Here is a 121,024-nt window from a genome sequence, read left to right as displayed (position 1 = left end):
AGATAGTCTATATTGGGTGTGTTTTTTATGTACTATAGAGTATATAAAGCTTGGCCAAAACAGAAAACACCTGAGATATTTATCACAGACTTACACATGGGCAAACTGCATCCCACACTTGTATTCGATATTATACAAAAAGCTTAATCTTCCTGCTTCAGTTGCTATAAACAAAACATCATATCCCTAAGAATTGATAGTATGTGATTGGCTGGCAGGTACTTCTGTATCCAAGACTGAACCAACCACTGGTGTTTCACAAGCAACCGTCTCAAAACTGGAAACTCTGGACTTTTGTGGAGAACCGACTTGGCTCCTGGAATTGATATCTTAAAGGAATTCAAAGGCCAAAATCATTGAGAAATAGTCTTGTAACACTCCAGAACAATTAACAGATTTGACAGGCTGAATGTATATGAGCCATGCTATCTCATGGTGATCCTGCACCTTATTGACAATGTTATGGCAGGTGTTTATGATTTATTAAAAAGAAGAAAAAAAAGTCCAATCTTTGCATTATTCCAGTTTCTAATGGGATGGTCTTTTATTTGCACTTCTATCATCCTCCATAAACCCAAGTTCTAATAAAACTGCCAACATTCTTGACATAAACTCCTAAAAGGAATAATATCACAAACCTATACATACCTACATGGACCATATTTTGAAATAAGTGCAAAACCTGCCCACATTTAAAATACCTGCAACTCATTCTAATGATAGTAACATGTACAAATTCAAGTGACTAATATATATATATATATATATATATATATATATATATATATATATATATATATATATATATATATATATATATATTAAACACACACACACACAGAGTGCTCCCCCTTTATAAGGCAGCCCTTTACACTGCGGAACAGGTTATAAGGGGGTACTGTCATGGCTCCCATTTGCCCAATAATGCCTTTACAGTAACGCTAGTATTCTCGTTATAAGGCGGAACACAAACAGCAGGGTCTCTTAACTATGTCTCCTGACTACAGTGTTATAAAGGGGGAGCACTGAATATATACACACACGCATGTATTTATTATATCTTTTCAGCACAAACAAACTTTGTAGGCCCTTGCACTGGATAAAAGTGTCACGACATTGATATAAACACTATCTACTGTACTAGCTATATATTATGCTTTGCTATTCCGCAGTCTATGTTATATGTGTAATGAACTGGGAGCAATTAATTGAGAGGAGAGTTTTTAGCACCATTCATGACATGTGCACTGTATACAGGTACATGTTAGAGCAGGGCCACACAAACACAGTAATTGTATCTCTCAGTGAGAGTACTGTTAGGTGGCTTATTAGCTTAAATAACAGCAAAAAAAATTCAGAAACTAACGATATATCATAAAAACAGCTCCAGCTCATATCCGGAAGGATGTAACTGTTTGGGAAACAATCAGCCAGATGCAATTTAGCTTGTTTTATGGGACTTCAGACATTTTATAAGATTGATACTGTTGTTAAGGGCTGCACATAGACATTGAGCCTAAATAATTTTTCTAAACCTTCAGGTTAAATACCTCAAACCGTTTTCTGTTTAAACCTACACTGTAACACAGGACTATTTTTTTTTGTCACAGTAACATGGCTTTTCAGTTCGCTGGAAATAACACATCAAGCCAAAGGATTTCTATGGTGCACAGAATATGTAACAAAACGTTAGTGACAGCAAGACAAAATCATGAAATCAAGAAGGTATTCTGTTAACTCAACAGTGTAATACACACACACACATCAGAAGTGCTGATCTTGTCAATGTACTGCCTGTGAAGAGGGAAATACAGGAATGGATTGAACAATGATCTAAAGCTTTCCACAGAAGTATTTATTATTACAATAGTTTTAATAGTATACTTAAGCTTGATTGTTTAACAACAAAGTTCCAAGAAAACATCCACTTCTTACACTACAATATACACAAGACTTGGTGAAACAAAAAATGAGTAAGTTGCTTCAAATTATGTCTTTTTTTATTCGTTTTTTATAGTCCCATTATATGATATTTGCACGAATCAGTGTCTGTATTGATATTATTCAGTTGTAGTAGCCTGCCACAGACATATGTAACATAGGTTAGATCAGCAAAACAAGAGACATTTTTGGATCAAATGTCTGATCTAGCCTACATTAGATATGTCTATGGCAGGCAACTAGAACTGAAGAGCGTCTTTTGAACTCATAATCAAAGCATCTTAGCACAGACTTATCTAGAAATCTAAATAAACACATTTGAGTAATTGCAATGAGAATGATTGTAAACACCCTAAACATGTAATAGAACATTGTGTGTGTGTGTGTATATATACACATATATAAAACAAATAAATAAATACATAAACTGGTATTAAAGGTCGCATTGCACTAATTAAACTCATTTGTATAAACTGAACCATCTGTCTAGCTATTTATTTGGCAAGGCTTGGAACTCTGAGTATTCCTACAGGCCTTCTGCCTTCTAAAGCTACTAAACCCAACAATGATATCTAAAACTCTGGATATTGAAATTCGGGGTAAATGTATGAATCCCTTTTGGCGGCATTGTATACCATGTCTCACTGTGCCAGATACTATTAAAAGAATACTTGTTGACACCAATGGCAGACCAATATAGACTACTTTTCAAATGTCAATGCTTGCTGCATTCCTCTTTGTCCAAAGCAAGTCCTTTTGCTTCCACAGACAAGATGCACTGACGAAGGCTTGATAGCCACAACGCGTCTGCTATTTTATCTTTTGTCGCCTGCCTAACCATGTTTTAAACAAAAATAAAAATATCCTTTTTAAGGAGTGCTGACTCGTTCAATTTTCATTTCACCCCAGAGAGCCTGCAAGGCTGGAGTGGGCCTGCAGTCACTTCTGATTTTCACAGTGCCACTGCTGAAATGTAATCACAGACACAAATGGGTTACTCTGCCAGACCACTAGCGCTTGCCTTTGTTAGCAAACAAGTATCAAAATAAAATAAAAACATGAAAACCATTACAAAATATGCATACAAACCAATTTCCCATTTTCATCTACACTAATCATGATATGGAACAAAAACAAAAATGTTAGTTAATTTTGGTTGTCTATTGTGCACATTACGTGCTCATTGAGATGATGAGGACTCAAAATGAAAGGTTCTCAGCAGAGACATGTAAAGTAGACTGCATTGTACGAATGCAATATACAAGAATCCATCACTCAGACGGGCATGGTCAAGAAAATGTGTATATTCAAACAGTGTCTATGTTTTGTGTGATGCAGGGTGTCCAGTCACAGCCCTAGAGGTCCATTTCACTCCAGGTTTAATAGCTACAATGGCTTGAGCAAAGACCAGGACTGGAAGGGCCAACTTTGGCCACCCCTGGTATAATGTATTTAAATATAAGAAATCCTGGACCATATATCTTTTCTTTTCAGGTTATACCTCTTATCTCCAGAAATCCAATCCAAAACATCACATAGGGCTCACACATGTACACACAGCATTGTCCCTGTCAATGACAGTGCATAATAAATCACAAAGTATATCTATTATACTTGAGTAACTTTATCTTGTCATGTAAACGTATAAATACAAAAAAGGAGGAGTGGTTTAGATTGGGTCAACTTGCATCTTAAAAAACATTTACATTTTGCAAAGCCCACTCAGCCGATGCTTACAACACAGTCAACTAAGTTCATGATAATGCACTTTATACGGTGTCTTCAGCTGTATCTTGGTTGTCCTAATGCTCCTCACCCCTTTCCTACAATAATAATCTGCACTCAAGACCAGACCATTAATTTATTTTTAAACAAGCAGAGAATGCATCACAAACTGTACTGTTCAGTATATTTATATCAATGCTTTTTATTTTAATACCAACAGGGGTTCAACAAGGAGCCTTCAAAAGCTCCACCCAACTACAGTGGTCACAGTTGGAACAGGTCTGGTGTTCGCTGGGCATCACTTTCAGGCAAGGAGCATTCATATGGTGGACATTCACATAAACTGCTCCCTGTCAACGAGAGGTTATCCAGCCCAGAGCAAGAGGCAGAAGCAATTGAGGATCCAGGTGAAGAAGTAAGATCATTTTTATCATTTTAATATTGTCACCCTTTCTTAAATCACTTAGCGGAACAGCTCTGCTTTAGACCCACATGGACAAATTTATTGACATTTGCTATTATCATCTTGTTCTAATGCACCATTCTGAGACACTTCCAGACATAAGCGTGGCGAGACTCATAAGATAACAATGTAAAACCTGTGTTAACATTATTAACCATTTATTGAAAGACTGTAAATACAGTATAGCCATGACAGGAATATAATGTCTGTATTTTTTTTTTATCGAAGCCACACAATATGATATCACTATTTTGGCTATAGTCGTACTATAATAATGATTTCAGTTAGGTACAAGTCAAATAAAACTATTAAAATGTATTCTAACAATACAAATCTGATATACAGCTATGGCCAAAAGTGTTGCATCACCCTGTAGAATTAACTCATTTTGCTTTATAAAGTCAAATTGAATTACATACCGCTTTGTAGTTTTCCATCTAACATGATGTTAAATTAAAGATCTACATTATGTTCATATGATTTTTTTAAATTGTTTATGATGTCTCAATCCTAAAATTATAGGGGATGCAAAACTTTTGGCCATAGCCACATATAAGGTCAGCAGTGTGGAGTAGTGGTTAGGGCTCTGGACTCTTGACCGGAGGGTTGTGGGTTCAATCCCCAGTGGGGGACACTGCTGTTGTACCCTTGAGCAAGGTACTTTACCTAGATTGCTCCAGTAAAAACCCAACTGTATAAATGGGGAATTGTATGTAAAATAATGTGATATCTGTATAATGTGATATAATGTATAATGTGATATCTTGTAACAATTGTAAGTCGCCCTGGATAAGGGCATCTGCTAAGAAATAAATAATAATAATAATAATATCGGTAGTGGTATACTGCAATGTAGGCAGGAGGTTTTTTGATCATACTACCCACAAAAACTGGGGAGAACTCGTATCAGTACATGTTCTTCTTTACATTTTAGGAAGCCATTTCCAAGTCTTCATTGAGCCATTCTGATTCAGATGATGGATTAAAGAGGCACAAGCACCTGAGAGCAAGTTTACATGAAAACCACAGAACACAGAAACACCGAGCTTCTTCTCAAGGACCCAGGCAGACCAGACATCACCCACATGTCCCAGCATGCAGTTCGATGGCAGAAAAAAAAGACCAGGATGGAGACATAGAGCAAGGCCAGGTCAATAAACCAACAAAAGTGCCATTAAAGGTAAAATTGGAAGAGGATACATTTATACAGCTGGGATTAATATGTGTTGGTTAAATAAAATGATATACAGACATGATATGCACAGTTGACCCAGTTTGTTATAGAATACATATCTCTTCTTGTGAGCACTTTGAGTAAGAGCCTGCACCATCTACTGAAATGCCACTGTGGGTCATGTTTTCTTATGTGTTTTCTGGCAATACACTGCTGTGCACTAGATGGTGTTAGTGCTTACTGATACAGACACTACCTTACATTATGTCTATGGCTGTGCTCATACTAAAATGCACCTTAACACTTTAAAAAACACAATATTTAGTATTTAAGAACTCAGGATGATTGCAAACATCAAAAAAAGTGTAAGGCGACAATAATATAACAAGGAAAATTTCATTTGAAGCTACTTAGTCTTTAATTGTACAGCAGGAAATGTATATTTTGTTAACAATTGAAGTTTGATTCCATAAGAATTTAAAAAAATGTTTGTGTGTTATACTAAACATCTAAACCTATGTATAAAATTTGCTTTAGCTACACATTAAAGTATGCAGTCAGATGGGAAGCATTGGTGTCAGTATTGCTGGAGGAAAGGGATCTTCGCCTTACAAAGAAAACGATGAGGTATTGTTTATTTTATGAGGCCATGAAGTATGATGAGAACTGCAGATCTAAGTGTGGAACAGATTTAGGTAACACAGTGACAGATGTATCATGGACTTTAGCAGATTTAGGTAACACAGTGACAGATGTATCATGGACTTTAGCAGATTTAGTTAACACAGTGACAGATGTATCATGGACTTTAGCAGATTTTGGTAACACAGTGACAGATATTAAAATAACAAATTATTTTAATATTACCTTGTGACTAGAAAAGAATATCACAAACAATCCCCCACATATACTCAGCAAAAGTGAAACTGTGCACACTGGTAATGGTTCTCAGTAATTTTAATTACTTACTCAATTATTGGTGACATCTGAATTACCCCAGTATAAACTTGACAAACAGTCCGATCAGTCCAAACTGTGCTGGTTTCAGCATCACATATTCCTGCCCTTGTGCATTTAGATTAATTATTATTATTATTATTATTATTATTATTATTATTATTTATTTCTTAGCAGACGCCCTTATCCAGGGCGACTTACAATCGTAAGTTAGATTTGGTTTTGATTGAGTATTGTGAAATGTTGGGTAATTTTAGAAAAATTGTTTTATATTGCTTCTAGAATGTGCCATTTCTTTTGATTGGAGTATATAATAAACAGCAATTTAAATTCTGCTGCAATTCAAAGCACTAAAATAGAATCCTAAGGGCAATTTAAACAGACAAAATGACACTGCACAGACTCACATGCAGTGCTAGATGATTGATTTTCATAATGTTGGTACAATGTTGTCAGATCTTATCTTTTCAATCATTTCCGCATTTCATGTTTATAGATATGATATTATTAATACTTTTTTGTTGTTCCTAGGGGATTTTTATTTCACGGGTTTCAAAAGCAGGACTTGCTGAAAAGGCAGGAATTCACATAGGAGACAGAGTGCTAGAGGTATGAAGCAAATAAAAGTACAGTCCCTTCTATTATAACATTTCCTTTTGTTGAATTTGTAACATGTATTTCAGGATTTAAGATGACCATTCACTTTTGTCTATACTGGGGGTCAATTGAATACATTGCACTGTACCTATATTTTTATTTTTGATCTTTTTCAGTTGCGTTAGGTGTTCTTATAATATACTATTAAAATTGTTAATGTTGGGGGCTCCCGAGTGGCGCATCCAGTAAAGGCGCTCCGCATGGAGTGCAGGATGCGCTCTATAGTCTGGACGTCGCCGGTTCGAGTCCAGGCTATTCCACTGCCGACCATGGACGGGAGCTCCCAGGGGGCGGCGCACAATTGGCCGAGCGGTGCCCGGGGGGAGGGAGGGTTAGGTCGGCCAGGGTGTCCTCTGCTCACCGCGCACCAGCGAACCCTGTAGTCTGGCCGGGCGCCTGCGGGCTTGCCTGTAAGCTGCCAGAGAGCTGCGTTGTTGTCCTCCGATGCTGTAGCTCTTGGGTAGCTGCAGTGTGGAAAAAAAACTGTCGGCTTCGGAGGACAGAGCGTGTTTGTCTTCGCTGAGTTTCGAAATAATGATTGGCCATTCCAAATTGGGAGAAAATAATTGGCAACGACTAAATTTATAAAAAAAATTCAACCACGTGGACTACTTCTGAAGTGCTTTTCAAAAATGATCAACAGGGTGTACATCAGTATACTAAACAGAAAATCTCTATAAGAAAATTAATAGGGAACCCCCACTGGTTACTGGTATTTCCCAAACTTTCTTACTTTAGAAACTGAAAACCCAACCAATAAATACATAACAACAGAGAACACACATATAAGGTCTTAAAAATAATGACCTATAAAAGAACGACTTCTATTCTTTTCAGGTCAATGGATTGAATCTGCAAAACGTTACTCATCACGAAGCTGTGAATGCCCTGAAAAACGCCGGGAATTGTATCAAGATAGTCGTTTTGAGAGACAGGTTGACCAGCACAGAGAACCCAAAAACTACAGATCCTGTTGCTGTGGAAACTGAAAGTGTTAAAGAACACAGTGATAATAACAACTGCAAAAAACATCAATCTTCATGCAGTGACGAAACCAGGTTGGGACAAAAACAGACTGAAACCAAGGAGACTGTCGTTTGTAATGGAAATGGAATGGTTAGTTTATGACTGCCTCAACTTCCCTATGTGTAGGCCTACTGTAATTGGATTGGTGAATTAAGAATGTGCTGATTTTTCCCTAATTAATCTACTAAAAAACTTGAAAGATCCAAATGTGCAAAATCGTGCAATTTAGTTGAACTTATCGTGGCAGCTTAAGAAAAGAAAAATCACTTCAATTAAATGACAATGTGTTGTTTTTCCTATTTAAACCCAACATGAACAGTTAGAGTGCAGCAGAAGAGGGGTTTAGTGTTTCCAACAGACCGTTAAAGCAGTATTTCAGTGAATCTTTTCCAATATATTTGAGCATCTACATTTTGTGAAAAGGCATTACAATGTACAGAGGACAAAAAATCACATTTCAACCAAGCTCTATACATTTTTAATATTGTAATGACAAAAAATGTATATATATTCAATTTACAAACATAATTTTTACTGTAACTCCAACAACACTATACTACAACAGGAAAGGATTGGCACTGCTCCGTGTCTAAGTTCACTTCATTAAATAAGGAGCACCCATCACCTCTTTCGGTGAAAAAAAGCAGTTAAAGAGTAAGTAGCGAGGTTCTGAAAAATACAGCGTTATACATCCCCACATGTTGCTACAAATGTTTAAATAACATACCTGTCATTTTTCTTTTCATTATTAACATCCTGACAACTTTTTACACTTATAACTTTAAAGTCTGTTTCAAAGCTCTTTTCAAAATGGACACTCTAGTGCACTGATAGTGTAAGGATTATTGTCCACATTGTCAAACAGGTAACACACATTTGTAAATCGCTCTTCCTGCAGTGATTTAGAGGACAGATCTAAAACCCCAGTGTACTAGAGCGGCCATTTTGAAAAGGGCTTTGAAGAAGACTTTAAAGTTATAAGTGTAAAAAGTTGTCAGGATGTTAACAATGAAAAGAAAAATCACAGGTACATTATTTAAACAGCTGTAGCAACACGGGGGGATGTGCAACACTATGTTTTCCGGAACCCCACTACTTACTCTTTAAAGCATAGTGAAATCATGGCAAGGAAGGTAATGGTTAACCAGTGTGATATAAAGTTGCCCAATTGCAGTGGCAGCGCATTGCTGTGGAGCCCTGACACCTGGTTTTGCGTCCCGTTTGCTAATGAAGCTTTTTTTTTTTACACGGCATGTGTTCTTATTCCAGACTTGGTTTTGCTTTTATTTCAAGACTAACATTCTGTAAAGCAAGGAGAACAAACAAAACAATTACGATCAGAAATCCACGTCTGATGCCAACAGGGAGTTGATGTTGTCACTTATTATCTAGTACTGGCGCTATTGAAGAATTAAGAGTACTGAATGATAACCTCCCAGTTATCTCGGCAGCCTGGATTCAAAAGAGAGTACAAGATAAACCACACAGAGTAAAAAATGAACCATCTCGGCAGGTCCACAAGATGGCGCTGGTTGTGTTTCCAGCTTCTGTGCTTCATAACAGGATTTTGTTTCATGTAGCATTCTACACAAATAATATGGGGTTATTATACCTTTTAGGGATCTTCAGCATCTGAAGAGGACCTAACAAAATCTGGATGTGATACTGATGCTCCCCCAAAAAATAATTCATTCCGAATTGTGAAACATACCATGACAGTAAGTACACTCAATATAATAACATATTGTGATACACACAGTAGCACCTCATTCATGCTCAATGAAAATGAACTGCTTATAAAATAGTGTGATGGTAAAAAAGGACAATAGCTAGAGCTTAATTGTGTGTGCAGTCACATAATTGTGTGCTTAGTGCATGCATAAATATTATTAAATGGTAACTACAGTGTAACTCTGTGTGTACTTGTATTTTAAAGAGTATCCTTGTTAATTTTATGCAACAAATAAATATAATTTAAGAGCAATACATTCTTCAAATCTTTGCTACTATTGTTATTGATAAGTTATTTATTTGCATTTGTTTGTATTTTGACTTTCTCTGAATGTGTCTTTTTCTTTTAATTCCTACTTCTTTCCCTCAACCCTTCAATGTTCTTCCTAAGATACCTCGTATTATCCTCACACATCCCTCCACCTCAGACGAGGATGTTGAACAGTTAACACAGGATCCAGAAGAAGAACCTGAGGAACAGGACAGTGCCGATTGCCAGAGCTGTCCAGATTGCTCTAACAGTGCTTTTTATCCCCCATGATTGCTCAAGCCACAAAGCTGTATATATATATATTGCATCCCCAGAGCAAGTCTGTCATGTGCATATTACACTGGGGAGACTGCTGCTATACACATGCAATTAAACAAACAGACATTCGGGCTCTGGGAATATAATTTAAATTAAGACATTTGTTTTGTTAAATATGATATTAGAAAGCAGGTCTTACTGTGCAAACCTTTATATAGAAAGAATGCCGACCTGCTCTCTGTTTAATAAATGGGAAACATTATTCTTATATTGCCAAATATTTTTGTTTCTTTGTTTCATTAAAGCATTGAATTGTTAAAAGAATGGATGTTCCTTTTTATGTTAAAAGTGGTGGGTCTTTGTTACAAAATCAAGGTTAATACCAGGCCTTCTGTATTAAAGCCCTTTGCTCTGTTTTTACACCCAGCAGATTATCCTGTTGGTTATGTGCCTCGAAACACGTCAGCCGTAAGAGAGAGGAGTTTGTAAAATCTATCAAGAATAATTGAAAGTTAGTCAAGCAACTTATTTCCCCAACAATGCTTCTATTAATAGACACTGATCTAATCCCCCAAATAAATTGACTTGATGTCATTGCTTTGGACTGATAGTTCTCGGTAAAAAGACACCTGAACCTCCTGTAAATGTTATGCCTTGTGTGTCGCCAGGACAGGCTCACTGAACCAATAAACATCTGTTTTTAGAATCTGGAACAAAAAGAAAGAAAATGTGCACTTAATGTTACAGAAGGTAAGAAAACACCTACGTAGAAGGTTTGTAAACATAACTGAAAAACAAAACAGAAGTCAACCAAAACCACAAGCACAGAATAACCCATATTGCATATAAAGGGTTACATACTGTAACAGAGTTTGAACTAAAACAATGTTACTTATTAAGAGTGCCACCACAGTTGGGACCAACCCACCCACCAACCACCCACAAGAATCCAGACAGAGAAAGATGGACATGAGGGGTTGGTGTCTCAAGGGGGGAGGTGGCAGATTGTGGCTATGTGTGCTGTGCACAGGAGGGGAGGTGCGTGGCAGGGCGAAAGCCCTAAATGTAAATTTGTATATTTGTGTGTAAAACATGTGAGAATGTGGCTGGAGCCTTAATTGAATGGTATTTAAGGAGGAGAAAATCCTTTGTTGGGAGGTTGGTGTGGAGGTGAGTGTGAACTCAGCTCGGCTCAGCTCAACACAGCTCAGCTCAGTTCAGCTCAGCTCAACACAGCTCAGCTCAGCTCAGCTCAACACAGCTCAGCTCAGCTCAGCTCAGCTCAACACAGCTCAGCTCAGCTCAGCTCAACACAGCTCAGCTCAGCTCAACACAGCTCAGCTCAGCTCAATTCAGCTGTGGATACTCTCTGTATTGCCTAGCCTGACATGAGTGTTTGTACAGTAGTGTTTTGTTTACACCTTTTATTTTGGCCACCGTGCCTGTTTGTTTGTTCTTGTTGTGTATTTTTGTTGATTAAACCTAGTGCTTAAACTGCAGCTTCCTGCTTCTGAGACTCAATCCTGACACTATTCTGTTACACTGCAATATAACTAACTGCAATACATATCTTTTTTTATTGAAGGCATACCTTGTATAATATTTTATCCAGTGTAAAACAAACAAAAATATCAATAACTGATAAATACTAATGTAATTGGATTTATCTTTTGACCTTTGCCTTACTTAGCAGACGCCTTTTTATTATGTTTGCAATTATGTTGAGTGGTTCTGGTTTCTGTTGTTTGAACGTTGAGTTAAAATAATGTTGCTCTACATCTGCCTTTACCACCTGTCTGTGAGTTTGTAAGGGAAATTTAATCTGAACACATTTCCACATTCCATTCAAATAATGTGACAAAATGGTCTTTCAATTTGGCTGGTGCAATACCTTCTGTTTTATATTTAGAGTAGGTTGGGCCAGTAGTTGAAAGGTCTGTTCAATGCTAGGCAAGCTCTTAGCAAGACAAGTTCAAGCAAGTTCAAAGCCAGGTAAAGACAGATATAAAGGACAATGATAATGCAATATTGGAGCAACACTCACAAAAAACATCTTCAAAAGACAAAGGAAAAGATGAACAATTAAATAATATAACATTTGAAGCTGCATGGACTTTAAGGTTTGGCACACAGTAATTTTGCTTGTGGCGTGAGTTTACTCTATCAGTCTCTATGTCAACCCTTTGTTGCTGCCTAACAGAAACCACAGTGCCCTCAGCCTCCAGTCAAAGACTGATAGCAGCAGCTGCAGCAGGAATGTGGAATGAGACTCTAAATGAGATCTTCCCCTCCACAGATCTGGTTTCACTTGAAAGGTATGCACTCCAGAATATTCCAGAGTACACAGACAACCATGCATGATTTTATGGTGTATCAAACTGCAGTAAACCAAAAAGTTGCTACTGTATAATTCCAGCTGATGTCATTCTTAGCACAATACACTTTTTTATTCAATCGGAGCTGTGCTTTTAAGAATTTTGTTTTGTTTGGGATTCCGTCACAGCCTTGTTTTCAGTATACAAGCAAATGCTTAACCAGGGTCGACTGAACCGACATTCATTTAGTAAGCTAAGGTCCTGAACTTAAAGTTTGAGTTTCCCAGGGGTAAAAGTGTAAAAGTGAGATTCATTACCATGCACTTTCCAGCCATTACCTCTCCAGTCAACTCAGTGCCAAGCCATTACAGTGGCGCTCTACAGGAAAGAGTCCTGACCCTAGTGGTTTAAATAGGTAATTTCATCTTTGTCTTCTTTGCATTGAAAATAAAAGCTGTAGCCCGGTATGTTGGCTTGTGAAATGCGCTCTGGATCCTAAGGGGTGTTGTGCGGTCGTTTTGAAGAGCCCAGCGTTGAAACTCCCTGAGCCTGGGTTTGTGGTAAAGTTCCTCAAGGAAGAACTTTACCTCTCTAGTCAGTGCACTGTGTTGCTATTTTTAGATTGTACTCAAGTATTGTACTCATAACTATCGAAACTAACTATCGACCTGGAAATCATTTCTCTCAAAATGATCTGTACCTGAACTTAACCTTGAAGTCTTACTTGAAACACAATTTTCAATAGGAAGAAAAATACCACTCTCACATATATTTCTATTCATATTTGTTTTGCTGTAGTTACTGATGGTACTGAGGTGAATGTTGTTATCTTTGGTCGGTAGTCTGCCCTCTATCCGGGAGCTATTTGTGGCTTTTATAAACTGTATCTATAAATGGAAAGTTACTCTACTCCATAGTAATCACTGAGGCTGCGTGATAGAGTACAGTTGAAGACACTGAAAAGTATTGTGAAACCCAGCAAGTAGATGGATAAACTATTTGCACTGAGGATAAATTATTGCATTCAGGCACACAGAGACTGGAAAACAAGAAACTTTCTTAAACAGGACAATGGAGGACCAGCATGTGGTAAGTAAAATGTTGTTTACTGAAGTAAATTAGATTTGTAGTTGGATAAGGACAACAGAACAGCTGTCACAGCGATGCAATCACAGCCTTGATTAATGTATCCTTAAAAGTATAATGTCTCTAGCTTTTGACCTTGACATTTTTCAGCACTAATTTGCTCTTTAATTTCAACTTTTTTCAGCATTCATATTTGGTCAGAATCATTCGTCTGGAAGCTAAACATCTAGACGTTTGATGTAGAATGTATTTTTTTTTTTATGGGATTTGGCTTTTGGAAAAATATTTAAGGAAAAAAAAATCATTAAAATCAGTTGTAATGTTAAATAGGATATTTCTCTTGCATGTCAGTAATTTACATTTCTCCATTCCAGCCCATTCATTAGATCAGCTGTGGATCTAATAAATAAAGGAAAAAGCCTTCAATTTCAGCTGCATGTTTGAATCCTGAGAAGATTACATACGTGATAAAAAAGAAAGTACTTTAGTTAAAGGACAGTCAAAAGACTGCAAACAACTGAACAAACAACTAACAATACAAATTTAGACTTATTTAAAAGTGAAATTTACTTTAATAAGGATTATTGAGAAATATTTTTTTGTATAGTGTCTATTAATGTATATACTGAGGCACATAATATGCTATGCTAAATAAGAACACATATTTTATATGTTACTTTATATATAATTTATATTTTATACTATTTAAATCAGTATTTTTTTTTAAAGAAACTACTTATTTACCCCAAATAACCTGATGTTTCTATGCTAATAGTCACCAGTACGTTGTCTTTGTGTGACAATTGCCCTAGATAATAGGTTGCTTACAGTTTTGCTTTTGTATTACACTCTTTTAAAGTAATATCTAACTAATATTGTAAAACATGCTGAATCTAACTTGTACTAACGGTTTTGATATTGAATATAAAAAGTGAATACATATGACTGCAATATAATAAAGTGAAGTGACTCTAAGTGAAGGGACCCCAGGGTCAGGATAACCACTAAGATGGCATTTGATACCAGGATATCCTGCCTCGAGGTCCTCTTCTCTAACCTTTGGTCATAGTCAGTGGCGTCTCCAGCACTCCACCCCTTTTTAGACTAAAAACACCAAACTCCCCAATGAATGCAGTTCACCCGTAATTCTCCACAGAGACAGAGATTAACCCTTCCATACTTAATATACAAAAAAATCAATGTAGACAGGTCACTAGAATTACTGTATGGATTGAGCTGCCAATTAACTGGGGGTTGTTATGAAAAAAGAGGTCTTCTCAACATCAGGGTAAGCATTTATTTGACATTGAATTGACACAGATTTGCCTCTTACTGTTATGAGCTATGCTTGAGATACCAACTGAACAATGTGAATAAGATTGGGTTTGATGTTTGTGAAGTCTTAGAGCTCATATAAACTACCAATTTACTCAGAAAACACCACTCTTGAATCACTCAGGAAAAGCTATTTTATGTTATAAGTTCCAAAATGCTTTTTTTTTGTTCATGGGAGCATTATAATACTGAATTTTACAGCTTATTGCACTGAGTTTTAAATAAGATGAGCAAACATTCATTTATAATGGGATGTTTATCGCCAGGATATATAGATTGTTGGGAAAATTGTGCAGGCAATACAGCTTAGTACATTTAGTGTTTAGGCTTTGCTGACACAATGACAGCAGTGGATTGGACTGTATTTGAGTCTGGGTATTACATACCATAATATCGTAGTGTTTCTCACTGGTACCACGATGGAATAGGATAAAAGCAATTTCTTGGTAAAAAAAAAGATTGTCAACATAAGGGTAAGCCCCCTTGGGCCACTGAGAGTATTGTGGAAAAAAAATAGATTATCATCTTCACAACAACGTTCTTGTTAACCATTGGCATTCATGATTTCTTTTCTGAAAAGTTTTGGCCTCGACCTGATAACACTGCGTATCTTGCTGATTCTACTAGGCCTACAAATAATTGTGTAACCCCTTTTTCCCCTGACAATAAAACTTGTACTTTATTGTGTTTTCACAAATACATGTTTGTTCATCCCTGCTGCAATCTGGCTCATGGTGTGTCTCAAGCAATAAAAAATATGGCTAAACAGAATAAACAAAAACATTCCTTGCGGAAGTGAAACCTTCACGCAGACGTGGCTGTTTGTTATTTTCGTCAGCCACCATGCATTTTGTCTCGCTCAACCCGGGTCGAAGCGTGTCAACCCACATCCTGAGGTTGGTCGCTGGGACCCAGGTTAACCCGGATACGTAGTTTCACACTATGCGGGACTGTGACCTGGGTAGCCAGAACCCATGTCTGGCCCCAGGTAGAAGTGCCAGTGTGAAAGGGGCTTTGGTGGAGAGTATATATAACCCTGTGTGAGCTGTAATCTGACAGGTTGTTTAGAGCAACTACAGTATAGAGTTACATACAATACAATACAATACAATTCGATTTTATATAGCACCTTGTATGACAAAGTCATCACAAAGTGCTTCACACACACAAAAATCAACAATATACCACATTAGAAAAGATACATTTAAATAAACTGTGATAACCGGGCTAAAGTTGTGTGTGGGTGTGTGTATGCGTGTGAGCGGGTGGGGTGCATGCTTGTGTGCATGAGTGGACAGAAAAAGCTGTGTTGGAAACTTGGAATAACAATAAACAGTTCAGTTACCTGCAGCCTGGTGTGTTTGGGTCGTCTGTGAGAGTCTCCGATTTAACATTCTGGCAACGAGATAAACAAACGGATTGCGCAGCAAAAAAAAAAACTCTCAGCAAGCACTGTGAGATCGTTTCCAAATTGGAACCCGACTGGCGACCGACAACATTAAGCCTATTCTACATGCTCCGTTCACTACAGGTCAGTGCCACACAGGCCATGCCACACGCAACAATAAATAAAGCGCCAAAGAGCCGAGAATGAAACAGAATCACCGCTGCTCTCTCGCGTTTGAGGAAACAAATAGCAACTGCCGCAAATAATAAGATTAAAAAAGGACAAAAAAATAAAGAGGGAAAGTGATATTGGCTGCTGATTAAATAGCCTGAAGTTAAACATATTAAATGGCACATATCGGGAAAGTAGAAATACATGACCCTAATCAAGAGCCTTGGAGCAGATATGTGGAGAGACTGAATTTTTATTTTGAAGCAAATGGAGTGACTGAGGAAGATAAAAAAAAAACAAGCCATTCTTCAGTTTTGTTGCTGTTGAAGCACCAAGCAGCAAGGTGTGAGTTTGGCAGGATGCTTGAGGAGCGTCTCCGAGATCAGCTGGTCTGGGGAATAGGAGATGAGTCAATCCAGAAACATCTCTTGGCGCTGGCAAATCTGACATGGAAGAAGGCATTGGAGACTGCGGTCACTATGGAGGCTTCAGACAAAGGAGCTCAGGACCTGCAAGGCTTAAAGGATGTCAACAAAATGTTATTGCTCCCTCCATGGGAGCAGGTTAGAGAGAAGAAATGGGGAAGGCTCAAGCCCTCGGTACAGTCAGCACAGTGCTACCGGTGTGGTGAAGATCATGCATCAGAGGTGTGCCGTTTCAAAGAGGCTAAGTTTCAAAGAGGCTTTTAATTGTGCTGGGTCATGGGCAAACCTGCTGGGAAGAGACTGGATGAAAGTGCTAAAGCTAGACTGGCAGGAGTTGTTCAGCAAGATACTTAAAGTCTCAGAAAACAGGCTATCTGATATACTGGAGAAACACGTGTTGAACTGGGTGAGCTATCGGAAGTCCATATTCAGCTAGATCCTTCAGTACCTCCCCAATTCTATAAAGCAAGACCTGTGCCCATGGCACTACAGAAGAAAGTGGAGGTTGAGCTAGAGCAAACAGCAGGAATTATCAGGCCCGTAATTTACTCAGAGTGGGCTGCGCCCATTGTGCCAATCCTGAAAAGCGACTGTTCAATTAGAATTTGCGGAGATTACAAGCTAACAGCTAATGTGGCATCAAGACTGGAGCAGTACCCCCTCCCACGGATTAACGAGCTGATTGCAAAGCTCTCCGGTGGAACTTGTTTCTCCAAACTTGACTTGTCACATGCCTACCAACAGCTGGTGTTGGCTGAGGAGTCCCGTAGTGTAGTCACTATCAATACATAAGTGCTTGTTCCAGTATACCCGGTTGCCCTTCGGAATCTCTTCGGCCTGTGCAATTTTCCAGAGGGCCATGGAGGGACTTCTTGCTGTAATTGATCACACTGTAGTCTACCTGGACGATATCCTTGTGACTGGCATCACTGAGGAGGAACACTTAAGGAACCTGGAAGCTGTATTATCTCGACTAGAAGACACTGAGACTGAAGAAGTCAAAATGCACTTTCCAGGGGCCTGAAGTGGAATATCTGGGGCACAAGGTGTCTGTAAAAGGGCTGCGACCACTCGATAAAAAAGTACAGGCAATCAAGGAAGCCCCGGAGCCATGAGACGTGGGAGTACTGCATGCTTACCTGGGTCTGCTGAATTATTATGGCCGTTTTCTCCCGGACCTGGCCTCTGTGTTGGCTCCGCTGCACAACCAGATCCACCAGTACTCCCAGAGCTTGTATGATTACTAAAACAACTCCAGTCAACTCCAATCACCTGTCAGCAGCTTAAGTGCTGGTCAGCTCGAGACCCTCTGCTCACTAAGTTGTGTCAGTTTGTAAGAGAGGGCTGGCCCCATGTGAGCCCATCAGCGGAATTACAGTCTTATTTTAATAAGCAGAACGAGCTGTGTGTGGAAGATGGCATCCTGCTGTGGGGGCTGAGAGTAGTTGTGCCACCACAGGGCCGCCAAACACTTTTAGAGGAGCTCCATGAGACACATCTGGTTATCTCAAGGATGAAAGCCACGGCACAAGCATACTTGTGGTGGCCTGGATTGGATGCCGCAGTGGAAGAAGTAGTGAAATCTTGTGAATTATGTCAGCAGTTGCGGAATGCCCCGGCAGAGGCTCCCATTTGCACGTGGGAATGGCCCAGGCGGCCATGGACTGCAATTCACATTGACTATGCAGGACCATTAATGGGGGATACTTTCCTGGTTGTGGTAGACACCCACTCCAAGTGGCAGGATGTGTTACCAGTAATGTCAACCACTTCAGCTCCTACCATAGAGCTCTTGCGACAGCTGGTCAGCGTTCATGGTTTGCCACACATTGTTGTATTGGACAACGCTGCCATCTTCACAAGTACAAAGTTTGAAGGCTTTCTGTCAGCTAATGGGGTGCGCAACATCACCTTGACACCTTACCACCCGGCCACGAATGGTTTGGTGGAGAGAGCAGTACAAACCGTAAAGTCTTCACTTAAAAAAATGAATACTTGACCAATTCACATCTGCATGGTTCAATGGTTGCTTTGGGCAGACTACCAACACACAATCAGCTCCTCCTAGATACCGGTAGGGCAGTTAATGGTTTGTTTTTGTCACCTATAAAAAGCACTCACAAACCTAATTTAACCTTGTAAAAAGTTATAATGAGATTTGGACCGGCAATGGCATTCCAGAGGCTTGGTGGGGTTCTGATAAAATGTAACAACAAATAGCTGAATTATTGGCAGATCAAGTATGACTTCAAGTTAAGCATGAGATTTCAGGTCTTCTAACTTTGGTAAATAGCGATGACAGAACATGTCACATTTTTCAGTTTAAGGATATAATATTATCGGAAGCCACGTAATATTATATTGAGCTAGGTCAAGCTATAAATCTAGCGTGATGAATTAATAATTCCTTCCTATGAAATTTCAACATTACATGTTTCTGGTTACGGACAAAAAAATGTATGCAGTCTACATAGCAGCCTTAAAGAGTAAGTAGCGGGTTTCCAAAAAATATAGCATTATACGTCCCCATGTGTTGCTACAGCTGCTTAAGTAACGTACCCATAATTTCTCTTTTCATTGTTAACATCTGGACAACTTTTTACACTTGTAACTTTAAATTCTGTTTCAAAGCTGTTTTTAAAATGGCTGCTGTAGTGCACTAGGGTTTGAGATCTGTGTCTGTGCTCTGGCTTTTCTGTTCTGTACCACATCATGGATCATTTATTGCCGTGTTACCTGTTTGACAATGTAACATAAAGGAGGCTGGAAGCAAATCGGCAACCATACACACTTAAAGTGAACATCTTAACTAATATGCAAAAGCTCCAGGCTTGTTTGCTTGTAGAGCAGAGCTTAACATTCTATATACAGGGCATAATTAGGCAGATTGGTTAATTGATTGATTTATGGTTGACTGAGGGCTGCTGCCCAGAATCACACATAGCAAAAGCAAATCTGCAAGTCATTGCATCTCACAGAGCTTTTCAAAATGCCAAGCCCTAGTGATGTCTGACCAAGTATTTCTAGGACTTGACTAGGCACTAAAAATGTCATCTCTTCAAATCAAAACATTTACTATTTTTTGTTTGAAGTGTAGCTATGGTTCTCACAAAAAGTAAATTATTAATTGAATGATAGTAACTACAACAGTTTTAAAACAGTATTTGATACATACTATGATACATGACATTAAAAAACAATACACTGACTATACGTTATTATAATGCTGAATGTTGATGCAGGGTTTTTTTTTTTTTTTTTTAAATAATATTAATATAATTGGTTCTATTATATTTATGGGATCTTCTCCATGGGAGCTGCCTGAAGCAATTAGCGTCTACAGTATGTTGATAGCTTTCTTTCTTTTTATGTATTTATAGTTTCCATGTGTTTTTTTTTACATATGAACAGTAGCTGCAACTTTCTTGTAACAAGACGCAAACTGCCCTTCTGGAGTATTAAAGCTGGACAACACTGATTATATCGGAACATGATTATATATGAACATTGTAAATGACTGTGCAGTCAGCAGTTTGTATTCCTTTGTGTTTAACATTCACTTCACTTATTATTTAGAATATTCTGCCCGCTGTACAGCAGCTAAAAAGAGAGGTCCTTTCTGGATAGTGTCCTTCATAGCTGTGATGGAAATGTGATCTGCAGAAAAAGGCATGACCCCGGTGATATTTTGAGCAATTAAACATCCAAGAGAGCAATACTTACTGGCAGACAGGAAGTGCCTATAATAACCTTCAGCTGCTTCATACTGTTTGTTGATCTGCTGCTTTGCATGTTACTATAGTTACACAAGACAGTGGGTGTGGATGAGCACATAGGAAATCACAGGTATGACTCGGCAGCATTCTGCATTTCTAACTTGTCTTCCATCTGTAAAAGTGTATTCCTTTTACTTGTCATAAAGTACATTAAACAATGGAAAGAAATAATCATTAGGAGATGAGCAAGATAATGTGTGGGTTATAAAGATTTTGTTCTGCAATAAATGAAACTTGAAAAGGTCCAGCTTGAGTAAAATACCATGTTTCATTTGCAGAACTTATTATGCAGATTTGTTTGTCTTTTTTATGAATTACAGATATAGCATATCTTTTTTATGATTGTCACAGCTGAATGTTTCTGTTTGAAGAGCAATGTATCCTAATACATTTTCATTTCCAATTATTCACTTGCTTAATTTTATTTTCCTATAAAAACAAGAATCCTTAGTATGCCCTTCATAGTTCATATAAACATATTAAAGAATCACATACTGGCTTTTAGAAGGGACAAGCTAATGAATTAGTTGCAAAAGGGCTTTGAGGATATGTATAAATGTCAAAATCGACAGTTGGTTGGCTTTTCAGTAAAGGGGGAGCTCAAAGGCAAAACATACTTTTTTGTTCTTCTTTGAAGCAGTTTCTATGTGTGTGTGTTTTTTTTCACTCAAGACATCTAGGTTGGGCCAAATAAAGATTTACCCTGCATCTCCTAGCTGTTCCATGCAAAATAAAAGAAATGTCCCACAAATTATGGTTTCCATGCAAATGTCAATTTACGTGAGAGAATCTGACATTCCAACGAGGAAAACATGTCACAATTTCAGTTTTTGGAAATTCTTTATGGACCGTTTAAGTTGTATGGTCAGCATTACGCCACATGTATTGAAAAATAAAATTGGGGTTAATGTGATGACCTTAGGCTGTTTCTTAATAGCTTGGTAACTTTAAGACATTTTCATTAGGACAACATCCTACAGTAAAGTACTTACAGAACATTGTCATTTACTACAGGGCCTTTAATCATAATGAAACGTTCACTACATGGGATTTGCAGTCAAGTCTTCAAAATATGTAATTGGTTGTATTTGAAATTGCTATTCAAATATTTTGGTAAACTATACTGTCCACATGCTGCAAATTAATACTATGATAAGATGTTCATAAATATTAGAAAATAGTTTATTCTTTGTATGTATTAATTTATTTTGCTTGAGAAGGCCTGTATATTGCTTTAATATTGCCTTCAATTTACTGCAGTTGGTTTACACAAAAAGAGACCATTAAAATGTAAGGAGTTTTGAGTAAATATTTGATGCGTCATCTCACTTGCCTGTTGTTTGACAATTGTGTTTTGTCAGTTCTTAAAAATTCACAAGTGAATAGCATACTGTATACTAGTAATTGAAATGTTACTGTACACTAGTTGCTTATATTAAAACAGATATGATCACAGAAAAATATGTTTAATAAGTATACAAATGTAAAAAAAAAATTGAATTTTGAATTATTTTAATTTTCTAACCATTACAGGCATTTTTTTCTCATTATTTTCAATGTTTGTGTATTCATATTTGTTTGTCATGTTCTGAATATTGCATGGGTTTAAGATGCACCCCTAGTGGCTAATTTGTCTTTTTAATACAAAAAAGGGTGTCATTGCAAATTCAGTAAGTAAAACAGATTTTGTTGGTCACTGCTTCAAAATAGATTTTATTTATCATTGGTAGATCAAATTTTTTTCTAAAATCCCTGCAAATGCCTAGTTTATCTTTCACTTTTTGCATAATGTACATTACTTAATAGTTTGTATGTATGTATGTATGTATGTATGTATGTATGTATGTATGTATGTATGTATGTATGAGTGTATGTATGTATGAGTGTATGTATGTATGTATGTATGTATGTATGTATGTATTATTATTATTATTAGGGGTCCAAACAACAAAGTTGCTGGATCCCTATTGTAATTGTTAGGATTATTATTATTTTTGTATTTATTTATTTTTATTATTATTATTCCAGCAAAATTTTCAAATGTTTGTAAAATCAACACGTTTGCACGAAATATCACGAAACTTGGTACGGTGGTAGAGGCCAATGGGAAGTTGTGTCAGAGCGAAAACAAAGGTCATAGGTCACACGGTGTGGCAGCCATATTGGATTTTTCACAAAAATTGGCCAATTTAAAAAAAATCTTCTTGTCTAAAACCGCTTATGGTACAGATGTGAAACTTGGGACACATACTACTCTTAGGCCCTATATTTAGACTTGTTCAACACAAGTTGATTGGTCATATGGTTTGGCTGCCATATTGGATTTGTCAAAAATATTCAACGTCTTTTTCTCTGAAACAGTTATGTCGATTTAAGCGAAACTTTGCATACATAGCCTTGGCAAGGTTGTCTGTCAGTTTTATTCCAAGCATGTCGGGAGCCAATCAAATTTGAGCTATGGTCAATTTGCACATATTTGCACATATTACCTTGCTAATATATATATACACACACACACACACACACACACACACACACACACACACACACACACACATATATATATATATACATATATCAAATGCAAAACTTGTTTATAAGTAATTTACAGTGCAGATAGGGTAATGGTTACTATGAAGCACATCTACCAACCCATATATGTTTGTATGGTACAATATGCTAAACAGCTTAGTAGAAGCCAATGGGCTACTATGCCACAAGTGAAATACGGTCATAGGATGCATGGTCTGGCGCTTGAACCCCGGTCATTGCTGCTTGCAGCTATATTTATTATTATTATTATTATTATTATTATTATTATTATTATTATTATTATTATTATTTAATACAGATCCTCAAAGAGCACCCAACCCAGCCACTGTCTTTTACATTTGTGCCAGTTGTCAGAAAGTTGCCGACTCACGCCTATGTACACATTGGAAAATGTGGACAACCCAAATGCAAGCCAAATGAGGTATGGTACATCTTACTCATTAATTATGATTGCAGCATGCATAATCCATGTAAACAAGTATTGGGACTGTTTTGAAGAGTGGTGTATTGAATATCACGCAAAAAAGCTATTTTATCAATATGGAGATTGTTTAGCTAATCCATACATTATCCTGTCAGGGAAACTGGAATGGGGCATCACAGATAGAAGTTTCACAGATAGAAGTTTGAGTACATCTTTGATCAATATATATAACATATAAATGTTGTATGTTGTTTTTAAGTTACAGTTAATTACATTTAATTCTGAAATCAGGTATGTATGACTATTAAGTGTTTTATCTTGGACCACACTTTGTTGGCTCACCAAAATGTAGAGATAAAAAATCTATGAGATTACCAGATGGTATAGCTTATTGAAGTGATTTGTTACAATACTCAACTCACAGCATTTAGGATCACAAGAGGAGATGGCATCTGACATGCTGCAACACGGCATTTTCAAAGCAGAAATTGTGTTCATTGGTGATTCAGAAGATGAAGGAGAAGATGCCCCTGCACATCATCACTGTCTTGAGCAAACAAATGACACTGCAAGAATTGAGCCTCAGCTTCAGGTAACATTATATACAATCCAGATATACTTATATTAGTGTTTTCTAGTCTATAATTGGATAGTGTACTCTCTTTAAAATATAACAAAAAATGAAAAAAATAGTAACAGTAATAAAGGGTTAAAGCTTTGCAATTTCCCTAAAAAATATATTTAAAGTAAATATATATATAAATATATTTAAAGTAAATATAAATGGCAGCAATTAACACGATTTTCACAGTAATTTTCATTAACTGTCCTAGACAAGCATAATTCATATCTAGTGCCATATTTTATCTTTCTCCCATCTTTCTTTCCTTCCCAGTTCAAATCTTCTGCCACAACTGACCATTTGAGCCAAGTATCACTTTGTACTCATCCAGTCCCTGTTGATAAAAAGAAAGCAGAGCATCCCACAATTAATGTGCATCACATCCCAGAGTCTACATCAAATAGATCTGATAACAAGCACCAACAGCTAATTCAGTCGTTTAACAATACTTCCCATACCGCTCCAGTCTATTCAAGTCTCTACTGCAGTGAGAGACTGGGTGAAAGAGAAATGGCTGCAAAAACTCCAGATCCCTTAACAAACACTCTCTATTCAGAAAGGCTAATCTCGCCAGCATCTTCAAAAGAATCAATACTGTCTGGAGGTCCAGACAGAGTAAAAAGTTTATCTGCTTTACATTTACTGTCCTCTGAAGGCTCACAGGGTTCACTTTCCAGAACTGCATCTCCTTGCTCTTCAATAAGATCGGGCATGTTCTCTCCAGCTTTGGTCAAAATTGTCCCCCATTCTTTATCATCCAGCTCTAGTCTATTTCAGGCATCACCCCGCTGTTTCTCTCCAACAAGAGATAGTCTCACACCCTCCCCTTTCCAGGTCTCATCAAGTACTACTTTAGTTCGGTCAGGTCCTAGGCGCCCACTAACACAACTCTCTCTACTTACTGCTATTCTTAGAACTGGTCAGCTCCCGCATTCATCAACAGCACACAACTCATTACAAAGACCATTCTCTCCTTCCTGTCCAGCTAGTACTGCTAGTATCTTATCCTCTAACACCTGTTCTGTCACATCCAGCTTAACATCTATCTCTTTTGAGGCCTCTAGACCACAGTCACCAAGTAGTGCAGAGAAGCCTCTTGAGGGGTCTCTTGCTGGAATGCATAGAGCTACTTCAGCATCACTGAAGTATCAAACACCTGCTTCACCCTCCTGTATAACAGAAGCCATGCCTCACTCTCCTCCTGCCCATTCCCCCAAACCAGCTTGTCCCTCACAAGATCTCTTCAAATGTAGTCCTAGGACTCTCTCACCTGTTTCACAAAACTATTCTGCCTTATCTAGAAACAAACCAGTCTCCCCCACAGCACAGCAGACTCTGAAACAGATCAGCAGCAAGGACACTTTATCAACTGTCCGTTATCCCATTGCACCTTCTTCATCCTTTTCTAGACGTGACACTTTGTCCCCTAGGTCCAGTTCCTTAGCCCTCTGCACCTCAGAAAGGCTTGATGCACCTTCCCCAACACCAGTAGTTACTATTTGTCCAGCACTAAGCTGCAATCAGCCTTGCTCTAAGTCTCCTTTGCAAAATAGGATCTCACTTGGCTCATCAACCGAGAGATTTAGTTCCATCTCACTTACCCGTGGGCTTTCTCCACCCCCAAGGCCGAATTCTGTTTCTGCTTCTCCTTCTCCGTGTCCATCTCCTTTCTCTACACAATCCCACTCACAAAGACCCTATTCTTTCAATCCTACTGCATACCGCCTAACACCCTCGCCATCACCACATGGGAACAGTGGCTCTACTCCATCACCTTCTCCGTCTCTGCCCCCAGTACCCTCACCAACCCCAAGATCTGTGACTTCACCCTTTTCTATTGAATGTGAAACTAAAAATCCAAAGGTACAGTGCACAGTTGCACTTGCATGTCACACGGATGTTCCTTTCTCAATTATTATTAAGAATAATTCATGTCACAAATAGAAAAATATCACATTATACCATGCTATTTATAGTCTAGGTAACACCCCATACAGTTGTAACAAGAATAAATATCATTGCAGTATTCCATTTGTTATAAGTCATCTGTTTCAGTTGATTAACAGATTGGTACTGTTAAACTTTGCATATAAATATAATAATAAAAAAATACACATTTCCTATGGTATAACAGAATAATTTGACATAATGTTTCTGTTTTTAAACAATTGTTCATCAATCAGTTGGATTTTCCCATTTGTGTAATATATGTTTTCCCCTTTTGCTGTTCAGTACTATTTTCTTTATTCTTTTTCGTACCTTTTTCACTGCTATAGGAATACAAGATCAAGTCCAGCTACAAGGCATTTGCAGCAATACCCTCAAACATACTGCTCTTGGAGCAGAAGGTTAGTGTTTTACTGCTAAGACAAAAGCTGGTCCATTAGTACATTAGCTTTTACATACAGCATACTTGAGAACATTTCCAATAAGCTACTATAACCTTACCAGTGTCAAGACAGCACTGCAATTCTACATGTCTCCAGATGTTCCTGAACTTTCCAAGTGGTCTGGGATAATTGTGAGATGGTCATTGAGGTTAAGAATACACAGCAACATCTGCAATGGCCCCTGACACAAATTAATGACAACAGAGTCCGTCCTAAATCAGCTATATGGACTTGCTCCAGACTGCTGTACTGATTTAAGTAGGTTTAAAATTTTACTGAAATAGATTTTTATATGTTTGTATCGCAACAGCAACCCCCCCCCCCCAATTAATTATTAAGTGGCAAACTTAAACAATTTTACATCTGATACGTAATTCACAGAATTATTAGTTATCTAAAAAAGCAGTCTTCCTGCCTTTCCCTTCATATAAATACACTATTATGATGAAGTGAAAGGTAATTTCTTATAATTTAGAACTCTTATGTGTATGGCATTTTTTTTTATATAACCAGCATGATACATTCATATCACTTTAGCATCTTTATAAACAAATTGCTTAGTCAGACAAAAGGAATAAACACTGACTCATCTGCTGTGCTGAGAAAGCAGAATTTAGACAAAAATGCTTTATTTTAATATAATATTTCCATTAAAAACCTTTTTTGTTTTAACAAACCAAGTCAAAGCTTTTAAAAATAAATGTGGAATTGGTTGTTTGATATAAAGGTAGTGTTTGTGGTCTACAAATAGTGAGAATCTATTGCCCCTGGTACAAAGTCAAGGTTCAGTGCGCAGAATATGTATCCATCGCTGGTAAGCAACTACTTCACTGCAAGGAGGGCAAATGCAGGCAGCAGGTATTGAACACGGTCATTTCTGTTATAAAAACATTTTACTGCTTCAGCAAACGGATCATAACCCTAACCTTGCCCTTCATAATTTCACGGCTGTTATCCACAACACAAATGCTGCACTGTATGAGTAAATGAGGAGAAGAGGTTTTTTTAAGACTTGTTTCTATTTGTTTTTGAAGGCAATAGACGAGGAGGTTGACAATCCAGTGAGCGTCCCTGTTGAAGATAATATAGTGTCAGAAACTCATGCAGAGGTAGATGTAAAACACTTTTATTTGAACCTTTTTTCTTAAAGAATTTCTCCAGCTTGTCACAAGATAACCCATTTAACTGATTTTTCACTTTTCACAGATATGTTCACCTGCACAGCTTCGCCAACAGTCTGAGGAACTGTATGCCACCATTGATCAAGTCTTAGAGGAACCTATGCCTATGGTAACAATGAACTGCCACAACAATGCATTCATTTTTTTATGATTGTAATTTAATTTTACACCTTAACCTTTTATCCCATACCTACCATCCATATTTTTTTCAGCGACAATCCCATTCTGTTCCAATTTCCCTGCAGAAACTAATGGATTCTGATGCACCAAAAGTATGTAAAGCATGTTATAATCTTCACTTCAAAGCATACCACTCTGTTGACTATCAGTTTGCAATGCCTTTACTGACCCAACCAAATGGTTTTATGTGGCCCATTCTAAAAATAACAGGTCAAGGTGTATTTTAAGTGGAGCTTTTTTTGTTTATCTATAATAACTGCTGTAGTTCACTAACATGCTAAAAGATGTTGATTATGTTTAGGTAATATGTACATTAGTAACCTACTTAAAAACGATTTAAAAGTTATACCACCTGATCTCATATTCAATATGATTCCATATTTATATAAACAATTGCATTGTTATTGACTGGAAAATTAATAATACACATTTTGTTTACTGAACAGAAGAAACATGTTTTGAATATGTTTGAACAGGCCTATAATGCGGTCTTCAGGTCTTCAAGTGATTGAAGCTAACACGATCATTTCATAAATCTTACCTGTTGTGCAATTCCATTTGTTATATTGGTGTAAAATGCTCATTTCTGAAAGAAACCATTTTATAGTAAACATGTGTTTTCATTTTAAAACACTGGAGTGTTGCACCAGATTTTTCCCCTATTGACTGACATGCTTTCAACCAGTAACATGCCTTGGAAGTGAAGCAGTAACAGACTTCCTGAGAGAAAAGCATGGAAACTTAGAAGTTTCTTTAGCCTACTGTAGTACCATATATCATGGCACGGTATGGAAGAATAGTACACAAGATTTATGCACTAATTTTGTGAGCTACAGCCACTTTATACAAACGTATAAAAGTAGCAGATGATTACAGGGATCAGGGAATAATAATCAGTCTTTTTATTTTCTACACAGAATTGTACAACGCTACCACGATCTGCTGGGCGGGAGACTAAATATGTGAGTCCCCACTCCTTGCATGACTACTTTTTGGTTACTGTTGCAGAACACCACATGTCTTTAATATTATATTTAACAATTTACAATTGCCTTTAGTGAAAAAAAAATCCACTCTGCTTTGTGCCATACACTAAATAAGTCCCTCTCAACAAAAGCTGTCAGTTGAAAAGTTTTTATTTTGTATTTGCACAGAAGCACATGCCAAGTGCTGTGAATGTATATCGTGAATAACAATTTCAAAACAAGCATAAAAACTAAATGAAAGTAATTCACACCAGTACAGTGCAGAGGAGGTAGCAACATGAATCACTGATAATGCATTACAGCTACAGTATAAGAGGCTGGCTGCAAATAGCTATTTGATATACTCTGTCACATTGATACATAGCAGGAGCGAAATGTTAAGTGCATTCCAACAACATGACTTAATTGTCAATACGATAATTCTTTGTCACATTGCTCACTCAGCCTATTTATAATTTAATAACACTATTACACGTATGTTCAGGATTCCTCTGTTTAGTTAATAAATAGAAGCTATGCCTTTAAGGACTGTCTTGAGATTCAGGACACGGACATGAGCCAGGTTTCCGGTCAAATGGATATACGTGAGAAAAGTGCTTGTGTCACTTCCTTAGCAACAGACTTAACGACCGTGAGTCTGTTTGTACACAAACAAACAACAAGGCATCCCCTAATTATTATGGCATTACAGTTCTGTTTAGAGATTAATCAAAATTGACAAAAACGTGGTGAAATATCTATAGATTCCGCGCATGTCATCAGTTTTTCTTTTGACGACACCAACTGTATTTTGCTTGGCGCTGTGCAGGCCAGCATGAGGGAAGGAATGTACTAAGTAAAGGTTAGTGTAGTAGGATATGAGACTCATAGTGTTCCACATTTTCTTTTTTTTAATTTTCTGGGAATTTTTCGGAGCTTATTTTTCAAACATTAATCGGGATGAAATTGTTGATATTAATTTATTAATCATTGTAATCATTAATCATTGTAATTATGTGTAAATACATACAAGTTACAGGATACATGTAGCATATTGCACTTTTCCTATTCCAGATGTATATCAATGAAGATGATACATTCAACAAAGTGCAATGTTCATGTCCGTGTGGTCAGCTGAGATGCCATCACATGGCTGCATTAGCTCTACATGCAATGCATCACATATCAAAAACTGATGCAGTGTGTCAGTGGAAGAGAAAAAATATAAATAAAAATATGACACATGAGATGTACCCTGACACTACAAACTTTAAATCTTAAACAGAGAACCAGATAGCAGTGACAGAGACTGGTTCTTAACCCTCCTATTAGGTTTCGGGTCTGTTTGACCCGAATCTAGTTTCCAATTAGCTTAAATGCTATTTTTCTTTTCATTTTCTGTACAATATTTTATCACTTTTCCTAAGTTGGGGTCATGAATTTATACACAGAAAACAGAACCTTTGAGATGTTTATTTTTTTTTAGAACAGGTCATGTTTACAAATAAGATGTTTCGGGTCACTGTGACCCGTGGCATTTATCTATGCAGATTTGTGTACAGGAATAAAACAAACTTTTTAAATGTGTTATTTTATTATTATTATTATTATTATTATTATTATTATTATTATTATTATTATTATTATTATATTTGTATTATTTCTGGAAATGGATGCACCTGTCTGGAGATATTTATAAACAAAAAAACAAACAATACATATCTACAAGACAGAGCCTAATTTTCTCTGTCAGTATTGCAACAGCATCATACTGGTAAAGACATTCCAAAATGAGGAGCTCCCAGGTTGGCAGTCAAATAAGTTTTATCACAGCTCCTGGACGAAAAGAGCATAAAAGAGTAAAACCTTTGCAAATAAAAACATTTAATCAATTTAAGGCTGTTTAAATTAGTTTAAAATTGCATAGGGTCAATACGACCCAAAACATAACAGATATACCTAAATTCTGAACATAATAGGAGCGTTAAGTGAGCTTCAGAAAGCAAGCCCTGTAAATGGCCTTGTAAATGACTCCTTAGAAAAGAAAGTGCATATATGTTAGATTATTATTATATATGAGGGGTGTCAGATTACAGGGGAGGGGTAGCAGGTGAGGTTCATTTAGTTTTCTGTTTGTAGTAAGTTAAATAATAAAAACAAATCTATACACCAATATTTGAATTTGTTTTCAGTATTAGAGATACAATTTCAATATTATTTATTTAAAATTAAGCTAACATTAGTTTGAAATGAATAAGAAAGATAAACTCTGCTGAGATCCTTACTACACTACATTACTACACTATACTTATTAAAGAGCAACATATTTTAAATTACACAATGCATGAGATTTTTATTTTCACAATTTCAATCATATCTGATTATTATTTGATTTTACTGGGTTCTTTTTTTCTCAGGTGATTGATAAGCAAACAGCTTTGAAGCATTTCTCTTGAAAAGTGAAGGATTGTTTTCTCCTTCCACAAAGTGACAGATGCAAAGTCTGGAATTTTTGTTTGGTTCCTTGTCTTGTCGCCTAAATAAGTAAAATAACACACCAGTATTTCATTTTTTTTTCTTTACAACTATACATCATGGAACTTAGATGAGTAGTACCAAAGATAATCTGTTTCATGGGTACCACTTTTGTAGTGTATAGAGAGAGACAGCTAAGAGAGTATATGAAAAACAACAATAAAGTGCAATTACAGTTTACAGTTACAACTGACTCCAGTGTTTTCACTATATCACAATTTGGCTACAAGGATGACTGAATTATCTTTACCTCCGCCTGCACCGTTCCTGCCTGTACCTGGCAAACCCCCAGTTCCATGGTGCCGGTGGTATGAATCTTTCCAAACGCACTTAATAGCCCTGGATCTGCAAGACGTGGCAGCCCCACGGAAACAAGCTATATTCTTACATTGCTTGGGCGCAGAAGGTCAGTGCATCTTTTCAACTCTAGAGCCGGCTGATGATACGTTTGAAGCAACTATCATTGTTCTTTCTGGACATTTTGGCACCCGACAGAGTATTCTCATCAATTTGTTTCAGTTTTGCCAGCAAACACAGCGGACGGGTGAGTCAGGTTACCAGTTTGTAGCTTCACTGGGGGAGTTAGTACAGCATTTCAAATTCAGAGCGCTACCTGATGAGCTAATTAGGGACCAGTTGATAGAAAAAACATCATGTGTAACTGAGGAAGTGCTTGTTATTGGAATCAGATGATTTAACATTGGGGAAAGCATTGGATATTGGAAAGTAAGTAGAAGCTGCAGGGGCGTGTAAACTATCAGGCACCTCAACTACACCATCTTTTGACGTTACAGCCCAAGTGCCAGTACAAAAAGTATAGAATAACCCCCAATTAAGTTCCAGGCGCTGCTCTAATTGTGGATCACTCAGACATGCAGCCTGGTCCCCTAAGTGTCCTGCAAGAGGCCAGCGCGTAGTAACTGTCAAAAACTGCACCACTTCTCCCATTGGTGCCGTTCAGCGCCCGCCCCACCTGCTACCGCACCCAGCATTGCACCCTCATCACCAGTAACAATTAATTCAGTGTCACAACCAGACACTTCATTCAAAACATGTGGCTGCTATGTGAATGATATCCTGATAACATTTCTGATTGACACAGGCGCCAAGGTCTCGCTCCTAAATAAGGCAACATACGCCAATTTTTTTCACACATTCCTTTGCAACAGTCTCGGGTTACGGCCACACCCAAATTACTGTTCTGGGCATTGTCTGCCTTCCAGTATGGTACAAAGCCCACACTACTGCCCCATCAATATTTTACATCACCTGATGGGATTGGATTTATTTCACAGCCTTAACTTCAAACTGTCTGATTCCTGTGGTACTGATGTCCTACATGTCACGACCACTTGGCACCATATGCCCCCTGCATTGTTTGAAGGCTTGGGGCACATTACTGACTTTGTACACCAAGCAACAGTTGACCCTGCTACACCACCTGTCATCCAGCCCTTACGGAGGGTGCTTCTTTCGCTCCGTGACCAAGTCTCTGCAGAAATGCAGCGCCTTCTGGACACCGACATCATTGAACCCATTAATGCGTCCCCTTGGATTTCAAACCTGGTCCTTACCCTGAAAAAATCTGGGGAGCTGCATCTGTGTTTAGAACTACGTGTTGTCAACAAAGCATTCATAACAAAAAAGATCCCCTGCCAACGGCTGAAGAACTTACCACAAATTTCCAAGGCTCCACTGTTTTCAGGAAACTGGATCTGCTACATGTCCACATTACATTATCTACAAGTGCCACTGGCACCTGTTAGCAGAGACCTCACAGCCTTTGTCACATACATGGGGGTTTTACAAGCGCATGTCATTTGGCAGCTCTGTCCCCAGCTGCTTTAAAAAAAAGAATGTCCCTTACCCTGACCAGCATACCAGGTGTTTCGATCTATTTGGATGACATTGTGGTGTATGGATCTACGCAGTCTCAACACGATACTCGTCTACTACAAGTTTTCCATCAGCTATCTGCCCATCACGTGACTCTCAATACAGAAATGTCTGTTTGGGGTTCCAGAGCTCGAATTTGTGGGGTACAAGATCTCAGGACAAGGCATCACCCCTATCCTGTCTCACGTGGACACCATCCACGCCCTCCCTGACCCACAGTCAGCATCTTTTCTTGGAATGGCCACATATTACCTCAGTACCAGCACCAGCTTACATCCGATCCTACGCTCGCACACTTCAGTCTCACAGTGCCCACAATTGTTACCCGTGATGCCTCGGCAGTTGCCCTGGGCGCTGTGCTGTGCCAGCTACATGATGGCATAGAAAAACCTGTGGCGGAACAAAAGTATTCTGTGGGCGAGAGGGTAGAGCCTTCATGCTGTGGACAGACCACCAAGCTCTCACAGCATTACTTGCCACTAATGGCTCGGGACATAAATTCAAGTGGGTAGACCATTTAAACCAGTACAATTTCACTCTACAATTCATGCCTGGATGTCAGAATGGAGTGGCTGATCTCCTGCCGAGTGCGATAACACCAATGACAACAGTTCAGCAGGTGAAGGACATGGAACCGGACTTAGTGCACTTGCTTCAAGCACCCCTAACAGCCATTGTGTCAATGGAACAGCTACTGAAAGAATCCCAGGAAGATGCAGTGTTCACCACTCTCTGCACTTACATCAGAGGGGGGTGGCCATCTAAAGTGGAAAGGGAGCTGTTACCATCCTGCAGAGTGAGGGAAGAATGATCCTGCTGGGAGGATGTTTGTATTGCCAGGGGCCACTGCACCCTGATTCCAGCAGTTCTTCGAGCACAGGTATTGGGAATGGCACACGAGAGGCATCTTGAAATAGTAACTAAAACAGTGCTGCAGGGACATTGTCTGGTGGCCAAACAATGATCAAAATATTGAGCTGATGGTCAAGGACTACACTGCATGTCTTCTCAGTGGCAAATCTAATCAACCAACTCCTGCCCCTCTGTTTCCGGTAGAGTGACCATCTTCGCCGTGGAAGCATCTCCAAGTAGACCTCTGTGGAGAACTACATGGCACACCAGACCATGCCAGATACCTCCTGGTGGTCTATGACCTGTACTCGAAGTGGTCTGAAGCTCTGCCCCTGGGGTCAATCACCACCCAAGCAGTTATTTGAGGGCTGGATTCATTGTTTGCACGTTGGGGCCTGCCAGATGTCATCACTACAGACAACGGCCCCCAGTTCATCTGTGTACACAGAACATCTGTGTACCATCCTCAGGCTAATGGAAGCGTGGAGCGTCTCAACCAGTCTCTAAAGAATGGCATTCGTGTTTACTTTACCGAAGGTTGGCAGGTTGAAGCAGCCCTTCTGCAAACTCTTCTACACTTCCAAGCCTCTAAGAACACGACTACAGGAGTGTCTCCGGCGTTGCTGATACTGGGAAGAGAACTACAGCTCCCTATCGAGCACCTTTTGTTTTGCAAAGAGTAGACCTGCCCCTTCAGTCACACAAGTGCAAGTATAGGCCATGTTTGACCAGTCCAGAAGAACTAAACCATCGACCCTGAAGGAACGGGGCTGGTCAACTCCTTTACAGATTGTCAGGAAGTTAGGACCGGCCACCAAGTCACCAGAATGTGATGACTGAACCAGAAAATAATACAAAGATAATCTAAACAAGAAAAAAAATCAATACTGGCATAAGAGTATTGTCGAAGACGTTCCTCTCCAAATAAAACATTACCTGTCAAATTTACTGAAATCATGATCATGAAGGTTTTGTGCTTTGTTGTTGGCATTGGTAGCTGCATGCTGACCTTTTGCTAAGGCATGTTTAACATAATCTTCAGGTTTCAACAATACTAGTGGTGGGCCGACTGATCTGATGAACAGAACTGTTGTTGTTAAGAGCACATATTTTTTGACTTTTCATTGTTTGGAGTGTAAAAAGTTTCCTTATTAATTGAAGTCACATCCTAAATTATATTGTTACAGTAGGGTTTTTTTGGAACAATTAAAAAAAAAAAGTTACACAGTTCATCATTTGCATACTGTATAAATCTCACCTTTTTTCACCTTGTTGCACCCTTTCCTCAGATTCTATTCCATACAACGTTATATAACATTTCTCAGTAATGAAAAGAAAGGGAAAAAAACTCCACAAAGCATGACAGAATTTACACTTTCTAGTCTGTGAAAGAATGTAAAATATCACAAACGTGAGAAAGAATGTATGAATCAAAAATTGTAAAATAATGTTATTATAATATTATGTTATTATAATATTTCTATTATATTAAAATATGATATGAAGACATATATTAAAATATTATATGTTTATAAAGTGTGTACTGTAACATCTCAAAGCATCATCTTTTCTTGATTTGTAATAGCAGAAGACTAAAACATAAAAAAATGTAAATACTGAAAACAGCTTGTACTGAATATACATACTAGAAATGAAGACACACATTCCTTTTACAGCTTTCCATTTGATTTATTTGAAAATAGATTAGTTTTTTTTTTAAATACAACAAACACAAAACCACTATATTGAAATGTATTACATCCACTGATTTATTCTTTAGAAGAAAATGCGTACCTTGCTTTATCAATGCTCCTTATAACATGAAAAAATAAATGACAGAATGACCTTTTATTTTAAGCCAACAAGCCTTGAGCTTTTGCAGTGGTTTCCATCACAGTATAAAGAAGGAATTTGATCATCTCTCCTTCTCTGGTTTTAAAGATCATGGCATTCTGGAATTACTTAGAACTTCCTGACAATGCTTCTCCTTCAGTCTACATTAACAAATAGATATTACATATTTATACTATTCTTTGATCTCTGTATGCTGCTGATTTTGAACCACATATGTTTTTATTGTGATGTTTGTAGATTGTTACTGTTTTTTATACATTGCAATTGTTTTTTTTTGTTTATTGTTTTTCATGACCCCCTTGTAAATGAGGCCTTATATATATATATATATATATATTTATTTAATCTCCTGATTAAATAAATATATATATAAATAAATATAGTATTTACATCCTGAAAACATTTAATATCTTGTTGATTCAAAGCAACAATGGAGCGAACTCTGGTGTCACCGTCATGCAACAATGGCATCCAAAGTGTTAAAATGTAAGCAATTACATATTCTGGAAGTTTAAAAAAAATAACCATGGGCTGAATAACACTACTAGAGTTTCTGCGGACAGGCTAAATCATCTGTAGAACATTCTATAAATAATACAACAATAAATCAAAGAGCAAGATTAATTAACGTTTTACTATTATTATTCTAATAGGCCACTTTGAATCTGTTGCCATCTGGTTTTGCTGAGAAACAACTGGTATGTATTACAAACCATGTTTCTTTTAAAATGACATGGAGGGATTTTTAAAAATTGCTTAATTAACTGTACCTGGTCCTACTAAAAGATTACATGTTTAAAGACATTTAACAGGAACAATAATTAACTGCCTTTAGAAAAGTTGCTCAGTCTGTTTCCAAAAACAAGTTATATTAGTTCTGACAGTTAAAGTATCCCATAATCTCTCCTCCCCCTGACTTAAGCCTTTGTCATCTTATCGTCTGTTCAATTTTCCCGTAATGGAGCACCAAATGTCATTTTAAATTATAACCTTGGTAGAGGTGTGGCAATGGCCCCCTTTCATCTCCTAATTAGTCTCCCTGTTAAACCCTGTGGTATGTCTTCTTTCTTTTCGTCTGCGTGGTTTGCTCTGCTACATTCCCTCTACCACCTAAGCAATGGTATTCATCTCTGGAAGGGGACGGTGATTTAGAAATCCCAACAACTGATGTATATTAATAATTCACTGCCATGAGCTGTTTTATTTCAAATGTACCAGATGGTAATGTTTAGTTGTGGGAGGTTTGGTCAAGTGGTTTCCAATTAACATCTGTCACACAACATGCTTAAAATGCTTCTTTTTTCTTTTTTTTAAACAATGATAAACAGACAATAACTCTTGCAAATATGTTCCTGCTTGTAGACCAAGCCTGGAGTTATACGACCGGTGGCTGTTATTCCTAAAGAGAAAGAGAAGTATCAGCCCAATCCATTCAGACAGTACCTTGAAGAGACTTCAGATGCTGAACAGGTGACTTCACAATCAATGTGTTGATTTACTAGCATGAAACACACTAACACTGGCTAAGAAAATGTGATAAAAAAAGTATCATTTCAGTATCACATTGATATATTATTTAATCATCATTTACATTATTTATACAGAAATACTATACATTTAAACAAAGATGTTGCAAATAATAGAAATTATATAAAACTCAATAGAATAGTATACTGTTAGTAAATTATATATATATATATATATATATATATATATATATATATATATATATATATATATATATATATATATAATGAAACAAACACTTTTTTTTTTTTTAATAATTTAAACCTTTTGTGCACATCCAAAAAGGATATGAAAAATCTTATTTCCTCGGAGATCAACAATCAACCACAACAGTACAACAAGCATACTGTACATGCACTGGGCTCTATTTATTTGTCACTATGCTGTTTTAATTTTGCAAGGAAAATGATGCGCACATTTTGTTTGCATGTTTTACTTTTACTATTAAATAAAAAAAAATTAAAAATCAAATTGCACATCCCTTATCCTGGGAAATGTAATGCATAAAAGTAATTTTGCTCTCTTGACATGTATCAAACGTATTATTCCAAACTGTAAAATAAAATGAAATGAAGTTAAAATACAGATTTACAAATGGCACAAAAGCCTTAAAATAAAATGACTGTGTTCCAGTTTAAATTACCATAACAGGCACAAATACGTCATGGGCCTCAGCTTTGAAGACCACTGGGATAAAACAACTATGGTGATGATAAAAAAGGATATAACTCACATAATCCTCATCTTGTCATTTGTTTCATTTCCCATGCTTTTTAAACCTTGCTTAGTTCACCTGAATCATATTTTTGTAATCAATGCTATTTTACCATACATCACATTTTTCTCTACTAACAGAGGCTGTCTCTACCTCCCTCCTTCCTGACTTCTTTTGTCTCTCATCCTACCTTCTATCATCACCTGTGCCAGACCCCTAGGAACATTTCTCTGTCAAAGCCACTCTCATTCTCTAATGTGAAATGTCTCACTCCTGGACCATACATTCACTTGTCTTCTATCACGCCACCTAATTACCAAACTAACCTTCCCCTGAGTCTTGGCTCATTGTACAACAAGGTGAGCTGTTACTATGGTTTCTTTATTTGGATTAATGTACTACTTTCCCCTGTCCTTTTCTTTTTAGTTATGCTTTTCCTCTTTTCTTTATTTTCTACTTTTTTCTGCTAGCAATATACGTGTTGTATCTTCTACAATTCCCTAACATTTAATTCCTTATCTGTTTTAATATCACCTCAGGGCTGCAGTATGAAGATCTGCTACAGTTTAGATTGTTAAAATAACTCCTATTTACTGAACCTTTAGTGAATGCATTGCTTAAGAACTGGCTCATTTACTTGTTGGATGGGAGTGTATTTTTCCTGAAAGGTCAAGTAGCACAAACTATTGATCTATTTTTTTCCTGCCATATATGCAGTTTTACATTGCATATTAATTTGCTTGTTAGGGTGGTGTAGGTTTTTTGATGCTGAGATGCTGACCCTAAAAACAATTACTATAGTATGGGAAAAGCACAGTAAGTTTATTTTAGAATGGGGTTGAGATGTGTTGCTTCGAACTGGGCTGTGATTTCACTGAAGCTATACAGAAGGACCTTGTATGCCCTTTGAGGATTTGAAATAAAAATGAAAAGCACTGGAAAATGTAATAAAAATAGACCAATTTGACAGAAGACAGCATTGGCAGTGTTAGCACAGGACCGTCACAATAATATGGGCAGAATGGTGCCAGATAATGCCATATTTGAGAATCAATTCACATTTGAAAGACACCATTTGAGTTAGGGTGACCACATTGCTCCAGGTTCACCAGACCAGGGCTGGCACCAAATCAAAACTTTGACAATCCGCTAATCGTACTTAACAAAACTGTATTTAATAGAGTTTTCTTTTTATGAGTAGAAGAAATAAGATACTTACAAAAAAAAAAGAAAACGCTATTAAATACAGTTTTGCGATTAGCAGGTTGTCAAAGTTTTGATTTGATCCCAGCCCAGAACAGATTAGGTATGTTTTTATTGTAATAAACCTTAACTGGCCATGTGAACATGGAGGTACAGTATATGGTCACCATAATATCAGTACCTCTATACTGCAGTAATCGGGAATTAAACAGTGTCAGTTAAAGAAGAACTGCGAGTAAACAAACAAACAAAAAAGATGGACTGACTAAGCAAAAAAACTAAAGAAAAATTTGCATTGCCAAAAAAATCTGCTTTTGTGGTGGACCGCTTCTGGATACTTATTTAACCCCTCTGAAAATAAAAGTGCAGTCAGCTATGAACATGAAGCACATCGACAGAATTGGGGGAACATATAAAGGATTCCGTCCTCGGACAGTCACTAATGATGTTCTATATGTGCTGTATCTCCAGATTAGTTTAAATAGGCTATATAATTCAAGCACAATTTAATTTTATTTATGTGTTTATTGTGTGCGTGTATAACCTAAATTATTTTTTTTATACATTGGTGTATTTGCAATATGGGAATGTAACAGGATTATGATATGTAACTCTATGTTCCATGCCAGGAGTCCAACTACATGCAACCTTTCCCCTTATACACAGTTTAAACTATTTTTGCTCTGGTGCCTACAGGCTTACCCACTAGTACATTCAAATGTAATAAATGATGCACTGGGTGTCTTAATGTAGCCTGTTTAATTCATCATATGTATTGTTTTACACGTGTAGTATACTTTACAGGCTTAATCAACAAATCCACAAATTATATAAAAATTTATAAAAATGGTAATTGATTCAAACGTTAATAAATTAGTCTCTCACTGCAAGATAAATATTTATGTGACAAGCTGATCTGATATCTGGACGAAACAGTTGAATTGTGTCGGTTCATGTGGATTATAAACCAGCTGCAAGATTCCTGTAGGATATTGTGTAGCATTTTGGTGTAAGACTCTTTATAATAGGAAATAACATACATTAAAAAAATTCTGTAAAGTTACAGAAAGGGCAGCACTATTTTGAGGGGGGCACATGCCCCCAATGTAATGTCTATGTACATGGAGTACATGCTAATGTACTAAAAGCTGACTCTTATTATAAAAACAGAGTTAAGTATGCCACCATGACTTTTAATGAAAGTACAAAAAAATCCCTACAAACAGAACAAAGAATCTCAAAGCGGATTCATGTTTGAAGAGCCTGGAAACGCTTGTATCCTGTAGCTTCACTCGATAAGTACTTATTAAAACTTCCTGCTTTTTATCTTCATCCCAACAAAGCAAAACAAAGCACCTTAAACTCTTGCGCTGTTTGGTTTACGCTCAAGCCCAAGGGAGTGGATTACGTAGCAACAATGTTACGTAGAATATGCAGGAAGGCAGGCACCTCAAAGATATACACTAATCATAGCATCCGCAGTACCTTAATACAGAAACTGTCCAACACTGGACTGCAAGCGAGTGAAATTATGTCTATCTGACCAGAAATCTTCCGTCACAGAATCTGCGACCCAGATCAATCAGGGCAGGGCAAGATACACCACACACCCAGATGTAGTCTTCATTTGCTGGGCCAACAAGGGTGCGTGAAGGGTTTCCTTTTCCCTCCAGCGGGCTCCCCTTAGCTGACAGCCGGCGTGTAGCATTTGCTGTCCAGGTGCTGGAGCTTCTTAAATCTGCCGTTCCCTCTACCCGCTCCACAGTAGGGGGTGAACTAATTTAAAGGCTGGGCATCTACATCTACACTCCCTAGAGTGGGTCGGCAATGCTGGGTTATGGAAGCCTCTCTTAATATGCCCCTCCAGTCCAAAGCTGAAACACACCACTGGCTCGTTAGGGCTTCACGCCCCAGTGTAAGGTGGTGTGCAGGAGGAGTCCCTCCCTACTCTGGTCAGGTAAGCCATGTTGGTTGTGCAGTTCTTCTCCCATCCTCCTATATTGTCTTCAAGCTTTCGCTGGTTGGCTGCTATCTCTTGGACAATAACTGAGAGATTCAGGCCTGCTCCTGCATTAGCCCATCCTCCGGGGCAGTAGTGGTAGACCGCCCCTGGGCAGGGCTAGCCTCCTTAGTCGCCTGGAGTAACCTTTCCCTGGCTTCCGGATCTTTCATGCCCCTCATAAACTGCTGAGTAACTTATAGTCCCGGACTGGAAAGGGACGGTTCTGATAAATTTTTTCTTCAATGGTGCTCAGCAAAGCTTCTAATTCAAATACAAAACCAAAAAATTGACTCCTTGAATTAACAGAACGCCATCCAGAAGATTGATTACTTACTTTTGTTGAATTTCACATCATTCTAACATAACGTAAGGTAAAAAAAGCATGAGAAAATCTTGCATGGCGATAGATATTTTGTAATTTCAATTGTAATTGCGCAACATTTCGGAGAAGAAACGGGAAAACTGTGAATCTGTTAATTCTACTGCTGATTCTAGCATGTGGTCTTTGTTATTTATAACCCATGCTCTTGACATCCTAAGAAGTGCAGACTTTGTAATTCCTATATGTTTTTGCAGTATAAATCAAAATAGAAAAGTAGCTCAGTATGTTCACATTGATACATGCATCTTTTTAATGCAGTGTCTGGTGCATGATGTAACTAGTGGTATGTCTAATATATAGTATTATTGGAATGCTGTACATATGAAAATATGTAAATAAGTGATTATTAGGATTATTATTTGCTCTTTTGAGTTACCACAATTCTTGCCATTTTTTTTCTTCTTCACATGTAGATAATAACATTACATTTCTGTTGTGTGTACTATCCTTTGAGCAAAGACTGATAAAGTATTTGTAACTTCATCAAGAATGTCTCACTTTATGTTTTCAACACAACTGTAATTAAAACCACTACACAGTGTATCTTAAATGAACATTACTTAGACATATTAGCTACAACAGTTGTTGTAAAACACAGTTTGGTTTAAAACCGGTAAACAGCTTAGGTGTCAGGTAATTTAATTTAGGAAACTGGAACTGCACAGGGACGGTTACAATAATAATTATACAGGCACTGCCCTGCTTAACCTCACACGGTTTTGTGAAGACATTTCACTATTACACTAGAAGACGGTAGTAAAATGTCCTGAACTGTGGTCAAAGCTCCCCCACTTTACCACAATATATGTATATATATATATATGGAGTAGTGGTTAGGACTCTTGACCGGAGGGTCGTGGGTTCAATCCCAAGTGGGGGACACTGCTGCTGTACCCTTGAGCAAGGTACTTTACCTAGATTGCTCTAGTAAAAACCCAACTGTATAAATGGGTAATTGTATGTAAAAATAATGTGATATCTTGTAACAATTGTAAGTCACCCTGGATAAGGGTGTCTGCTAAGAAATAAATAATAATATATATGTCCTCTTAAGGTGTTTGTTTATATTTTTTAACATTACAATGATTATTTGTCCTTTAAAAAAAGTTGAAGAATGGAGGAAACACTATATCTTTTTAATATTACAATTGATTTCAATTAAGAAGTTTTCAGTATGTCAGTTTTTTATGTATTCATTGTATAGTATTTAATCCAGAATGCAATCAGTAGTATACTAATATATGATTTTGATTGCATGCATTACTATTTTCATGTCCTTGTATAGTAATATGAGAATACTGCTTGTTTACAGTAGAATGTTTCATTTTTATCTCCCACTCCCTGTTCTATCCTTGACTTCTACCCTGTGAAGCCCCAACACCCTATAGTGACTATCCATGAAAATGAAGCTCTCAGCTCAAAAGAGGTAATTATTAACTGGTTGTGTAATATGTCCTGTTTGCTTGCAAAGGCTGTAAGCTATAAAACCATGTATACAGTGTGTGAATTTCTGTTTTATTGTATATATCCTCTTTAGAACTCAAGGCCCGATGGTGTGTTTTCTGTTGTGCAATATAATGTATGCCTGAACTGAAGAGGATATATATTTTTGTTCTTTAAGGGGTTAAAGCTAGATCCATAAATCAATAAAATGTACACTTTCTCACATTATCATTAATTGCTTATTGTGATATTGCACTTTATAAGAAGGGATATGATGTGACAACCATGTATTTTAATCCTGAAACATGTCTCCTGTAGAGCAGAAGAGCATCAGAAGTTATTCAAGGTACAATATGTTGCGTCTACAATAAACCAAGCTCTTAATTCCGTGGTGCCATACAGAGTGCAGCCATCAGAAAACAGGGATTGTGATCTTCTGAAGTGTTTGGTCCAGTTTTGGTACTCCAGATCAATTTTGTGATATATGTACCCAGTTCAAATATATGCCCCCAGAATAAATTACATATTGTCTCATTGCTTCCTTATAAACTGCAATATGAATGATAACATATTGAAAATGAGCATTACCATAAACTAAATGATATTCTAACACACATTTTTGCTTTCTCCATAAACTCCTCGTATGACCTAGTTCTGGTCTTCGTTAAAATGGGATCTGTGCTGTTTAGAATCACTGTTTCCACACCTCACATTTCAGAAGCCTTTCTTAAGCGACTTCAGAATAAAACAAATGCTACTACAATGTGTTTTTCTTGAATATTTTAACAACTCAGCTCAATTACACGAATACTTCCATGGAACTTTGACAATGTAATTTTGGTCTCTTATCTATTATAATTTTATTCTGAATGCAAATGCAGTTTTTCTTGCCAGAGAAATCAATACATTTCATAAACCTGGTGTGCAGCATTTTGTTCAGTGTAATGCAGCAGATGTTTTGTAGTGAAATATTATTAAGCAAAAGAAATGATGGCTGATAGTTCTGCTTTCTGTTCTTTTATGTTTGTGACCTTTTCATTTCACAACAAGGAACCAAATTACTCTCACAGTTAGCAGTGAAATTGTGTGGGGAGGCAATACTAGTTATGATTTTGCCCAAGCAGAGTAGCAGTGCCTGCAATCATTAATTTTGGTTGGTGGGCTGATAGCAGCTCAAAACTGGTGGATGTCCCTCCAAAAAACTATGGAAACAGACACAAACAATGCACACCTATTTCTGAGAATTAAAATCAAATTACTTCAGTCAAGAACAAGGTTATTTGCCAAACCTAGAAACGCAAAAAGTTTGAGAATACAGTAGGACAAAAGTATTATTATCCATATCTTTAATCTCTTCTGACATTTCATCCACAGCTTAACACAGTGAAAGGACTCAGCAAAACAGATGCCACTGGATGCCCTGGCATCCCGAAGATGAGGCTCCAAGACAGAGCCGATGACCACAGCCATGGATTACTTCAAATTAGGGAAGAGGAAGAGGAAGAGGAAGAGGAGAAAGATAATTCATCCTTCACAGGTATGATACCATCACCAAGGACCATATCCACTTCTATTAACTCAGCAGCATTTAAAAGTCATAAGAAAGTATCTGAGTGTTTGCTCTAACCCCAAACTGTGTTTAAGCATATATTGCAAAAATGATCGGGTGAAGCAACATGGGTTTATTATTTTCTTTGAAAACAAGGATAAATGTTTTATTTCACTTTTATAATATAGCGCAATACAAGTTCATATTTTAATAACTGCTTTCACCAGTAAACCTTTTAAATACTGCCAAGAACTGTGTGCAGAAAGGCTAATGTGTCAGTAGAACTATTATGTGACATTTTGGTACTGATACTATTGAAGTCTTGCCTACAAATTAAATGGAAATACATTTTTAATAACACTGTTAATAGTACTTTATTTTAGGATGATTTAAAGCAGGGGTTCCCAAAGTGCGGCCCGCGTTTAGTGCGGCCCCCCAAAGCACACCCTCAACCCCCCCTTCTGACCACTTTATTTTTACATTTTCTGAAAATTTTCTGTAAAAAATGGCACATGTAATTTGGGGGAAATTAATAATACTGTAGCGTTTTCGCGCAGTGCACAGGATAGACAAAGACAACACGCCGTTTTCAAGTTCAAGGCTTTTATTTATGAACTTCTTTAAGAGCCCACTGCTCCAGCCACTTGCTCAGCACCTGCAATGAGCGTGCAACGACCAGTTTTATAGCTAAGCCCCGCCCCTTTATGTTAATCGGGTGCCAGAGCGAACAGCTACCCCATTGGTCCCCAGCCGCACACCAGGACCAATGGGCACACACAACAAACAGCCTATGACAGGGGCAGCTCGCACAGCCAGAGACAGAGCGAACCCGCAGCTACAGGTAATACAGACGGGGGGAAAGGAACACAATACAGCGGCAATAACAGACAGTAGAAACAAGAGGGAATACAGTACACAAACACAATACACGGATCGTTACACTACCCCCACCTTAGCCTTTTTGCCCCCAAAAAGTTCACAAGGCTCCATACAGCTTATGACTGAGATCGGCCACCTCCACCCCTGAAACACAGACCCCCTCCCCGCATGTCCGGTTTTCCATCCAGGGCCTTTGGTGGGTGAGCCGACGGGCCGTGCTGTGCGGAAGGCAATCTACTATTCCCTGCTGAGCTGAGTGACTCTCTCGCAGGCGGCGACCCTGGCTCTCTCGCAGGCGGCGGCGGCCCTGGCTCTCTCGCAGGCGGCGGCCCTGGCTCTCTCGCAGGCGGCGGCGGCCCTGGCTCTCTCGCAGGCGGCGGCGGCCCCGGCTCTCTCGCAGGCGGCGGCGGCCCCGGCTCTCTCGCAGGCGGCGACCCTGGATCTCTCGCAGGCGGCGGCGGCCCTGGCTCTCTCGCAGGCGGCGACGGCGGCGGCCCTGGCTCTCTCGCAGACGGCGGCGGCGGCCCTGGCTCTCTCGCAGGCGGCGACCCTGGATCTCTCGCAGGCGGCGGCGGCGGCCCTGGCTCTCTCGCAGGCGGCGACCCTGGCTCTCTCGCAGGCGGCGACCCTGGCTCTCTCGCAGGCGGCGGCGGCGGCCCTGGCTCTCTCGCAGGCGGCGACCCTGGATCTCTCGCAGGCGGCGACCCTGGCTCTCTCGCAGGCGGCGGCGGCGGCCCTGGCGCTCTCTCACGCGGCGGCGGCGGCCCTGGCGCTCTCTCACGCGGCGGCGGCGGCCCTGGCGCTCTCTCACGCGGCGGCGGCGGCCCTGGCGCTCTCTCACGCGGCGGCGGCGGCGGCCCTGGCGCTCTCTCACGCGGCGGCGGCGGCCCTGGCGCTCTCTCACGCGGCGGCGGCGGCCCTGGCTCTCTCGCAGGCGGCGGCGGCGGCGGCCCTGGCGCTCTCTCACGCGGCGGCGGCCCTGGCGCTCTCTCACGCGGCGGCGGCGGCGGCGGCGGCCCTGGCGCTCTCTCACGCGGCGGCGGCCCTGGCTCTCTCGCAGGCGGCGGCGGCCCCGGCTCTCTCGCAGGCGGCGGCGGCCCTGGCTCTCTCGCAGGCGGCGGCGGCGGCCCTGGCTCTCTCGCAGGCGGCGGCGGCGGCCCTGGCTCTCTCGCAGGCGGCGGCGGCGGCCCTGGCTCTCTCGCAGGCGGCGGCGGCGGCCCTGGCTCTCTCGCAGTCTCCTTTGGAGGCGTGGGTTTTTTTTTTTTTTTTTTTTTTTTTTTTTTCCAAGTTCAATGCTTTATTTATGAACTTCTTTAAGAGCCCACTGCTCCAGCCACTTGCTCAGCACCGACCACAATGAGCGTGCAACGCCCCGTTTTATAGCTAAGCCCCGCCCCTTTATGTTAATCGGGTGCCAGAGCGAACAGCTATCCCATTGGTCCCCAGCCGCACACCAGGACCAATGGGCACACACAACAAACAGCCTATGACAGGGGCAGCTCGCACAGCCAGAGACAGAGCGAACCCGCAGCTACAGGTAATACAGACGGGGGAAAGGAACACAATACAGCGGCAATAACAGACAATAGAAACAAGAGGGAATACAGTACACAAAACACAATACACGGATCGTTACAATACATAGCAATCAAAGTTGATAAAAGTTCCCTAACATACATTTTTTACATGTTTTGGATAAAATCTGGACCCTCTCAAGCTAATTTTATTAATTAAATTGTTACGGTAATTATATGTGAACTGTCCCTTTAAAAAAAATAACGGCGCCTATTGTGCACAGTAGATTTACCGCGCTGAAGGAAAAAAAAAACATGGAACCTCGTAAGAAAAAGCGTTCCATCGTTGAGGAGAGGACTTTTCAAGAAAAACTGAGTAGTGCCTACTTCGTTATCAGAAATGGCGAAAAAGCACTGTGCTTGATTTGTAAACAGAAATACCTGGCATGAAAGAGTACAATGTGAAACGTCATTATGAGACAAATCACAATAGTCTTGTGGGCGATCAGCAAAAGAAAAAACTTGAACAGCTACGAAGAGAACTATCCGCTCAATAATCCATTTTCAAAAATGTAAGTAAAGCAAGTGAAGCTGCAACACGAGCTAGCTATGTGGTAGCTCACGAAATCGCAAAGAGAAGCAAGCCATTTAGTGACTTTAGTAGATTTTATTTTATTATTTTAAGAGCAAAACTGTATTCAGCTTCCACTACATCGGGAAAATGCTCGACTTTGTACAGTATTGTAGTTTTGGTGTTCTTGGATCTTTTGTTTGGGAAAGTACTACTGTAGTAACAGCACCCGGCTACAGTTTAAAATTGTAACTGTTCCATTTTGTACAGTGTTTCTGAACACGACTACAGTTAGGCTACAGTACAGTAAGTAGGATGTTACGTAGCAATCGTATGTAATTGCATAAAAAGCGCCAATGTAATGGCAGAGAATTTATGAATAATTAATGTTGCACTTTAAATAGAAATGTGTGATTATTTCGTTGTATTCAGAAAGAATAAATAAATAAAAACATCAAGGTAAAATACAGTAACGTCTGTGTTTTATTTCAGAACATTTACTATGGAAAAAGCTTTAAATGTTCACACCATGGGGCCATTTACATAATTTGTTTAATTCGAACTTTGCAGATTCGTATTAAGTCGAATTCACTGTACATACAAACCTAAGCCTGTTGTGTCACCAAGACACAGGATCAAATACAAATGCATTTCAAAGCTGCTGGTGTTGCAGTGGTAGTAGTATACATTCCTAATTCAAATGCAAAAATGTATAGGAAATAAAAAAGTATGATTTGGGCCATATTTCGGTTTCATGAGTGGTACATTTTCTTGTGCGGCCCCCCATCCCATGCAACCTCCGGAAATTGACCCTCCATCACCAAAACTTTGGGAACCCCCGGTTTAGATCAATTGAATACATCCCATGTTTGTACCAACATACGTGATCTGTTACCAAATCCCCTGTCATATTTTCATTTTGCAGCTTAAAAAGATGCTGAATTGAAGATGATTATCAAGATTGTACTATATTATGACATATTTGCTTTATTTTATTTTACTTTGTTAAATACACATTTTGTATTGTATGTTATACTATGCATGTAACACAGATTAACCCTTCTTACAATGTTATTTAAATACTGCATGGCAATCTACCATTGTATAAACATATAGAAAGGTTCTGTACATTATATTACGGGATGGACAAAAACCCCTTTGAACTCATTTTCAGCCAAGTGAAATTAATTTTTTTTAAACATAAACACACCTGTTAATTCAGTGCTGTTACATACAGCAACATGATAATCTACTTTTTCAGAGTAGACAACTTCACCCCAGCAGCATGCTGTAAACTATTATGCTGTGAAAACACCAATTCCCTTTGTGCATTTGACATGTTTCTTGATGTTTTAATGAAGAATCACAGTTGGCACAAAAGTAATTAATTACAGCTCTAAGGGGGCTGAAAATAAGAATGGTTTGCCCATTCCTAATAATAATCCCAAAGGTCTAATTTCTAAATTGCTTTAAAAAAAACAGCTTTGAAGAATTTACAGAATTTATACTGCTTTACATTTTATTACATTTAATATTACCGGTAATGCAGAATGTAGGAAATGTTTGTTATGTATGATCTAATTTCACAATTCCAGTGTTTGATGTAAATAAAGAATGTGTTTGACAATTTAATGAACTGATATGTACAGTATATGGGGGGACACATCATTTGTTATTTATTTAATTAACACACACAGGCCTCTATTCATAAAAGTACTTTACAATTGTCATAGTTAATTGCATTTAGTTCAAAACGAATGAAAGTCATGTTATGGTAAAGTGGCGGGCGGTCAAGGCTGGTCAACGGCAGGAATAGCAGACTCAGAGGTAGTAGCTTCAGTTCAGCGTCCTGGCACACTTTTATTCTTTACAAAAACAAAACAAAACAAAACAGGAACAAACAAAAAAGTTTAAACAAAACAAATCCAAACCACTACAAGCAGCTATATCCGTGCATTCCTTCTTTTTTGCTTTCTCTTACATTGTTCCTGCTTGGCAACACCTTCACTGAACTCTCCACACTCCTACACACTCCAAACAAACATTTATTTTGTTATTTTTATAGCATGAGGCCAGGGGTTGATTGACAATCAATCAGTCCATCACCCCCTGGCCACATTCCACACTTTTCAATTAACCCATTCAATTGAACAATTAAACCCAATTTACAGTGGGTGGCTGGGCAAATGGTGGCCATATTGACTCCAGGCTACGTTCCTTCACTCCTGAGTCAAGGTGGCCACCAGTCATATTGTGGCAGTGCCTCTGCTCTCTTAGTTTATGATGTCATAAAAACCTTTGAGATATATATATATATATATATATATATATATATATATATATATATATATATATATATATATATATATATGAGAAATTACTTAATCATATATATATCGGCAAATTGAGTATTCTTTCCCACTCAGATACTGAGAGATAGATGCATGATTTTGTATCTTCTAGAATTGATTATTGTAATGCTCTGTTCTCTGGTACCCATAGCCATGTTATATCTCGACTGCAACTTATACAAAGTGCTGCAGCTAGAATTTTAACCGGGACTAAGAGATGAGATCACATTACTGTGCTAGCATCTCTGCACTGGCTTCCGGTCCAATTCAGGATAGATTTTAACTTATAAGACATTAAATGATCTTTTAATACCATATATTCCTCACAGAATGCCAGGTTGCTTACTGTTCCAAAAAAAAAAAAAAAAAAAAAAACACAGGTGGTAGAGCATTCAGTTATAGGGCCCCAAAACTGGAATGATCTGCCTAGCTCTGTAAGGGAAGCACCAAGTGTCACTGCTTTTAAAACAAGATTTAAAACACACATTTATAATGTAACATTTTTATGCTAAAATGATGTTCCTTTTATTCTCTGCCTTGTTTTACTGTTCTGTGTGTTCATTTTGTGTTTATTTCTTTTCTTGCATTCTTTTATTAATATTTGTCAATGTTTTTATTCATGTGAAACACTTTGTGGCAATTTTTATTGTGAAAGGCGCTGTATTAAAAATAAAGATTATTATTATTATTATTATTATTATTATTATTATTATTATTATTATTATTATTATAAATTAGAAAAATAGAAATACCTGGGGAAAAAAAAAACTCTTAGAGCTGTAATATTACATTTTCTTCCTATCTTAAGAAAAAACCTTCAAAGCTGTTTGTGGAAGGACCAATAGAATCTGAAATATGTAGCCCAAATTAATTGGGATGTTTATTTATTCCACATCAACCTTTTAAAGTGGCTTTTAGGGCAAACAATTATTATTATTATTATTTATAAGTCAAATTAAGTTTAAGACTGAGACACTTGTTTTATTTTCAATCTAGGTGTAATCTAAGTGTCATGTGGTTCTCTTTGACTGTTATTGAACAAACTGGATGCCATTTGATATATATTCACCCTTCACTGCTTCCACTAAAATAGTTTTTTGGTATGTGTTTATCTTATCAGTTCAAAATTAATAAAAAAAGTTAAAAAAAAAAAAAAAAGGTGAAACTAGACCAACAGGAGTTAGCAAATGGCAATGAGGACCATACAAGTTTACAATTTACTGGATTTAAAATCTCCTTGAAAAATTAATTTGTATTTTTCTACAAACTATTACTCTGTGTTGGCAGTCTATTGAATAGTCCAACAATTATATAGACAGATGATGAAGATATATAAATATAGAATGAAGCTGGGCTTTAATAGATTATTGCTCAACATTACAGACCACCATAAACTACTGTTCTATGGCTATTAAGTGTACTTCCCGACCCCTATAAATTAGTTTGGAGTGGTATAAAAGTCATACCCATGTTTTGTACTTCTGCCGTTTCCCAAATCCCTTAGAAGCTTCAAAACATTTATAACTGGGATGGACTTCCGGGGTGCCATTGGACTCTGTGTTACCTAGACACCCTGTGACTACTATATTTGCTTCAACAGTCACCTCAAGAGGCTTAGTTTCTTCTTTATATCACTTTTTTCTTTCTTTTAAAAATAGCTCCCTTCCAGTTACCTTAATATGGGATAGAGAGCTTGAAAAACTAGGCGATAGTCCTGATTGGGAAGCAGTATGGGACAATGTCTTTTCGTCCTCAAAAAATCTAGCACACCAGCTAATTCACTTTAAACTAGCACATAGAATATATGCTACACCACACCGACGATTCCAGATGAAGATCGTTTCAGATCCTCTCTGCCATAAATGCACTCAGGGTGTGGCCAGAACGTATCTACATATGTTCTGGGAATGTCCTGAAATTGAATGCTTAAGGAAATATGTGGCCACTGTGCTTTCTGACGTGATTGGTGTGAAAGTGCCACTGAGTCCCCGACTGCTCCTTCTCAGCGATGACTCCCAAATGAATATTAGCCTTCAGACACGACGGCTCTTGTTGGCTGGACTAAGAGCAGCTAAAAAGTCAATCCTACGAGGTTGGGTGGAGACAGAGGTACCCTTAGATCGTGTCTGGTTGCACTCATTTGCAGATATTGTGTTGGTGGAGAGAAGTACAGCTAGATTACATCATGCCAGTGCAAAAACTGGCATGGACAGATGCCTTTTCTTATCTCAGAAGTTTATTTTAATTAGGCCCTAGGCCCTAACCCCTCCCCCCCTTTTTTATTTTTATTTTTATTTTATTTTATTTATATTTATTTATTTATTTTTTGTACTTGTTTTAGAGCTCCCAATTGTTAGTTTGTATTCATGTGTACTATGCCCAACTGTTTTACTTTCTTGTTATGGAAAACAAATAAAAAACAATTGTTCAAAAAAAACCAAAACATTTATAACTGCACAAATAGGAGAGAATGCTTTTATGTTAGTTTATTGATCTGTGATAAACAGCATCCATTTAAACAATGGCAGAAAATCTTTACAGAAGTTTACCAGTGCAGAAGAGCCAGGTAGTTTCCACTCCAATGACACAGGATGTGACAGGATGTGAGTGGTGTCACACACTCTCAGATAAATCCCTTCTTTCTGAGTCACAGCTCAGCCAATTACCCCATTTCCACAGGCACATGTGGACCATATTAAAAAATAACTAATAGTTGTTACACAGCTTTGTACTGTTGCAGATATCGTTGTCAATATGTACTATACACACATGCATAGAGAATAAAGTACAAGCTACTGTACATAATCAGATTTTATAAAAATGACTTGGATAAATTAAGTGCTGTGATTGGCTTAACAAGATCACATGACAGTGCGGTAACAATTGTCTTACCGCATTGCTATGACATCATAGAAAGACTTAATTACCTGATCTATAAATATTACTACACCTTAATAGTAACAATTATCTAAACAGTGTTTCTGTAGGTACAAATGTCAGCATACAACTGAAACAGCATTTAAATCACCCAACAATCTGTTTTTTTTCATCTCTGTCACTAAGAATTACAGATAAAATGGCAAACATACTGTGGTATTTAGAGAACAGAACAAAGAAAACTCTGAGGTAAGCCGTAGCAGTAACACTTTATTCAAAAGCCATCTGAGAAATCACCATGCAAGTCTCACACAGCATGTAATACATATGCAGCAGCAGCATCTACTTATTAAACTAAATATCGCCTTATAAAACTGACTAGTGAGTATGCAATGTTTAAATTAGACACAACAGATACATCTCACGACTACCCTCCGATTTCAGAAACACATTTAAAACAAAATTAAAATGTCTCCTGCTCTCTTCTGACACAACCGTTGGGCTTTTAGAATTCTATTGTGCTTGCCGCGGACAGGAAGGACTGCGGCACTGTGTAAACTGACATGGAAGTTGTTTAGTCCACATATCATCTAATACTGGTTTACAATCTAGTGAAATAACCTACTCCAGGGTGTGCGGTAAGACCCTCCATGATCTCGCCCCACCCTACCTGGCTGCACTTATCTCTTACTATGCTCCCCCCCGTCCCTTACGCTCTCAAACTCTGTTGTCCCTCTCGGTCCCACCCTCACCCTGTGCCCAATCAATTTCTGTTCCTTTTCCCTCCTGGCTCCCCTTCATTGGAATAAACTCCCACTCAATATAAAACAGCCCCCTACACTATGCAGTTTTCGCTCCTCCCTTAAAACATATCTTTTCACCCTAGCCTATCCCACTGCATGCCCTAGCCCCTAACCTCTGTTTGCCCAACCCTGCCCTAGTCTCTGTTCTCACTGTAGCAACACTCTCTACTTCCTCACCCTTGCCCAAAAAACATACCTTCTTCCTTCAGCCATTTTCTCTTGATTGTACCGTTTAGTTAAAAAATTGTTAAGCGCCTTGGCTAAAGGCGCTATATAAATATAAATAAATAAATAAATAAATACAATTCTTAACTCTTAAATCAAGAGGACAGTTTTTAACAAATAAGCTTTCACTGCATTTCCTACTTGATACCGTGAAAGCACTTTGAAACTGGCAGGTATTTTAAAAAATGGCTGAAAGTTCTCAATCTATTGATGTCAGATTGCGTCTGTAGAAATCAGAAATATCAGGCGCGACCTGTCGTCATAATAGTGATTGCAGGCTAGTACTGACAATAGTAGCCTATAATCAGAGAATTAAGCACAGGATTTTATAGGGAAATATTAGTCACACTTGTATTATACACATATTAAATGTAAGTGAAAGTCACTAGATTCCACCAGTTTATCAATTAAGAAAACATAAACTACTGTGAAATGTAACATGGGCACTGCAATTTTAGCATATAAAAGTACTCATTATTGTTGTATACAAACACTATCAATATTCCATAATCCCAACACCTTTACTGATCATTATTTAACTTAAGTAAGGTTCATTTTTTATGATACTATTTAAATTTATGGTGTTTGATAACAGTTTAGGAGCACGTGTAGGACAAGCATGGTTAAAGTTCAGCACAATAAATCCTGAGGTACCAAGAACCATCTTGGCAACGGCTTACTTATTTCTAGTGCCATACAGGAGAGTCTGTTCTGTTTATTTAAAAAAAGTAAAAACATATAATGCCAGCTAATTGTTTACATTTATTGCTGTTGGTTCTCATAACAACATTTTCTCTGAAGTCCTGTGTGTTCTCCAAAAGAAACGACACCGTTAATGTCCACACTCAAAGAACAGTGCGGTCTTTGCCTTCAGGAAGGTATTGTTCAAAACATGGCTGCTGTCCTGGAAGAGATGATGACTGCATCGTTGCTTTTCCTGAGATGAATGCCACGTGTTACTGTGATTTATTCTGTGGCAGATATTCAGTGGGAGCCAATGACTGCTGTCCTGACTTTTTGACTTTCTGTCTTTCTGGAGATCCAGCTCCAACATCAGCTACGGAAAAACCTCCCACATCAACAACTAGGCATCAACCAAGTAAGTTCAACATGCAAGTCTACAAATTTGTTTAGCAACAAACAAAAAAAAACACCTCAGCCCAGGAAAGTTTAATTATGGTGAATCTGAGGTTTTAGAAGCAAATCGCTGAATTGTTTTTTATTTATTTATTTTTTTTATGTACTTTGTAAATGATCCAGTACTTTGAATGATTAAGGTATTTATGTTTTGCATATATTGCTGTCAGGAAATATCAGGATTTTTGTACCAAAATATTCCAGTTTGTAATGTATTACGAAATTATATTGTATGTTCTCATGCATACATCCAGTAAGTAATTGATTGAACTTTCAATGCTATGCTATGCAAAGTGTCATGCTTATAATCTGGGAATGAATCTATTAAAAATCCTATTTTACATACTGTGCAAAAAAAAAAAAAATCATTAAGAAATGGTAAAAATGGTAATCCTTGGATTAAAACCAGGATTTTTCTATTAATCTATATTATAATTGTCTATCTAATGTTGAATATCAGAAAAAAAAAACATTACCATTCCTACTGTCATGATAAATAAGAGGAGTCCTATTTTAATTAAATAAAATAAATATTTTGCAGTTTCACTGTACCAGCCGTTTGAGACAAGCATATACTACAGGCAGGATCAACCAGGTCGACAACAAAGTTCATTTAAAGTTTGCTAAGCAAATAATTACTGTAAAAATTGTTTATAAGTCGCACCAGTGTATAACAACCCCCCCCCCCCCCCCCCCCCCCCCTTTTTGAGACAACAATTTCAGGAAAAAGCCTATAAGTCACACCGGTGTATAAGTTGCTCTCCCCTTTTTAGGACCCCCTAAAAATACCTAGAAAATAGACTTATACAAAGGTTTTTACAGTACCATTTAACTATGTCTGGTTTACACCTTTACCCAAAACTACTGCAGAAAAATATATAAAACATATACACAAAAGGATTAAAAAAAAATCGGAAAAAGATAATGTTAAGACATGTTTAAACTGAATTAACTGAAATACCATAGCAACCATTTACCAGAGGAAGCTTGTCACAAACAACTGAGAGCATTTTCAAGCAGTTGCTCATGTTTTATTGAGGCCACGTCGTATTACCATCAGTATTGAACAAGGACAGCCAGGTGCATGAGGGATATTAAACCCTGAAATTCTGATCTACATTCAATCTACTCACCATTCAACTCAAGTGCAGTACCAGAGATATGAAGTTACAGCAGCTCTCCTTTACTGGTAATAAGATATATACAATAGATACATTTGCTTAAGGGGAAACTGGCCAGTCACTGTAAATTTGATGAGGAATGACTGAGGTGGGAACACCTTAATGCTCAATAGTAATAAAGCAAGTCCTCTTGTGGCTGTACACTATTTATGAAATTGACAGTTTTATTTGTTTAGGACCTAAAATGCTCCCCAGGCTTTTAGTATACTTTTTATAGTTAAGGGCACAGTATGTTTTTGGCAGATATCTGATTTTCCATATTTCTATATCAGTTTGCCTATTGAATTCCAGCCATGTACACTGTTTATTAATTCTTTTTTTTAATGTCTTTCACAATAACAGTTAATGCAATAACATTAACAGAAATAAAGAATTTCAAAAGACAATTCCACAAAACAGGATTATGTTATGTACATAAATATAGGGGGTTATGATTATTTACAAGGGAAGCCATTAGTTTAAACTTATTTCAGAACCAATGAATTGTATTTTGTTTTCTGGATCTACATGAAGTAAGACCATTCTACTGTGAGCTGCCTTTATTCAATGCAAGTTTTTTTCAGGATGCATTAAAGATGGAATGGAATATGAAGATGGATTTTCAATCAAGGAAAACTGCAATTACTGGTAAAGATTCAGGAAAATGTTTTGATTATTAGCCGCTAAAGAAACGGCTCTAGCATATATATTCAAAATCAGAAATACAGAAAACAAGTTTGCTTACACAAGAGGACAGAGTGACTATAACCCATTAATACAACATAAACCTTTTTTTGATAACATAAATTGTTACAGTTTATGGTGAAGAGTCAATTCTATATAGCTTTCTGAAGCATAGTGGTTACTTAAATTATGTTTTCTTTGTATTGTATGTTAAGAATCCTTAAGGCTACCGGCAGCCAATTACAGTGAAATGAAAGGTTTAACAGTCCCTGATAAACACTTATCTTGGAATCTTTGACTTAGGACAGGTAATTCAAGAATAGTGTTCATCCGGCATTGTTATACCAGATAAAAATGGAACTAACAAGGTGGCTAGATATTTGTGGGTCTCATGCATATTAAGAGATTGGTCAGCGTTGTTGCAAGGCAAGGGTAAATGTAGGCTGCATGTGTCAACAGATCTACAATTTGTGCCGTTTTTAAAACTATACTGAATTTTTTCTTCTTCTTCTTCTTCTTCTTCTTCTTCTTCAAAAAAAAATATATATATATACTGTATATATATATATATTTATGGTAGGAAATCAATATATTAGGTTTGCAAATTAGCTTTTTAAGTGTGAACTGGAAACAATGTTGTGCTTGTGTATATCACCAAAAAACAAGTTGTTTTTTTTCTCACTTAAGCACATGTAAACAAAAAGCATGGATATGTACAAAGAAGGTGTGTCTTGTTCATCAAGAGATGATACAGTCTATCAATAGCAGGCATGTTGGGTAAGTAACAATTAATGCTTTATTGTCTTCACCCATGTTCTGTAAAAATAGCATTACAGTATTTGCCTATTGCTATTGTAGTTTGAATGTTTTGAATGTCCTAAGGAACAATCTACTCTGTCTGTATATATTGACATTATATTACTTTTTGTAGCTGGACAGCCAGTAACTACAGTCATTTTTGGGGTATGACTCTTGATGAAGGTATTCGGTATCGACTTGGCACTATCCCTCCATCTGCAAACATTTTAGCAATGAATGCGATTAAAGTAAGTTCAATGTACCAGTCATATACAGTACAAATGACAATAGAAAACCAGTTAAAAAAGTGTGAACTGCAAATTGTTAAGAAGTAAGCAAGATCTCACCACTTGATACCAGTAATTAATAATAAACACAGGGAAATTATCAAGGTCAGAAAGGGTACCTGGATATTCTTCAGGCTGGTTACTATACCTGGTTTGAGTTTTTCTACTTATGCCCACATTCATCAGAAATGAAACCAGTGATTAATATTGCCCTGAGAGGTTCCCGAAGGAAATAAAGCTATAAAGTCATATATAATTATGTAATTATTAAACTATTTTAAATTGTGTTACCCTGATGACAATATTACAATGAACGTGGAAGCACAGGAATAAATGTTGTATATTCTCAGCTCATAGGGGCTGTTAATACCTATTTGGGCTGTGGCGCGTTCCATTATCTCAAAACAGATACCAATAGAAGCACAGGTTGTTATTGACAATGTATATGTTTTCTCATGGACAGGTTATTGCAGATTTAAAGTATGACATGCCTGAGTTCTTCATTGCCTCCTATAAGTGGCCAGGTTGGATCCATGGACCACTTGACCAGCACAATTGTGCTGCTTCTTGGGCCTTTTCAACAGCAAGTAAAAGGCCCAAACTTTTGTATTAACTTTTTGGGACTTCTTCACACAATCTTAAAGACTCTTTAATGGAATGCTTTGTTAAGGGATTTTGTTCCACCTGAAACTCAATTCCAAATCAAATTCTGGTTAATCATTAATCAAATTTACTTTAAGATTTATTTTTATAGTTAGGCCTTTTCAACTGCTTAGGCCTGTGCATATTATGTTATAGTGTATAGGTCTCTAAATTTGGCAGTTTAAACTGTTTGAGTCTGTTCTACAGTAGTGGTTATTTGTGTTCATGTACAGTTCATGAGGTTTCTCGACATTAAAAACTTTTTGTTGTTGTTGCTTGAAACATATATAAAATACAAATTCCGCATTTTACATGTGTATCGACCATCAAATCTCTTGAGTGGTGAATACAACCTTTGCTTTCTCCAACTGACTGGCTGCATCAGTTTGTATGCATATTATCATTATGACAAGAATTGTGTAAAACCTCTGAAGGCATTGAACAGCTACCAGACAGACTCTCAATTACTTCAAAACTGTGCCAACTTAAAGATCAAATATAAAATCCAATTACAAATCTATACCCTACCTGTAAATAAATGGTATTGATTTTACATTTTACCTTTTTTTTCAGCTGTTGCAGCTGATAGAATAGCAATCCACTCTATGGGTCGTAGAAAAGCTAACCTCTCACCTCAGAATTTAATATCATGTGATACCAAAAACCCAAATGGCTGCAGTGGAGGAAGAATTGACAGTGCATGGTGGTATTTAAGGCACCATGGGTAAATATCGTTGTTTTTAATTTAATCAACCAACAGAGTTAAGTATTTTTCTTTGTATACCTTATTCTCAAATTTTAATAGGGCTAAAAGAGTAAGTAGCGGGGTTCGGAAAAAATATATAGTTGCACATCCCCAGGTGTTGCTCCAAGTGTTTAAATAACACACCTGTTATTTTTTCATTGTTAACATCCTGACAACTTTTTATACTTATAACTTGAAAGTCGGTTTCAAGGCTGTTTTCCAAATGGCCGCTCTGGTGCAATGATTATTACCCACATTGTCAAACAGGTAACACAGCATTAACGATCCATGATGTGGTACGGAACAGAAAAGCCAGAGCACTTGTTATGTTTTTTTCTTTTTTTTAATTGCTCTTCCTGCGGTGATTTTTAGAACAGATCTCCAACCCCAGTGCAGCAGGGTGGCCATTTTGAAAAGAGCTCTAAAACAGACTTTAAAGTTATAAGTGTAATCAGTTGTCAGAATGTTAACAATAAAAAGGAGAATTACAGGTACGTTATTTAAACAGTTGTAGCAGCACATGGGGACGTATAACGCTATATTTTTCGGATAGGATAAAACTTTAAGTGAAATTACAACTTCTGTTTGGTTTTGTCAGAAAAACATTATTGCCTACTAATGAAAAAATGACAAAATACCTGTACATACATTTTTGGGACATGTTGCTTAGTTGTATTTTCTATGAAATAACAAACTTTTTGACAATAAACGATTATGTTTTTTTTAATTATATTGTGGAATACAATTGTTAAAAATAATACTGAAGATAAAAGGTATACAACAAAAGTCAGACGGTAGCAAGGTTCAACTAATAAAGTGATATCTTAAGTCAAAAGTGAAGTCAAATACTACAGTTTTAGGCAGAAAAAAAAATTGAATGATATTTTATTGGGAATGCAAGAAAACAAAAGCAGAGAAACTACTAAATTGTCATGCAAATTCACAGTTGTTAACTTTTATAAGGGCAACAACAAAAACACTATTTGAGGGAGACTAACATGTCAATATCTATTGGAGGGAGACTTACAGCACACATGTAAACATGATAAACACCATTGATTGCATTTCAATATTTTATTTCTAGTTTAGTGTCAAATGAATGTTACCCTTTCTCAATGGACTACAAATATGGAAAGGATACTTGCATGATGGCAAGTAGACCTGCTGGAAATGGAAAAAGACATGCTACCATGACCTGCCCAAACAGTGTTGTGAATTCCAATGAAATATCCCTGTGTACACCTCCATACAGGATTCCATCAAATGTAAGCATATTTTACCTTTAAAAACATACATTAACTTTCCCATCATCCATTACTGAATGGAAAAAAAGAATAATAATCATATTATTGTGCATCCATTAATGATAACCCCATTAATCAAATAGTGATGTTTATTCTTAGAAACGAGCTACTGGTTAATTCTTAACAACAATGGTAGAAGCAAATCTAAGTAGCAATATATAGCTAATAATAAAACTGCATCTGATTTAATGAACCTCTGTCAATTGATATCTAGGAAACCGAAATAATGAAAGAAATCTTGGAAAATGGACCCGTTCAAGGTAAACCATTTTGGAAACGTATTCGTTTTGTTTTTATTGTTATTATTTAAGAATTAAAAGTAACCATATTAGCTTTTAAAATATTTTTTTTTACTTGTAAAATACATTTTCTAGCACATGGTGCTTCCTTTTAATCTTGTATTTTTTTCGGCATTTAAATACAAGCAAAAATGTCATGTTCATAATAATTTGTAATTCTACCCCCCCCCCCCCCCCCCCCCCCATTTATTTTTAACAATATATTTATTTATTTACAGCTGTGATGCAAGTACATGGAGACTTTTTTCTGTATAAAGAAGGAATTTACAGATACACCAATGTTGCAAAAAGAATGCCAGAAAATGATCAAAAACAAGGCACCCATTCAGTCAAACTAACAGGGTTAGTATAAAATACTATTCCTAATTCCTTTGCCAAAATTCTATTATACTTTGTAGTCACACAGAGCATTACTTTACCCAGTCATTCAGCACTAGTACCCAATCAGACAGAAAATCCCAATGCAAAGGGTGTCAATAGAGGTTCAGATAGGACCCAAGTTGAAAGCCCTGTTCCTTTTCATTGGCAACAGACTGAGATCAAACCAGTTTTAATCTGTCAACCCCAACTGGTACAGGAGGCTGTCAGAAATCAAACTGGTTTGAAGGCGGAAGACCTGATAAGCGAATAACAGATAGAGGCAGGTGTCAAACATCGAGCTGCAGAAAATATTGCCTCAGCAAGCAAACACCAGAAATAAGCAACTGACAACCAGATTTCAAGTGTATTTATTTCTTCATTTTGTCTTATCTTTGACCTTTTGACTGAGGTCCGGATGCAGAAAAATCTACTTTTAAAGCTTGATTCATGGTGTAAAGATAGGATTAATCAATTGTATAGGAGGTGATGTCTGCTGCATCTGGTAGGCCTTATTCATACAGAACTGGAGATTAAAAAATTAAAAAATCCTTTAGATATTTTACAGGACTTGGCTGTTTGTGTACAGACGAGAATACAAAAAATTTATGCTGACAGTTCAAGCCTGGTGTAAATTACTTCTGTCTGGAACAAAAGAGTTGGAATCAATAAGATACATTCTAGATTTGATTCATTCAATATTAAAGCAGGCAGAAATGCAGCAGAAATGCGTTGTCTTCTCCAAACAGTATCTTAACTAAAACTGTCATGTCTGTGACACTTTCAGTTTGAGTAACTTTGCTTTGATAACTCTAATCCCAACCCTAACCCTATAGCTGTATTGTAAAGAATATACTGAATGTCCTTATCTGATAGTTGTGTGTTGGGTTGTGATTATAGAAAAGGACAACAGTGTGAAATGTAAGGTGTTTAAAATTGATCTATGTATAAATACAATTATTACACCAGCAGTATGAACCTTCAGGTTAGGCGCAAAATGGACTATGTAATAAGGTTTTGGATCTTAATTACACAAAGTACAGGTCTACTCTTTTCCTATGGGTGGCCATGTATAAAATGGGATGACAAGTTATTTTAAAATCATAACAGAATTCATATTTTAGTTGATGCATGTTGAATGACCTGCAAAGTAGTGAGATAGAGATCCTTTTATTTATTTATTTATTTATTTATTTATTTTAATTTTAGCTGGGGTCATCAGAAAGGACCAGATGGAAAGAAAGTTAAGTTTTGGGTGAGTCAATAAATATATATATATATAATTCATAGTAGATACTAATTCTCTAATGCATTTTGTATTGTAAATATTTATTCTAATAATTCTTCTGTCTAACCATTATTTAATAATATTATACTGTAGCAGTAGCATATACAATGCATTATTACCAGTATAAATAAAAATGATGTTTCTTTCACAGATTGCTACAAACTCTTGGGGAAAGTGGTGGGGAGAAAATGGAAGTTTTCGGATTGTGCGAGGAGAAAATGAGAGTGGTATTGAACAACTAATTATTGGTGTATGGGGTCAAAGTGGACCAAACTGATACTGTTATATACCTGTTTTTTAATTATTTTACACATTCATTTTATAATTTTGTTATGTATTTGTTTTAATATTGTGATTATATCATGTATCTGTTATTGTATTGTGCCTTAACAATATCCAGCAATCAGCGTTATGCTACTGCAAACATATATTTTTGTAGTTTGATTAGATATGCATGGATATTATACCACACTTTTACCCAATTTATAGATTTACCATTTTTTAAAATGTTTTTAAAATTGCATTTACATTATGAATTCTTGACAATTCCCAGTAATATTTAATAGTAAATAGTGTGTAATATGTGCCATAAAATAGACTGCTACATGCTTGTAATACATCAAACAAATGTTAAATGACAAGATATTTATTATATTTCCTAATGTGTAATTAAAATTATGAAAAGTTTCAGGTAGGATATCGATAAATACACCTGCAAATGTGGTCAATTGATTGGTAGGAAAATTCAAAGACTGGATCAAGGATATAAATTACATATTGTATAACCTCCAGTCAGTTGGTGCAGTAGCTACAACCACTAGTATTCAAGTCAGGTACATTTAAATCTACCTCTCACTGCATGTTGTGCAATGCTTTTGAGTTTACCTCCTTACCAACCTTCATTTAACATTCAGCCTCTTTCGGCCCCAGAGTGGAATTATTTACATTTGTGTTACTATGGTTTCCGTGGCCATTTTCCCAGGTAGCGCACTAGCACACTTGGTAACTCAAGGCAAAGTGGTTCATATGAACACACAAAACATTCAGTTACCAGCAGAGTGTGCCAGACAGCTTTAACGAATTAGCTGCAGTACTGAATTATTTTTAAAGTCTTCCCTTAGTCAGCATATTCCCAGTCAGTTTTCACCCGATCACGGGGAGGGGAGCACTATTAAGACAAACAAAAGGAGAGCAAGTAAGTTCGGAATCTACTCCTCAGTTTTAGTTTCCAATCATAGACATAAAGTAGGACACAGATTAAAATATATATATATATATATATATACAAAACTGCAACAGGATTTCGGCATTTCTCTATTTTTTTTCCTTCAGAAACAGTGCATGCTAAATCAGCCAAGGGGTCTTTGCTCTAACATTATCTAGTGAACACCATTCTGTATTGACCGCAAAACAAAATAAAACCTGTTCCACAGCACCAGATTAAATTTGCTATCACGTGAAAATGTTGTTGACAAATGTACAGCCAGTAGATAGACTGGTAGTTACTCTAAACACTCTTTATCAGTGTCTCCATATGGTATTAAGATGTCAAAACATTTGTTTTTAGAATATACAGAATTTATTTTTAGTACTTGTAAATGTCTTATGGTTTTGTGTTAGTTATAGTATTCACCAATAAAATTCAACATTTACATATAAAGGTTAGTCATTTCTAAATATGTATTAAACAAGGGTTTAATTATCTAAGGGATTGCCCTAAAAATAAATCAGTTTATTAACTTATAATCACTTCTAAACTACAGTACTTGCCCAGCTTTCCATGCAATGAAAGTATTACTAGATATTACAAATTAATAACATGTATAACTATTCAAATAAGAACAAGGAAACCCACTGCTGTTCATAGGAAAATCAATTTTACTTTACAGTACACTTCTTACTGTTGAATTTGTATTTATTATTTAGGATCTGTACCTTAGTAAACAAGAATAAAAGCATTATGTATTCATGTTTTATTTTTACAGTGTTTACTCAGAAATAAGGTACCCCTGAATCCAAATCACACCCCTAATTATATATATATATATATATATATATATATATATATATATATATATATATATATATATTATTCTTTGCATAACACATTTACCCAAGGTTTCACAGACCCTAATTAACACTAACCTTCGTCTAATGTTACTTTAGGTTAAGTAATCTAAGATTAGTGTTAATCAAGGTTTTCGTGAAACCACCCCTTAAATGAAATAATTTGCCACTTTGCAAAATGTTCATAAAATGCATTTAAACTAAAACTGTATGAGTCAAATTCACTGCTGGAAAGTAAAAAAGAGATATATAAAAAATGTGAATATAAAAAAAGGTTAACAAGATTTTAAGCCAGCTGTTTTTTAATATTTCAGTATTAGCTAGAACAATACAACATGTGTTTGATGATGTTTTCATGCATCTTCTAGCACATCCGCTGAGGGAGATACGCTATTCAAATCTGTGGAGTGGTTCAGCATGATATTAAAAGCAAATAAACAACAAGAACAGCGCCGATGAACATCAGGGTTTAATCACTGGAGCTGGCTCCACTGCCACTCTATTTTGTCAAACATTAAACTAAAACAACTGTTAAAATGCACCATTGATAGCTTCATTGACGAATGCAACTTAGAAACAGAAATGTTTCGTGTTCATGAGGCTTCAGTATTATTTAGGCACAACTCTTTGCATTCAGCTCAGCAAATACAATGAAATCACAGGAGGCTTTTTTTAAATGGAAGTATTGATTTTCTTGTCAACCAGGCATAACCGACATTCATATTAAATGTATTCATTTGCTGCACTGAAGGACACTTTATGTAATTTCTTTCATTTTGTGTTCCCTCAGTTATTAGAGGAATAGAGAAAAACCTTGAGTTTTTAATGCTCTTTGTGAAAAGATTACTATTGTTCTTTATTGTTTTTCAAACCTCTTAAGGTATCTTTAAAAAAGCACTAAAAAGCATCATGTCAGTCATCTTTAAATTACCTTGGATTGCAGACACATTGTTTTCAAGATAGAACCATCTCAGAGTATTTTACAATGTCCAGATCTTTATCGTGTTTCGCTTGAAGAAATGCACTAATTTCCATAAGTATCAATACAATACAAATAAGCACATTACTACTGACCACTATCAATTCTTTAAAAGTATGATGAATATGCAAGCAATAAGACCCCACAGGGTGGGCGGTATTGGGTGGTGTTACCGGGCCGCGCAAGGGCGTAATGAGGCCCGATGCCGCACAAATTAAAAACTCAATAATTCAGACTTCTGTCAATATATTTTGATACTGTACTGTGGCAGGTTGGCAGGTTGAGTGTTATGTGCCTGACCTCGCCAATGGCAAAGCACCACTTTTCACCTTTTAGGCAGGTGAGGCCTAAAAGGTGAAAAGTGGTGCTTATGTTCATCCCTTGGTCCATTCTCCACTCTTCTCACACAAAGAAAAAATCCAGAAAAATCAAAAAAATGTGTACCCGCAGTACTGTTCCTGGTCTGCGTATTGAAGGTGCTGTTTCCCATTTCTTGACACCAAGTGTGGCAGGTTGGCTGGTGGTTGCGTCAGGCCAGGAAATACAGGACACAGAGTGGTGAGTGAATTGCGTTGGTGCACAGATTTAATAAACAAACAGTTTTCACAAAACAGAAAACAAAAACGGCATGTTGGCCAAAATAAATCGACAAATACAAAACTGACAAAACAAGTATCGTGCTGGTGTAAACCAGCACGGACAGCAATTGCTTTCTAATAATATTGACTTTCTTGTCTCACGACTCTCGTTCCGCTTCTGAACAGACAACCACGTATTACCCGTGATCACCCTATTTATACACCTGTGGCTGGAGCCTTAATTAGTCGATTTAATCACTTATTCAATTTACGGCTCCAGCCACATTCCTATGTGTTTTTGCAGGGAGGATTTTAACTTCCTCCCTGCCACCCATTATTCCACACACACACAGAGACATCCTTCATGTCCTTCAGCTGTCACATTTTGTTCTTGTGTAATTAATAAAAAAAATCACTGTTTTAAGTCCAGCAGCTGGTGTATTGCATTGGTTAGGTACTGACAGCTAAATCAGTCTTAATTATTATAATATCTTCAGGTGTGACACAAACAGAATAGTTGGTGAAGTAATACTGTCTTTATACATGTTCTTATGTTGAGAATGTAGTATGCCTAACTTAATTCATTTAACTTAATATTCTTAATACAGAGGGCATGTGATGCAATTATTTCTTTTTTTTTTTTTAGAATTTAAGTACAGTAAGAACAGTGCAATGTTTGCAAATTACTGTGGTTAAGAGACGTGTCATGTGGTCCACTAGATGTACTGTATATAAGCTGTGTGAGAGTTACGTGCAGTTATTCAGCAACCATCATGTGAAAGCTGTCACAAAACAGGCTTTAAACATTTGCAGAAAACAACCTATGAAATGAACACCTGAAAAGTGATTCTAAACAAGATGAAGAAGAATACATTTGTTGAGAAAGCTGATATTTTTGACATGTAGCACGTTATTCTTTAATTATCAATGCCATTTAATTATCAATGCCATTTTGAATTATTTTAATCTATTCTCAGACTGTACCTCAAATGTGAAACTTGACATGTCTGTGATCAATAAAGATTTGTTATATTTACTATTTACTAAGCATTCAAATCAAGACCACTACATTTCCAGTAGCCCGGCATTTCAACAATGATAATCACACTGCTGAGCACCACCACCATCACCATATATATGAAATTAATAGCTAGTTGAGGCACCTTTAGCAATAATAACCTCTTTAAAACGATTAGGATATTTGTCAATGAGCTTTTGGTATGATTCTTTAGTGATTTTCGACCATTCTTCAACGCAAAATTGTTCCAGTTCATTCAAATTCTGAGGACTTCTCTAGTACACAGCTTTCTTCAACTCATACCAAAGATTCTCAATCGGATTTAGATCAGGGACTTTGACTAGGCCATTCCAGAACCTTTTATTCTGAAGTAGATTTTGATGTGTGCTTTGGATCGTTGTTGTGTTGGAATGTCCAGTTGCGCTTTAAACCAAGTTTTGTAGGGGAGGGTTTCAGATGATTGGCCAATATCTTTTGGTATGCTATGGAATCCATTTTGCCATTAGAGGAAAAACAGCCCCATAGAAGGATATTATCACCTCCGTGCTTGACAGTAGGTATGGTGTTCTTTTTTTGTACGCATCATCACTTTCTCCAAACGTAAGGACTATCAGGTGACCAAATAGCTCAATTTTTGTTTCATCACTCCACAAAACCTTTGACCAGAACTCATATTCATCATTCAAATGCCGTTTTGCAAACTTCAAGCGATTGTCCTTGTGACGTTTTCCTAAGAGTGGCTTTTTCCTTGGCCTGCGACCATTGAGACCTTCACCATGCAATACTTGACCTATGGTTGAAATAGAAACCCCAGTCCCATTTGCAGCCAATTCACTTTGAATACCTTTGGCAGTCAATCTAGGATTGTTATTAACCTTACTCACAATTCTACTTGCTCTTGGTGAAAGAACCTTTTTTCTTCCACACCGAGGGAGCGTTGTGACAGTATGTGGCAAAGTGGTTAACAGTGTGCAGGTGCAGGTGATCAATTATCAGACAAACAACACTAATCCAGGTGCAATGAAGGTTTAATTGTATAACCCAATGCCTGATGGCTAACAGCAGTAAACAATAAAAATGTTAATGAAGCAATACAGCAGCGTGTATTGCTTATTTATAATCTGCGGGTTTGCCCTGAAATAATAACAGTCCTGTTTCAGTTCACCCACCTGTAACACAGACACAAACACAAACACCAGTCCACAGTGCGTGCTCTAGTGCTCATGGTGAATACAGTTCTTTAGTGACAACAAAAGTGCAGTGTTGTTGATCCGGGTTTAGTCCTGGCTTTTGGCGACAGCTCCAGATTGTGTTAGCCGTCCAAATAATTACAAACAGTATTATTAACGACAAACAAAACACTCATGTTTCACAGCACAGGTTCTCCTTCTGATCATTTAACGTAACCATTCACAAAGGAACAGATCACATCACTACGTCCCTTTTTATAACGTCACCCATGACCCCTTGATCAACGAGCGCATCCTCTCCTCCAATCCACAGATGCCATGCCGTTTCCTGTCCGAGTCATTGAGTTCGTATACCGTAGCTCTGCCCCCTTTCTAGATGGCCGACTTCCACCTAACCCTGGGAATAAACTGTCGTGCCATTTAGTGCAGGGTATTCTGTTCCCTTTAAGCAGCTGCCTCGCAGGTTGGGAGGGAGATCTAACACCAAGAATCATCGATCTTTGTCACACAGTACCATAAGTCTTGTACTTCTTGATAATAGAAACAGTTGTTGAAATTGGGATACTCAAATGCTTGGAAATCTTCTTGTATCCTTCTTGTTATTGTTTTTTTTTTTTTTATTTTTTTTACTGCATTTAGTTTTCTCAAGATGTTGTTTTAACAACCCTGCCATTCTGAAGTATGGTAGTGGATTAGCTTCAACTGAGAAAATTGCTGTGGTATGAAAAATACCATCCGGATCACTTGGCAAAATGGAGAACTGTCTGCCTTCAGAAAGTATTTGTAAAGTATTGCAAAAAAAAGGAATTACAGGATAAAATACTGGCTTACCTTCACTGAATGCAGGTCAGATTTGAAGTGGCGCTGTACTAATCGTAGCCAGTAGAGGTTGTGCGCAGACAAAGAAATGGTGTTGAAATAATAATAAATAACACTAGCTAAACTGATGGAAACACACTGCATAGGAGTGCATGATTTCTTACAAATCTGTGGTAAATCTGTGGCAACTCGCTCTGGGCAGCAGTACGATTGATCAGCTGAGAGACACAAGAGATTTAAAAAACATGTTTTGTTTTTGTAGTTGGAGATAGTAGCTAGGTTTTGGGGGGAGGAGAGAGAAACTAAACTTGAGCCGCGTTTGGTGATGGTTTAGAGGCGATTCAAAATAATGTCAATTAATTTTAAGCAAAGGAAGCTGAAATAAAATCTTCTATACATTGCATTGGTTTTGTTTTTTAGTAATCAGATTTTGTGTTGCTTACAACCTGGCAACATATGACGGGAACTAAAAAATGAAGAAATGTGTTCACTTCCCTGGAATTGTTATATAGTTCCCTGACATTTGATTAATATAGTTACATTTCCTGGTATTTTATGTACTGTATATAGATCTATTTCCTGACATGTAATGTAGATAGTTCCCTGGAACTGTATGCACAGAATATAGTTTCCTGGAATTTTATGTAGTTAGTTCACTGGCACTTAAATTGAATATAGTTCCCCTCCCACAATTTAAAGTTAAAAAAAAACATCAGTACATGAAAACAACGCATGCAAAAACAATGTGTGTGCAACATATACATGTCTCCTCATATTATCCCCATTTGAAAATGTTGGCCACCACAAAAGTTCACTTGGCCACTAGGTTTTGAAAGCTAGAGGTCAAATGACCACCAGGATAAAAGTGATTTTGTACCAGCTTGGTACTTCTTGCTTATCTAATTAGTTAACAAACATATTGTAACAATGCTGGCACTTATAAGCACCATTATGAGTTCTTTACCCGAAAGGAATCTCCCAGATTTCCAGCTTTCATTCAACTTACTGTACATTTTAATTGGAATATGTTGTATGTGGAATTTTCGTCACTTATTTCTTGGGAATCAGGAATACTCAATATTCCAACTCTTTATTTAGCAGAAGCAGTCATACAAGTACAGCACAAATGATGATGCTATATTTGGTATAAAGAGATACAAAATAAGCCAATTAAACAAATGTGATACAAAATAAAAGTACATCGTTAGCAGGACCCTCTTCATATCGCTGTTGTGCAATTCTTGCTGGAGGCTGAGGTAGCTGTTCCCCTGCTTGCCTGAGCACCTCCTTACGGTCCTGGCACAGATTGTGCAGGAGACAGCAGGCTGTAATAATTTGGGGAACAAGCTTGTGGTTCACTTAAGAACGCTTCAGTTGCATCCGCCACCTCCCTTGCAATAGCCAAACGCCTGTTCAACCAGCACTCGGATTTGGCCCAGTTTATTATTAATAAAGATATAACCCCCCCCCCCCCCCCCCCCCAACATATCATTGATGTGGTAAACTTACTTTCTATCGACATCACTTACGATGCCATCTTACTAACAAATATTGTTGTCCAGACCTCAACTCAATCAGAAATTTTGAAGTAAATGTTTAAGAAACAGTGGGCTAGATTTATAACTGCTACAGTAATTCTACAAAAAATAGTACCAAGCATTCAGGGTCATGCCATTCCATCCTATTTCAGTACTGCTGCAACATGTGTCATTCATGCTTAAACTTGATGATGAGTCATACCGCATGAAGTTGAGATATACAATTCCTGGCCACTTTATTAGGACCTTGTTGGGTTGACTTTTTCCACAAAAGTACACTACATCATTAGCTCGGCTTTCCGCACATGTCTGTGTGCTTAGTACGTAACAGTATATTGTGTTTGGTGGCAATCATAAGTGGTTTCAGCACTTCATATTCAGCTACTGAAAGTTGCAAATTGATGATAACATTTCTTTTAGCTACATCTGTGCATGTTCAAAACAGTGTCTATCAAGTTTGTCAAATTTAACAAATAATGATGATTAACCTGGAATAAAGCAGAAAGTCAACATTAGAATTTATGAGTACAATGGTAATCCAAATCAGATCAATAAATACATTCATTATAAAAGATACAGTAATAATATTATCTAAACCTCATGTATTGCAAAGGATGGACAGTACATTTCTAAGATACTGTATCAGTATGGCACTGTACTCATTTTAAAATATATTACTTTCTACAAAACCCTGTTATTATAACATAAGTTTGCTGTCTGCCAAATATTTAAATTCAATTGGGGACATATATTAATTTTCTCTTTGCTGTGTAATCTGTTTTCTCTGCAGTTTGGGATGACATGCATGATTGTATATCTTGCTGCAATTTTTAAAGGTTAAATGGTGTATCTGGCAAATCTTAAATGCCACTTACATTAAACCTGCAGTTCCCACAGTCATGCTCAGTTTTACAGTATAGTGGTAACATGTTCACATTCCTAGGTGTATCACTTGCCCATCCCTGTTTCTTATGCTGTATCTTCACATATCAGGAAACACAGGATTTATTGATTTATAGTTCAGCACCACCTTTATGCTTCAAGCATTTGGCAGTTAATGCAGGTATTAACAGAGAGACATGAACACATAAATAATCCTGTCAGGAAAAGTATGGTATGAGGATTAGTGATTATAAAACAAGGCTCTCCTTCTACCAGGGGGTAGCAAGAGTCACCAACCGCTAAAGTCAGAACACTATTGCAGAGGTGGTGGTGGGGAGTCCAAGGAAGAAAGAATCACAGTCAAAGTAAAGCCCACCACACCATTTTTTTTTTAAAAGTGAAGCTTGTTAATGAGTTCATCATATTTTTTTTTCTTTGTTTATGAATGTCATTTTTATTGAAACGCTAATAAATTAAAATAAAAAATTGACAATTGTTTTGCAACTTATTTAGTTGACTTTTGTTTTGTGTTAGGTCGTTAAGGAGTCCAGTTGCAAATAAAACAGACTGGGAGATACTAGCACCTTGCTTGAATGAGAAGCATGAACAGCTACATAAAGGCAGGCTTTGGATACAAATGTTGGTTGTGTAAGGAAATCGTAAAGCTTGTTTGGTTTTATTCCTCAGATGATTTATCAAAACAATTATGATTAGGTTCAAAAAGTGTTTATATATACAGTACTGTGCAAAAGTTTTAGGCAGGTGTGAAAAAATGCTGTAAAGGAAGAATGCTTTCAAAAATAGACATGTTAATAGATTCTATTTATCAATTAACTAAATGCAAAGTGAGTGAACAGAAGAAAAATCTAAATCAAATCCATATTTGGTGTGACCACCCTTTGCCTTCAAAGCAGCATCAATTCTTCTAGGTACACTTGCACAAAGTCAGGGATTTTGCAGGCATATAGTCAGGTGTATGATTAAACAATTATACCAAACAGGTGCTAATGATCATCAATTCAATATGTAGGTTGAAATACAATCATTAACTGAAACAGAAACAGCTGTGTAGGAGGAATAGAACTGGGTGAGGAACAGCCAAACTCAGCTAACAAGGTTAGGTTGCTGAAGACAGTTTACTGTCAAAAGTCATACACCATGGCAAGAGCACAGCAAAAAGACACAAGGTATTTATACTGCATCAGCAAGGTCTCTCCCAGGCAGAAATGTCAAGGCAGACAGGGGTTTCCAGATGTGCTGTCCAAGCTCTTTTGAAGAAGCACAAAGAAACGGGCAACGTTGAGGACCGTAGACGCAGTGGTCGGCCAAGGAAACTTACTGCAGCAGATGAAAGACACATCATGCTTACTTCCCTTCGCAATCGGAAGATGTCCAGCAGTGCCATCAGCTCAGAATTGGCAGAAAACAGTGGGACCCTGGTACACCCATCTACTGTCCAGAGAAGTCTGGTCAGAAGTGGCCTTCATGGAAGACTTGCGGCCAAAAAGCCATACCTCCGACGTGGAAACAAGGCCAAGCGACTCAACTATGCACGAAAACACAGGAACTGGGGTGCAGAAAAATGGCAGCAGGTGCTCTGGACTGATGAGTCAAAGTTTGAAATATTTGGCTGTAGCAGAAGGCAGTTTGTTCGCCAAAGGGCTGGAGAGTGGTACACGAATGAGTGTCTGCAGGCAACAGTGAAGCATGGTGGAGGTTCTTTGCAAGTTTGGGGCTGCATTTCTGCAAATGGAGTTGGGGATTTGGTCAGAATTAATGGTCTCCTCAATGCTGAGAAGTACAGGCAGATACTTATCCATCATGCAGTACCATCAGGGAGGCATCTGATTGGCCCCAAATTTATTCTGCAGCATGACAACGACCCCAAACATACAGCGAAAGTCATTAAAAACTATCTTCAGCGTAAAGACGAACAAGGAGTCCTGGAAGTGATGGTATGGCCCCCACAGAGCCCTGATCTCAACATCATCGAGTCTGTCTGGGATTACATGAAGAGAGAGAAGCAACTGAGGCTGCCTAAATCCACAGAAGAACTGTGGTTAGTTCTCCAAGATGTTTGGGCCAACCTACCTGCCGAGTTCTTTCAAAAACTGTGTGCAAGTGTACCTAGAAGAATTGATGCTGTTTTGAAGGCAAAGGGTGGTCACACCAAATATGGATTTGATGTAGATTTTTCTTCTGTTCACTCACTTTTCATTTTGTTAATTGATAAATATAAACTATTAACATGTCTATTTTTGAAAGCATTCTTACTTTACAGCATTTTTTCACACCTGCCTAAAACTTTTGCACAGTACTGTATATATAAACATGGTATGTGATATGCACAGTACCTGACAGGGGATAAGTAGTTAAATTATGTTCCATGTTATAATCTCAGTAAGACATTCCAGGGTGTGCTTTGTTGTGAATAACTTCTTCACCCTCGCCCCACTCTATTGTTTGTAACTAGGGCCCCACAAAAGAAAATCAAGTCAGAAAAACAATTTGGCAAATGCCTTTCTCAGTGTTTTGGAAAATAACCTAAAGCTTGACAAGGGTTTACAGACTACTGCTAAGTGTTTTCTAGCAGAGTATATATAGGCTATACACAGTGCTCAGTAGAAACAGAAGCAGACACTCCTTGGTACAATCTTTATGGCTGCGGTGAAATTCTTAAACAAAAAAGGGCGGGTACTCCTATGTGCAGCCGGGTGTTTTATAATGCTATTTTAAAGATGTTTTTCAACTAATAAAATATGATTTTAACATAGCTATAGACCAGTGGTTCTCAAAGAACATTTTTTGGTAGCCTCAGAGTGCAGCCACCAACACTTACTGGTGGCCACACTGCAAATTTTCTCATAAAAATACTAAGTATCATATGAAAAATAAAGAAAATATAGACATATGCACTTCTGTTTTGTCATTTATTTGGTTTAATAAGGATTGACACCAAAGCTGCCAAATAACTTGATCTTCTAACTTGATAATCATGGTTAATTTTGAGAATATTCTAATGAGTTTAGTTGCTGTGATGAGACTGTTTTCCAACGGAACGCTAGTGGACTGTGTAAGAGTGGAAGGAATGCAGGCGCATTGAATGAAAAACAGATAAAATAAGTCCGGGTACCCAGTACCGGCATCAAAATAAGTCTGGTACAGAATTTCACCCCTGGTTAATGGATACTGTACATTTTTAGTATAGAGAACAGTTTATGATTACATAGTACTGTTGTTTAAAACTTTTAACAGCAAAAATTATTACAAGTGTATATTTGTTATATTTGAACCAGAACTCAGGAATTGGCATTAGAATATAGAGATAAATAAGAACATGTGGGAAAAGCACTTTTTTAAAATTTTCTTTACACCTTTGAAGTTGGCCAATAGACCAGACTTGGCTGAAACATTGATTGGCAGATGTAAGATAAATTAGATAAATGTCCAGTAAGACATTTAAACACAATCAGATGTAGTTTAGGTTGGAAGAATAACAGAATGAATTAACATTATACGACACTATACTGTGTAATTATCCCATGTAACTTTTAATTTGTGCCATCCACCATGGTTGGTCGACTGGCCCAAGAGAACCTGAGATTGTCTTAGCAACAGCAACAGCAGCAGCAGCACAACAACATAAATACGTGATTTCTGACTTTTCGGCCTGGAGACACTGCTGCTATTTCCCTCTGCGGAATCTAAATTGTTGGCAAAATTGCAAGGTGCATATGAGGTAGTTCAGGCAATAGGTAGCGTAAGTTATGAAATTAGGCAGCCAGGCCGCCGGAGAGATGCCCTGGAAGGAAAGAGGAGTGCTATTTCTCTCTCTAGGCAAGATAATAGGGGAATATGGACCTTGCCTAGACACTCCCGAAACAGTTGAGATTCCGATGGGGGAACACTTACTTCCCTGTCAAAAACAAGAGTTACGGTGTTTGGTGGATCAGTTTGGTGATGTTTTTTCTAAGGTGCCCGGTAGGACTAACCTCATCGAACACATCATTAGCACCGTGCCAGGGGTCAGAGTTCGGCAGAGGCCTTTCCGGATTCCAGAGATTCGGAGAGATGTGATTTGCACAGATGTGCGGACGATGCTCGAGCTTGGAGTCATTCAGCCTCACAGCGAGTGGTGTAGTCTTATTATCCTGATGGCCAAGAAGGACATAAGAAGAACATAAGAACATAAGAAAGTTTACAAACGAGAGGAGACCATTCAGCCCATCTTGCTCGTTTGGTTGTTAGTAGCTTATTGATCCCAGAATCTCGTCAAGCAGCTTCTTGAAGGATCCCAGGGTTTCAGCTTCAACAACATTACTGGGGAGTTGTTTACAGACCCTCACAATTCTCTGTGTAAAAAAGTGCCTCCTATTTTCTGATCTGAATGCCCATTTAGCTGATCTCCATTTATGACCCCTGGTCCTTGTTTCCTTTTTCAGGTTGAAAAAGTCCCCTGGGTTGACATTGTCAATACCTTTTAGAATTTTGAATGCTTGAATCAGATCACCGTGTAGTCTTCTTTGTTCACGACTGAATAGATTTAATTATTTTAGCCTGTCTGCATACGACATGCCTTTTAAACCCAGGATAAAACCTGGGAAGGTGAATGAGGTCTCCAAGTCTGATGCGTACCCGATGCCACAGGTGGACGAACTCTTGGACCAACTGGGTAAGATGAGGTACCTGAACAACTTTGGACTTGACGAAAGGCAAATAGTACTAAACCCTTGACTCACAGGAGAAAATGGCATTTGCTACTCCATCCGGATGGTCTGTTTCATTTTCAGACTATGCCATTTGGGTAACATGGGGCCCCGGACACTTTTCAGAGACTCATGGAAAGTGTTTTGAGACCACATCAGAAATATGCGGCAGCATATATTGATGATGTGGTCATTTACAGTTCCACCTGGGCAGAACATATTGATAGATTGACAGCCGTCCTACAGTCTCTGAGGGAGGCGGGGCTGACTGTGAACCTGAGCAAATGTGCGTTTGGTAAAGCAGAAACACAGTATTTGGGGTATACCATGGGGAATGTTCGTGTGAGGCGGTGTCTGGTGCTGCAACCCTTCCATTACAATGTGAAACATCTCGTGGGTAAGGAACATCAAAATGCTGACTATTTGTCTCGGGAGGGAGGTCAACTGGAGGGAAGCCTAGAATTGGCCAGGTGTACCTTTGGCTCCACTCTGAGGGGTGGGATATGTGACAAGGAGAGTGAATCTGAGCTGTAAATCTCCCTCTCGACCTGTGAGGGCCCAGCACTCAGATAGAGGCGCTCCTGACCGGAAGTGCTGACATCCAGGCACAGCAGGGACCGGAGGCCGGTCATCTTGGTAGGTCCTGAAGCTGCTGTACTGCTGGGCATGTTCCTTGTGGTCAGCGCTGCAGTGTGCTCCGATTGGGCAGATTTTGGTGCAGTGCTGATTGTAGGGAGGGGTCTGGCAGTATTTAGGGAAGCAGTTTTCGGAAGCTTGCGCTCAAGTTTTTGGAGCCGCATCGCGTTGCCTTTGTTGTTTTGCTCCTTACCATTTAGCAGACTGCAAGGACAGTGCAGAGCTACACTCTTTGCATGAAAAACTGATTGGCCACAGACCCCTGTGCCGCGCTGCATAACCCTGGCACCAGCTGCATTGATGGAATATTGTGCAAAATGAAAGTGTACGGGACTTGTTTATTTGATTATTTTTATTTTTTCCCTGACCTTAACCATTGCTGGCTAGTCCAGGTTTTTTTATGTATTTATTTTTTTATTTTTGTGCAATAAAAGCACCCTTGAGGGTTTTATTTTTTTTGACTGGAAAGCAGCTGTTGTGATGTAATTTCTATTGCACCACCCACTACATCCTGACAGTTTAAAACATTCATTGGACAGTACTTGTGCAAAAATTACACACTGCTGTTGAGGTATATCGCCAGTACAAATAAAACCAAAATGCAAGTAGCTGTCTTCATATTTCCTTAATTTTGCAGGGTTAATAACGGCTTTATGTTTTTTACTCACAACACCACCTCCTCGCTATTCTTCAGCCCTTACAGTTGAACTTATTGAAGGAAGTTCTGTTTCATCATTCTGTGGGGTTTGTTATTTTGATGCTCGAATAAAAAATGTATCAATATTTGGTATTCATTGTGTGTGTTTCCAATAATTTTTCCTCTGCTTTGTAATCTGTTGTGCTCCCGCTGAAATAGCTCTATTACACCATACCCGAGAATGTGTTACGTAACCTGAGAACACGTTAATTTCTGTGCATGCTTATGATTTGCTGAAGCTAATAGGACCCTGGTTGAGAACCCATGGTTTACCATGATTTTCACTTTGTTCTGTGTAAAAGAGAAATGTACAACAATTTAAATGTTAACAGCTAATGAATCCCTTTTTAAAGTCAAATGGTCTATTCTGTTATTTCTCAGGCTCCTGTCTCTTGAAAAATATGTATCTGTTTAAACTATAATATTTTCTTACTTGCCTTAACAATTATAGTACTTCAGGTGGGACTAGTCTGTCTCTCATTCATACACACTGGCAGTACTAATACACTTGCTGCACACCGACGTTCTTTTCCTATTAAATAACTAAAATGTTCATAATTTATGATCCAGTACTTCAGGGTAGTGTTGTGCTTGCATCTCAACAACCAGGGGTGTTATGAGGCCAAACTCTGCAGCTCATCATTCCACTCTGTTGTGCTTAATTAATATATTACCCTGGGTTCATCTACCTTTCTTTCATTTGAATAGCATCATTAGAAATATTTTGCTTAAGGGAAACTTGTCACATGAAATTCTAAGTTGACAGCAAACCAGCATTATCATGTTACATGGTAGGATAATCCAAAATGTTGCTTTACCAAAAGACATGACCACAGTGTGGAATTCTTGTTGTACACAGCAAGAATGAACAGCTTTCAAGGAAAAGAAGGAATGTTTGGCCAGCTGGTGGTAATTAATTATCTTCATGTGAAGTTATATGTTTAGCTGGCTACAGCCAGCGCTCTGCATTCAGATTTCTTAATGCAAGCTCTCTTTCATTTTAGGGATAAACTTGGGTCAGCTTGTGGTGTGGTATTCATGGATAACATGTTCAAAAATGTATTTATTCTAACAAATGCCCATGCATAGTTTGATCAAATTCATGGAGAGACTTTCTCCATATATATTGAAGCCTTCATTAACATAACCAATCCTAAGCCAGCGATCATGCCTATAGATATTCTAGAACCTCATCATATGGGTAAAATATACAAGCACTGTGTGACTTCTTGTTACAAAGGTTATAGTTCCAAGCTATAACTTGAATTTGAATCTGATACACAGTAACTGAACGAATGTCCACATTAACTGGTTTTCTATTGTAAGTGTGACATGACCTAAGTACGCACAGGTACCTTCACTATATTCTCAGGGAGTGCGTTGATGTGAATAATGGCACTTCTCTGTGGTTGAAGGCACTTAGGACTGGTGCCTCACAATGCAAACCTGCCATGGCTTATTTCTTAATTAAAACAACATCAGTCTTTTTCCATCAGCTAAGAAATATATAGAACTCATGGAATGGGCCTTTTTTTTTGTTTGGTCCCAGATGTTTTATGTGTGCAACTTAAAGTGTAAGTAGCAGGGTTCTGAAAAATAGTGTTACATGTCCCCACATGTTGCTACAATTGTGTTAGTGATACATCGTCCAAAACCAGGTCGGCCCAAGCACTTTCGGACCAATCAGCAGTAAATGTCTTTAAAATTTCACAAATACAAGTGTCCATGCATTGATTTAGCAAGAAAGCAGGTCATGTTGATTGTCCAGTTTGTTTGCCATGACTGGTTCACAACCTGGGGTATGTGAATCACTGAACGCCAGGCAGTACACGAACAACACCTCGCTGTCATTAATCTGAAGTGTTCATCACTAAAACTTTCAAAAGCTAATTTAATGCACCCATTCTTTCACTCTGCCATATCATTTGTCCTTATTATAGGTCGTTTCCATTACATATATATATATAATCTTGTTTACTGGTATATGACTCATATAGGCAGTTTTCATACCATTAACAAAGCTTAACATTAATTCCAAATATGACATTTTGTTCTGTAACTTTAAGGTGTTTAGTGAAAACCTACCAATAAGAATTGACTGTGTTTACATACTGTGACTGGGTACTCCCCGCCCCTGTGCATATTATGATTTGTGTTTTGTATGTAATGTATTATTTAGCATTTTATTATGTTTGGCAGGACAAGCAAGGTGCAGTCCGCCATTATACGTTATTGTTTCCTGTTTTAAAATGACTGTCAGCTACTGATTGTCTAAACTGGCTGACAGTCACGCATTATTAATAAACCTGTGCAAATGTGACCGAGGGATGATAACATAATTATCTAGTTAATCCCTCAGTCATGACTATAAAGACCTGAGGCTTTGGCTGCACAGGGAAGTGTTCGTGAGAGGTGAGGAGAGGAGAGGAGAGAAAAGTTAGAAATAAAAATTGCTACACATGCTGGCTTTTAAACCAGCACAATACTTGTTATTGTTTGTTTGTTTGTTTGGCTTAAGTGCCATTTATTTTGAAAAGTCTTTTGTTTTTGTAAAACCTTTTTTTTTTTTAATAAAGAACTGAGCGCCATTGTATGTTATTTGTCCTTTTATACTTAAAACAAATATGTTACAAAGTTGCAAAAAGTGGGCGAACTGTATTTGAAAGTGTATCCATTAATATATTCATATTTATAAATATTTACAGATGTAGGCTAGCTGCTTTCTACATTTTAATGTAACAACAAGCTAGCTCCTAATTAGTCAGTTAAAGATAACTAAGCCTTCGTCCCAATAAGCTTTCAGCTCGCACAGGTCAACCACAGCCTTGCATGCCGCAGCAGCAACCTTTCTATTATTATTATCAGCTCTGTTGATTCACCAAACTGTTGTTAAATTCCCTGCACCGATGAGCACCAAGTGATGTCACTTCCAACTCAGCGATGCAGAGCAACGATGACTTTAACAACAAACCCATGGTGTTCAAGACGCAGTGAGGAAAATAATATACTGTATAAGTAAAAAGTGCATACCTTATTTTATAAAAGTAGAATGAATTGTGTGTTTTTTTTTTTATGGATTTAAGACCATGGCAGTATTATGTATGTCACAGCCCAAAAACAACTATACTGTATTTGTTCAACACCTTTGTTTTATATCAGCTTTACACAAACCATTTGACAGCCTCAGGAGCTCTGCAAATGATTCACAGGGAGTTGTTTAAATCCCTTGCAGAATGGGGTGGGATAGTGAGCGAGTACAAAACTGGAGTTTTTATTTGAGACACAAAAACAACCCTTTTGGTGTCCAATTAAAAAAGAATGTGTGGATTGTGCTGTTCCAGATCTTGCATTGCTTGAGCAAAGCTTCATATAAGAGAATTCTTCCAGTTTCCCCAAGTTATTTTCAGTCATGAAAATGGCAGGATAACCAAGAATAACCCCTGAGAGTTTCCTGAACATCCTGATACACGCCCTTGAGAAAAAAAAAAAAATTCAATTCAAAAGGGCAACAATGACATTTATATGGAAATCTTTATACAAATTATACTCATAAAAGGATTAAGAAATAAGGCTTAAAGGCCAGGTTCGTCATCTTAAACACGTCTGCACTTGCACATAGATTTAATGGGTTTCCACTGCTATATTCTTTTAGATTTTGGTATTCCAGCAAGCTGGCAAACAGAAGAAAAAAAAGCCACCAATAGATATTCCACAGGAACTTATTTACTATTACATATGTCATGTACTGGCAATTTTGCAACTCCTGTTGTTTATTACATATTTACTAGTATGTTCTTTTCTGGCACATTCTCAGATCCAACTTCACAATATTTCGGTTCACAGTCAACTCGTCCCAAAATCAGGTCGGCCCAAGCACTTTGGGACCTATCAGCAGTAATTGTCTTTAAAATTTCACAAACACTAATTTCCTTGCATTGATTTACCAAGAAAGCAGATTGATTGTCCAGTTTGTTTGCCATGACTGGTTCACAGCCTGGGGTCCGTGAATCATTTAACGCCAAGCGGCACACGAACAACACCTCACTGTCATTAATCTGAAGCGTTCATCACTAAAACTTTCAAAAGATAATTTAATGCACCCATTCTTTCACTCAACCTGTAGTGGTATTGAATATAGAATCATTTCAATAGAAAACCTATTACTGAAAACTTTTGACACAATTTAAAGCCCCTGCCCAGCTCATTTACGATATAAAAGCATTAAATCAACATTAAGCTTCTATGCATTGGGTCTCTCATGGCGCACAGGATATGACATTGATTTCCCTATTTCCGAACACTGATAATTTGTAGTTGCAGCTAACAAAATAATTTATGACGGCATCTATCTGATTATTATGGATGATGAAAAAATCTAACAGAAGGGTATTTATGTGAACCATTGATGTTGAACTGCCCCAGTTTAACTTTGTCAGGCAGTGATAGTGAATATTCAGACGAAGATAACCAGGACGAATCTGCAACCAACCAAATCCGAGAAACTGAACCAATAAGACTCCAAATACTTCGTGCATTAGTAGTAAATGTGTTTTATGGAAAAAAAAAACTGCTGCAATTACTTTTTCTGTGTCAATTATTTTTATACAAATCCTCCATACCATGCACATTTAAAAGTAAAATCACTTCAAGGTACATAACCTATACAGAACAAAGCACTCTGTACTGTAACTGGTCGAGACACATGTGTTATTATTATTGCGTAGTAAGATTATAAGCTTTATTATTCTGAAACTAAGAGAAATGGGAGTGGTACTGACAAGAAAGAGAATGGAGAAAACACACAAACAGGCAGTTTCAACCTAAAAATACAGTAACTGTAAATCTGTAAAAAAAAAAATATTAAAGAAAACACTAGTTTCAGTACAACAGATACTAACAAGCAATAACAACACTCCAGCTACAGTACAATTCACAGCAGAGAGAAAATGATAATTTCTACTAGACAGGTGAGTGAGAACAGAGAAAACAGCATGCGAGCCTGTGAAAAACCACGAAAACAGTGAAAAACCGACTTGCAGCAACTTCCAAACTGGAAAACGATAATAAAAGAGAAAGCAGAATACTTACCTTTTTGCTATAATTCACACAAGTGCTCTACTTTTTCAAGCTTTTGTAAACTGCTACAACTGATAACAAATACAAGTACATCAAAGTGTGCAATAAAAAGCCTGTAATACTGGTGACATTGGCCTTCAGTCTTGTCATTTATCTTGCCCAGTTTGATGAGTTTATTCCTTATTGTTAATAAATACAATTGAGTTATGATCTACCTTTCGATGATTTTGTTGTGCTAAATGATGATGCCGGCCTTTGCTGTGTGATATTTCTTCTTGTAGGCAAATATTGTTGGCATCACATTGGGTTTTAACCTCATCTTGCATTCACACCCCAGAAGCTCTGCCTGCATGTTCCTTTCATTCAGATTCAAGTCCTCACACACGAAAAAATTTCAGTGTATGCCCCGTTCTTAAATTATGTAGGTTTTTTTTTTTTTTTTTTTGCTATGATCACCCGTTTGGTCCTGCTTTTGGTGTAACCATATAGATTGCACAACTGCTGGATGATGGCAGACTAGAACACAGTTCCCCGGTCAGAAAGAATCCGCTCGGGACACCCGAAGGCCTGCATCAGGGTCCGCCATTACACCAGAGCAGTCGTCAATGCCACCTGGTCTTTAGTAGGGGCAGCCCACGCAAACCTAGAAAATAATCAACAAATAAAGTAACAAGCAAGAAGAACAAACAAAGCCATCGTCACTGCAGTTCAGTTGCAACATATTGTATCCCAATTTTAAGTTTCTAACAATACTCCAGCAGGTTGTCTTATATACAAACCACCACAATAATTATGTACTATCGGTATAATGCTGTTTGACACACTTCATAACTCCTATATAGTAATAAAGTTGTACTGTTGAATAAAATGGTTTCCAATCGCACAATGAACAAAATTATTCTAGCCCTGTTCACTTATCTTTCAAGCAACTTCTTACACTACTTGGTTTGATTAAATGAGTAGTACACAACAAAATATGAAAGCTGAACATGAATTTCAACAAAGAACAACGACAACTTTTTAATGAAAAATATATATTGTAGCCGACTTCAATAGGAATATTAGCCTGTTATATTATATTAAACCAAAAACAATAAAACATAATAACGATCTGGTTCTCTCTTGCCTTTTTCAATGAATATCATTGAATTAATAGAATAAAAACATACTAAGATAACAACCTAGCCTAAGTTTAATTCATCGTTTTTGTAATCTACCAGCGGCTTCTGTTGCATACACACCACTGATAATTGTGCAGACTGTCGGTCAAACCAGTGTTCGTGTTGGGGTGCCTTTTTTTTTTTAAATCAATGTCGTCCTTCTCGATTTTGAATGTGCGGTTCTTAAGGACGGTATTATTGTCATTGTTTGCGCCCCAGCACCTCTTTCTTTACAAATTAAGCACTACCTAGTATAATAAATACAAACAGGCCTAAATAAAACCTGTGACTTCCTTGTTAGTGAGTCAGGCAGTGTACAACGGGGTACTTTCAGTTACTTTTTTCAGCTTGTTTTTCTTGTTCACAAATGCTTTTATCCATCCTCTCACAAGTGATTCGCATTTGCCAACTTATAAATCAAAAACAACATCCAGTTGTTTTGCCCCACTTTTGACTCGATCAATAGCTTTTTATTTTTCTTCTAAGACACTTTTTTTGTGTTTTACTTTTTTTATGCAGTAATGATGTACTGAGCAGTAACTATAGTATTGAGCTCGAAAAAAAATTCAACCGCTATTAAGGCTAATTATATAAGTGCTATTTTATTTTTCGTCATATTTCATTTCAACTAAAAGTGAACCGTGTATTTTTCTAAATTAGAAAACATTGGTATCACTTACATACATAGTTTTATTTGGTTGCATTTTGTCAGCTAGTCTTTGTACGTGTGATTTTCATTGGTCGCATATTTGGTCAGCTGTGTAAATGGTTTCATTGGGTGGAAGGGAAGCGATGTTATCGCAGTCAGTGCTTCCGTACAGTACATGTATACGACTGTATCATGAATTTGTAGTCGGTAATAATACAAAATATTTATTTGATATGAAGAGTTAAACACATGTTCCATTAACAATTACTTTCTCTGCTTTGACTGTCTCGCAGGACGCTCTGATTTGGGACAAGACCCCCGCCCTCCTCCTACAGAACGCATTTTTGTAGGCTACTTAATGTTTCATTGACATTAATGTTCTCGCTAATTCAGCACCAAAAAGCCTTTCATAATTCCCCACCACTTCTTCTGCTAATATGTTTAGCTCCTGGTCTGTAAACTTTAGATTCCTCACTCCGTCCTCCTTGGTCACTGTCATTGTGACAAACTCAGAACTGTAGTTACACTGCAAATCTGAATGGGCGAATTTAACACCATAAGTGTTAAATTCAACACTTTTGAGGTGTATATATGGGAACCACCACCAAAGTGTTAAATCAACAATTCTAACACCGTCTCAGAGTTCATTTTCTAACACTTTGAGTGTTGGACATAATCACCACAGCAGTGCTAATAGTGTTGCAACACAGCATTTTCCCAACACTAGCTAGAGTCAAAAATGTACTTGGTACCAGTGTAAACAACACTAGCACGGTGAAAAATTAGCATGTCTCTGAACACTCTTTTCAGTTAGAATATTACCCTGTACCAGTGTAGCCAACACCAATAAATTTGCCATGTTTTTCAACACAGTTTGGTGTTAAATTTTTACTCAATTCCAGTGTAACCAATACCAGCAAAGTTAACACCTTATTCATGTGACCTTATGCCAGTTGGTCAATGATATTCTAAAAGCTAATTTTATTATTATTTATTTCTTAGCAGTTCAAAACATTGCACAAGTTACAATTTAGAAAACTGACAAGTGGAATAATTAAGACATTTATTATAAACCGTGGCAGAATTGCATAAACTGTTATGTTGAAACATAATGTAGAAGTTACATTGACACAAAAAGGAGTCTGCACAAAATATCACTGGGGTGCACTGAGTAACAACATAAATCCTCAAAATATATGCTCTTCACATGTGACATGAGATGGTGGACATTTAAGTACTGATTTTTTTGCAATTTTGCATTTTAAGCCATATCTACAATGTCTGCACAAATGTAATTTTTAAAATCAGTTCAAGTGCTTTTGACCATATTCACTTATCCACAGTGAGTCAATAGCATTCTAGAGATCACTCAAATTATGGTGAGGTATCAGGGTATCAGCCACAATGGTAATATGTACTTAAGCCTGGATTTAAACAGCCAAATTCCCAGGGAAATGTTAAGACCAGCATATTTTTCCTGGCTTCCTATTTAACCTAAACTGCTTTTTTGACCAAATTGGCCTCATTGGCCGAACAAGCATATAACTTGTCATTCTTAGAACACTTTCTTAGTTTCAGAGTAATTGAAAAATACATTTCTCTGTAAATTTGGCTGTTTGAATCCAAGCCTTAGTGTACAATGAATATTACACAAGGCAACTATCTGAAACAACATAAAACAATGAGTCATTTCCATATGACATCTGTAGATCAAAAGGTTTATAATCTCTCAAGTTGACCTGTTTGGCCACTGACACCTATTTCTCCTCATTTTCCACAACATTAGGCAGCAGTGTGGAGTACTGGTTAGGGCTCTGGACTCTTGACCGGATGGTCGTGGGTTCAATCCTAGGTGGGGGACACTGCTGCTGTACCCTTGAGCAAGGTACTTTACCTAGATTGCTCCAGTAAAAACCCAACTGTATAAATGGGTAATTGTATATAAAAATAATGTGATAGCTTGTAACAATTGTAAGTCGCCCAGGATAAGGGCATCTGCCAAGAAATAAATAATAATAACATTAAATGTGTGAAGATGCTCAACAAAAAAAAAGTTCCCAGCTCTAATACCACAAAAAAACAGACCTTAATGCCTTTAAAACCAAGTTTTATACCTGGACTGTTATCCAAGCCAGACACTTTGTTTTCTGCAGATACAATCAGCCTCTGTAAGAATGATGTTAGCGTTAAGGTCCCAGCCTCCTTGATGACTCTCTCTTTGAAGCATGTGCTCCATTTCTCCAGAAGTCTTGCAGCAGTGTCAGGTCCAAACAGCATGGCAAAAGTATTTTTGTTCATTACATGAAACTGCTGTCCTCTGCACAGCATTCAACAACTTAATGAATGGCACCAGAGTTGTAAACAAACAATCAGGGCATTTAATAACTAGTGCCAATTACCAACATAATTACCTACCAAATACCTACCAATCCTGTAGGTATGTATGACCTGTATTGTAACACTTGAATGTATTTGTATTTGCTTGCGATTGTAAGTCGCCCTGGATAAGGGCGTCTGCTAAGAAATAAATAATAATAATAATAATAATAATAATAATAATAATAATAATAATCCTTTGGTATCCAGAAGCCGAGGGAACACAGCCAACACGCTGGATGACTTCTCTGCGTCATGAACAAGGCGTTGTCTATACTAAAGTTTCCTTCATCTTCTGGATGATGAGCTTGCAATGGTTTCTATGCAGCTACCCTCTGGAAGTTGATAGTCGAGGTGGCTCACATCCCTTTCATTTGCAGGTCCTCCTCTTTGTTCAGTAGGTTGAGTGTCGGTCTTCTTGCTGCTAGTCTTCTGTTGCATAGTTTTCAGACGCCAGGCTAGAAAACCTGAACCGCTTTGGCTGTCATAAAAATGCTCCTATATATATAAATAAAATAAAGGATTCAATTAGTCATCTAGACCAGAAGGTACATCTGGACTAAGATTAAATGCTAACATATTGACATGCTACCATAGTATTTATGTGACATTCATATATACTCAGAACAGTATAAGCTTACATATCCCTTCTTTGAGAGAGGGTCCTTCAAGGAGGGGAACAATGTGATGATTCCCAGGGCATACTTCTCTTTTGTCTGTCTGCGAGGCATTCTCCTTTTACACCAAGCAGAGAACAAAATAATTAATGTGGCATGTGCTTTTGACATTTCTCATATAGCTCATAATAACTTGCCCCCCACCCCAATAAGCAAATCTTACCCTTCAATTTTTGTCATGTGTGCAGCAAGAATATTCACCACCTGCCTTCTTGAACTATCTGTGAGTGATCCATTCTCTTCATACTCTTTCAGTATTGATGCACCCACCGGTTTGCCATCAAGAATACCTTAAATCATCTAAATTCAAAGATATTTGAAGGCATTTTAGTTATTTAAATACCAAAAGACCAAACAAAAGATAAGGTTATGGACATTAACAAGCACCTCCTTAGCTGTAGTGCTACAGAGTCCTTCATCACATTCAAATTTCGTCTTTTTTGATGAGGAGAGTAAGTTGTCTGAGTCACTTTCCCGACTGGTTGAGCGTGATAGTGACACTGTATCAGTCAAGGTGGGAGAGGAACTGGCAAGGGGAATATTTGGGGAAGATTAGCACAAATTACGATTAGGAGTAACTAATTTAGTAATGTGAAGGTGCGTTAATGATTGAAATTCAAACTTATCAAGATCATCACGAATGACAAAACATATGTCTTTCATGGCCACAACATCAGGGAACACATCCACATCTACTTCAGTGCCAGTTTTATCCATTATTTCAAGGTTTGTCTCACTGGGTATGGAGAACTTCTCCTTGACTTGAATGGCAGTAATAAAAGTATACTGTGAGAAACTAATGAGTACAGGTGGCTAGCGTCAACAATTACAAAATGGCAAAAATGTTACAACACACAGAACTGGGTTTATGCCTAAATGACTATAAACAATAATGTTCAACCAATAATATTTTTTTTAAAACAAACCAAAACATCAAACATCAAACAAACCAAAACATACACACCAAAAACAAAGGATAACGTTAGTCATTGTAAAACTTGCCTTCTGTGATTAATTCATTGAAGCAGGCCTCTGGGAGTTTGATATATTTTCTGTTACTTCTGTATTGCACCTTCACAAGAACATTGGCTTTGTTGTAAGTCTGCAAAATGAACATGGTCTGAAAAATAATGTTTCAATTTCTCTCACCAAGTCAGACAAGCCTGCCCATCGGTATTTTAAAACTTATAATTAACTTGTGTTGAAGGGATAAATCAATATGAAACCGTATTTGAAAACCTAACCAAGTAGCTACCTAATTCAATGACTAATTACTAACGTTAATTAACTTCAGACTTCAGACAAGAAATACAGTAGACTCATTGCTTCAGTTCGGTATGCCATCTCCATCCATGTGCTCACCACCATAAACCTCAGCGTGCTTGCTCACTGAAACTTAGAAAATTGCAACACATAGTCAACCTTGAGCTTGGATAGTTAGCTAGCTAGCTAACATTAGCCAATTTCAATTTCAAACAATATAAAAACGAAAATCTACTTGACTGAACCTCATAACTGCTAACATAACTTACAACAATTTGGAGTTCTAACCAATGAATAAGAAAAGTGGACTTAAGTTATTGCTCTGGTGGTCAATAACAGTAAACAATAACAGCGTTTAGCTCAAGTTGATAAGGTAACGTTAGCTCATAGAATTATAACAGTTAGAATTCTATGAGCTAGCTAGCTAATGTCAGCATGGCTAGCTATGTGACATGTGTGGCGTTCTGGAATTTTCTTGACGCAAAATGGTGTCACACAGCTACTGGCTAGCTAGCTAGCTAGCTAACTTTAGCTATCAAATGTCATTATCTAAGTCAAGCTAGGCAAGTTAAATTAAGCACTAATAATTTTAACATATTTTCTATTTTTCACAAGAACTGGCCACTAAGAGATACTTAGCTAGCGTTAGCTAACTCTGGAATGATTTAGGCAGCTAACGTTAGCTAGCTGAAACGTGCGGCTAGCTAGAGAGACGATCAATTCGACATGAACTGGTAAATGTCACGTTAAAATTCAAACAAGAACATTAAATCAAACAGCAAAAAAGCCAGCCACTACTTTTAACATGTCAACTGTTAAGATAAATTAAAATTCAAATTCAATGCTGGGAAGTATATTGACATGATTAGAAGTGTAAGATAAAATAGTTCTGTTATCCCCTTGTGTTTTGACTCGCTAACTTCAGTAAAGAATATTCAATGTGGCCTAATTACCAGTCCATGTGCTTAAAATATGAATGGCTGTAAATCTTAAATACTAAGGTTTCAGTGGCTTTTATTACACGAGCATTACACTTTTTTTGTTTCACTATCAGTACCTAAATCTAAAATGCGTATTATTTGTACTATCACATACCCCCCAACACCCCCCCCCCCCCCCCCAAAAAAAAACATTTTTTGTATCAGTTATTTTTTGTATCTGTTATTTAATATATGCATTTATGTCTACTTTTTTTTCCCAGGGGCCTTGGTGCTCCGGCACACTGCTGTTATCTTTAATGTTCATTTGAAGGGGCGTGGTTTCTTTTTTCAAAACAGGTTCTGCAGTTTCCAGCCTCAACAGGTTTCACGTTGCACTTATTTGCATGCGTAAACTGGTATCCACACCCATCCAGGTATGGCTAGGTGCTTTTTTCAAGTGACCTAGAGTAGTCTTTTGTTGCTGGATAGGTGGAAAGCTAGTTGTTTTTATATTTGTATACTCTTTTTGTTTTTACTACTCAAGTCAATATAATCAGGAATCCCCATTGGAGACCAACCTCTTTCGCCAGCTAAGCATGAAAAAGTAAGTTTTACTGCTTGTAACCTTTTTAAGCATTTTAAAAACTTCAGGGTTTAACAACCTTATAATGGCCAAGTCTACTACCTAAAGATTTGCCTGGTATCTTCTGATGTTATACAGTATGAAACTTTTCATTTCATTTATACCTCAATGTATACTTTCTCTGGCGATCTAAAATATATTCTGCACTAATTGCATTATTTAAGTTGTAGTTAAATGTTTGTGGAAAATCACTGTGCAGGTTTTACTACAGACAGAAAAGGCCATATTTATAAAACTATTGCATGCTTTAAGTACAAACTCCCATTCAGGGAAATCTCTGAGGTAATGTTGATACTGTTTACAGTAGAGCTTGATGACAAGGTTTTCTATGAAGTAACATGGTTTCATTTTGTGCATTGCAAAGTTGAGAAGAGCTTAAAGTCAAACATAAAAAGTATTTGTGAACTTTGTTTTATTATGGTTGTTAAGTAAATAATACTTTGGTACTGTACAGTCTTGGAGGGTGCAATCTGTTCCACTCCTTGTAAATGAGGGTTTGGTAGTGCCAGGTATCTATCCAGTATCTGCATGTCCAAACACACAAAATGCCAGTATAAATAATGCTTGAACAGATGTACCATGAAGACATAACAAAGAGTCTTTTCTTTTGATGAGTGTATATGCTGCCGTTGCAGCTCAACTGTTTTTTTTATGAGGTTTTTTTTAAAAACTATTAACTATTGTAGTAGCACATTGTCATACATTGGCTACATTTACAATGACAATAGAGGCTGCATGCTATAATTGTCGTGCTATTATTCCTAAAAAAAAAAAATCCCTTGTATGGTTTTAAGCTAAGAGTTTAGGAGAGTTCAGCTTGTTGCTGAGATTTCAGTGATTTATCAGCCACAGTCTGTAGTTAGGTATATCAACTTTTACATTATATTGCATTTGCAATGCATATGTATACAAAGGGTACAGTATAAACAGATTAATGTGTTTTGACATTATTCAGAGATGTATGTTTTGAAATTTCTGAGAACGTATTTTTGAGATTGTGGGGAAGCACTGATGTAGCTCTGTGCCCTGTCCCTGGTTGGCTTTTTTCATATCAAGTTTAATTGGCCTTTCGTTATTTGTTTTGATGTAGTGCGATATGCATTTCTAAATATGAGATTTGCAACAGGATTACAGGTGATAAGGAAGAGTATTTCTGGCTCAGTAAGATGACGATTCTTCAATTTGTCCCTTGAATTGGATACATTTTGACCCATGGAACAATGTTAATCGTGCCAAGCTAGCATTGGCCTACCCGAGGCATTCCACGCTTGGAACGCGCATTTCAAAAATCTAGAAAACTATAGTAAAATGGTGGTATGATGACATCACAAATCTAGAAAAATAACATTACATTCTGGGTGCCAAAAGTTGTTGTAAATGTAGCCACTTTCATGTTCCAGGAACAGCCATACATTCAGAAGCACCTACATATAAACCTAATCCAAACCTGCACAATTTTACCACAAAACTTAATTAATATAATCCTTAAAGTCACTATCAGATTACTAAATTGCTATTCAGATCAGAAGCAGGTAAATACATAATTCTCTATACAGCACAGATGCTTTTAACCTGTGGATGTTCCCAGAGCAATAGCAGTTGGCAAATAGATGACCTGCACGGTTTCAGCTTTAAAACCATAATAATATAAGATGTAGTTTCACAAATTATAATTAATTAAAAATATAAAAAGCACTGCAATAATCACGCACTATTAAACTAGTATCCAATAATCATGTTGTGTTCTTCCAGTGCTTCCCTTCTGTGCATGCTACATAATCAGAAACCAGACATTTTTGGCCTTTCAAATTGTTTTACATCAATTTGTTAATAAGGTCTTGGATGCAGGTACACAAGCTACTCTCCTGGTACAAGCTGCAGTAGAAGAAGTTCATTATTAATGCACTCTATAAGCTCTGCTGTAGCTCAGCTCAGGGAAGAAAAACACAAATGATGAGAAACTGCTTCTGATTGTGATTACCTTTTTAAACTACAGCTAGTTCAATTCCAACCACAGCTACGAATGCAAATCTATCCAATTGAAATAAAGCTGGAAAAAACACACTCACGATGCTCAATGGAACACAGCAACTTAAAAAAATACTTAACATTGTAGCATTTACGTGGGGAAACTGCAGTCAAATACAGTGCCATGTAAACATATCAGAGCAGGGCATTACATCTGAAGTTACTGTTTTAAGGGGTGTCTTGCCCTGTATCACAGGGCTTTTTTTTTTTTTTTTTTTTTTTAAAAGGCAATTTCCTTTAAGGTATAGAAGAAACTGAAAATGTTTATAACCGCTGTTAAAAAAGTGCATTCTGCTTTGTCTTGTAAAATATTGTATGTAATACCAAAGCATATACTACCAAAAACATGCCTGTTTGGATTGCTGAGGGAAGTAGGTTTGAAAGAGTTGTGAAATGTATGTGTTTCAGCAGTCAGTGGTAGGTGCCTCCAGTCTTGCTTAATATAATTCAATTTTTAGGTGTATTAGGATCGGGCCAGAGGCTTAATTGGTTGTATTAAGTGATTAAGGAGATGGTTTTAATAAACCTGGACTGGAAAAGCTAATGTTTTCTGTCTTGCTATAGCTGCTACTATGACTACTACGACTAGCAGTAAAAACAAACTTCCCAAAAACTGGTCTTAAAAGTTGTCTTTCAGAAAACATTGAATGTACATAAGGCCAGTAAATTTCTGGTCAAATTAATAATTAAGGACATGGTGTGTTATTCACCAGTAGGCTAAACGATAGCATACAGTAGGAGAAATAAACAGACACGAAAGAACTGTATATATTATTTTAATTGAACTTGAACATGAGATACAGTATACCACAGCCTTAAGGCTAGCACTTCGGGAGTAAAAATGTAATGATTATACTACTTCATTTAACAATTATGAAAGCTTGACATTGATTGACATATTAGTTCTGTGCATTTAATTGGAAGAGACTCAAATGAAATACAGCCTGGCAGCTCACCATAATGGCGTACAGGTACCATAATCAACCACTTACATGTAGATCTAAAAGTCTTTGTCAAAGCTGGCTTACATGTTAAATTATAATGAGCCAGAGTCACGCACAAGGTTTGAGCCTTCTTTGCCTTGCCCACCCAAAAGGACCATTCAAACTCTGTAGACTGTGTTAGCCATCTAGAGCCAAACAAAGAGGTAGAATACTTTCCTGGCAAAAACAAACAAACAAACAAACAAACAAACAAAAAAACAAAAACAATTTGGTAGGGGTCACCTTGTCAAAAGACATTACGTTTTACCCAGAAGCCTCAATTGGGCAAACCAAGGAAGTCTAATCTGAATCCTGGTAAGGAGATCCCTAACTAAAATACAGCACAGGAATATGACCAGTCTCGTGATACCTAGAATCGTTGCTTAGACCTGTCCAAGCTGTTATAGCTGTTTCTTAAAATTGAAATGGAACACTTCATACAAGTGGTTTTATACTTCTATGAAAAAAAAAGAAACACACATATTATACAGAGTAAACTCAAGGGCAAAAGAATAGTCTAAAGCCTGATTCACACGGGACTAAAAATCACAACATAAACAGGTGGTTTCGGAATTTTTACTGACAATAAGTGAATTTAGTCCCGTGCAAACCGTCCATTTCTTTTTATCCCAGGTAATTCTCTCAGAAGTCCTCAGATTTTTTTTTACAGGACATCTGGAACTTCTGTAAAATATCAAACTCAGGCGTCCTGTGTCTTTATTCCCGTGTAAATCTTCCGTGTCAGTGTTATGTCAGAATTGATACAATCAGTCCTGAGATTCTACAGTTCAGTAAAATGCTACGATTGGGCATAACCAAATTGGGGATGGGCGAAAATACAAAATATAATTGCTGATGCTTTGAACGATGCATTTAAAGATCACTCAAGGGACTAAATGGTTATTCTAGCCTTTGTAAAACAAGTTACAACAAAATGAAAAGGCGCTCAGTTGATACGCTTCGTTCTTCCTCCATCTTGCACAAATTATTTACATCCAGCTCATTGTTTACAAATCATGCACAAAAGCGGCTTCTCTGGCCACAACATCCCATTTAATTTTGAGTTTACCGACTTTCCTTCATGAAAATGAATCCACGTTGGGGAGGTTACTAGACGTCCTCTGCTTTTGACAAACTTGGACGACACCTGATTTTTAGTCCAGATGAATAACATACCACATGACATGTTCTGTAAGTGTTATCTGCATATGGTTGAGTACCACAGCACACCTCAAACACAATACACAGGTCTCCCACATATAGAGGAATGTAATGCACAATAACTATTGATAAGCAGGAATACCATTAAAGAGACTTTCAAAAACAGCAGCCAAGAAAAACAGTAACTTAGAAATAATTTATGGGATAAACCAGGTAATTTCTAAGTCACATGCAGAGCAGCCAATCAGGAAAATCAACAAAAGAAAAAAAGTGAAATGATCCTTTTATACAACTATTAAAGTATTACATAGCAGTTTTGATGTGTAATGGTCGGCATGTAGTAACAACCACATTATTGGAAGTTCATCTATTTCTTATTTCTTCATTAGTCTGTAGCCTAGAGTATGTGACATGTTATTAAGTCTGTAAAGAATACATGGTAAAATAATGCAGAAAATACACTCCAAACCAATGTCTTCTCCCAGTTGTTCCTTTTTATGTAGAAACCCTTGTGTGTGAACAGATAGAAGACTACAACATATTGTACAGTGACAAATATATAAACATGTTTGTGGAGGAATTCTAATCTTTGTAATTTTGTTTGCAGGCATTCAAGTTAGCCCCTGGATATCCGATAAATGTGTTGCATTAAAGAATTGTGAAGATGGATTCCTTGTCACAGTTGTCTTCTTTGACAGGGGAAGTCAAACCCGAGGAATATATTCTGCCACATTACAAAGAATCATATCGCTTAGCTATCGATGCTTTGGTGGATGGAGGTCGGAAAACTTATCAGGAATTTCTCACAAATGAAAAGCTTGGCGATTTTCTGTCAGAGGAAGAGCTTGCATTTATCACACAGAATGCAGAGAAGCCTCCTCAGGTAAATCCATTAGATCCCTGTGAGGACATACAGGATGACTCATCCTCCACTGGAACCTACTGGCCTGTTGAGTCTGATGTGGAAACCCCAGACCTTGACATTGGCTGGCCAGGTTTTTTGCCTGAACTGTCAAAGAAGACCAATGTAGATCTGTATTTCCACCCACCGCGTCAGAATTGCCCCACGATAAAAGAAGTGATAAGAAAGTCAATACAGGATGCAAGAAAGGTAACACTTCTTTACTGTTTGTTCATATCTTAATATCAGTTTTGAGTGGTTCTGGTTTACACAAATAAGGTCACGTGTCACATGGAAATGTGCATAGGAATAGGATTCCAAAGATACTGTTCAATATTATACATTATGTAGTGTCTCTCAGCACATCAAGATTCCCATTGTTTTTTTTTTAATAGGTAATAACAGGTATATACCATTTTCCAAAGTAGCAGCAACAGCAGCAATTCTTGTTGAATAATTATTATTATTCATTTCTTAGCAGATGCCCTTATCCAGGGCGAATAATACTATGACCATATGTATATGGCTCTTATTTTAAACAGAGGATTCAGAATAAGTTATTGTTTCTTTAGTCGTGACAATATAAACACTGCACTAAAAAGAGAAATGTATTATTTACACATATAGTTATACTGTTAATTATACTGTTAATGGCTTGTTTTGTATCACCACATGCCACACGTGATCAATTGGAATTAGTGTTCATATGTACAACCTGCGAACTGTACATTTTAATTGATATCAGCTTCCTTGTTAAGATGATTCAAACTATCTGTTTGTCCTGCTTGAATGTATTCCTATTTTGTGAGGATGTGAATCATTTAATTGAAGATAGACTCATGTATGTAACATGTATTGCGTAAATTCTCTGGGTTGGTATTACTTCACTTATCTTTTTTCCTGAAATAGGTGCATTGAGATATGAGAATGTACTGCAGTTTTTTACAAAAACACTTATTTAAATGTTGTGATACATTGTTCTCGTTATTCTCAATAACGTCCTATTTGAGATATATATTATAAATATTCTATTAATCACACGCCTATAGCTAGACATTTTTAAATGTACATCTCTGCGTGGAGTGCTCATCTGGCTATGTGGGTGCTATATATATATTACTATATACTGGTAAAGTCTACTTATTAAAAAAAAGACCACACGCTGATGATGTCCAGATCATTGTCTCCTTTCCCTCCTTTGACTCCCAGATTTCCCCCTGCATCTCAGCTATCTGAATTGGACGCATTCACATAACGTCAAACTCAACCTCTTTTAAAGCTCTCTACTTTCCTTCTGCTTTCTCTCCCTTCTCTGACCTCTCCATCTCAGTGTCCCTTGACTCTATCACTCTCTCCATCTCCTTCTGCTAACAGCCTCGGTGTTACTCTTCACCCGTCCCTCTCCTACTCTCAGCACATCTCCTCCCTGTCACATACTTGCCACTTCTTTCTTAGTAACAGCTACAGAATCCATCCTTTTCTCACTACAATTGACAGTGAAGATACCAAGATATATACAGGGAATGAAAGATAGACTTCTGTGTACATTTGTTGGTAGCTTACCTGATGACCCCGGTTGGTTTATGGTTCATCTCATTATTAGAACAATTAACAAAATAAAATAAAACGCTCAAAAAGCAATCATTTTAAAATAAAATAATTGTTTTATTAACTAGAACATGATTACTCCTTTAGTTTTCTGCTCAAAGGTGCACTTTGCACCATCTGTTATGGAACAACACACCAGTAATTCTACTCAACTAATGAGAATCTTTTATTATGTATAGATTTTTTGTTTAAATACCATTTTAGCCTAAAGGCAGAGGACCAAGTTCGAGATTTTTTTGTTGATGTGGGAAATCTTTAAAGACCTAGTAAATCAAGTAAAAAAAAAAAAAAAAAACACACAAAAAAAACCACATGTATACTTTTGGGTCTGTTTTTTTGACCAAAACAGTGTCAATCTAAAGTAATTTGTTTCTTTGTTAAGAAGAAAAACATAATAGTCAATGAAAGAGAATGCTTATAAAGCTTTGCATAATGTAGGTGGGATTTAAACCTGGTAATACATTACATTATAATTTTATTAATAAAAGGCTACAGCAATACAATTGTTTTTTTCTTTTTTACAGTAGATGGTATGTTAACATTTTAATAATATGGTATAAACAACACATTTGTGTGTAAAACAAGTATTGTTTTTGTTTGGAACATCGCCAGTGTTTGCATGTGGTTTACAGTGCTGCGTTATGTTAAGTGGATTTTAACAGAAGAAAGACTGACAGTAAACCGTTTGTCTTTATATTCTTTACAGTTTTTATTCAATACAATTCTTAGCAGTCTCTAACATCCCCTTCAATATACTGTACTGCTGCATGCTGTCTGTAAATAAACACATCTAAAATTTTAGGTTATTGTCATAACCCTGGTTCCCTGAAATAGAAATGTAACCATTACCTAATGGATGTTTACCTCCTAAAGACCCCGAAACTCGAATAAGATCTCCGCCAAGCCTGTGACGCAGTCATCCCTGACCCCGGGGGCATAAAGGGACTGCACGCACAGATCTCATCGTCATTTTTTCTTCAAGCCTGCTGCAATCATGGACGCGGCGACCTTGAAGGTTAACCCTTTGCGGTCCTATGTCGGACATTGCAATTATTCCTATCCGGTCCAATGTCGGACCCTGTCCGACATCATCAAAAAGACGCAAAAAACGGGTTTCTAGTCGTTTTTTCTCCGGAAAAAGCTGAGAAAACCATTCAATGGCCAAGTGGGAGCGACAGGAGCCGAGACAAGCCGAAAAAAAACAAAAAACAAAAAGGGCGTATCTCATGAATAGTCATACTTGCCCCTGAGATCAGATAGGGGCGGCCATAAGGAAACAAGCTGCCTGTGACTGCATCAGCGCTCAGAGAATATCACGGACATTTGCAGAGCTTTTTTCAGATGTTATAGTAATAAAATAATGACTTGGATAGCATTATTGAGGCGTTTGGTGATAAAACGAGTGATCAGGAGATGATTGATCGTAATGTACGACTATTATTATTATTATTATTATTTATTTCTTAGCATATGTGAAAGCTATAGCGAACGAAAGGGTGGGGCGGGGCCTGAGATGCCTAGTGAGTGCTTTGTTGATATCCAGGGCCTTTTAAACCCGCTTGACTGGAAAAAAAAATACTTTCAAACAGCGCGTCTAAAATTAACTGCGCGTGTGAAAATAAATTGGACCTGACGCGCCTGACATGCACTTAATAAATGGACTGCAGAGGGTTAATGGTTACATTTCTACTTCAGGGAACCAGGGTTATGGCAATAACCTAACATTCCCTTTCAAGTGCAAAATGTAACCATTACCTAATGGGTGAGAGTACCAAAGCTGTCGCAAGGGAAGTTTGCAGAACGACTGGAATACTACAAGGCTAAACCAAAGGCTACCTTGTACGTTACCATAGGGACCCAGGTAACAAGTAGCTAGGTCTACAAAATTGAGGGAGAAACTCACCTCTATGTGTATGTTGTAAGGGTCGACCTGGAAGTCACCCTTAACTCTTAGTGGTCCTATGTCGGACCAGGTCCGACATTACAATTTTCCCTTTCCGTTAAGCCTCCAGGAAAAACAATATCTTTCATAGGTGACCAAAACCGCAGAGCACCTTTCAAAAAATTGCCCCTCCAGGAAGCCGAGCTTCTGGAGAGACTGAGTCAATTTAATGTAGAAGGGGATTTCCCCTCATCAAAGAGGTCCTGCAAAAATTTGCAATATTACTGCCATGGAACAAGTTGTGGGGTCGAACCCACAAGGCAGACACCACGTCTGAAAGACGGTTTACGTGTACCTGTACTGGGAATGTGTGGATGCTGCTGTGGCATTTTGTAAGGTGTCAATAACCTTATTGGACAGATGCAGATGGCTCAAATGCAGCCATTCAGGGGCCAGACCCAGAGCTACAGGCTCGATGGGTCCGTGTGTCATAAGGTTCCCCGTGCCAGACTGAGCAGGTCTTGGCGCTTGGGCAGTCTCCACGGCTGACCACTCAGGAGCTGCATCAGGGTTTAAAATCAGAGTCTCCTAGGCCAATAAGGGGCTACTAGGAGCACCTGGGCCCGGTCCTGCCTGAATTTCTCCTGACACAGCAGGAGCAAGGTAAGTGATGGGAAGGCATATGGCATATAACAGTTGCCTTGGCCACTGGTGTGCCCGCCTCCTATTACAGAGTGCCAGAGGGGACAATGGGTTGATTCCTGGGAGGCAAAAGACCTATCTGTGCTCTCCCGAACCTCTCCCAAATGAGGCTCACCACCTCGGGGTTAGCTTCCACTGAGGCACTGGGACCCTCCTTGACCCTCCAGGCGGTTTTCGTGTGCCCAGAGCAAAAGCTTGCGGCCTACGAGATGGAGACCGGGATGACCTGAGGCTGCCCTGGTAAGCCATCACTGTTGTGTTGTCTGTATGTACAAGCACATGTCTCCCTCAAACATTAAGCCAAAAAGTGCTGTAAGGCTAGGTAAACTGCCTGCAGCTCCAAAACATTTATGTGGAGACCCTGCCAAGGGGGGTCCCACACCCTCTATTCCCCCCTGCCATTCCACACAGCGCCCCAACCTTTCTGGTGACATTGCCAAATGATACACTGAGATGTAGATGGGCAGGCTGTTTCCACCAATAGAGTGCCTTTAAACAGTGATGAGACACTGTCAATAGGCGGTTGTGGTTCAACACGGGCTGAAAAACCCTGGTGTTGAACCAGGCTTGCAGAGGGCGTGTGCACAGGAGACCCAAAGGTAGGGTCTGAGAAGCTGCTGCCATTAAGCCCAGAGGTTTCTGGAACGTCACTACCATGAGCGCTCTGTTGAGCTGAAGAGCTTTAAACGGGCGGCTATTCTCTGCAGTCTGCCGTCTGACAGAGTGGACAGCATGGACCTTAAGTTCAAGCACACTCCTAGATAGGAGGCTGTCTGAGAAGGCATGAGCTGGCTCTTCGTATGATTCATCGTACAACCTAACCGTAGAAAGAAAGTTCCGTGTGAGCTGGAGACTGGACACAAATGAGCCAGTCCAAATAATTGAGTACTCAGATGCCTCTGAGTCTCAATGGGGCCAGGATAGCTTTCATGCACTTCAAAAAGACACAGGGAGCTAGAGAGGGGCCAAAAGGCAAGACCTGGAACTCGTACGCTGTTCCCTGAAAGTACTTCCTCTGCGCTGGTATGTGGAAATAGGCATCTTTGAGGTCCATCATGGTGAACCAGTCGCCTGGCCTGATTGACTGCAACAGCTGTTGCATCAACATTTAAACCTCCGTCTGCTCAGATACAGGTTGACCTGTCTGAGGTCAAGGATTAGTCTGAGGCAACCATACCACTGGAAGTACCTAGAGTAGAACCCTTCCTCCAACTTGGGGAGGTGTATCATACAAGTAGCCCGCTTTTGCAGCAGAGCTGCTACCTCCTGAGACACCATTGCGGCGTCTTGCTGGTCCGTGACTGATGTTGGGGACCGTGCTTGAACTGCAGAGAGTAGCCAGTTTGAATGGTAGTAAGCACCCAGATGTCCGTGGTGCACTGATGCCAATACTCCAGAGAAGGGGCCCTGGGCTTGTGGCAGCAAGCTCCTAGGGCTGCTGATCTCTTGGATCGGTGACTCTTCTTCCTCTTCTTTGGAGAAGGAGGAGAGGCAGAGGAGGATGAGGAAGACCGTAAAGACAGCTTCCTACGTGGGCTCTGTCCCCAGGCATGTCACCTGCTCTCCCTTGGCACAGAGTTAAGTGGAGAGGACACAGCTGCCTCTTTAACAAAGGGTGATGCACTTCCCCCACTGTCCTGGTGTAATGGACACTGAGCTCTCTCTAGAGCTGCAAGACACACGATTCTACAGGGTACGCTTCGAGAAACTTGCACAAAACTCGCAGAGACTGCGGTTAGTTAGTGCCTCTTTGGTGTGCAAAGGGATAAAACCCAGACATGATGCAAGTAGCAACGCAGTGTACGGTAATGTACAGCTGCTGCCTGAGTTTGTTCAAACAGTCACGGGGCGGGTCAAGACCCAAACTGAGTATTCTGGTACTGGACCAGGTATGGTACCTGAATTTTTTTTTTTTTTGTAGGTACCTAGGTACTTTGCACCGAGATGAAATGGTATCGGTTGGTTCGGTAACAGTTCGGTGCCTTAGTGCCGGATCGGTACTGTACCAGTGCGGTAACCTCATTCCCTGTTCGGTACGGTAACGGGTCGGGAACAGAGTGGGTCAGTGATCTCGGTACCGGTACGGTACGGGTCTACTTGTTTAGCGTTACCAAGGGAAGCAGTATTCAGGGAAGCTTCTGGCAAAACCACAGTACGAGACTGAGAGAAGCCTGCCTGTTAGAGCCCTAACAGCCTTCGTAATGGTGCTGCAAGCACTCACAAAAACGGCAACAAGATATTGTTGGAGAGACTGCAAGCAATCTCAGCCGAAGCATCTATCTCTATCAACGCAGAGCTGTTGAGCACAGCAGCCATGCTCGTATTTCTGTGAAAAAAAGACAAAAACACACAAGAGAAAAAAAATGTTCTCACGGAAAACAGTAATAAAACAATTACAGTTCAGAAAATATTAAAATTGTTACAATATGCTCCTGAGTGGGACATCCGGTAAACTGCGCCCTATAGCATGGAGATCGATGGTTTGAATCCAAGCTATGCCACTGCTGACAATGGACGCGAGTTCCCAGGGGGCAGCGCACAATTGGCCAAGCGCTGCTTGGGTGGGGAGGGGTTAGGTTGGCTGAGGAGTCCTTGGCTCACCGCACACCAGCGACCCCTGTGGCTGGCTGGGCACCTGCTTGTACGCAATTCAGAACTGCATGTTCCTCCAACGCTGTAAGTTCTGAGATGGCTGCACGGTGGGCTTGCAGAGCAAAAATAAGCAGAAGGCTGACGGCACTCATTTTGGAGGGTTGCAGGTTGCAGTTAGTTCAGGGGTTGCAGGTTGAATAATAATTGGACATTCCAATATTGGGAGAAAATCAGGAATTAATGAAAAATAAACTACATCTGGAGCTAAGCAGCCTGTGAAGAGAGCCGACTTAAGTTGCTTGGTCCCTGGGAAGGGGTGACTTGAGCCGCCTGTTTCACGCAGGGCACAAGGCCGCTGCGGGACGTAACAAACAACAGGCTGTGTGCAAAAAATACGTGTAATAGTAAAAGTGACACGTTAATAATTAGTGCATGAATTAGTGTCACACAAAATTAGCGATTAATATATGCAGATAAAAGCAGCAAATACTTATCTGTATAGGCTCTCCTATCAGGTTCAGTTCTCTCTAAAAGGAAAAATGATGCCGAAGTCTCTTTATGCCCTCGGGGGCAGGCGTGACTGCGTCTCAGGGTCAACACAGCAGCTTTTATAGATCTTATTCAGGTTTCGGGGTCTTTAGGAGGTAAACACCCATTAGGTAATGGTTACATTTCGTACTTGAAAGGGAACCTACAGTTTACTAACTTTGACAAATTGTAATTGCACATTATTTCTCTAAATATACATTTAAAATAATGGTCCCAATATGGACATTTTCTACCTGTAAGCGTATATAATGGAGATTTAGGATAGTCTGAAATCAGATTTTTGTACTTTTAATAAAGGCTAACAATGTGCAATTAATGCTACAAGCGTTCACTGAATACTGTTTGATGCAAGGTTTTTATGAATTCACATTAACATTTGAGTGTATGGGATGAACTTTATTTTTTAGTTATAATTGACATGTGAAAGCTATGCTTATGCAACACATCTTATAGGCCCTGTCTCTTCTAGCCTTTGAAATAACACACTAAACTGTTGCAGAATAGATATTCCACATGTAGAACTATTTTAGAATCTCTGCATATTTTCTTTTATGAAGTGAATATCATGGTAACCTTAGTATATCACACCCCTAGAGCCAAACTGTCACTGCATATGTTGAGAAATGAATGGGATAGCACTGATTTAATGTAACTTGTCCAATGTGGCTGCATTTAGCGTTTAGATATTCAAGTGATAATTTTAAGGCTGGTTAAGTGTATGAGGGAATACACTGCTGACCTGGTTGAGGGCTGTTTACACTAGTGAGGGAGACAGTTTTTTTTTTTTTTTCGAGTTACACACAACCAACCCTAAAGTTAAGATTTTCAAGTGTTTTTAACATACGTTTAAAAAGTACATTTTGTTGACACACAATGTTTTTGGCGCCGGTGAATGTCAGCAGTAGAATCTCTGACTGAGCTGGTAGTAAAATGCTTTGGGTCACCAGATAAAGGTGTGGAGCCTATTGTCTGGGTGCCTGGTGAGCTCAAGCGGACACCTGCAGGGCTTGCCTTTGTGCTTTAGGGGACAGTAGCTCACTGACATGTATCCATAGAATATAAAGCTTACCACTATATATCTACCTTGGTTACCTGCAATGTACGATCATTTTACTGTGATTTTATTTTGCTTTTCTGCACTGTAAGGGTTAATGCTATATAAAATGGTAGTAAAAAAAGTAAATAAGATGTATTTACTATAAGCATTAATATGTTTAAGTTGCAAACCCTCACCTACAGCTTGCTCTAAATCAAAGCTTAGTTGGCACCATAATATATTTTGCTTATTATAACCCACATCAAGTACAATCAGGTATTTGTGGCTCCCACTTGTTTGATGAATACTAGTCAACAATTCCTTCATTATTAGTATTGCATTACTTCTGTAATTGGGTTAGACAGAGATTTGCATTTATCTGTCTTATTCACCAGAGGTTATGTATTTAAAATGCAATTTGAATAATAGGGGTCTATTTAATAATAATGAAAGCAAACCTTTACAAACCTAAAGGTTAATAATATAGTTTTCAGTGCATCTCAAATTAACCTTCAATTATTTTGAGTAAAACTTTGAATTCTGATACACTAAATGGGAAATGTTGTGTTTGTTTCATGACAGGTCATTGCAATTGTGATGGATGTATTCACAGACGTGGACATATTCAAGGAGATTGTAGATGCTTCAGTCCGAGGAGTTCCAGTTTATATCTTGCTTGATGAATTTCAGTTTAAAAGCTTTCTTACTATGGCTGAGAAACAAGGAGTTCAAGTTCAGAGACTCAGGGTAAGATTTTTTTTTTTCCTTTGGATTTGTTATTGATTTTTGTATTTGACTTGAACAATATATATATATATATATATATATATATATATATATATATATATATATATATATATATATATATATATATAATGACATACAATATCAGCAATACACAGAAGCAAGAAACAACAGCAAAACATTAATTACCAGTTGTGCTGATAGGTGTATTTTTCATACTGTACATTAACATATTAAACACAATGACAATTACATTGTCTGATTTTCTTGTTTGAACCCTTGCATGCAAATATCTAATTTGAAGTACCTGCAATACCCACAAAAAGAAACCTTCATAATGGTAGTATGAATTCTTCAGCATTTATTGAATAAGCCAAAACATATTATGCACCCTCCCATATGTTGTAGTAAAACAAAGACCTTTGGGTTGGTTTGGAATTTATCATTAGTTGTGCTGATACTAGATGGAAAACCTGTCAATATGACAGGTTTCAGCCTGTCTTCAAATCTTTAAGGACTACAGTAAACAATTAAAGCACTCCATTGTATTAATGCATACTTGCGCCTACGCATAGTAATAGTGGGGTGTGAAAGGAGTGTGAATAATGAGATATTGCAGGGTATTTCACTTCCAGTCCCTCCACGTGAATAGCAACATTTCACAATGAGCTCCATAGAGCACTGTTTCTGGGATTGTAGTAATATCAACCCGTCACTCGATTCTCTCGATAGGCCAATAGGCACTACAATGCCCTTAAAAAAGGTGATGTTATCACTATAGTAATTCGCTGGGAAGTTAGCTACCTGTTCGCAGTGGCTATTTTGTTACTGAGAAAAAAGCAGCCAAGACACCCCTTGCCACACCTATGCCTATGGCAGCATTACTCTGTGTTCATGCACAAACTTGCAATGTTGATAGCAACAGAAAAAATACAACCTTCAGTGTTCAAATTAGCAAGTATGTCCTTGATCTTACAGATGTTATTCATGCATCATATCCTTAGAAGATACCAATAAGAAAGAATGAAACTGAAGAGTTAAAAAAAAAAAAGAATATGTCTAGATCAGTCTACCAGTGTAGTGGGGCTGGAGTGTACTAAGCCACTTATTTATTACCTAAAGTCAACATTTTATTTTGGTATTTGTATTTAATTAATAGAGACACCTTTTCTGGATCTCAGCAGCAACTCACATTAGTCAAGGGTGCTAATATTAACTACTGTCACTCACTGACAGCTCAGATGCCTCAGTCACACAGCACATGTATCTATTAAAATATAGATCTGCAGATTAGGGAGTGAAACACAAAGTTATCTACATGGCATTTCAATAAAGCAAAAGTAAAACTTTGGAAAGTACCTTTTTACCTTTGAAAAAAGTAATTTTTGAAGCTACTAAAACCATAATCCATACAGTTTACTTTAACTGAGTGACCGACAAATAACAGGCGTCAGAAAATGTACAATTTCGTTTTTTTTATCTGAAAGCTTCACAAGAAACAGCCTAAAGGGTAGTCAAAAGACGTTTTACTTTTAGTGAAATACATTTATTTGGCAGTTCTGGATAAAGCAAAACAAAACCCCATGCTAAATAAATCACACACACACACACACAAACAAAACATGTTAACATTTCAGTCTTTGAATAATATTTTACTGGACAGGCGCAATGCCTGTGTGAAGTCAAATAGGACTGCATATGAGTGGTTTTAATAGATTTGGCCGTGGGTCCCCCTGAGGCGGTGCTGCTACATTCTCATCAATAAAGTCACTTGAAGGTGAGTTTTATAAAATCCTACCGCTGCCCTGAGGAGCATACCTATTTGGACAACACACTTTAGTGGCAAGCGTGCTTCAGTGGAAACTTTCCGAGTATAATGTAGCATACCCTGTGGATGAATATTGTAAATAGGCAACAAGGAGTTGTATTTTAGTGCAAAACTGAACATGATTTAGGGACACAGCAGGTTTAATAAAACCCTTTGAAAAGATGTTTTGTAGTGAATTGACTAAATGTGTATTTTACAGAAACAATGTTTTCTGATCTACCATAAGGATGTTTTGGATATTATTACAATGTTACAGTACAAATAAACTGTAATTCATCAAATAATATTAAACCTTTGCCATGATTTATTATTGACGATTGACGATTGTCTTAATGTTGTGTATTAAAATACAATGTATTACAGTACATTACTAAAATTATCTTTGGCATTCACTAATCCTAAAACCCCTTGGGGTCTTCGGGCCATAAATGTGGTCATGCCATACATAGTTTTTCATAATTTGTTTCACTGCATATGAAATAAATGCATGAAAGAATTTAACTAATGCTTTTAAAATACATCTCATCTTCTTATAACTGTATTAACATTACCCCTTTCTATTGTGACAGAAATCTTTTAATTTCCCATCAGAAAATATTGAAAATAAAATGCTACAGATAAACTTCTGCATTCAGTAGGTGACATGGTCAGAATGTATTGCTAATAAGAGGTGTGCAAATGGATTTAAAATTGTATAGAGTGCTCCTTTAATGCAATTTAAAGACCAAACACATTCCCCTTTTCCTGATCAGTATAAACACATTATCTGTAAACTAATTGTCTGTAACAACAGTACACAGTCAGTCTATTAGTTATTTTTGTGTTGAAAATAAAGTGTATTGTGGGATTTGGTTGAGAGAAAAGCTTTTACTCATTTAAAGAATATTAGATTGTTGACTGCTGCATGAGTTTCTTGAATTTCAAACTGTATCCATAATGACATTTAAATAACTTATGAATAACAAAAAGTAAACAGCTATTTAATTGATATTGTTTCTTTGTTTTAATTTAAACAGAACATGAGGGTGCGGACAATAAAAGGGCAAGAATATCTATGCAGATCTGGAGCAAAGTTTCATGGTGCTCTGGAACAGAAATTTCTGTTGGTGGATTGTCACACGGTGGTGTATGGATCGTACAGGTAAATTAGCCTTATTCATTAGAACATTTCTGGTGTGGACATTTTATTACATCTGCATGCAATTGATTCTGATTATGGAATGTTTTTTCTCAGGATGGCTGTTAGTGGAAGGAGCACCAAATAAAACTGTTAATTACAAATAATGTTTTGAATATATGGTTGCTCATCACAAAGCTTTGTTTTCCAGCTTTATGTGGTCCTTTGAGAAGATCAACCTCAGTATGGTACAGGTCATCACAGGCCAACTGGTTGAATGTTATGATGAAGAATTTAGGACACTCTTTGCCCGCTCCACTATTCCAAATGTATTCGCTCCAGAGAATGTTGCACTGGACGTTAAGCAAGAAAGATGGCAGAATGGCACAAACACAGTGTCTTCGTATGTTTCGCACAGTCAGCCATTTGATAAAAGAGACAAATTAAGGCATACTCTTGATACAGTGTATATGAAGGCTTGTGGAAGACAGCTCAATGTAGCAAACAACATGGGGGATATGGATAACAATGAAAAATATCAACAAAGAACATTTGGCTATAGACCAGGCCCTACTGGATTGAATGTACAGAATAGAATCCAGCAGCTTCAGTCCACTGAGACAAGTAACTACTCGAAAAGACATAGCTATGCTGGAGAGAAAGAAGAAACCCCATTATATGTTCAAAACAGGGCATCAAACTTTGGACCAAGTAATTGGAATGTAGGAAGAGAACATGATGGCTATGGAGCTCCAGGGAGAACTGATTTTAAGTCAAAGTTCAATGCATTTCAAGGTGGTGGTGGAGAACAGTTCCAAAAAGGCAGATTAACCCAACCTTATAGATCAAATATGCGAAAATCATTTCATGGAACCGACAATCATGTCCGTACTTTGCAACAAAATATGCCAACCCTTGAACGTACCACAAAGTCATTCTTACGAACCTGGCGGATAGAGTCCTACCTTAACAACTCTGAATCGCCACTTGAAGATTGTGGGGATTATCCTGCAGCACAGTATGATGGTTTAGAAGGAATAGAAAACAAGCCAAACCAAATGTACCCAGTTCATTCTCGTCTTAGATCATCTCTCGTTTTTAAGTCAACCATACCAGAGCAGCTAGAAACAAACAGTTATGCAAGCAACTTATCTACTTCCACAATGAGCAGATCTCAAGATAAACACATCAATTCTTCAGCCAATGTGTATTATGCTGCTGTGCACAGAAACCCAGCCATGCAAACAGAAAATAGGATGAGACAGGATGACTTTGTGCAAAAAAGGCGCAGTTTACAGATATATGATGACCAGAAGACACATATGAATTATGCTGCCAATAAGGAATCATTTATCCCTGTGTATGCCACTCTTGGTAGAACATCAGCCAAGAATCCAGATGTTTTACACCAAGTTGAGGGCTACGGTTATAAAAGACACAGTATTAATGAGCCAAAGCCAAGTCAGGATTACAGTGCTAATAAAGACAATTCCAGTTACATGTATGGTACTCTTGGAAGGAGACAGCCAGACAAGTATGTGACCAGTCAGGGTAATAACCATACCCAAAACAAGTACGCACTTCAAAATCTGGATGGCCAAAGGTCAACTTCACAGCACAGTGTTAAAATGGAAGCAGAGAATAACACATTGTCAACTTCTAATTGGCAACCTCCTCCATCAAGAACTGTGTCTGCAACCTCTCTTGCAGATTCCAAGCAAGAAGAACAAAATGCAGGAAAAGCAAACAAGGAAAGTGAAGGTTCACCACGCTTCTTCAAAAGAAGCACCAAAAAGATTAAATCTTTGCTTAACTTGACAGACAAGTCACCTAAAAGCAAACGTAGTTCAAACTACAAAATATGTGACAGTTCAGACACTTTAGTTTCTGATGACGAGGACCAGAAACATAAAACAAATAAAGAAAATAACAAGCTCTCCACCAGTACAGCAAACTCAGTCAAATCTATAGATAGCCTTGGACATTCCAAAATAAATCAAAAGCTTCAGCTGAAGGAGAACCATTTCTCAGAAAAAGTTGCAGATTCATCAGCGCCACGATTCAGTACAGAACAGCTCAACAGTGAGACAGACAAAGAACAGAAAACCAGTGCTGTCGTATCTCCAGCAGCTTCCTCCACTGTAGTACATCATCAACCAGAGACAAGAAAAGTCCACCCTGAGAACTCCAGTGCAGTATCACAAGCGCTGCAGAGGAATCGTCCTATTGACAAACGGGTTTATAGCCGTTTTGAGTCTTTCTGCACATTTGAAAACCACAGCAGTAAACCGACTGATTCAAGAGAACAGACCGCAACCACTGGAGCCATGTACACTGCCGAGAAGAACAAAAATGTGATCAGCGATCATGGAAGAACCAATGCAGCATCTGCACATCATACCCCTATGGGATATCAAACATATTCACACAATGACAATAAAATTGGCAGGTTTATGCAGAGATTCGTTGGGAATTTGATTCACAAACACAAGTAAGAGAATGCATTTCTAGGACTCACGCTGCCAATGCTGAAACAGCAGCTATCACCATTTATAATACTGTCTTACAATAAAAAAAAAAAAAGAAAACTGAATAAGGTCAGTGGGGTTAGCTTTTTATATATTATTTTTTTCTTGGTGGAGGACTTGGGGAAGAACTTTCTCGTCACTGAATTATAATTTTATATTACCTCTAAGATTTACAAGAAATAGTTGTTTCCAATAGGAAATATAAAAAACTCACAGTGGGATTTAAAGGGATTCTGTACATACAATGTGTTAAGAATTAAAAGTTGCCAAAACTTTAATTTCCTTGTGGGCTATGGTAGAGAAGGATCAGAAAAGTAGTGTAGTGGTATTAGATGCTTTACTAGAATAGTAGAAAGCTTGAATTAAAGCTCGAAATGAATAATGGTCCAGTATTATACTTTCCAGGATGACAGTTTTGTTTTTATACTCAAAATCCTTTGAGGAAAAATACAATGTTATTACAGCTTTGGATGGTGTCTACTGTACAGTCAGGCAGGAACGAATTTAACAATGTACTTGAAATGCACAATCTTTGTTAAAATGTAATCCACCATTTTTTCCTATGAAAGGTTGCTTTAAATGTATAATTTTTCTCTCCCATAACAGATGCAGTTTAAAATATATGAAGGTGCAGTTTGTAGGTTATAATTCACATGGTATAAAATTAGGAAACCATTGGATCTTAAAAGGTGATGTGGGTCTATTTTAATGCTATGAACCCTTTTGTATGTTAATACCCTCCTCTGCCTAAAACTTTGAACCCTGCTCTATCGAATACTTTTTTTTTTTACTTGGTACTGTTAATAAAAGGGAGTGAATAAAACAGCCTGAAGTTAGACACCAGTTGGATCTGCTGCTGTTTAAATAATTCAAATAGACTCCACTGTGAAAGCACACTGCACCATCAAGAAAAAGATGTAGAATTAAATTAAAATAAACCATAAATGTGTTGTGTCATTTTCTTTTGTGTTCTTTTGTTTTTTTGGGGGGTATTTACAGTAAGTAAAATTTGTGGAATTCTAAAATAATATGAATAACATTAGTTTGATTATGATTTTAATTTCCCTATAGCCTCTACAGGCATAATCAATTATTGTGGCTGCTAGGGGGCTCCAGAGTGGCGCATCCAGTAAAGGCGCTCCTCGCAGGATGTGCCCTATAGCCTGGAGATCGCTGGTTCGAATCCAGGCTATGTCACAGCTGACCGTGACCGAGAGTTCCTAGGGGGCGGCGCACAATTGGCTGAGCGCTGCCCGGGTAGGGAGGGCTTAGGTCGGCAGGGGAATCCACGGCTCACCGCGCATCAGCGACCCCTGTGGCCGATAGGGCGCCTGTGGCTCTGCAGCGGAGCCGCCAGATCTGTGTTGTCCTCCGGCACTATAGGTCTGGTAGCATTGCTGTGGATCTGCAGTGCGAAAAATGACGGCTTGGAAGGAGCACGTTTCGGAGGACGCGTGTTTCAGCCTCCGTTTCCTGAGTCGGCGGGGGGGTTGCGAGCGGTGAGCCGGGGATACAGATAATAATTGGGCATGCTAAATTGGGGTGAAAACCGGGGTAAAAATAATTGGCGAGGACTAAATTTATAAAAAAAAATATATATATATATATATATATATATATATATATATATATATATATATATATATATATATATATATATATTGTGGCTGCTAGATTAGTGGCTGGTTTCACAGATTAGCACTAATCTTGGACTGCCTTACCTAAAGTAACATTAGGTAGTCCAAGATTAGTGCTAATCGGGGTCTGTGGAACCAGTCGATAGTGTTCTTCGAATCAATATCTTTTCTCTGAAAAATAGAGTGGTTTATTCTTATGGTCAATTTTATTTGTATAGTTTATTTTAATTAATTATTTAAATGTAGATTTAATCAATTATTTACCAAAGAGTAAACCACATTTAGACTTCAAACGATTATATAATTGAAAGAAAACTCCCAGTTGACACACAGTATGTACATTCACTAAATAATTACTGGGTGTGATAAGAAGGCAATGCTCTATGATATGCCTGCGTTTAGTTCATGCATTCATGTAAGATAATAATCGGATTACAGCAACTCAACCCAGGTCTATCAAAGCACAGTTCCCTAGTACGATGCACACACTTTTCATTTTTATAATTATTTTATTTAACCTTTCCAGATCTAATTTGGACAAAGCTAAAAAGTTTTATTTTAAACTCTAAAAGTCTTTCAAAAGGGATGGAAACACATGTACAATTTACAGTACTGTGATCTATTAAAGCTTTATCACTTACAAGATATGAACAGTTTTCCTCTTTTCTTAGTGATTCATATTTATTGACTGGTAAATAAGAAAAAAAACAAGTAAACAAAAAATATGACAAAGGCACACTTTGATTTCAAGTCCTGTGTTATCACCCTCATACAAATATAAAAATAATGGGATCTATCTGATTAATCTAAACACAGAGGAGTCACCACTACTATTTCGAAAAGTTCATGAACACTGAACAATGCATTTTTGTCTGGGTCCTATTTTACAACAACCCAATGTGTTATCATAGTAAAAGCATAGTAAAGTTTAATAAAGCATAGTGAAAGCATGGTAAAACATAGGTAAGCATTGTGCAGAATAACGAGGTATGGTAAAGCATATTAATAAACATGGCAAACCAGGGCAAACTATGGTAAATTAATATTAAAACTTCAAAAATACCATGGTAAACTTTTATAAGGGTTAGATCAATTAAACCACAAAGAACCTAAATGGAACCTTTGGCATGTGACACAATGTACTTAAAGGCCACAATAAAAAATTAAAAAAAAATCATAAATGTAATACTTTAACTAACATGCTGGTTATTCTTGTTGACTAGACAATAAGAAATGAAAAATGTTAGTTCAAGGTCAATTTAGTTCAATTCAGTGCTAAGGTAAGCAGGTCAAATTTTTTTGGTGTTATTTCAGGCTTGTTCTCAGGCTTGCTGACAGATCTTTTTTCAGGGGATGTGACCTGAACTACTCTCTCACCTACTTACACAGAACACTGATACCATCTGACTAATCGCATGAGAGATTCCACACCTGAATATTCCCACATTTAACTGCTCGTGTCTATTTCTGTCACAATCACACTTAATATTGACACATATTCCCAGAATCCTGCACAGTCATCAACTGGTTTGACATTTAAATAATCTGACCAGCTGACATTCAAAAAGGCCTGAGCAATGTCTGTGTTTAGTATAATAATTACAGGGTTTAAATATATGGCCCAGTGTTCCGCCTCTGTCTCAGTTCCCAGCACTCTAGGGTTGGGTCATTAGAGACACCAACACCCAAAGGGGAAGACACTACTGCAAAAAATGTTTGTGGGAGGGCGGAGGTGCAAAGCATGGACTAAAGCAGTGGTTCCCAACCTTTTTGGGTGTGCGGACCCCTTCTGAACCTCCAAAAATTTTGTGTACCACCGTGTACTACTATCATAGTGACACACAGCTGCTGTACAAGGAAATTCTATTAATTTTGCTTTCCACTATAGTTCAGCAATTGATAACGATACATACATACATTGATTAACCTCTGTATGCAGAAGTAGTTGTCGGTCACCACTACCCATCTCGTCACATAGAGCAGCAAGTATTTGTGAATTCAAAGCTGACAGTTTTCAAAGACTCTTCCAAAACTTTCTTTAGGTTAGCAGGCATTTTCTTTCTAGCTAGCGCTTCCCTATATATGCTACAATGTGTCGATTTGGCTGACTGTTCCACAGCTTTAACACGTGTAACAACTCCACTGTGTTTGCCTGTCGTAGCAAAAGACCCATTGGTGCTAAATCCGATCGAGATTTATTTGCATGGAATTATTCAAAAATAGATTCTGTTGTTGCACAGGTAGGCAACAACCTGAAAAAGAGGAAATCCTCATGAATCTCTCCGTTAAATTCATACCTGATGAATGCGAGTAGATTAGAAATATTGACAATTTTGGTGGATTCATATATTTGCAGGGCATAGTAACGACTTTTGCATATTCTTGCTATGAGTTATTCCTTTTGAACTGTGTTATTTGACAGCGATACATTTACTTGCAAGCCTTCTCTCATAGCATGGTATGGACCATTTCCTTTTCAGCTGATAATATCAGCTCTTCTCCAGTGGTGTGAGGCTTTCCTGTATTTGCTATAAGTAAAGGACAGCCTTTGCATTGTCACCGTCGGTGGCTACGGACTGCATTATTTTCTTGCTTTCACGGAATTCTCTCAGTTTGTTGCTTCCTTACCTAGGAACTCACTGTGTTTCATTTCTAAGTGGCGCCGAAGATTATCTGTCTTCAAACTTTACTTCGACAACACCTCGTAACATACAACACAGTGGTCGCGGCTCCTCTTTGCTACCAGTCCAAGTAAATCCCATTTCCAAGTATGTATCACTGTACTTCCTCATTTTGAATTTAGTCTGTCTCTGTTGCAGGGTTTCACTTGATACTCCACTGCCACTTGCTTCATTTCCACTCGCTTTCCTATCCATTGCTGATACTTCCCACTAGCAGGGAAAACCACATGGGTCTGCTTCTAATGTGCGGCGAGTTGCAGTGTGTGACGTGATTTAGTTACCAGGCTAAATGACGTCACACGCTGCAACTCGGCGCACATTTAGCCACACTTTATACAATGTGTGCAAAGTGTAATACAGCGGCAGGCGCTATGTTCTGCCGCAGGTGATTTGCGTTGTGAAATTGGGGACTTGCCGGTGCGAGGAAACTATTATTATTTTGTTTTCCCGCATTCCCCCTCCCGATGACTAAAGGTCATACCCTGAGGTGTTTAATAGTAATTCATTTTGAAAAGGGGAGGAGTCATAACTACTTCCTGAACCTCAGTTGTTTATTTATTTTTTTTAGTCGTTGCCAATTATTTTTATTATTTTCTCCCAAATTGGAATGGCCAATTATTTATTACGGTCGGCTCACCGCTACCACCCCTGCACTGACTCGGGAGGGCGAAGATGAACACACGCTGTCCTCCGAAGCGTGTGCCGTCAAGCCGACCGCTTTTTTTCACACCGCAGACTCACCGTGCAGCCACCCAAGAGCTACAGCGTCGGAGGACAACGCAGCTCTCGGGCAGCTACAGGCAAGCCCGCAGGCGCCCGGCCAGACCACAGGGGTCGCTAGTGCGCGGTGAGCCGAGGACACCCTGACCGACCTAACCCTCCCTCCCCCCGGGCGATGCTCGGCCAATTGTGCGCCGCCCCTTGGGAGCTCCCGTCCTCGATCGGCAAAGGAATAGCCTGGATTCGAACTCGCAACTTGCAGGCTATACAGCGCATCCTGCACTCACGTGGAGCGACTTTAATAACACAGGTGCTGCCACTGGGATACCAGCAATGGTAGCTCTAGTGTCAGATTTAATAAAGAAAACAAACAAAACAAAGCTAAAAATAAAAGTCTGCCCACAAATGGCGAGCGCTAGTCTGACTAAAAGGAACGTCCTGCTCCAGGAACCTACTGCACTACTAACCTTCACTGTACTTAGTTTGGGATTAAATCCCCTAAACTGACCTACTTCTTGGCTCCCAGAGTCCCAGCATCCTCACGGCGACTCCTGCCTCTTCAAGCAGCCTCGGCTGGGCAATAGCTTCACGAGCACCGTTACTACAGGTTACTTCAAACTAGTTTGCACAGTGGGTATTGCTTCATAATCATCTCTGTATTCAAATGCCATAGCCACACATGCTTGTTCATCTTTTTCATAACTTTTCACCTGGTGCGGGGGTGTGAAGAATATGGAATTGCATTTGATGAGATTTGAGGTATCTGAAAGTACAAAGTATAGTGGGAAACAATTAGTGGGGTGTGTTTGCCATGGGGCTTCAGCCAAACCTAGAGCTAAACACAACTTTTTTTGTCTTTGGGCCTTTTTCACATTTTTTCATTTAGTCGTGATTGCAACATTTGTTTTTTGCTTAACCTAAAAAATAAAATAAAAACTTTTCCTAAAATACTTTCTTATATATATATATATATATATATATATATATATATATATATATATACTGTATCTATATTTTACCAGATTCTGATACTTTTAATAAGTTGTGTCAAAGAACATCCATTTTCAAGCATGGTCATAACAAGTGGTGCTTTAGAAAATGTAAATGCTATATACAGACAGATAGATCTCCATACACCCCAGATTATAATACATTTAATAACTTCTGCTAAAGATCCTTACTAGGTTTCATAACAACTGGACAAGAGGTTCTATAACTATTTGTAAAAATGTAGTGTAACATACAGACACAGTCAGATGGACAGCCATTGCTTTATTTGATAAGAATGGGCTGCCAGGGCGCAAGCTATGACAATAATACCATTCTTAAGAACCTCACGTTCAAAATCATAACACGTTTATTTAAAAGAGTATTATACAAACTAGTGTTAAATGTTTACAAGCATCTATTCTACATCATATACAAAGTTGTAGTAGGTACAGAAAAATAGATTAAAAGCAACCACTGGAAAAAAAAAATATATATATATATATATATATATATATATATATATATATGCCTGACATGAACATTGGTTTGATCCATGATCCAGACTGTATTAACATCTAACATTATCAGCAATGTGACTGCAACAGAAGCCGCTGGGCAGTTTATAGAGATTACAAAAATGATCAATTAAACTTAGGCTATGGTAGGTAGTTGTTATCTTAGTTTGTTTTTATTATCTTTTAATTGAATTCTATCAATTGAAAAAGGGGAAGTTAGCAGGGTAATGTTCCAATTGAACTAATCTACAAACATTTTTTTCTTCTTCATTGTCGTTGTTCTTTATTTCATATTCAAACCAAGTAGTGCAATAATTTGCTTGTATCGTTTAAGATGTTTTTCAAATCAAGAAAGCTTATTTATGTATAAAAAAACGACAATAGAGTCACAGTTCTTCTTTTGCAGCCAGTGTCATCGTACTTAAAAAAAATTAACGGCACGTACCTGAAATCACAAAGTAATTGAAAGTATGAACGTCCCTGACAGCGGACTGTCTCTCTTTAGTGCACGCAAGAACTTGCAGAATCGATCAAACTTTGTTGAGAATTTAAATAAAAATTGTATGAGATTTTGAACTTTCACAACTGAAGAGGTGGCAGGGCTATACCTCGACATGCCCCGGCACAAATGAAGACTGTGGATGGCCATATTGTGATATTATCAATAACCTGTGCTAAAGAATGTCCTTCATCACAATTAGATTAGTGGTAAGGTAGACTGTCAGCTACATTTTTAAAGCCCCCTCTTTTGGGTCATTTGTGGAAATAGGATTTTCGTATCAATTGTAGCTACTCTGACAGAGAGATTTTTTTTTTTCTAACAGGCAAACTCCTCACATGTTCTTCATGAAAAGGTCACACAAAGACAAAATATCAAAATAACACAACTAATACAAAGTGCTTTTTACATTGGGGGATTCAAGGAAATCTATAAATCATATGAAAACTTGCAATAAAGATGTAAAGAAAAACAAATCCTGTTGACGTGCACCGGCCCTCGTTTAAAGGGCACATAAGGACTTTTTCTATTGTGTATGGGAACATGTAACACAATACATTCAAAAGGTCCTTATGTGCCGTTTTTTGAAATTACAAACAAACAGGTAAATTACAGTGAGAAGAAAAAAAAAAAACAAGTAGGATATATTTTTGTTTTAACAGAAATCAAACCGATATTCAGAGGTAATATGTTTCGTTAAGAAAAACAACTGCATCACACTCAACTACCGTTCTGTCTCCTCTTCTTGTCCTGCCCCAAGCAACCTGTTATTGTTATTAGTAATCGTTTGATGGGGGTCTTACGAAGTTTCCATCGTCTGTATTATGATAAGGTGCGATGTGATCATGTGATTGGGGTGTTCAGGTGAATGAGCTTGCCTTCGGCAGTACAATGATGACATCTATTAAAAGCTACGCACGCATGACTGCACGGCTGGAGCTGCATGACGACAGCTGCACTGTTGGAGGATCCAGGCTGCAGAGATACACTATTCCAACCCTGTAGTCCTGCGTGCACAGCTCCTAAGTCACGTCATCATTCCACACTGCAGCCTGATCACATGATAAGGGTGAGCTCTTGCTTTGTGTTGTGAACATGCGCAATGTTAATGTTTAACATAGAAGGTTGTATCCATGCAGTTGTTGAAGAGAGATCAGTAAGTGATAAATGTTTAAATAACAAAGGACGAAATGTATGTTTGACTATTGCTATTGTTTTGCTTAAAATTATACATGTATTTAGCTGCCAAAATGTAGTTTATTTCCGAGGCTTTAACATTAACAGACTTACATACATTTACTGTTAATTACGATGCTACATGCGAATTGTACTTGGTATGTCTTGGATTAAAACATCACTTCTAAAAAATCAATTTAAATCCACTAATAGTAATAATGTTTAGTTTAATTAAGCTTTATGCAAATAAGTAGTATTGAAATATATTCGTTGTATGTTTAAAATGCTGATATATTATGCAGTGTTTGTACGGATGCAATGTTTACATTTTTTGTGTGAACATTTTTTTATTGTTTTTAGACAATGCACTACAATACTATTCAATATAATAATAGTAATAGCAAACTGTTTACAATGCTGGCTGGGACACAAAACCTATACAGAATTAAACCTATACAGAATTAAAGTAGGTCTCTCACAGCTGTGACAATTTCCGACCATGATGACGTAGATTTGTGCTTATCACCGTGCAGCTTGGCTGTAGATCTTTCTAAACGTGCAAAGGACTGGAGATGTAATAACCAGGTATGATATAATGGAAGGTCAGGATTGAACCAGGACTGTAGAATAGTTTTCTTTGCAGCGGTAAGAGAAGCTAGCAGGAGCCTACGATTAACTAAGGCTAGACAGAGTTTGGAATCATCATTTAGTAGAAATAAAGTGGGTGTTGGTTTAATTTCAGTCTTCAATAATTTAGAAACAGTAATAGCCACACGTTCCCCAAAACTGCACACTGCTGAGCACTCCCAAAACATATGTAATGCAGTACCCATTTCACCTTTTTTACAAATGAAACAAAATGGGTCTGTTGATATTTTCATTTGAAAACGCTTGAGTGGAGTGGTGTAAGCTCTATGTATAAGTTTAAAATGAATGAGTTGGTGTGCTAAATTTTTTGAAGAGATAAAAGTATTTTCCCACCCTTTATCCCAATTAGGAGTGACACCATATTTACAGAGTTCTCTATCCCAAATAGTTAAAACTGTCAGAGGTTTTAAAGTATGTTTTATAAAACGATCATATAGAAAAGATACTAACCCTTTGGTCAAAGAAAACCACCCTACAATTGGATGGGAAGGTAACCCAGTGTCCAGAGGTATTCCACAAGCACGGACAGCCGAATGGAGCCGCAAGTACATAAAGTAGGACGAACCGGGGAGAGAGTAGGTGTCCTTAAGGTCCTGGAAACTGCGTAGTCTGCATACTTAAATGGTTGCCCCCCAGTTATTAACAAGGGATTATTCCATATCGGAGAGCAGCTGTTAAATTTTGAAAAAACTCCAAGATTTCTTTCAGCCATTTTCCAGATCTTCAAGGAATTAACTATAATAGAACCTGCTCTAAGATTAAAGGCCCTAGACTTATGCCCTGAAAAGTGAATATCTTGAAGCCTCAGTGGTGAAACCAGTGAGGCTTCAATTTTACGCCAAGGCACCAAAGATTCTGGGTTCAACCAAATCTGAAAGGCTCTTAACTGGAATGCCCAGTAATACAATTTAAATTTAGAAACCGCCAAACCACCAACCCCTTTAGGACGCTGTAAAACTGAGAGTCGAATTCTTGTTCGTTTGCCTCTCCAGATAAATTTAGAAATGATGGAATCAACCTGTTTAAAGTAATTAATTGGTGGAGAAAGAGGCATCATGAAAAATAAGAAGTTAATGCGGGGCAGGATATTCATCTTGATAATTGAAATTCGACCATGTGAGGATAGAAGTAAGGGTGCCCATCTCTCTAAATCATTTTCAATTTTCTTTAATACATCTACAAAATTATCTTTACTAATTTGATTAAGCGTGGGTCGGATTTTAATACCTAAGTGAAGCCGTTAACATTACATTGAATTGGGAAATTTGGGGGTAAGGAGAGGTTCTTAGCTTTTGTATTTAGAGGCATAAGAATAGATTTATTCCAATTTATCTTGTACCCTGATAAATTCCCATATTCCATAAACAAATCCAGCGTCTTTGTGATAGATTTAGAGACATCAGAAATAAATAGCAGGATGTCGTCTGCATATAATGAGATATGATTTTTAGAATCGTTAATACTAATGGGAGTGATATCTGAGCTTTGTCTTATAGCTTGGGCCAGTGGTTCTAACGATAAAGCAAATAATAAGGGCGACAAAGGACAGCCTTGCCGGGTGCCTCTTTCTAAAATAAAAGGTGAGGACCTATATAAGCCAGTTTGTACAGATGCTGTAGGAGTATTGTACAAAGTACCAATCATTTTAATAAATAATGAGCCAAAGCCAAATTTTTCTAAAACTAACCACAAAAAGGACCATTCAAGACGGTCAAAAGCCTTTTCAGCGTCAA

At 37.8% G+C, this 121,024-nt stretch overlaps 5 protein-coding genes across 9 annotated transcripts; 4 read left to right on the top strand and 1 right to left on the bottom strand.

Moving 5' to 3' along the window:
- The first annotated feature begins 3,561 nt into the window (after positions 1 to 3,561).
- Positions 3,562 to 10,527, top strand: LOC117411268 (beta-2-syntrophin). Its single transcript, XM_034921625.2, has 7 exons — positions 3,562 to 4,081; positions 5,064 to 5,309; positions 5,841 to 5,930; positions 6,792 to 6,869; positions 7,755 to 8,033; positions 9,563 to 9,661; positions 10,066 to 10,527. The coding sequence occupies exons 2-7, from the start codon at positions 5,235 to 5,237 to the stop codon at positions 10,213 to 10,215; spliced, it is 771 nt and encodes a 256-aa protein (XP_034777516.2). The 5' UTR covers positions 3,562 to 4,081; positions 5,064 to 5,234; the 3' UTR covers positions 10,216 to 10,527.
- A 2,497-nt stretch (positions 10,528 to 13,024) lies between these two features.
- On the top strand, positions 13,025 to 50,983 carry LOC117410637 (muscular LMNA-interacting protein-like). 5 transcript variants are annotated; one of them, XM_059025031.1, is made up of 14 exons: positions 14,708 to 14,892; positions 23,550 to 23,672; positions 24,100 to 24,267; positions 24,571 to 26,160; positions 26,574 to 26,645; positions 27,722 to 27,796; positions 27,894 to 27,977; positions 28,081 to 28,140; positions 28,966 to 29,010; positions 36,804 to 36,848; positions 37,513 to 37,620; positions 43,352 to 43,405; positions 44,797 to 44,959; positions 48,861 to 50,983. In XM_059025031.1, the coding sequence occupies exons 1-14, from the start codon at positions 14,734 to 14,736 to the stop codon at positions 48,863 to 48,865; spliced, it is 2,751 nt and encodes a 916-aa protein (XP_058881014.1). In that variant the 5' UTR covers positions 14,708 to 14,733; the 3' UTR covers positions 48,866 to 50,983. The 5 variants fall into 5 exon arrangements, 3 of the variants coding, with proteins under 3 accessions (XP_058881015.1, XP_058881014.1, XP_058881016.1); XM_059025033.1 differs by lacking the exon at positions 36,804 to 36,848; XM_059025032.1 differs by lacking the exons at positions 14,708 to 14,892; positions 43,352 to 43,405; positions 44,797 to 44,959; positions 48,861 to 50,983 and adding exons at positions 13,025 to 13,607; positions 38,533 to 43,345.
- A 4,069-nt stretch (positions 50,984 to 55,052) lies between these two features.
- On the top strand, positions 55,053 to 64,741 carry LOC117411269 (tubulointerstitial nephritis antigen-like). Its single transcript, XM_059025030.1, has 11 exons — positions 55,053 to 55,290; positions 57,073 to 57,136; positions 57,860 to 57,949; positions 58,104 to 58,218; positions 58,721 to 58,844; positions 59,473 to 59,623; positions 60,729 to 60,909; positions 61,163 to 61,208; positions 61,466 to 61,589; positions 62,814 to 62,859; positions 63,044 to 64,741. Exons 1-11 carry the CDS (start codon positions 55,134 to 55,136, stop codon positions 63,167 to 63,169), a joined length of 1,224 nt encoding a protein of 407 aa, XP_058881013.1. The 5' UTR covers positions 55,053 to 55,133; the 3' UTR covers positions 63,170 to 64,741.
- Positions 64,742 to 86,629: 21,888 nt separating this feature from the next.
- On the bottom strand, positions 86,630 to 89,057 carry LOC131737361 (uncharacterized). Its single transcript, XM_059025930.1, has 4 exons — positions 88,943 to 89,057; positions 88,104 to 88,230; positions 87,885 to 87,998; positions 86,630 to 87,204 (listed from the first exon to the last, which is right to left on the bottom strand). Exons 1-4 carry the CDS (start codon positions 89,055 to 89,057, stop codon positions 86,778 to 86,780), a joined length of 783 nt encoding a protein of 260 aa, XP_058881913.1. The 3' UTR covers positions 86,630 to 86,777.
- Positions 89,058 to 90,571: 1,514 nt separating this feature from the next.
- On the top strand, positions 90,572 to 110,539 carry fam83b (family with sequence similarity 83 member B). Its single transcript, XM_034017447.3, has 5 exons — positions 90,572 to 90,727; positions 95,546 to 96,049; positions 104,791 to 104,955; positions 107,797 to 107,921; positions 108,109 to 110,539. Exons 2-5 carry the CDS (start codon positions 95,603 to 95,605, stop codon positions 110,390 to 110,392), a joined length of 3,021 nt encoding a protein of 1,006 aa, XP_033873338.2. The 5' UTR covers positions 90,572 to 90,727; positions 95,546 to 95,602; the 3' UTR covers positions 110,393 to 110,539.
- The last annotated feature ends 10,485 nt before the right edge of the window (positions 110,540 to 121,024 follow it).

This window comes from Acipenser ruthenus, chromosome 6, assembly GCF_902713425.1.
Source record: "Acipenser ruthenus chromosome 6, fAciRut3.2 maternal haplotype, whole genome shotgun sequence".
Taxonomy (NCBI): domain Eukaryota; kingdom Metazoa; phylum Chordata; class Actinopteri; order Acipenseriformes; family Acipenseridae; genus Acipenser; species Acipenser ruthenus.
Note: the sequence above shows the minus strand (reverse complement) of the source record. Positions and strands in the feature narration are given on the sequence as shown.

Bases quoted from the DNA above. Each gene is read 5' to 3' on its own strand.
- LOC117411268 (XM_034921625.2), top strand. From the start codon at position 5,235: ATGGCAGAAAAAAAAGACCAGGATGGAGACATAGAGCAAGGCCAGGTC. The intron at 8,034-9,562 runs GTTAGTTTATGA...TATACCTTTTAG, and splicing joins TTTGTAATGGAAATGGAATG to GGATCTTCAGCATCTGAAGA. The intron at 9,662-10,065 runs GTAAGTACACTC...GTTCTTCCTAAG, and splicing joins TTGTGAAACATACCATGACA to ATACCTCGTATTATCCTCAC.
- LOC117410637 (XM_059025031.1), top strand. From the start codon at position 14,734: ATGCAGTTCACCCGTAATTCTCCACAGAGACAGAGATTAACCCTTCCA. The intron at 28,141-28,965 runs GTATGTAAAGCA...TTTTCTACACAG, and splicing joins TGGATTCTGATGCACCAAAA to AATTGTACAACGCTACCACG. The intron at 36,849-37,512 runs GTATGTATTACA...TCCTGCTTGTAG, and splicing joins GTTTTGCTGAGAAACAACTG to ACCAAGCCTGGAGTTATACG.
- LOC117411269 (XM_059025030.1), top strand. From the start codon at position 55,134: ATGAATGCCACGTGTTACTGTGATTTATTCTGTGGCAGATATTCAGTG. The intron at 57,137-57,859 runs GTAAAGATTCAG...TTCTCACTTAAG, and splicing joins AAGGAAAACTGCAATTACTG to CACATGTAAACAAAAAGCAT. The intron at 57,950-58,103 runs GTAAGTAACAAT...TACTTTTTGTAG, and splicing joins ATCAATAGCAGGCATGTTGG to CTGGACAGCCAGTAACTACA.
- LOC131737361 (XM_059025930.1), bottom strand. From the start codon at position 89,057: ATGTTCATTTTGCAGACTTACAACAAAGCCAATGTTCTTGTGAAGGTG. The intron at 88,231-88,942 runs GCAAGTTTTACA...AGATGATTTAAG, and splicing joins CAATGAATTAATCACAGAAG to GTATTCTTGATGGCAAACCG. The intron at 87,205-87,884 runs GTATATATGAAT...AATGCTGTGCAG, and splicing joins GTAAGCTTATACTGTTCTGA to AGGACAGCAGTTTCATGTAA.
- fam83b (XM_034017447.3), top strand. From the start codon at position 95,603: ATGGATTCCTTGTCACAGTTGTCTTCTTTGACAGGGGAAGTCAAACCC. The intron at 104,956-107,796 runs GTAAGATTTTTT...TAATTTAAACAG, and splicing joins TTCAAGTTCAGAGACTCAGG to AACATGAGGGTGCGGACAAT. The intron at 107,922-108,108 runs GTAAATTAGCCT...TTTGTTTTCCAG, and splicing joins GTGGTGTATGGATCGTACAG to CTTTATGTGGTCCTTTGAGA.